This window comes from Bubalus kerabau, chromosome 2, assembly GCF_029407905.1.
Source record: "Bubalus kerabau isolate K-KA32 ecotype Philippines breed swamp buffalo chromosome 2, PCC_UOA_SB_1v2, whole genome shotgun sequence".
NCBI lineage: Eukaryota > Metazoa > Chordata > Mammalia > Artiodactyla > Bovidae > Bubalus > Bubalus kerabau.
Genome location: NC_073625.1, coordinates 38400261 through 38539948, shown reverse-complemented (window position 1 = coordinate 38539948; position 139688 = coordinate 38400261). Strand labels below are relative to the sequence as shown.

The 139688-nt window shown below is 45.9% G+C and overlaps 4 protein-coding genes, 2 long non-coding RNA genes and 2 pseudogenes across 8 annotated transcripts; 6 read left to right on the top strand and 2 right to left on the bottom strand.

Annotated features, from left to right (window-relative positions):
- The first annotated feature begins 15255 nt into the window (after positions 1-15255).
- Positions 15256-17075, top strand: LOC129644660 (enteric beta-defensin-like). The gene is made up of 2 exons (XM_055570175.1): positions 15256-15313; positions 16847-17075. The coding sequence occupies exons 1-2, from the start codon at positions 15256-15258 to the stop codon at positions 16981-16983; spliced, it is 195 nt and encodes a 64-aa protein (XP_055426150.1). The 3' UTR covers positions 16984-17075.
- An 8292-nt stretch (positions 17076-25367) lies between these two features.
- Positions 25368-29574, bottom strand: LOC129644659 (uncharacterized). The gene is made up of 3 exons (XR_008710913.1): positions 29511-29574; positions 27014-27045; positions 25368-26604 (listed from the first exon to the last, which is right to left on the bottom strand). It is a non-coding gene; the product is annotated as an uncharacterized LOC129644659 (long non-coding RNA).
- Positions 29575-31780: 2206 nt separating this feature from the next.
- On the top strand, positions 31781-41344 carry LOC129644658 (beta-defensin 33-like; annotated as a pseudogene).
- Positions 41345-47562: 6218 nt separating this feature from the next.
- On the bottom strand, positions 47563-57549 carry LOC129644657 (uncharacterized). The gene is made up of 7 exons (XR_008710912.1): positions 57432-57549; positions 56209-56319; positions 55401-55519; positions 55146-55306; positions 54844-54945; positions 49948-50022; positions 47563-49021 (listed from the first exon to the last, which is right to left on the bottom strand). It is a non-coding gene; the product is annotated as an uncharacterized LOC129644657 (long non-coding RNA).
- Positions 57550-70044: 12495 nt separating this feature from the next.
- On the top strand, positions 70045-71824 carry LOC129644655 (lingual antimicrobial peptide-like). Its single transcript, XM_055570174.1, has 2 exons — positions 70045-70189; positions 71694-71824. The coding sequence occupies exons 1-2, from the start codon at positions 70135-70137 to the stop codon at positions 71822-71824; spliced, it is 186 nt and encodes a 61-aa protein (XP_055426149.1). The 5' UTR covers positions 70045-70134.
- Positions 71825-73302: 1478 nt separating this feature from the next.
- On the top strand, positions 73303-137918 carry LOC129643228 (beta-defensin 33-like). Of its 3 annotated transcripts, XR_008710174.1 has the most exons (3): positions 73303-73605; positions 73805-73846; positions 76202-76362. XR_008710174.1 is itself a non-coding variant. In XM_055567483.1 (2 exons), exons 1-2 carry the CDS (start codon positions 130388-130390, stop codon positions 137876-137878), a joined length of 186 nt encoding a protein of 61 aa, XP_055423458.1. In that variant the 3' UTR covers positions 137879-137918. The 3 variants fall into 3 exon arrangements, 1 of the variants encoding a protein (XP_055423458.1); XR_008710175.1 differs by lacking the exons at positions 73805-73846; positions 76202-76362 and adding an exon at positions 137751-137880; XM_055567483.1 differs by lacking the exons at positions 73303-73605; positions 73805-73846; positions 76202-76362 and adding exons at positions 130388-130445; positions 137751-137918.
- LOC129643229 (beta-defensin 33-like) lies at positions 91347-94325 on the top strand (annotated as a pseudogene).
- On the top strand, positions 123042-124818 carry LOC129643227 (lingual antimicrobial peptide-like). Its single transcript, XM_055567482.1, has 2 exons — positions 123042-123189; positions 124691-124818. Exons 1-2 carry the CDS (start codon positions 123132-123134, stop codon positions 124816-124818), a joined length of 186 nt encoding a protein of 61 aa, XP_055423457.1. The 5' UTR covers positions 123042-123131.
- Positions 137919-139688: the final 1770 nt, after the last annotated feature.

Here is a 139688-nt window from a genome sequence, read left to right as displayed (position 1 = left end):
ATGATTTGCTACTGACTCACAGAACTCCAGAAAACGCCAGAGGAATGGCCAGGCCACGGCCTCCTCCCCAGGCTCCTTTGTTTTAGAAACCTTGATTGATTTCTTTACATCGCCATTTGGGTCACTTGTTGGTTTGTTTCTCTTCCTACACTTTAAATTCTCCCTCGTATGTTTTAAATTCACCAATAGTGCATCCTTGAATGGAGAAGACACTGGCAACCCACTCTAGTATTCTTGCCTGGAAAATCCCAGGGACGGGGGAGCCTGGTGGGCTACCTTCTGTGAGGTCACACAGAGTTGGACATGATTGATGCTACTTAGCAGCAGCAGCAGCAGCATCCTTGAAAACCCAGACTCCCAGCCCTATACCTGAACAAAAGCAAAAGCCTAGGTCCCCCATGCATTCTCTCCCTACGTGACACCATGGTAGGGTGAGTGTGCTGTGTAAGTTTTAGGTCTCCTAAAAAAAAAGCCTCTATTTTTCTCTGTTTTTGGACCTTCCTGAGTGCAACAGACCCACACCATGGTAGGAAGGTGTGCTGTGTAAGTTTTAGGTCTCCTAAGCAAAAAGCCTCTATTTTCCTTTTGACAGAGCTTCCTGAGAGCATCAGACCTACAGGGTGCAGTCTGACCACAACACTGGTGATTCACAGGCTGAGAATAGCAGAAAATAGTGCAGGACACCCTGGGCTCCCTTTGCCACCCTGGTGGTGCCTCCAGCTCCCTGCTGCAGAGGCCACATGCGTAATCTGAGCCCAGTAAACGACCAAGCCCTCCTGAGTTCTCAGTGTTGGCTCCACAGTCACTGAGGCAACAGACTTCATGCAGTACCTGTCAGGAGCTAAACACAGACAAGTTCGTGGTCCCTTCCCCCTCCCAGAGGTCACTGTTGTTGTTCTTGTTATTGTTCAGTTGCTTTCCCAGTCATGTCTAACTCTGTGACCCCACGGATTGCAGCACTCCAGGTTCCTCTGTCCTTCACTATCTCCCAGAGTTTGCTCAAATTCATGTCCATGAGACTGTGATGCCATCCAACCATCTCATCCTCTGCCACCTCATTCTTGTGCCCTCAATCATTCCAAGCATCACGGTCTTTTCCAATGAGTTGGCACTTTGCATCAGGTGGCCAAAGCATCGGAACTTCAGTATTAGGCTTCCAATGAATATTCTGGGTTGATTTCCCTTAGGATTGACTGGTTGGATCTCCTTGTAGTCCAAGGGACTAATGCCCACCATTCAGTGAAGATGAGGGTAAATATTATTTAAAGGTAAACTACAATGAAAAACAATGTGAGTTGAGAACTACTGGCATTAAACTATGGGAACTTATCAGAACTACTGGAATACAAAGCCGGAGGTCCTTGCACTGCTGAGAATGTGTCCTGACCCCACCACCCAGATTGCACAGAGTTCTGTAGGCGGGATGAGCAGGAGAGGGTGGGAGAGGAGGAGGGGAGGGGGTCAAGGTCACTTGGGGCTGAATGGGGCCATCCCATAGTTTGACAGGGATTCGGGTTCCAGCTGGACACTCAGGATCTGTGCTCCTCACTCTATGCAAGCTCTACTTCAATTGAAAATTGGCAAAGACAAAATGCAGGCTCCATAATAAAAAGAGCCCTTTAGGTCTCATTTTAAAATGGGTAAATGGTCCGGACAGGAGGGACAGAGGACCACTCCCAGGTGTCCTCTCACTTCTAAGGGACCACAAATGCTGTCCATCTCAAAGCTCCTATCGGCTGGAAAACCACACTGTGAGGGAAAGGGGAGACAAGACAGAGAAGAGCGAACCTGCGAACCTCCCTGTGGTGCCTCATCTCACGTACGGACGCAGCTGGGCCTTGCTGCCCGGATATTTGGCCAAACGTCATTCTGGATGTTCCTGTGAGGATGTTTGGAAATGAGACCTATATTTAAATCAGTGGACTTTGGTAAAGCAGGTTATTATTACCCCTGCATGACATGCGTGGGCCTCATCCAATCAGTTGAAGGCCTGAACAAAGACTGACTTCCCCGCAAAGGGAAGGAATTCTGCCAGCACCCAGCCTTCAGATTTGAACTCCAGCATCAGCTCCTCCCTGAGTCCTGCTGGTCTACCGCACTGGCACTGGATCTGTTTGTTAGTTTGGGGACTTGCCAAAACGTTTGTTTGTTTTGGGGCTTACTTTCATAATGGTGTGAGATGATTCTTTAAAAAAATGGGTTATTTCTCTGGAGAACCCTGACTGGCTCACAACCAAATGTGTACAAGTGAAGAGGAAAAAGATGGAAGACACCCCCAGAGCTCCACAGGGATGGGCTGTGGGTGTCTACACTCTGAAGTAACTTTTCCTGGGTTGCAGAACCTTTTGAGAACACACCGCCTCCGCTGCCCCTTCACCCCCCCCACACATAGACACTAGACAGTCTTGGAAAATTTCAAAGTTTCTTCACCAAAACTGGCCACAGACTGCAGCTGAAGTTGCCTTAGATGATGTGGACCCAGTATTTTTGCAACCCTGCAATAACTGACACAGAGGCACAGCTGGTGGTTGAAATGAACAGAAGCTAAGAAACAGAGAACAAGAAGGCCAGCCCCAAATGCCAGGGCTGGGAAGCCAGGAGTGGGCTTGGGGGTGGGCAGAGGACTGGGGAGTCCAGGAAGGCTCAGAGGGCAGCCACTCCCGGGGAGCACAGGGCTCAGGGAAGAGCTTCTGCGGAGACCCTGGGTGATGATAGCGGGTCTCTGGGAAGCCCCGCCGACTGGCGGCCATGTGGTTTCCATTGCTTCCTTCCTCCCATGGTTCATCAGAAGAGACCTCCACCCCGAGCCCCTCTGAGCAAAGTAGACAGAGCTCCCGTTTCTAAGGTCTTACCTCCTGCCTGAAGATGCTGTATAAAATAAATGAGGTGGTACAGGTAGCTCACTGGAACCACCGTCTACACAAGCTTGAGCTGGGTTACCTCTCCTTTAGCAGTTTCCTCTCCACAAGATGAGACAGGCTGAGGATATAGAAAGAGGGTGAGAAAGAGGAGGGGAGGGAAAGGGAGGGAAGCAAAAGGAGCCAGAGTGACGGAAACCTGCTCATAGAACCTGCATCACTGCCCCTGAAATGTGCAGGAAAATTACATGAAAGCTTGAAGGGACTGGGATCTTCAGCAGGAATTAAAGCAAGGGGCATCATTCAGGAACATGCAGCTGCAGGAGAGAACAGGAATCTTGCCGAGGTGAGGGGAGTTGTTTACCTGAGTATATTTAGGGTTACAATATTATCTCAGGAACAAAGGGCACACCTCAAAGACAAGAGCTTGGACCCCACAATTCAGCATTTAAAAAAAGGACTCTGATGGGACTGTGTACTGCCCTCCTACAGTACACACCTAAGGAACCAGGCAAAACCTGTGAAACTACTGATTCAGACTCTGGCACAAGCAGTCCAGGACTGTAATTGAGGAGAGAAGAAAACAAGTGAGGTGAGGGACTTCCCTGGCAGTCTGGTGGCTGGGATTCTGTGCCCCCAACGCAGGGGGCCTGGGTGCACCCCTGGTCAGGGAACTAGATCCCACATGCCACAGCTAAGATCCTGCCTGCCATGACTAAGGTCCAAGGAAGCCAAATTAATGAATTAGCTAATTAAATGTTATGTGCTTAACCATTTAAAAAAAAAAGAAAAGAAAACAAGTGAAGTGAGACTTCTGACATCTCCAGCCTCTACAGATTTCCAGGCCTAAAGCTCAGGCAACAAGAACCCAAAGAGACCAACAATTCTTGAGTTGAGTTGAAGAGAGTGGGGTCAAAGTTCAGAGAGTGCAGGCATCTTCACTTCTGGACAGAAAACCAGCAGTGGGCGTCGGGATCAGGGGTGTGTGCCTGTGTGCTAAGTCGCTGCAGTTGTGTCCGACTCTGCTACTCTGTGGACTGTGGAGGTGCTGACCCTTTGTGGACTGTAGCCTGCCTGTGTAGCCTGCCTAAAAACTCTGTGCTTTTCATTCAATTCTAAAACTGCTCTGAAAAGTGAAGTCTATGATACTAGATTGAATTTTGGTTCAGCTTGATGGGATAAAGTGTGATGCTAAGATTCTAGACCCTAATTTAAGGAGACAGATGGTCCTTTCAGTAAAAACAACAACATCAACAACATGAATCAGTTATAAACTAACTATAAAAAACCCACTTGAGACATCAAATAAAAAGGCAAGTGGATTTAAAATGAAAGGATAGAAACAGATCTGCTGTGGTCATTGTTTAGACCCTCAGTCATGTCCAGCACTCTTGAGACCCCCATGGAATCATCCAGTCAAGATGACTGCAGTGTGTTGCCATGCCCTCCTCTGGGGAATCTGCCCGACCCAGGGATCAAAACCATGTCTCTGCATCTGCTGCATCTCAGACAGATTCTTTACTGTTGAGCTGACAGATATGCTATGGAAACATTAATTTAAAGAAAACATAGTAGGCTGTACTGGTTAATTGACAGGCTTCCTGGTGGCTCAGATGGTAAAGAATCTGCCTCCAATGCGGGAGACCTGGTTTGATCCCTGGTTTGGGAAGATGGGCTGGAGGAGTGCATGGCAACCCACTGCAGTATTCTTGCCTGGAGAATCCCCATGGACAGAAGAGCCAGTCAGGCTATGCGGTCACAAAGGGTCAGACATGCCTGATTGACTAAGCACAGCACAATGAAGTAACTTTTAGGACAAGGACCAGATATAGAGAGGGATATTTATCCTAATGATAAAATGTTTAATTCGTCAAGAATACATATGAATACTGAACAGAATGTACTTAGCAAAGGAATTTTAAAATTCCTAAAGAAAACTTACAGGAATAATTGGAGAGACAGACAATTTAGCAGTTACAATTGGAATTTCCCTGACCATCCAGTGCTTAAGATTCCAAGTTTTCAATGCAGAGGGCACAGATTCCATCCCTGGTTGAGCAAGTAAGATCTCTTATACCATACACAAAATTCAACGTAAGTTGACTAAAGGTTTACAAAAACCACTAAACTCCTCAAACCACAAAACTCCTAAAAGAAAGCATAGGAGAAAAGTTCTTTGGCATGGGTCTCCTCCACAAGGATGGTTTTGAGCTTGAAACCAAAAGCACAAGCCACAAAAAGGAAGCTAAATGGTAGGATCCATCAAACTGAAAAGCTTCTGCACAGTAAAGGAAACAATGAACAAACCAAAAAGACGGTGCTCTTTTAATGCTCCAGTGATCTCTGAGGCTGGGGGAGATGGCAGCAGTGTTGTGGGAAAGAGAGTGGGGTGAGAGAGGAGGGTCGCATCCCAGGTCACGTCTGAGTCCCTGGGATGGCCGCTGAATGTGGGGACTTGACTTCGCACAGGCAGGGACTCAAGAGCGAGTCATGGTGAAGGAAGGTCAATCCAGGGAGGAAACATGCTACACGGAGAGTGTGGGCCATCTTGGAGGGCAAGCGCAGCACCAGGGTATGGGGCTGTTGGTGTTTATAGGGGTGGGTCATTTCATAGGCTAATGACTGGGAGGAGTATTCCAGCTATTTTGTGGAAAGGGTTGGAATTTCCAGGAACTGGGTCAGCACCTCCTTGTTGACCTTTATGGTCAGCCTTGGAATTGTCATGGCGCCTCTGGGTGTGTCACCTAGCTGCCGTGTTACAAAGGGATTTAAAAAAATATATTTACTTCAGGTCTTAGTTGCGGTATGCAGGATATTCATCTCAGCACACTGGCTTAGTTGCCTCACAGCGTGTGGAGAAGGAAATGGCAACCCAGTGCAGTATTCTTGCCTGGAAAATTCCATGGACAGAGGAGCATGGTGGCCCAAGGTCCATGAGGTCGCAAAGAGTCGGACACAACTGAGCGACTTCACTTTCTTTCTTTCATGTGGAATCCTAGTGCTCAGGCCAGAGACTGAATCCACATCCCCTGCGCTGCAAGGCAGATTCCTAACCACTGGAGCACCAGGGAAGTTCCCATCATTCTTTTAAAGGTTGTGCCCTGCCCAATTCTGATCTCATTAGCACCAGATAGCTGGCATTTGACAGCGCTATTCAAGCTTTCGAATTATAGGAGAATGTCCTGATAAAGCTCTCAGGACACTGCGGTGACGGCAGGAGGCAGGCAGGAACATTGGAAGAGAGGTCGATTTTGCTCCAAGTTACATCACTGCCACTTAGTAGACTGCGGCCTTGGACACATCTTTTTGTTGGATTTGCAGCCAATTTTAATCGACTTTTTAAGTCAGTTTTGCCTGTGGCCTCAGACATGGCTTTCTAGTCCTTGGGACCACCTTGTATAAACCTTAGGGCATACCTACCTGGCGGGTTTATTTAGGGGAATTCAAAGAGGTAATTTGAATAAAAGTGGCCAGCTACTGAGCAAGGCTCATTGCAAAATATAATTGTGGGACAAATTCAAAGAAGAATCTAGTAAAACTGTCAGTAGGGAAGCACAGCATTAGACCCAGCCCTGGTCCCCTTCTGAGGGCAGGTCCCCACATGACTGTCAGAAGCCATGGCACCCGCCCCGTCCATAGGACAAGGGAACTGGGGACAATGGCCTCTGCCCATTAACACCCAGGGCTCCGTGCTGAGAACACCTGTTTGTGGAGTCGTAGATGTAAAGGGCTTTGCTCTTAAAACTTTATCTCTAGGACTGGGACTCCCCTTCTTACCTGAGGAACTGAGGCGCTTTGCTGGAAAGAGGCTGCCTCAATTTTCTACTCACAGGTTAAGGGTGTGGGGACACAGCATTCATCTTCCCTTTAAAGAATGAATCCATGAGTTACCTCTCAGCCCAGGCATGAAGCAACCACGATCCACATGGCCTTGTTTGGCTTTGAACCTGGGAAAACTAACAATTCATGTAGTCTTGCCCTAAAATTAACCCTTCCCTCTATCCTATATGAACTCATCTCTGGTTTCTGGTCAGCCACCCCATGGTGTCTTGGGTGTGTGACCTCCTTGCTGAGGCAACAGGACCCTTCCCTAATGTACAGAGATGCCCCTGGGTGCTATCTCCAGGATTAACATAGCTGCAAAGGAGTCATCTTTAGACCTTGCCAAGGAAAAATAAGCCACTGCAATTGTGCAATTCCTGACAAGGGCCATTTTCCAACTTGTGAGGAACCATGGCAAGAAACTCCCTTGAAACTCACCATGGCCCCCTGCCCCCTTTTGGAAATGCCCTTCTATAAAAAGTCATGCCTGGTCTTGCACATAAAACTGCATCATCAGCTTCCTTAAAAGCAAAAAAAAAAAAAAGAAAGAAAAAGAAAAATCTGCTGTGCTGCAAGCCATAGATCTCTAAAACACACCAATTTTTTTTGTTGTTGTTTATTTATTTAGGTTGTACTAGGTTGTAGAAAATTCTGAAAGAGCTGGGAATACCAGAGCACATGACCTGCCTCTTGAGAAACCTACAGGCAGATCAGGAAGCAACAGTTAGAACTGGACATGGAACAACAGAATGGTTCCAAATAGGAAAAGGAGTACGTCAAGGCTGTCTATTGTCACCCTGCTCGTTTAACTTATATGCAGAGTACATCATAAGAAATGCTGGCTGGAAGAAGCACAAGCTGGAATCTAGATTGCCAGGAGAAATATCAATAACCTCAGATATGCAGATGACACCACCCTTATGGCAGAAAGTGAAGAGGAACTCAAAAGCCTCTTGATGAAGGTGAAAGAGGAGACTGAAAAAGTTGGCTTAAAGCTCAACATTCAGAAAACTGAGATCATGGCATCTGGTTCCATCACTTCATGGGAAATAAACAGGGAAACAGTGTCAGACTTTATTTTTGGGGGCTCCCAAATCACTGCAGATGGTGATTGCAGCCATGAAATTAAAAGACACTTACTCCTTGGAAGGAATGTTATGACCAACCTAGATAGCCTATTAAAAGGCAGAGACATTACTATGCCAACAAAGGTCCGTCTAGTCAAGGCTATGGATTTTCCAGGGTTCATGTATGGATGTGAGAGTTGGACTGTGAAGACAGCTGAGTGCCAAAGAATTGATGCTTTTGAACTGTGGAGTTGGAGAAGACCCTTGAGAGTCCCTTGGACTGCAAGGAGATCCAACCAGTCCATTCTGAAGGAGATCAGCCCTGGGATTTCTTTGGAAAGAATGATGCTACAGCTGAAACTCCAGTATTCTGGACACCTCATGCGAAGAGTTGACTCATTGGAAAAGACTCTGATGCTGGGAGGCATTGGGGGCAAGAGGAGAAGGGGACGACAGAGGATGAGATGGCTGGATGGCATCACTGACTCGACGGACATGAGTCTGAGTGAACTCCGGGAGTTGGTAATGGACAGGGAGGCCTGGCATGCTGCAATTCATGGGGTCACAAAGAGTTGGACACAACTGAGCGACTGATCTGATCTGATCTGATAAGCTCCTCCCTGAGTCCTGCTGGTCTACCGCACTGGCACTGGATCTTTTTGTTTTTTCTTTGGGGACTTGCCAAAATGTTTGTTTGTTTTGGGACTTACCTTCATAATGGTGTGAGACGATTCCTTAAAGTAATGGGTTGTTTCTGTGGAGAACCCTGACTGACTCACAACCAAATCTGGATAAGTGAAGAAGAAAAAGATGGGAGGCACTCCCAGAAAGCCCATCAGGGATGGGCTGTGGGTGTCTACACTCTAAAGTAACTTTTCCTGGGTTGCAGAACCTTTTGAAACTCCCTGCCGCAGCCCCCCCCCCCACCACCTCCCCGCCACACACACAGACGCAAGACAGTCTTGGAAAATTTCAAAGTTTCTTCACCAAAACTGGCCACAGACTGCAGCTGAAGTTGCCTTAGATGATGTGGACCCAGTATTTTTGCAACCATGCAATAACTGACACAGAGACACAGCTGGTGGTTGAAATGAACAGAAGCTAAGAAACACAGAACAAGAAGGGCAGCCCCAAATGCCAGGGCTGGGAAGCCGGGAGTGGGCTTGGGGGTGGGCAGAGGACCAGGGAGTCCGGGGAGGCTCAGAGGGCAGCCACTCCCGGGGAGCACAGGGCTCAGGGAAGAGCTTCCACGGAGACCCTGGGTGATGATAGCGGTCTCTGGGAAGCCCCGCCAACTGGCGGCCACGTGGTTTCCATTGCTTCCTTCCTCCCAGGGTTCATCAGAAGAGACCTCCACCCCGAGCCCCTCTGAGCAAAGTAGACAGAGCTCCCATTTCTAAGGTCTTGCCTCCTGCCTGAAGATGCTGGATAAAATAAATGAGGTGGTACAGGTAGGTCACTGGAACCACCATCTACACAAGCTTGAGCTGGGTTACCTCTCCTTTAGCAGTTTCCTCTCCACAAGATGAGACAGGCTGAGGATATAGAAAGAGGGTGAGAAAGAGGAGGGGAGGGAAAGGGAGGGAAGCAAAAGGAGCCAGAGTGACGGAAACCTGCTCATAGAACCTGCATCACTGCCCCTGAAACGTGCAGGAAAATTACAGGAAAGCTCGAAGGGACTGGGATCTTCAGCAGGAACTAAAGCAAGGGGCATCATTCAGGAACATGCAGCTGCAGGAGAGAACAGGAATCTTGCCGAGGTGAGGGGAGTTGTTTACCTGAGTATATTTAGGGTTACAATATTATCTCAGGAACAAAGGGCACACCTCAAAGACAAGAGCTTGGACCCCACAATTCAGCATTTAAAAAAAGGACTGTGATGGGACTGTATACTGCCCTCCTACAGTACACACCTAAGGAACCAGGCAAAACCTGTGAAACTACTGATTCAGACTCTGGCACAAGCAGTCCAGGACTGTAATTGAGGAGAGAAGAAAACAAGTGAGGTGAGGGACTTCCCTGGCAGTCTGGTGGCTGGGATTCTGTGCCCCCAACGCAGGGGGCCTGGGTGCACCCCTGGTCAGGGAACTAGATCCCACATGCCACAGCTAAGATCCTGCCTGCCATGACTAAGGTCCAAGGAAGCCAAATTAATGAATTAGCTAATTAAATGTTATGTGCTTAACCATTTATAAAAAAAGAAAAGAAAACAAGTGAAGTGAGACTTCTGACATCTCCAGCCTCTACAGATTTCCAGGCCTAAAGCTCAGGCAACAAGAACCCAAAGAGACCAACAATTCTTGAGTTGAGTTGAAGAGAGTGGGGTCAAAGTTCAGAGAGTGCAGGCATCTTCACTTCTGGACAGAAAACCAGCAGTGGGCGTCGGGATCAGGGGTGTGTGCCTGTGTGCTAAGTCGCTGCAGTTGTGTCCGACTCTGCTACTCTGTGGACTGTGGAGGTGCTGACCCTTTGTGGACTGTAGCCTGCCTGTGTAGCCTGCCTAAAAACTCTGTGCTTTTCGTTCAATTCTAAAACTGCTCTGAAAAGTGAAGTCTAGGATACTAGATGGAATTTTGGTTCAGCTTGATGGGATAAAGTGTGATGCTAAGATTCTAGACACTATCTTAAGGAGACAGATGGTCCTTTCAGTAAAACAACAACAACAACAACAACATGAATCAGATATAAACTAACTATAAAAAACCCACTTGAGACATCAAATAAAAAGGCAAGTGGATTTAAAATGAAAGGATGGAAACAGATCTGCTGTGGTCATTGTTTAGACCCTCAGTCATGTCCAGCACTCTTGAGACCCCCATGGAATCATCCAGTCAAGATGACTGCAGTGTGTTGCCATGCCCTCCTCCGGGGAATCTGCCCGACCCAGGGATCAAAACCATGTCTCTGCATCTGCTGCATCTCAGGCAGATTCTTTACTGTTGAGCTGACAGATATGCTATGGAAACATTAATTTAAAGAAAACATAGTAGGCTGTACTGGTTAATTGACAGGCTTCCTGGTGGCTCAGATGGTAAAGAATCTGCCTCCAATGCGGGAGACCTGGTTTGATCCCTGGTTTGGGAAGATGCGCTGGAGGAGGGCATGGCAACCCACTGCAGTATTCTTGCCTGGAGAATCCCCATGGACAGAGGAGCCTGGCAGGCTACAGTCTATGGGGTCACAAAGGGTCAGACATGCCTGAGTGACTAAGCACAGCACAATCAAGTAACTTTTAGGACAAGGACCAGATATAGAGAGGGGTATTTATCCTAATGATAAGATGTTTAATTCATCAAGAATACATATGAATACTGAATCAGAATGTACTTAGCAAAGGAATTTTAAAATTCTTAAAGAAAACTTACAGGAATAATCGGAGAGACAGACAAATTAGCAGTTACAATTGGAATTTCCCTGACAATCCAGTGGTTAAGATTCCAAGTTTTGAATGCAGGGGGCACAGATTCCATCCCTGGTGAGCAAGTAAGATCTCTTATACCATACACAAAATTCAACGCAAGATAGATTAAAGGTTTACAAAACCACAGAACTCCTGAAACCACAAAACTCCTAAAAGAAAGCATAGGAGAAAAGTTCTTTGGCATGGGCCTCCACAAGGATGATTTTGAGCTTGACACCAAAAGCACAAGCCACAAAAGCAAAGCTAAATGGTAGGATCTATCAAACTGAAAAGCTTCTGCACAGCAATGGAAACAATGAAAGCTCAATGTAAGCTCACTCTTACCACTCTTACCCACTCTTCAAGGAAGTCCCGTAAAACAGCATTTTTAAAAATTACTTTTTTAAAAAAACTTTGAATTGGAGTATAGCTGATTAATAATGGTGTGATAGTTTCAGGTGGACAGCAAAGAGACTCAGCCATGCATATACATGTATCCATTCTGCCCCAAACTTCCTTCCCATCCAAGCTGTCACATAACATTAAGCAGAATTCCCTGAAAAAAATCATTTTCAACAAACAGACAGAGTAGATAACGATTCAGTCTCACTTCTTTCTCCAGTGTAGTATTATAGCGTGTTTATAAACTGACCCTGTAGTGTAGATTTTGCCTGCAGGTCCATAAATAAACAGATATATATATATATATATCTTATGTGTGTGTGTGTGTATATATATATATATGTAGATGATATCTACATATATATATATGTAGATGATATCTACCTCATTCAAATATCATTTAGAGCTAAAGCAGAAGGAATCATGATTAAGACAACTTATTTTCCTTCAGAAAAATCCTATCCCTGGGTGCCAGCCAGGGACTCTGTCTGCTTGAGGCAGCCTTCATGGCTTTACAGAGCCTCAGATGCGAGACTCTGAGCCACAGCGGGGGACCTGAACAGGACTGAAGCTCCAGGGGCTCCTTCAGGATGGGGTCCTCCCGGGTCCCCACATTTCTAAAGGGCTTGGAGTTCTACTCAGAGCTGCATCGCAAGTTCCATCCTGAGATTTAGCATTTCTGAAAAGCCAGGTCAGTGCCTCTCCAACACTGAGATGGATGGATGTTACTAAGTGAGGGATGTTACTTAGTGATGGAGGTCCCCCTCAAGCCAGTGAAGGGGTCCCCACTGCTGGGCCTGCTTCGTGATACTAGGCTGGGGAGATGCATTCAGTGGCAGCATCATCCTCCCACTCTGTCTCTGATTGAAGGAAATGCAGCACCCATCTTCCCAACACATGTCCCACTGAGATTTCATGAGACTGGTGTGTGATTGTGTTGCAGAGAATTAATAAAAGTTCCCCCCCCCTTTCTTTCTTTTTTCCCTTTTGTGTCTTTCTCCACTTTAACTGTTTCTAACGTACAGTCTGTATTGATAACCAGGTTTCTTCTTTACAGAAGACTAACCTATTATGCGAACTACACCTGACACCTATGGCCCTCCATTTCTGCAGGAGTCACATTCTGCATCTATTATCCTTTAACTTATTCTAGCCACATCCTGATACTTAACTTTATTGCATCATAAACCTCCCCTTGTAGTTTGTTTTTCCCTTCCTTTGCTCTATGTTACCTCATGTTGATGCTTAACTTTATGGTGCACTCTCTTTGGAAGCCAACCCTAGTGGTTTGCTTTCCCCCTTTTGTATTACAGGAAGAAAGTCACCATGAAATCCCCAAAGGACAATGGACCCAACCACTGGGACCAACTGCCAGACCCAGATACCTAGCTACCTGACACTGGCTTATTGACTGTTTCCCAACAGTGCAAAAGAGACAATTCAGGGTCCCTACACCTTTTGTCAGAGAAGGCAATGGCACCCCACTCCAGTACTCTTGCCTGGAAAATCCCATGGACGGAGGACCCTGGTGGGCTGCAGTCCATGGGGTCGCTAAGAGTTGGACACGACTGAGCGACTTCACTTTGACTTTTCACTTTCATGCATTGGAGGAGGAAATGGCAACCCACTCCAGTGTTCTTGCCTGGAGAGTCCTAGGGACAGGGGAGCCTGGTGGGCTGCCGTCTATGGGGTCGCACAGAGTCAGACAGGAGTGAAGCGACTTAGCAGCAGCAGCAGCAGCAGCACACATTTTGTCCCGTATCTCCAAGCCCTGACTATGAGCCCTGACTGTATGATCCCCTGGATTCCCAATGGAGGGGAAACAAGCCCCTTGAGGCAGGAACCTATTGTGTTTTCCCTTCTGCCAGCTTAATGATTAAAGCCATCTTTCTGTTTCCTCCAAACTCTGTCTCCACAATTTTTATTCAGCTCTGGTGGGCAAAGAAAACCAGGATTTTGGCGGCAACTGTTGCTGCCATCCCATAACAGGCTAGCTGGAGTGGGGAGCAGGTTGGGACCACTGGGTCTCTTCCCTCAGTGCCACAGGGGCCAGAAAGAGCGTGGCTGTCTCTGTGGATGCTGGGAGTCAGCAAGTCTTGTCAAGGGAGTGAAACTGCCTCTGAACAAGTTAGTCCCTATTTGGGCCTGAAACAGCCTTTCATGGAAACAGTGTATGTGTTAGTTGCTTAGTCGTGTCCGACTCTCTGCAACCCCATAGACTGCAGCCCACCAGGCCCCTCAGTCCATGGGACTCACCAGGCAAGAACACTGGAGCAGGTTGCCATTTCCTTCTCCGAAAGGAACTATCAGTTCAGTTCAGTTCAGTCCCTCAGTGGTGTCCGACTCTTTGTGACCCCATGAATTGCAGCATGCCAGGCCTCCCTGTCCATCACCAACTCCCAGAGTTCACTCAAACTCAATCCATCGAATCAGTGATGCCATCCAGCCATCTCATCCTCTGTCGTTCCCTTCTCCTCCTACCCCCAATCCCTCCCAGCATCAGGGTCTTTACCAATGAGTCAACTCTTCGCATGACATGGCCAAAGGATTGGAGTTTCAGCCTCAGCATCAGTCCTTCCAAAGAACACCCAGGGGTGATCTCCTTTAGGATGGACTGGTTGGATGTCCTTGCAGTCCAAGGGACTCTCAAGAGTCTTCTCCAACACCACAGTTCAAAAGCATCAATTCTTCAGCACTCAGCTTTCTTCATAGTCCAACTCTCACATCCACACATGACCACTGGAAAAACCATAGCCTTGACTAGACGGACCTTTGTTGGCAAAATAATATCTCTGCTTTTCAAATGCTATCTAGGTTGGTCATAACTTTCCTTTCAAGGAATAAGTATCTTTTAATTTCACAGCTGCAATCACCATCTGCAGTGATTTTGGAGCCCCCCAAAATAGAGTCTGACACTGTTTCCACTGTTTCCCCATCTATCTTCCATGAAGTGATGGGACCAGATGCCATGATTTAGTTTTCTGAATGTAGAGCACTAAGCCAACTTTTTCACTCTCTTCTTTCACTTTCATCAAGAGGCTTTTTAGTTCCTCTTCACTTTCTGCTGTTACGGTGGTGTCATCTGCATATTTGAGGTTATTGGTATTTTTCCCTGCAATCTTGATTCCAGCTTCTGCTTCTCCAAGTCCAGAAGGAACTATAGAAATAAAGAAAGTGAAGTCTCCCAGTCATGTCTGACTCTCTGCAATCCCCATGAACTGTAGCCCACCAGGCTCCTCCATCCATGGAATTTTCCAGACAAGAGTACTGGAGTGGGGTACCATTTCCTTCTGCACAGGAAAAGAGTGGGCAGATTCAAAGCCCTACAAGGGCAAGGGTGGGGCTAGGGAGCAGGTAAGCAAAGGTGCAGCAAGAAGTCTGTGCCCCTGCCAGGGGAAACAGGCAAGTCTGTGCCCCTTGCCACACCCCTGCCCATCAGCTGAACTGACTGCCAGGGAGAAGCTTCTGGTCAAAAGGGCAGCAGGAAAGCTTTTCCTGGCCTTTCCACAGCCTCATTAGCATACGAGTGCCCCTGCTTTATGCTATAAAGGACACTCCCATGACACACAGGGAAGAGGCTCAGTTAATGAGTTCCTAATAACCAAATCCACAGCCAGAGTGGAATTCCTCCCTGAACCTGGGACCTTTATAAGGTGGCAAGCGCAGTGTCTTCTCCAGTGTCAGCCATAGAGCTCGGGGCACCAGCATGAGGCTCCATCACCTGCTCCTCGGGCTCCTCTTTCTGGTCCTGTCTGCTGGGTCAGGTGAGCTTGTGGGAGCCCCGGGGGGAGCCACGGGCTCTCTCTCGTGTTTCTACCTCCTTCTGTCCTGCTACCCCCATCCACACGTGGTCAGACTAAACCCACCATATTTGATGCTTCTGAGAAGCCAGCGCTGAGTCCTCAGTAGTGAGAGGGGGCTGAGGACCGCCCTGCAAAAATCCTGGTTGTTTCTAAGCCACTTTAGAGAGTCAAAGCTTCTGATCCCGTCTCCTCATTGGTTTCATGAGGAGGAAACAGAAGATTCCTCTGTTAAGTGACTCTCCTTTTTTTCTTTTTCATAAAAGCAAGAAATTTGATTTTGTCCCATGACAGAAGCTCAGAATGTTGCTTTATAAATCTTCCTATTTGAAGGGAGGTGGCTCTGGGCGACCAGAGAAGTCCAGAGGAGAGTCAGGCCGAGCCTGGGCTTCGGGAGCTGCCCTTGGGACACTCCGTGCTGAGTCTCCTCAGCAGAAAGGTCCTCCAGGACACGTCGCTGATGATGCGACCCTCGCTCCACAGCTGGGAGGCAGCACATCCAAAGCAGTGTGCAGGATCGGCTGTCTGATTTTCGTCTTACCCTTGATATTTCCGGAAATAGGATGAAAATATATAGGAAGGAAGGAGGGATGGAGGGAGGGATGGAGGGAGGGAGGGAGAGGTTGCGGAAGTTGAGACCTGAGACAACTGATTAGATGTCAAAATCAAATTGAAAAGGCCTTGTCTGATCAGTGTTGTTTATGCCTGTAACCCAACTCTTAGCACAGTGGCAGGGAGAGAGGACAGGAGTGTAAGGAAGACGGCCTCTCAGTGCCCGGGCCTCGGTTCAATCCCTGGACGGGAACTAGAGAGGGACCAGCAGTGCCTTGTGGTCAAGAGGAAAAAGGCCTGTGAGGAAGACGGGAAGGCCCCTGGTCAGGCGTGTGAGAGGACGGGAAGGCCTCTGGTCGGGAGGAAACCACAAAGGGAGTAGGAGAGGGGCTGACTGGCACCAGCGCTGAGAGTGTTCTGGGTCAGTAGAGACCAGGATACAAAACTTTTTTTTCTGAACCATTGTCACTGTCAGCTGTAAGTTACTTTGAGAGTAAGTTCTCGTTAAACGGTTCTTACACTTTCAGTTGCATTTTTTCCTCCTATCTCAGCTCTGCTACTTGACTGACTCCATGAGTTGGAAAACTAAACGATGAAAATAGAACGCAAGGGCCGCTTCTGACTCCTGGCGGGAAGGTGGATGTAGCACAGCTTCCCGGTCTTTGCCCTCGTGGTGGAGCTGACCCTGCACACAACCGGGGTCCTCACACCCCAGTCCCTCAGCCTCTGGTTCTGGAAACGTGAGGGTCCACCAGAGCCTGGGCACGGTCAGTGTCTGTCTGGAAGCTGGTCCACGGGGTCCTGGACTCACATCTTGTTGTCACGAGGCCGTGTCCGCATCTCAGCACAGAAAGCCCCAGGGCCTCGCTCAGAGGGGACACAGCTGGCCTTCTCGAGATGCCGCTTTCCTGCTGACACATTTTTCCCTCTTCGTTGTCTTTTTAGGATTTACTCAAGGAATAAGTAATCCTCTAAGCTGCCATAGGAATAGAGGTGTCTGTTTGCCTATCAGGTGCCCTGGAAGCATTAGACAGATTGGCACCTGTTTCAGGCCCCGAGTAAAATGCTGCAGGAGGTGGTAAAAGAAGGCGAAGATGCGGCCGGGACTGATGCGGAGATAGAAACTGCGCCCTTTGACAGAGCGTCTAAAATTTAAACCAGAATAAATTTTGTTCAAAGTTAAAGAATCTTGCCCACTGGTCACTGAGGTTGTTGTGTGGTGTGTGATCCCAGGCGAATTCCGAAGTCCCTGAGGATGCTCTCTGAGCTCCCCACGCGAACCTTTGGGGAATCGTGATGGGATGCTCTGTTCTCCCAGGGGTGTGACCCCTGTTCCTTGGGGGCCTGACCTTCCCCAGCCCCTCTGTCTGCTGTCCTTCCTGCTTCCCAGCCCAGGGCACCCTGTCCTGCCCTGAATCTCCCCTCAAACGTGCACCCCAGGGGTCCAGAATCACCAGCACACCAGTCCCATAGGAAACCCCCCAGCCCTGCTCCAGGAGGAAACCCCCCTCCTCTGTCCCCCTGCAGCCCTCACTTCCATTTGGTTTGTGCTTCTTACTCCTGCCTTGTGCGCACGTGGATACACTTCTGATTCCCTTTTGGGCTATAAGATCTCTATAGGCATGGACTTGTCCTATTCCTGTAAGTGCTGGGCATTGAGACGAGACATTGCTTCAGAAATTGTCATCAACTGAATGACAGAGTTGACATGGACAAAGCATGTCTCTCTGTGTGTACTTGGTATGATACAACTAGATGCTATGGAAAAACAAGTCCTGTGGAAAGCACAATTCAATGAAGACAACACAGCACAGAACACAGAGACCTCAGGGGGTAGGGCGAGCATGCTGAGCTCAGCCTGCTTGCAGTTTCTTCAGAGGGTTTGCTAGTTAAACCAAGAGCCTTGCTGGTACATGCTGTACGTGTGAGCAGCTCTCTGTTCTTGTACTAACTCTTCCCTCAGTGCAAGCTGAGGTCACCAAGGGGATGGTGTTAGGAGACAGGGCCTTTGGGAGGTGATTTGGTCATGAGGGTGGGACCCTCCTGGGTGGAATGAGGGCCTTTATGAAAGAGACCCCAGAGAGATGGCTCACCCCCTTGTGCCCTCTGAGGACACAGGGAGAAGACCGCCATCCACCAGCCACATGCTCTGTCTTGATCGTGGAGCTCCCAGCCTCCAAAACTGAGAAGTGAGGGTCTGTTGTCAGAGAAGGCAATGGCACCCCACTCCAGTACTCTTGCCTGGAAAATCCATGGACAGAGGAGCCTGGTAGGCTGCAGTCCATGGGGTCGCTAAGAGTCGGGAACGACTGAGCGACTTCACTTTCACTTTTCACTTTCATGCATTGGAGAAGGAAATGACAACCCACTCCAGGGTTCTTGCCTGGAGAATCCCAGGGACGGGGGAGCCTGGTGGGCTGCTGTCTTTGGGTCGCACAGAGTCGGACACGACTGAAGCGACTTAGCAGTAGCAGCAGCAAGGTTCTGTTGTTAGTAAGCCACCTATTACAATACCACATGTAAAATAGATAGCCAGCAGGAATTTGCTGTGTGACTCAGGGAACTCAAACAGGGGCTCTGAGACCAGCTAGAAGGGTGGGATGGGGAAGGAAATGGGACGAAGTTTCAGGAGGGAGGGGGCATGGGTAAACCCATGGATGATTCTTGTTGATGTATGACAGAAAACCACAAAATCCTGTAAAGCAATCATCCTTCAGTTAAAAAACAAAGTGCAAAAAAAGAGCCACCTGGCCTATGGTGTTTCTGTTTCAGTAGCCTGAAAGGGCAGACACAGGACAAGTGAGAATTACAGCACAGGTGAATTAAGGTACCTCATCATTCGGCCTTAAGATAGGGAAGTGACGTGGAGTATCTGGCTGTGCCCAATGCCTTCTCACTACAAGGAGCCTTAGACGTGGAGGAGGGACGCAGACCCGTGTCAGAGATGCACGCTGAGAGGCTAAACCAGCCCCGGCTCACATTGACGTGCAGAAGGGGCCATAAGCCAAGGAGGGCAGGCAGCTTCTAAGCGTGAGAAGGAAGGAAGCCTCCAGAAGGAACGGCATCCTGCTGACACCGTGATTTGAAGCCAATGAGACGCATTTGGGACTTTGGATCCTCAGAACCACAATAACAAGTATGTGTTCCTTTAAGCCACGTAGCTTGTGGCAATTTGCTACAGCGGCAATGGGAAATCAATACAGCAGTAGCTTAAAACCATGCCTTGAGCCTAAAATTAGCAGCTCAAAAGAGACAAACCTGTGTGTGTTTAATGGAGGAAAAAAATGATAACAGCTGTCAACATTTTACTCAACTTTATATTTCTTTTTTCACAGAAATGCTCATGGTGCATCTGCCAACTCTTCTTCATCTCAAAGGTTGTATTTGGGACTCAGTCTTACACCTCATATATCTTGTATCCCTTTTATCCCTTATTTTTAGTTTGTTTTATTATCATGGAATGCTTATCTGCCATTAAGTGTGGTTTGGTGGTACTGTTTATATGAAATTTTGATCATATTCTTTGTTGGGATTTCAGTTTTTAATTTCTACTTAATTTTAAGTTGCATTCTTGTATCTGTTGATGTTTTACTGCCATAACATTTCTGGGTGTCATGTTGGACTCCTGCATGGGAGGAAGGCTCATGTCATTTCAGCACCGAGAAGACGATGGCTTTCCCATGTGAGTCATGAACCAAATGGGCTCATGCACTGGTCCAAGGTCAGCCTTTCCACCTGGGTCCTGGGTGTCATTTCTCATGCTTACTCAGGGGTGAGACCCACACCGTCTCTACCTCTTGTCCCTGTCTACTGCAGCTACAAAAAACTAAAAGCAGGGACTTCCCTGGTGGTCCAGTGGTTAAAACTCCAGCTGCCAAAGCAAGGGGCATGAGTTCATCCCTGATCAGGGAACTAAGATCTCATATGCTACAGTCATATCGAACTCTTTGCGACCCCAAGGACTGCAGCATGCCAGGCCTCCCTGTCCATCAATAACTCTCAGAGGTTACTCAAACTCATGTCCATCAAGTCAGTGATGCCATCCAACCATCTCATCCTCTGTCATCCCCTTCTCCTCCCACCTTCAATCTTTCCCAGCATCAGGGTCTTTTCAAATGAGTTACTTCTTCCCAGAAGGTGGCCGAAGTATTGGAGTTTCAGCTTCAGCATCAGTCCTTCCAATGAATATTCAGGACTGATTTCCTTTAGGATGGACTGATTGGATCTCCTTGCAGTCTAAGGGACTCTCAAGAGACTTCTCCAACATCACAGTTCAATAGCATCAATCCTTCAGTGCTCAGCTTTCTTTATAGTCCAACTCTCACATCCATACATGACTACAGGAAAAACCATAGCTTTGACTAGATGGACCTTTGTTGGCAAAGTAATGTCTCTGCTTTTTAATAAGCTGTCTAGGTTGGTCATAGCTTTTCTTACAAGGAGCTAGCGTCTTTTAATTTCATGGCTGCAATCACCATCTGCTGTGATTTTGGAACCTAAAAAATAAAGTCATCTATTGCTTCCACTGTTTCCTCATCTATTTGCCATGAAATGATGGTACCAGATGCCATGATCTTAGTTTTTGGAATGTCAAGTTTAAGTCAGCTTTTTCCACTCTCTGCTTTCACCTTCATCAAGAGGCTCTTTAGTTCCTCTTCACTTTCTGCCATAAGGGTGGTATCATCTGCAATCTGAGCTTACTGATATTTCTCCCAGCAATCCTTATCCAGCTTGTGTTTCATCCAGTCTGGTGTTTCGCATGATGAACTCTGCACAGAAGTTAAATAAGCAGGGGGACAATATACAGCCTTGACTTACTACTTTCCCAGTTGCAACCAATCTGTATTTCCATGTCTGGTTCTAACTGTTGCTTCTTGAGCTGCATACAGGTTTTGCAGGAGGCAGGTCAGGTGGTCCATCTCCTTCAGAATTTTCCACAGTTTATTGTGATCCACACAGTCAAAGGCTTGAGCATAGCTGATGAAGCAGAAGTAGATGTTTTCTGGAAATGTCTTGCTTTTCCTATGGTCCAACAGATGCTAGCAATTTGATCTCTGGTTCCTCTGACTTTTCTAAATCTAGCTTGTACATATGGAAACTCTCAGTCATGTACTGTTGAAGCCTAGTGTGGAGGATTTTGAGTGCTACTTGGCTAGCAATCAGCAGTCTGCATTGATAACTAAGTTTCTTCTTTTCAGAAGACTAACCTATTAGGCAAACTACATTTGTACCTGTTGCCCTCTAACTCCGCAGGAGCCACACTCTGCATCTATGATTCCTTAACTTATTCTAGCCGCGTCCTGATACTTAACTTTATGGCATCATAAACCTCCCCTTGTAGTTTGGTACCTCTCTTTGCTCTATTTTAACCTCATGTTGATGCTTAACTTTATGGTGCACTCTCTTTGGAAGCCACCCCGTAGGGATTTGCTTTCCCCCTTTTGTATTACAGGAAGAAAGTCACCAGGAGATCCTCAAAGCACAATGGACCCAAGCACAGGGACCAACTGCCAGGCCCAAATACCTAGCTACCTGACACTGGCCTAGTGACTGTTTCCAAACAGTGCAAAAAGAGAGAATTCAGGACCCCTACACTTTTTATCCCATATCTCCAACCCCTGACTGTGAGCCCCAACTGTTTGATCCCCTGGATTCCCGATGGAGGGCAGACAGGCTCCTTGAGGCAGGAACCAATTGTGTTCTCCCTTCTGTAGGCTTAAGGGTTAAGGCCATCTTTCTGTTTGCCCCAAACTCTGTCTCTGCAAATTTTATTTGGCTCCAGTGGGCAGAGAAAACCAAGATTTCAGTGGCAGCAATGCCACTGAGTCTGGCTGGTTCCCCACCTCTCCGCCAGGATGACTCCTGCCAACGGGGATCAGGAGGCATCCTGTGTGACCTCACTCTCCCCTTCCTCCACCCTATGTTGACCTGGCCTCTAATCGTGGAGCCATGGACAGGGGCTCCCAGGTGTCTCTGCCACAGTCCACCTGAGAAGGGCAGAACTGCAGAACTGCAAGGTAGGTTTCCAGAACAGAGAGAAACATCTGTGGTTGAAGAAAGCATGGGAATAGATGTGTAACATTTAGGGAGTCAGTGTAAAGGATCACTTTCAGTATAAAAGTACAAGAGAGAAATGTGGCCAATTGCCTGTAGGCTATACTTTCTTTTCCATTATTATAAAAGTACTGTTGCTGGGACCAAGGAAGTAAAACCCTCAGAGCTATTCTGTAGAATTAAGTAAGACTTGTTTAAACAGCTTGCTACAAACACTCTATTTTTAGGTTGATGTCACTAAACTAAAATAGATCTCCACTTAGTGAAAGATTCAAATGCTGATCAAAAGATTAAAAGTGAAAATATTTTGTTGCTAAGTTGCCTCAGGACAGAGAGAAAAAGTCAGAACATATAGTTCACGTAAGATGGAAGAGAGGTGGGTGAGTGAAGGCTAGAGACCATGACGTATTATGAACTGCTTTGACCTGTTGGTTGGGAGTGGTTGAGTGGGTGCTTATGCTTGGGAACACTTTGGGATAAAGCAACTTAATGGGCTCTCTCCAGACCCTCAAAACCCTAAGGATTATGCCCAAGCCTTCCTTTCTTTTCTCCTTCCCTCCCTCATTCCCTCCATTCATATCCATTTATTCGTTTACCTATATGTTGACACTTCCATACTAGTACCTATTCATAGAACCAAATGTTTGACTATCTGCTCTATGCCAGGCACTGTTCTAGGTGCTGAGACTGTGAGATAATAAAACAGGACTTGTTACTTTGTAGACTTACATATAAAGAAAAAGAGAGGTATGAACATGTAAGGCAAAACCAAGTGGAGAGAAGGAAGACATAGAGAAAAATATCAATGATTTACCTGGTATGCATGTGTGCTAAGTCACTTCAGTTGCCTCCAAATCTTTGTGACCCCATGGACTGTAGCCCACCAGGCTCCTCTGTCCATGGGATTCTCCAGGCAAGGATACTGGACTGGGTTGTTATTCCCATCTCCAGGGGTTCTTCCCGACCCAGGGATCAAAACTGCATCTCCTGCATTGGCAGGTGGGCTCTTTGTCACTAGGGCTACCTGGGAAGCCCCTTATCTAGTATCCTTTGCTGCTTTACACTCAAGAATACATTGATGAATTACCTGTATTAAGAAATACTCTAGCCCATAAAGCCTCACCTGATTGTGGTCAATGCAAGAGCTTGCTTAGGTAGGATAAATTCTTTCTGTAAATGGTAGCAAAAAAAAAAAAAAAATGTTGAGAGTGAAAAAAGATCATTTTAATTTCCAAAATTCCTTCTCATTTTCGATTGTGAAAGGTGTTTGTGTGTTGTGTTGTTGTTGTTCAGTGAATCAGTGTCCAACTCTTTGCGACCCATGGGCTGAGGGTGTTTATTCTGAAAGGAGAAATGGACAGATGCAGAGACATGAAATAAAGGTGAAAAAAGAAATGAATAATTTTCTAACAGAATTCAATGTTTAATGATTTTTCCCCCAAAAATGCACCAAACCTCAGAGGCATAAGCAGAAGTGAGAATCATAGTGGAAATGCTGACTTCCTACACCTGCTTCCTTTACGACGGGCAAACACTTGGACCATGTGTCCATAGATGAAACATCCTCAAATTAGGCCCAGGCCAAGCTGAACATGTCTGGTAGCATAAAAGCACTTTCTTTCCAGCTGAAGTTTTCAAACTCTCTGCCAGATCGCCTGCCCCGATTCAGGTGTGCCACCAGACACTGGTTCTACTTGGAATTCCAAAAACTCCTTTCCCATCATGAAGCTACTGTAACTTCCCTTCCTCTTACTTGTGTGTTTTATCCAGACAACATTGGGTAAGTGGCAGATGCAACAGGTCGGGTGATGTGATGGATGACCTTGGAGCCTAGAGTAGGGAAGGTCAAGTTGATTCATCATCCAGGGATGTGATAAAGGGAATAATAACAAATCTGAGAGAAGCATAGCATATACGACATGGTTCATTTTACAAATAACAAAGAGAAGCTTAAAGACATGAAAAATAGCCTCCCACGATTGCCCTTAACTAGCTGGTGGTAAACCCATAAATTGTAATGGTGATAGAAAACATTTACAGGGGCCTTTATGGCTTGCAAACTATTTCCATGTGACTAACAGTAACACTAAGAACAGTAAATCATGTTGACCACTTCCAATCCCAAAGAAGGGTAATGCCAAAGAATGCTCAAACCAACACACCATTGCACTCATCTCACACGTCAGTAAAGCAGTGCTCAAAATTCTCCAAGCCAGGCTTCAGCAGTACATGAACCGTGAACTTCCAGATGTTCAAGCTGCTTTTAGCAAAGGCAGAGGAACCAGAGATCAGATTGCCAACATCCGCTGGATCATCGCAAAAGCAAGAGAGTTCCAGAAAAACATCTATGTCTGCTTTCTTGACTATGCCAAAGCCTTTGACTGTGTGGATCACAAGAAACTGTGGGAAATTCTGAAAGAGATGGGAATACCAGGCCACGTGACCGGCCTCTTGAGAAACCTGTATGCAGGTCAGGAAGCAACAGTTAGAACCGGACATGGAAAAACGGAATGGTTCCAAATAGGAAAAAGAGTACAGTACATCAAGGCTGTCTAATGTCACCCTGCTTGTTTAACTTATATGCAGAGTAGATGATGAGACATGCTGGGCTGGAAGAAGCATAAGCTGGAATCAAGATTGCCGGGAGAAATATCAATAACCTCAGATATGCAGATTACACCATCCTTAGGGCAGAAAGTGAAGAGGAACTAAAAAGCCTCTTGATGAAAGTGAAAGAGGAGCATGAATAAGTTGGCTTTAACCTCAACATTCTGAAAACTAAGATCATGGTATCTGGTCCCATCACTTCATGGCAAAGAGATGGGGAAGCAGTGGAAACAGTGCCAGACTTTGTATTTTGGGGCTCGAAAATCACTGCAGATGGTGGCTGCAACCATGAAATTAAAAGACGCTTACTCCGTGGAAGGAAAGGTATGACCAACGTAGATGGTATGTTGAAAAGCAGAGATATCACTTTGCCGACAAAGGTCCGTCTAGTCAAGGCTATGGTTTTTCCAGTGGTCATGTATGCATGTGAGAGTTGGACTGTGAAGAAAGCTGAGTGCCAAAGAATTGATGCTTTTGAACTGTGGTGTTGGAGAAGACTCCTGAGGGTCCCTTGGACTGCAAGGAGATCCAACCAGTCCATCCTAAAGGAGACAATTCCTGGGTGTTCATTGGAAGGACTGATGCTGAAGTTGAAGGTCCAATACTTTGGCCAGCACATGCGAAAAGCTGACTCATTGGAAAAGACTTTGATGCTGGGAGGGATGTGGGGCAATGGCGGTGCCAGCCAGCAAAGTTGATCAGGTCCCGAGAAGGTGCACGGCAGGGCTGAGAAAAGAAACTAAAGCAAGAGAAATCTGCAACAAAGATGGGGTCGAGAGGTTCAGACACGTCTCCACAAAGGGATGCAGTCTGACACCAACTTTATTCAGCATCTCATATTTATACAGAAGAGCGTGAGAAAGACAAGACAGTTAACATTTTCTTTGTTTGACCTACACATCTTACAAACAGTCACAAGAAATCTTGAGAGCATGGGAATGACACCCTGTTATTATTTCTTACACCAGATAACATTTCTCTGTGTGTGAGAAGTTTGCACAGAACTCCAGGTGCCTGCAGTAAATAAGCGCCTAATCTCTGGGGTGGCGGGACAGAGAGCTATGTTTGCAAGCAAACCCTGAATGACTGAGGCAGTTCCCAGAGCTGTGTCCTTCGGACAAAGGACCCCGTTCTCACAGGCAGCTCCCTGCATCTCCCCCTTTCTTTTTATATAGGCGCACGCTTATGTTCCTTTAACCGCAGAGCATTTCCATAGATGGAAGCCTTTATCACCCGTAGATCATCAATCAGTTTTTCAATTAAACAAGGTGCAAGAAATAAAACAGTTAAAAGTATTAAGAATAGTCCTCCTATGGCCACTCCCAAGTACCAAATACTATTGACAGTAGGTACATGTCGAAAAAGTCCTTTAACAAAAGACTCAGCTCTTTTTGCAACATGCAAATCAGGTCTAGGTGCATTTTCAATGTTCATTATTTCCTGATGTAGATGCAGCAAATCTAAGGAAATATTTTCATTATGCCAAATACCTTCTAAATGAGCTTTCACCTTATCCCAAGCAGTTATACTACCATTATATTTTTTGGGGGTAACACAGATCCATCGAAAATCGGCATGACATTGTACCTGTAATCTCAGCTTTATACTTTGAACCTCTTCACCTAAAAATTTTACAACATCATAAAGGGCATTCAATCGATCTTCTAGCTTTTTGTCAATATTTTCTTGAGTCCCCAGGGTAATGGATACATTTTGTGCCAGATTATTAACAAAAGTTGCAGTTTGCACTGAGTGTGCCAGGGTTTCAGGCCGAGTCTGGAGACCAGTCCCACAATGACTCATTTGTTCCAAATATATTATAAACCGTAGCAGTTCCATCTCGACACAGTCTCCATGGTGCAGCAGTGACTCTTCCCCTTGTTCCAAAGTCGCAGAAAGGGATATCTAAAGGACCAGTTCCATTACGACGTTGAGGAGTTCCAGATTCTTTCATTACTCCAGGAATATATAGGCTCCAACCATTGTCATAATCAGCATATCCTGACTCCCCAACAAAAAGACATCCTGTTGAATTAAAATATCTAGACAGACAAATAGGTAAACGATCAAACACTCCATGATAAGAGAAATTAACTTGATTAGGAATAATATGTTTATCTGAAAAACCACCCAAAGCTACAGTATCATTAGTGTATACGGGAATGGACCGACCCTCCCAGCCCACTGGTTGGAGAAGGGGAGGATCAGGAAAATAAGCCCAGTAAGCATTTGAATATTCTTCAGAATGTGCAGTATTAATCTGATTTAAGATAATTAATAAGGTTATCAGGAAGCTTAAAGGCGATATCAGATCACCCTGCACAGCAACACGATTCTGTGCCTCTCGCATCAATGCCTGAAGTTGTTGCCAAGATGGTAATTCATCATGCTCTTGAATCGTCCATCTCCTCATCTGGTTTACTAGAGATCGTCTCTGCCGTGCGTACCAACCTTTCCGGCAGCCAGCGCGGCGCTTCGGCATCCTGTGGGAAAACACAAACATGCCCTCGTCCCCAGATTAGTACAGCATCTGGTCCATACCATTTTCCCACAAGTGGGTCTTTCCAAAAGACTTTAGGTCTTATTGTTTGCGCATCAAAGTTCCAAAATCGCTGTGCCACTGAACGGTCACATACATCCAATTGTAAAAAATTTAGAACAAATAAAGCATGGTTTAGAGAGTTGGAGGGGGTATTGGGATACAATTCCCCCTTCTTTAGTTTTTGCAATTGATGTATGAGAGTTTGATGTGCCCGTTCAATAATTCCTTGAGGATTATAAGGGATACCCATTTTATGTGAGATAGACAATTGTGTACAAACGAGTTGAAAATTTTTTCCAGTGTATCCTGGACCATTGTCTGTTTTTATGGTTTTAGGGGTTCCCATAACAGCAAAACATTTAATGCAATGAGCTATACAATGTTTGCTAGCTTCTCCGGATTGTAGAGAGGCATGTAAAAAGCCCGAGAAGGTGTCAATAGTAACAGGAACAGATTTTTGTTTACCAAATTCAGGAATATGGGTAACATCCATTTGCCATATATCATTTAGCAACAATCCTCGGGGATTAACTCCATAATGGGGGATGCTAAAAAATTGAGGACATGTTTGACATTGCTTAACAATCTGTCTGGCAGCTTCTCAAGTAATGCCAAATTGAAGTCTTAAGCTACTGCTGTTTTGATGGTGTACGCTGTGAGAAGTTTTTGCCATTTGTTCCAATGAAGGAAATATCATACGTGTAGCTTCGTCAGCCAAAGCATTGCCTCGTGCTAAAGGTCCAGGAAGCCCAGAGTGAGCACGAATGTGACCAAAATAGCATTTGTTAACTCTGGAACAAATTAAATGTTGTATATCATGAAAAAGAGTTTGGATAGTAGAATTCAGGGTACCAATAAATGGAACAGTCTCAATAGTGTTTAAGGCTCTTATGATATATTGACTGTCAGAATATAAATTAAAAGGAGCAGAAATTTGTAATAAAGCCTGAAAAACGGCAAATAGTTCTACTTCTTGAGCAGACTTATAATTAGTACGCCAGGCGGCCGTATTGTCCTGTATAATCAAACTAGCTATTCCATTAGAAGAGCCATCAGTAAATACAGTTAGCGCGTCAGCAAGGGGCTGAGAAACAATGATTTTGGGGAAGAGAAATTGGTGATAGTGAGCAAATTGCAAAATTTTATCCCTTATCTCGCTTTTGTTGTTGATACAGTACTTCTTTGACTGTCTTTCCTTGTAATGTCGCGGCCAAAGTTATGTCTTGAACATATGAAGCTCTGATATCGGCACAAATCCGTACATAATTGGATAAGCCTCCCTTTTTCCTGTAAGGCCTCAAGGCAGCTTGACAAGCCCAATTGGCATTCTCATAAGCAAGCTGTTTAGCCAACACCATCCCCGCCTGCTCATCCCCTATCACTTTACCAATTGCCTCAAGCAGGCGGGCAACAAAATCCTGATATGGTTCATCTGGCTTAAGTTGCTTAAAGGGCAGTGGTTCATAGTACCTCTGCTGTTGAGCATTTTCAAATACTGGATAGATTCCTGAAAACCCGGGAATATGTTCTCCTTCTTCATTAGCTCGCTTAATCGCTTGTTGAAGAGGAGATAATAATATCTCACTTCTAATTTTTATGTTTTCACCGGGCAAAGAAGCAGGGATAGATATAAACTCTCGTGGTTCTACAAAAGGCGGAGGTGGATCGAGTCCAGCAAGAACCGAGGGAGGACATGCTGGAGGCACAGGCTGGCTGGAGTGGGAGTCTCCCTGTGCATCCTTCTTTACTGCTATAACAGTCTTCTGAATTAAATTCTCCAGCTGTCCATCAGAAAGCCCTGAATGCTTTAATTCCCCTTTTCCCGTGGGGGCCTGCATGCTAACCATCATCTCCTAAGGCACATTCTCTCTATGGTACTGAGCTGCTTGTTCATTTAACTCTTCCTGTTCATCAGAGCCTAACACATCATCACTCCCTCCAGCCTAACAAGCTGTTCCCTCAGGCACAGCATAAAGCGGCTCAGGCGGAGGGGTGGAAGGCTCTGCAACTTCGGGTCCTGTGGAATCCCTGAGAGCCGTTCAATTTTATGTCCCTCATGTTCAGGATCCAGACAGTCTCTTATGAGAGTCCATAAAGAAAAAGCATCCACAGGAACACGATTGGGACCATGTAAGGAGTAATATGTCTGCAATTGATTCCCTACCTTCTTCCAAGTTTCCAGACTAACTGTTCCTTCCTCTGGAAACCAGGGACAAACCTCCTCTATAAAAAGTAAAAACTTCTCTAGCTGTAACTTATTTACATGAATTCCCCTACCTTTTAACATAGTTTTCAACATATGTACAAATAACTGGCGGCTATTGCCTTGTCCCATGATTTATTACTCTCGACAGTAACACTCCCTGCCCTTTTACTTTAATTAATTAGGAATTCCTTGTCACTTACCTCAATCTTGGCGGGCAGCAGCCGTCGTTGCGCTCCGATTCCCGAGTCCCTGTTTCGGGCGCCACCTGCCGGTGCCAGCCGGCAAAGTCGATCAGGTCCCGAGAACATACACAGCAGGGCTGAGAAAAGAAACTAAAGCAAGAGAAATCTGCAACAAAGATGGGGTCGAGAGGTTCAGACACGTCTTCACGAAGGGACGCAGTCTGACACCAACTTTATTCAGCATCTCATATTTATACAGAAGAGCGTGAGAAAGACAAGACAGTTAACATTTTCTTTGTTTGACCTACACATCTTACAAACAGTCACAAGAAATCTTGAGAGCATGGGAATGGCACCCTGTTATTATTTCTTACACCAGATAACATTTCTCTGTGCGTGAGAAGTTTGCACAGAACTCCAGGTGTCTGCAGTAAATAAGCGCCTAATCTCTGGGGTGGCAGAACAGAGAGCTATGTTTGCAAGCAAAATCTCAAGGATGGAGGCAGTTCCCAGAGCTGTGTCCTTCAGACAAAGGACCCAGTTCTCATGGGCATCTCCCAGCAGGGCAGGACGAGAAGGGGACGACAGAGGATGAGAAGGCTGGATGGCATCACGGACTCGATGGGCATGAGTTTGAGTGAACTCTGGGAGTTGGTGATGGACAAGGAGGGCTGGCCTGCTGCGATTCATGGGGTCACAAAGAGTCAGACACGACTGAGAGCCTGAACTGAACTGAACTTCCTCTTTGAAACAATGAAACTTTTAATGTCGTATCCCAAATATATTCCTCAGAGCAATATTTAATCGGGTAGGCCATTTTACAAGATGGGATTAAGAAATCAAGTAATTTGTTCAAAGGAGTGCAGATTGAATGTAGGGAGCACTTGAACTCAAGCCCAAGTGGCTTTGACTCCAAAGACCTTCTTTTATTAAATATTCAACAATCCCAGAAAACTAATGTACTTACTGAATTACATGAAATCAACAAATCCTTTAGCTCAAGTGTGGTCTGTGCATCCGTCAGGACATACTTATCCTACAAGGTTATGTGTTGCTCACCTGCAATGCAAGCTAAACTGGGTGTCCTGCGTTTTCCCTGCAGCCCTCCTCAGGTGACAGCATGCTCCAGGCGGTGCTGTGGTGACAGCGCCTCCAGATTAGCATCTTCCAGGAGCCAAAGTTAATTCTTGTTCAAATGACGCCAGCCCGGGAAGGCCCGGGTGCTCTGATCAGACCGCCCACCCCCGAGGAGCAGCCAGCACCGTGGGTGCTGCTGGTCCTGTGTCCTAGCAAAGCGCTCTTAGGACTCTCGACCTTGGGATTAAGGCCCCAGCCCTGAAGGGAAAGGTCAGTTCCACTCAGAAGTCATTAGCCAAGCAGGTCCAGTTGTTTAGTCACTCGGTTGTGATCCACTCTTTGCGACCCCATGTACTGTCGCCCACCAGGCTCCTCTGTCCATGGGATTCTCCAGGCAAACATACCAGAGTGGGTTGCCATTCCCTTCTCCAGGGGCTCTTGCCGACCCAGGGATCAAAACCACATCTCCTGCATTGGCAGGTGGGCTCTTTGTCAGTAGGGCCACCTGGGAAGGCCTTTATCTGGTATGCTTTGGTGATTTTCATTCAAGAATACACTGATGAATTACCTGTATTAAGAAATACTCTAGCCCATAAAAGTTCACCTGATTGTGGTCTATGCAAGAGCTTGCTTAGGATGGTTCAATCCTCTCTGAAAATGGTAGCAAAAAGAAAGAAAGAAAGAAAAAGAAATGTTGAGAGTGAAACAAGATCATTTTAATTTCCAAAATTCCTTTGCAATGGTCAAAGGTGTATGTGTGTTGGGTTGTTGTTGTTCAGTCAATCAGTCGTGTCCAACTCTTTGCGACCCATAGATTGAGGGTGTTTATTCTGAAAGGAGAAATGGACAGATGCAGAGACATGAAATAAAGGTGAAAAAAAAGTGCATAATTTTCCAACAGAATTCAATATTCAATGATTTGTCTCCAACAAATGCACCAAGCCTCAGAGCCATAAGCAGAAGTGAGAATCAATGTGGAAATCCTGACATCCTGCAAACCACTTCCTTTATGACAGGCAAACACTTGGACCATGTGTCCATAGATGAAACATCCTCAAATTAGGCCCAGGCCAAGCTGAACATGTCTGGTAGGATAAAAGCACTTTCTTTCCAGCTGAAATTTTCAAACTCTCTGCCAGATCGCCTGCCCCGATTCAGGTGTGCCACCAGACACTGGTTCTACTTGGAATTCCGAAAACTCCTTTCCCATCATGAAGCTACTGTACCTTCCCTTCCTCTTACTTGTGTGTCTTATCCAGACAACATCAGGTTAAGTGGCAGAGGCAACTGGTCGGATGATATGGTGGATGAGCTTGGAGCCTAGAGTAGGGAAGGTCAAGTTGGTTCATCATCCAGGGATGTGCTGAAGGGAATAATATCAAATCTGAGAGAAGCATAGTATATGCGACATGCTCCATTCTACAACTAATGAAAGAGAAGCTTAAAGATGTGAAAAATAGCCTCCCACCATTGCCCTTAACTAGCTGGTGGTAAACCCATAAATTGTAACGGTGATAGAAAACATTTACAGGGGCCTTTACGGCTTGCAAAAAATTTCCATGTGACTAACAGCAACACTAAGAATAGTAAATCATGTTGACCACTTCCAATCCCAAAGAAGGGTAATGCCAAAGAATGCTCAAACCAACACACCATTGCACTCATCTCACACGTCAGTAAAGCAGTGCTCAAAATTCTCCAAGCCAGGCTTCAGCAGTACATGAACCGTGAACTTCCAGATGTTCAAGCTGCTTTTAGCAAAGGCAGAGGAACCAGAGTTCCAATTGCCAACATCCGCTGGATCATCGCAAAAGCAAGAGAGTTCCAGAAAAACATCTATGTCTGCTTTCTTGACTATGCCAAAGCCTTTGACTGTGTGGATCACAAGAAACTGTGGGAAATTCTGAAAGAGATGGGAGTACCAGGCCACGTGACCGGCCTCTTGAGAAACCTGTATGCAGGTCAGGAAGCAACAGTTAGAACCGGACATGGAAAAACGGAATGGTTCCAAATAGGAAAAAGAGTACAGTACATCAAGGCTGTCTAATGTCACCCTGCTTGTTTAACTTATATGCAGAGTAGATGATGAGACATGCTGGGCTGGAAGAAGCATAAGCTGGAATCAAGATTGCCGGGAGAAATATCAATAACCTCAGATATGCAGATTACACCATCCTTAGGGCAGAAAGTGAAAAGGAACTAAAAAGCCTCTTGATGAAAGTGAAAGAGGAGTGTGAATAAGTTGGCTTTAACCTCAACATTCCGAAAACTAAGATCATGGTATCTGGTCCCATCACTTCATGGCAAAGAGATGGGGAAGCAGTGGAAACAGTGCCAGACTTTGTATTTTGGAGCTCGAAAATCACTGCAGGTGGTGGCTGCAACCATGAAATTAAAAGACGCTTACTCCGTGGAAGGAAAGGTATGACCAACGTAGATGGTATGTTGAAAAGCAGAGATATCACTTTGCCGACAAAGGTCCGTCTAGTCAAGGCTATGGTTTTTCCAGTGGTCATGTATGCATGTGAGAGTTGGACTGTGAAGAAAGCTGAGTGCCAAAGAATTGATGCTTTTGAACTGTGGTGTTGGAGAAGACTCCTGAGGGTCCCTTGGACTGCAAGGAGATCCAACCAGTCCATCCTAAAGGAGACAAGTCCTGGGTGTTCATTGGAAGGACTGATGCTGAAGTTGAAGGTCCAATACTTTGGCCAGCACGTGCTAAGAGCTGACTCATTGGGAAAGACTTTGATGCTGGCAGGGATGGGGGAGGGGGCAGGATGAGAACGGGATGACAGAGGATGAGAGGGCTGGATGGCATCACAGACTCGATGGGCATGAGTTTAAGTGAACTCTGGGAGTTGGTGATGGACAAGGAGGGCTGGCCTGCTGCGATTCATGGGGTCATAAAGAGTCAGACACGACTGAGAGCCTGAACTGAACTGAACTTCTTCTTTGACTGAAACAATGAAACTTTTAATGTCGTATCCCAAATATATTCCTCAGAGCAATATTTATCGGGTAGGCCATTTTACAAGATGGGATTAAGAAATCAAGTAATTTGTTCAAAGGAGTGCAGATTGAATGTAGGGAGCACTTGAACTCAAGCCCAAGTGGCTTTGACTCCAAAGACCTTGTCTTATTAAATATTCAACAATCCCAGAAAATTAATGTACTTTCTGAATTACATGAAATCAACAAATACTTAGGCTCAAGTGTGATCTGTGCATCACTCCGGACATACTTATCCTACAAGGTTATGTGTTGCTCAGCTGCAACCCAGGCTAAACTCCGTTTCCTGCATTTTCCCTGCAGTCCTCCTCAGATCACAGCATGCTCCAGGCTGTGTTGTTGTGAGATCGCCTCCAGTTCTTAGCATCTTCAAAGAGCCAAAGTTAATTCTCGCTCAAATGATGCCAAACCAGGAAGGCCTGGTTGCTCTGATCAGACCCTCCACCTGCGAGGAGCAGCCACCACCGTGGGTGCTGCTGGTCCTTTGTCCAAGTAGAGTGCTCTCAGGACTCTTGTGCTGGAGATTAAGGCCCCCAGCCCTGAAGGGAAATGTCAGTTCCGCTCAGAATTCATTAACCAAGCAGGTCCAGTTGTTTAGTGACTCGGTTGTAGTCCACTCTTTGTGACCCCATGGACTGTCGCCCACCTGGCTCCTCTGTCCATGGGATTCTCCAGGCAAGGATACTGGAGTGGATTTCCATTCCCTCTCCAGGGGATCTTCCCGACCCAGGTATCAAAACTGCATCTGCTGCATTGGCATGTTGTCTCTTTGTCGTAGGGCCACCTGGGAAGCCTCTTATCTGGTATTCTTTGGTGCTTTTCACTCAAGAATACATTGAAGAATTACCTGTATTAAGAAATACTCTAGTTTATAAAGCCTCACTTGGTTGTGGTCTATGCAAGAGCTTGCTTAGGATGGATCAATTCTCTCTGTAAATGGAAAAAAAAAAAAATATATATATATATATATATATATATATATAGAGAGAGAGAGAGAGAGAGAGAGAGTGAAAAAAGACCATTTTAATTTTTCTGAAATTCCTTTTCATTTTTTGATTGTAAAAGGTATGTGTGTTGGATTGTTGTTGTTCAGTCAATCACTCGTGTCCAACTCTTTGCAACCCATGGATTGAGGGTGTTTATTCTGAAAGGAGAAATGCACAGATGGAGAGAAATGAAATAAAGGTGAAAAAAAGAAATGAATAATTTTCTAACAGAATTCAATATTTAATGATTTTTCTCCAAAAAATTTTCCAAACTTCAGAGCCATAAGCAGAACTGAGAATCAATGTGGAAACCCTGACTTCCTGCAAACCTCTTTCTTTACGACAGGCAAACACTTGGACCATGTGTCCATAGATGAAACATCCTCAAATTAGGCCCAGGCCCATCTGAACATCTCTGGTAGGATAAAAGCCCTTTATTTCCAGCTGAAGTTTTCAAACTCTCGCCCAGATCTCCTGCCCTGATTCAGCTGTGTCACCAGACACTGGTTCTACTTGGAATTCCAAAAACTCCTTTCCCGTCATGAAGCTACTGTACCTTCTCCTCCTCTTACTTGTGTGTCTTAACCAGACAACATCGGGTAAGTGGCAGAGGCAACTGGTCGGATGATATGGTGGATGACCTTGGAGCCTGGAATAGGGAAGGTCAACTTGATTCATCATCCAGTGATGTGGTAAAAGGAATAACATCAAATCTGAGAGAAGCATAGCATATGCGATATGCTCCATTTTACAAATAATGACAGAGAAGCTTAAAGAAGCTACAAATACCTCCCATGATTGCTTTTTACTAGATGATGGTAAACCCATCAACCGTATTGATGATAGAAAACATTTACAGGGGACTTTATGGCTTAAAAATCATTTCCATGTGATTAACAGTAACACTAATAATAATAGTAAATCGTGTTGACCACTTCAAATCCCAAAGAAAGTCAATGCCAAAGAATGCTCAAACGAACACACAACTGCACTCATATAACACCCAGTAAAGTAATGCTCAAAATTCTCCAAGTCAGGCTTCAGCAGTACATGAACCATTAACTTCAGATGTTCAAGCTCTTTTTAACAAAGGCAGAGGAACCAGAGATCAAATTGCCAACGTACACTGGATTATCACAAAAGCAAGAGTGTTCCAGAAACACATCTATTTCTGCTTTATTGACTATGCCAAAGCCTTTGACTGTGTGGATCACATAAACTGTGGAAAATTCTGAAAGTGATGAGAATACCAGACCAGGTGACCGGCTTCTTGAGAAACCTGTATGCAGGTCAGGAAGTAACAGTTAGAGGTGGACATGGAACAACAGCATTGTTCAAAATAGGAAAAACAGTACGTCAAGGCTGTCTATTGTCACCCTGCTTATTTAACTTATATGCAGAGTACATCATGAGAAATGCTGGGCTGGACAAGATTGCCGGGAGAAATATCAATAACCTCAGATATGCAGATGAAACCTTTCTTATGGCAGAAATTGAAGAGGAACTAAAAAGCCTCTTGATGAAAGTGAAAGAGGAGAGTGAAAGTGTTGGCTTAAACCACAACATTCAGAAATCTAGGATCATGGTATCTGGTCCCATCACGTCATGGCAAATAGATGGGGATACAGTGGAAACAGTGCCAGACTTTATTTTTTTGGGCTCCAAAATCACTGCAGATGGTGGCTGCAGCCTTGAAATTACAAGACGGTTACTCCTTGGAAGGAAAGGTATGACCAATCTAGACAGCATATTGAAAAGCAGAGATATTACTTTGCCAACAAAGGTCCATCTCGTCAAGGTTATGGGTTTTCCATTGGTCATGTATGGATGTGCGAGTTGGACTGTGAAGAAAGCTGAGTGCTGAAGAATTGATGTTTTGGAACTGTGGTGTTGGAGAAGACTCTTGAGACTCCCTTGGACTGCATGGAGATCCAACCAGTCCATCCTAAAGGACATCAGTCCTGGGTGTTCATTGGAAGGACTGATGCTGAAGCTGAAGCTCCAATGCTTTGGCCACGTCATGGGAAAAGCTGACTCATTGGAAAAGATATTGACGCTGGGAAGGATTGGGGGAAGGAGGAGAAGCTGACGACAGAGGATGAGATGGCTGGATGGCATCACCGCCTGGATGGACATGAGTTTGAGTGAACTCTGGGAGTTGGTAATGGACAAGGAGGGCTGGCGTGCTGCGATTCATGGGGTCACAAAGAGTCACACACAACTGAGCACCTGAACTGAACTGAACTGAACTTCCTCCTTAGCTAAAACAATGAAACTTTTAATGTCTTATCCCAAATATATTCCTCATAGCAAAATTTACGGGGTAGGCCATTTTACAAGTTGGGATTAAGAAATGAAGTAATTTGTTCAAAGGAGTGCAGATTGAATGTAGGGAGCACTTGAACTCAAGCCCAAGTGGCTTTGACCCCAAAGACCTTGTTTTATTAAATATTCAACAATCCCAGAAAACTAATGTACTTACTGAATTACATGAAATCAACAAATACTTTAGCTCAAGTGTGATCTGTGCGTCACTGGGGACATACTTACCCTACAAGGTTATGTGTTGCTCACCTGCAATCCAAGCTAAACTGGGTGTCCTGCATTTTCCCTGCAGCCCTCCTCAGGTGACAGCATGCTCCAGGCGGTGCTGTGGTGACAGCGCCTCCAGATTAGCATCTTCCAGGAGCCAAAGTGAATTCTTGTTCAAATGACGCCAACCCGGGAAGGCCCGGGTGCTGTGATCAGGCCCGCCACCCCCGAGGAGCAGCCAGCACCGTGGGTGCTGCTGGTCCTGTGTCCGAGCAAAGTGCTCTCAGGACGCTCATGCTGGTGATCAGTGGCCCCAGCCCTGAAGGGAAATGTCAGTTCCGCTCAGAATTCATTAACCAAGCAGGTTCAGTTGTTTAGTCACTCACTTGTGGTCCACTCTTTGCGACCCCATGGATTGTCGCCCACCAGGCTCCTCTGTCCATGGGATTTCCTGGCAAGGATACTGGAGTGGGTTGCCGTTCCCTTCTCCAGGGGCTCTTCGCGACCCAGGGATCAAAACTGCATCTCCTGCATTGGCAGGTGGGCTCTTTGTCACTAGGGCCATCTGGGAAGCCCCTTGTCTGGTATCCTTTGGTGCTTTGCACTCAAGAATACATTCATGAATTTCCTGTATTAAGAAATACTCTAGCCCATGAAGCCTCACCTAATTGTGGTCTGTGCAATAGCTTGCTTAGGTTGGATCAATTCTCTCGGGAAATGGTAGCAAAACAAACAAAAAAAAATTTGAGAGTGAAAAAAGACCATTTTAGTTTCCAAAATTCCTTCTCATTTTTCGATTGTAAAAGGTGTATGTGTGTTGGGTTGTTGTTGTTCAGTCAATTAGCCGTGTCCAACTCTTTGCAACCCATGGATTGAGGGTGTTTATTCTGAAAGGAGAAATGGACAGATGCAGAGACATAAAATAAAGGTGAAAAAACTCAATGAATAATTTTCTAACAGAATTCAATGTTCAATGATTTTTCTCCAAAAAATGCTCCAAACCTCAGAGCCATAAGCAGAAGTGAGAATCAATGTGGAAACCCTGACTTCTTGCAAACCTCTTCCTTTGCAACACGCAAACACATGGACTATGTGTCCATACATGAAACATCCTGAAATTAGGCCCAGGCCCAGCTGACCATCTCTGCTAGGATAAAAGTCCTTTCTTTCCAGCTGAAGTTTTCAAACTCTCGCCCAGATCGCCTGCCCCGATTCAGGTGTGCCACCAGACACTGGTTCTGCTTGGAATTCCGAAAACTCCTTTCCCATCATGAAGCTACTGTACCTTCTCTTCCTCTTACTTGTGTGTCTTATCCAGACAACATCAGACAAGTGGCAGATGCACCTGGTCGGGTGATATGGTGGATGACCTTGGAGCCTAGAGTAGGGAAGGTCAAGTTGATTCATCATCCAGTGAGGTGCTGAAGGGAATAATATCAAATCTGAGAGAAGCATAGCATATGCGACATGCTCCATTTTACACATAATGAAAGACAGGCTTGAAGAAGTGAAAAGTAGCCTCCCATGATTGCCCTTAACGAGTTGGTGGGAAACCCATAAATTGTAATGGTGATAGAAAACATTTACAGGGGACTTTACGGCTTACAAATCATTTCCATGTGCCTAACAGTAACACTAATGATAATAGTAAATCATGTTGACCACTTCCAATCCCAAAGAAAGGCAGTGCCAAAGAACACTCAAACGAACACACAATTGCACTCATCTCACACGCCAGTAAAGCAGTGCTCAAAATTCTCCAAGCCAGGCTTCAGCAGTACCTGAACCGTGGGCTTCCCGATGTTCAAGCTGGTTTTGGAAAAGGCAGAGGAACCAGAGATCAAATTGCCAACATCCGGTGGATCATTGAAAAAGCAAGAGAGTTCCAAAAAAACATCTATGTCTGCTTTTTTGAGTATGCCAAAACCTTTGATGTGTGGATCACAATAAACTGTGGAAAAGTCTAAATGAGATGGGAATACCAGACCAGGTGACCGGCTTCTTGAGAAACCTGTATGCAGGTGAGGAAGCAACAGTTAGAACTGGACATGGAACAACAGAAGGGTTCCAAATAGGAAAAAGAGTACGTCAAGGCTGTCTATTGTCACCCTGCTTATTTAACTTATATGCAGAGTACATCATGGGAAATGCTGGGCTGGACAAGATTGCCAGGAGAAATATCAGTAACTTCAGATATGCAGATGAAACCATCCTGTGGCAGACAGTGAAGAGGAACTAAAAAGCCTCTTGATGAAAGTGAAAGAGGAGAGTGAAAAAGTCGGCTTAAACCTCAACATTGAGAAGACTAAGACCATGGTATGTGGTCCCATCACTTCATGGCAAATAGATGGGGACATAGTGGAAACAATTCCAGACTTTATTTTTTTCGGCTCCAAAATCACTACAGATGTTGGCTGCAGCCTTGAAATTAAATGAAGCTTACTCCTTGGATGGAAAGGTATGACCCACCTAGATAGTATATTGAAAAGCAGAGATATTACTTTGTCACAAAGATCCGTCTAGGTAAGGCTATGTTTTTTCCAGTGATTATGTATGCATGTGAGATTTGGACTGTGAAGAAAGCTGAGTTCCGAGGAATGGATGCTTTGGAACTGTGGTGTTGGATAAGACTCTTGAGAGTCCATTGGAATGCAAGGAGATCCAACCAATCCCTCTTAAAGGAGATCAGTCCTGGGTGTTCATTGGAAGGACTGATGTTGAAGCTGAAGCTCCAATACTTTGGCCACCTCATGCAAAGAGCTGACTCATTGGAAAAGCTCTTGATGCTGTGAGGTATTGGGGGCAGGGGGAGATGGGGACAGAGGATGAGATGGCTGAATGGCATCACCGCCTGGATGGACATGAGTTTGAGTGAACTCTGGGAGTTAGTGATGGACAAGGAGGGCTGGCATGCTGCGATTCATGGGGTCACAAAGAGTCACAGACGACTGAGCACCTGAACTGAACTGAACTGAACTGAACTTCCTCCTTAACTAAAACAATGAAACTTTTAATGTCTTTTCCCAAATATATTCCTCATAGCAACATTTATGGGGTAGGTCATTTTACAAGATTGGATTTAGAAATGAAGTAATTTGTTCAAAGGAGTGCAGATTGAATGTAGGGAGCACTTTAACCTAAGCACAAGTGGGTTTGACTCCAAAGACCTTGTTTTATTAAATACTCAACAATCCTAGAAACCTGATTCACTTACTGAATTACATAAAATCAACAAATACTTTAACTCAAGTGTGATCTGTGCATCACTCAGGACATACTCATCCTACAAGGTTATGTGTTACTCACCTGCAATCCAAGCTAAACTGGGTGTCCTGATTTTTCCCCACAGCCCTCTTCAGGTTATAGCATGCTCCAGGCTGTTCTGTGTTGAAAGAGCCTACAGATCTTAGCATCTTAAAGGATCCAAAGTTAATTCTTGCTCAAATAATGCCAATCCGGGAGGGCCTGGGTGCTCTGATCAGACCCCCCACTCCCGAGGAGCAACCACCACTGTGGGTACTGCTGGTCCTGTGTCCGTGCAGATTGCTCTAAGGACTCTCGTGCTGGCGATTAAGGGCCCCAGCCCTGAAGGGAAATGGCATTTCTGCTCAGAGTTCTTTAACCAAGCAGCTCCAGTTGTTTAGTCACTCGGTTGTCATTCACTCTTTGTGACCCCATGGACTGTCGCCCACCAGGCTCCTCTGTCCATGGGATTCTCCAGGCAAGGATACTGGAGTGGGTTGCCATTTGCTTCTCCATGGGATCTTTCTGACCCAGGGATAGAACCTTCATCTCCTATGTCTCCTGCAGTGGTAGGCGGATTCTTTACCAGCTTAGCCATCAGGGAAGCCTGAGGGAAGCCCCATAGACCCTGTTTAAATGAATGAGCGTGATCACCTTCCTATAGAACAATTTAAGGCCCCTTCTCAGTTTTTACTATTATTTTAAAAAAATGTGGAAAAACATTCTAAGCTTTTAGGCCACACCAAACCAATGAGAGTTCCAGTTGTGTCCCTGTGGACTGTAATTTGGAGTCCCTTGCTATAGAAGATGGATTCTGATAGCTTTAGTTACACATGCCTTATTTATTTGTTTCTTTTTCACCTCCCCTTCCTTGATAGGGAAAGCAAAAAAGAAAAACCTTGAATGTTGGAAAATGGGTGGTGCCTGCAAGTATCAGAACACCCCCGGTGTGTTATCCTGCCTGGAGAATGCAAGAGACGGAAGAAACACTGCTGCAGCGTCTAGTTTCACCATGGGAGCATCCACAGCAGCAGCAGACACTCCCCACAGCTGAGTCCTGTTAAAAAAGAGCCACTGTTCACTCGGGTCCTGTGGGGTCTTTCTGAGTGCATGAGGTCATGAACTGGATGGGAAGATTTCAGCTGGAAGTCTGGTCACACCACTCGTTAGCTGATTAACTCTGGACAGGCCTTGCCTTTCCTAGGTCTCAGTCTCTGCTCCTGTGACTGTTGAAATGGATGTTCTCCACAACCTAATTTGTTGGTGGTGGGGTTTATTTGCTAAATCATGTCTGATTCTTCTGTGACCCCATGGACTGAGTCTGTGCGATTTTCCAGGCAAGGATACTGGAGTGGGTTGTCCTTTCCTTTTTCAGGAGATCTTTCTGACCCAGGGATCAAGCCCACATCTCCTGTGTCTCCTGCATTGGCAGCCAGAGTCTTTAGCACTGAGCCCCAGGAGAGCCAACCTGTTAATCTATGTCTACAAATGTATGGACTGAGGGAAAGAGCTTTGAGTGTGTGTGCGTGTTAAAGTATGAAAAGTCACCGAGGTTTTGTGTCCCTTTGTGGAAGGATATCTGTGTTTCCATTGGCATATGGGTTTCCACATGGTCAACATGTGTTTAACTTCACAAGAGACAGCAAACTGCTTTGGGAAGCAGCTGTGGTCGCTGCTGATAATCTCAGTGGCCTCTGAGTTCCCAGTCTCTCCATGTTCCCATCCCTCATCACACCTCCATGTAAAATTTTCAGTGTTCCTCTGTTAAAAGGATGAAGGACAAATTCTCTAGTTTCTCAGGTCCTTCACCAGTTGGCCATACTTTCTCGAGTTTAATCTTATCTCAGCCTGGTTTGCAAACTAACCCCTGACAAAGTCTCAGTCATCTTTCTGGCATATTGTGTTCTCCTCATACTGAAACACACTTAAGCTATTTGTCCTCTGACTTTCCCTGCCTGATTTGTACTTGCTTTTTATAGTCTCAGCTCACACATGGCCTTCACTGGGAAGACATCCTTCATTCACCCAACTTGAGTAAGAGAAGAGACTTTGGTTCCATGGCCTCAGCTACCAGTGCAGTTTCTAGCACACAGTAGCTGTTCAAAAGATGTTGACAGAATAGTCGAATAAAGAAAATGATAGAATGAGGCTTCAGATTTCCAATGTAAATCAGGGATGATCCATTAAATGTGAATTCCTCAGTTTACTTAATTCAGGAAGTTCCATCAAACATGAGTCCATCATTCAGCGGAAGTGTTTACCATGTGATGAAGACCATTTATTTTCTTCCCAGGCACACACTTGTGTGAGAGTCACACAAATTAAGCATTCTACAACCTAAAGAAAGAACAAAAATGTCTGTTTTTGGAAGAAAGTCTTGAGATCACGATCTGGGGGAAGAAATAATTCAGTTCAACCGGGAATCCCCAAAATACACTGCCAGGAAAGTATTCTGTCTTCTACACCTCTTTTCCCTCACTTTGTCCCTCCTATTATACTTGCTTGTTCCATAGGAGAAAGGCTGAATTTCAAATTTGTTGTGAATAGAAATTTTATGCTGTAATTTGGAAACTAGGATCAGAGAGTGTAAACAGCTCTCTTGGGATGACATTTACAGCCTGTTATTGTGCCCTCTGAAATGCGCCATTGTGGGGTTATCAGATGTCTTTTGGAAACAGCACATTAAAATTTTGTAAGTTTGTGTTTTCATCTTCCTGGCAAGGGATCCCGCTGAAGACAAGATGGTAGCACAGCCCTCAGATATTTACTAAAATCTGAGAACATACTCACACATATGCCCCACGCAGTTGAAGAGTGTCAGCAATACTCTGAAGGTCACTCACCATTCCCAGGCTAAGAACATACACCTGCTTTCAGGGTTTCTCAGATAAGTCTTACAATTAAGATTAAAGACCTAAACATTAAGACCCTGAAGCCAAGGACCTAGAATGGTCAGGGCACCAGCTGAGGGGAGAGAGGTTTCTAAAAGAGAAAAGGAATAGCCCGCCTGGCTCCAAACCAGGACTAAGGTTGGTTTGGGACTTCTCTGGTGGTCCAGTGGCTGGGAGTCCACCTGCCAGTGCAGGGGACACAGATTTGATCCCTGGTCCTAGAAGATCCCACATGCCTCGGGGCACCTAACCACATGTGCCAAATGGCTGAGCCTGTGATCTAGAGTCCAGGATCCGCAACAAGGGAAGCCATTGCAATGAGAAGCCTGAGGACCACAACTAGAGAGGAGCCTCCAGTCACCACAACTAGAGAAAGCTTGGGCTCAGCAGCAAAGACCCAGCACAGACAAAAATATAAAAACAAAAGGTTGACTTTCCTGCATCTTAGCATGTGGGGGAGATAAGCAAGGGCCCCCCAAGGACCCTCTAAGTCCAGCCTGTCCACTTTGGTTCATTAGAAAAGGTCACCAGCTTTGGATCCCAGGTTGAGTGGTCAGAGGGCTGGCTCTCATTGGCTTTGGCCTGGGGGGTCAACGACCTGTGGATTCAATGCCAGGGCTGGTGGCAGGCTCACACTCTCCTTCTGCCCACTCAGGGACGTCAGCCTTGTTTCCACTTTCTTGAACTGCTCATTCTACCCACAGGCTGGAGAGAAGATGCTAGCACTTGGCTTCCAGCAGAGAGCTTGCTCATCATGGTTCCTCGCACCTGAAGCTCTGTGCCACATTGTGGAGGCTGTCCTGAAGCCTACCCATGCCACGCTGGGCTTCATCACGGCAGCTGTGACCTAGGAGCTCTGACCTCTGGACCACCCATTGCTGGACCCATGGATGTCCTAGCGCTGTGCTGAGATTCTCACATAAGGAGTTCTGCGGCTCTATCTTCATTCTTACCCAGGACATCCCCTCAGAGCCCAGAGGAGGAAGGGAATCTACACCCTCTTCTCTCTGATTGAAAGTTAGCCCAGTGAGGAAACTGACTTGGGGTCACTCATCTGAGTGAGGACAGAATGGATGACTGTGCCCAGGGGGCCCACAGCAGAGAGCGGCTTGTTGACCAGAAGCAGACAAAGGACAGGGTCTGGGGGTGGGCATCGGGGGAGCTACTGCATCCATCCAGCCCCTGCTCGCTTAGCTCATTATCTGTCAGGTTTTGTGAGCTAACACCCTGGGAAGCACGAGGAGCCCTGAGCAGTGAGACCTAGGAAAGGAATGATTGGTCAGATGAGTGTATTTACATTAGGTGGCTCAGATGGTCCACAATCTGCCTGCAATGTGGGAGATCTGGGATAGATCCCTGCGTCAGGAAGACCCCATGGAGGAGGGCATGGCTACCCACTCTATTATTCTTGCCTGGAGAACCCCGTGGACAGAGGAGCCTGGCCAGACCATGGGGTCACAAAGAGTCAGACACGACTGAGCAACAACATGGTGTGATGTGATGATGGGAGGAAGTGAGTGATGGGAGACAGAGGACGAAGAGTGCTGGGCACCAAGCACTACATGGCGGCAAAAGACAAGACTCCCTGCAGAAGGCGAGGCGCGGCTCTCAGGGACACTCCAGCCCCTCTCGGCCACACCAGCCACTCTCCTCCCGCACATCCAAGTGATTTTACTGCCCTCTGAGCTGTCCCGTGACAGTCAGCACTTCTGTGATGCGAGGAGCAATCACACAGGGGCTCAGACCCCCGCCTCCCCTTCTTTTCTCATCCCTGCCACTGCTTGCTCAAGATATGGGGCAGAACATACATCTGTGTTTTTTCCCAAAATGTCGTGGTTCTACCTATATGAATTATCTCCTAAAGAATACCTCTAAGCTTCCTCTTTTTTCGTGCTCTGCAGCCAGGAACAAAATGCGTCTGGAATGAGGCAAATGGTAAACTTTAGGTATTGCTATCAGCTCAGACACACGTCAGTAGGTGGAAGGTTTAAAAAAGGAGACCATGTATGTTATGACTATGTCATCATATTAGACTTTAAAGAAAGCAGATGATGGCTTGTTTCCATTCTTTCACATTGATTTCAGGGTTTCTTCTCTATGCCTCCAGGCCAGATGACCTTTGGCAAACCCGGCTGGGAAACTTCCCTTTTCTTCTCTTCCCAGAGTAGCATCCCTGAGGTGCTTTGGGGACACCAAGGTATCTCTCTGAAAGTGGAGCAGGCTGGAGAAACAAAATTGAACGCAGATATGAGAGGGAAATGCCAGAGACCATTTAACTGGTATCACTTGAGAAAAGAAGACAACAAAGATGAGGAGGTAAGACAGCTTCAAGGCTGGTTCAGAAGAGACTCCTCGCAAGTTCCTGGAAAGGAGAAAACAAACAGCACTTCAGTGGGTTGAATAAAAAGCGACCCAAAGCTTCTTTTATAGGTCCAAACAGGGCGATTGCATATGGAAGACAGTGTTCAATTCTGATCTGAGTACTAACTAAAATATTTCCCAGACTTCGAAAGCCCATGATATGAACAGGTGCAACGATTAACAATGTTCCAGGCAAAGCTGGAAGGGTTTCTTTTGTTAGCTCTTAATGGGTGCAGGACGAGAAGAGAACAACAATGATGATGATGGTAAAAAAAAAAAAAAAAAAGAATGAATAGATGGGATGTCCCTGGCAGTCCAGTGGTTAAGACTTGGCCTTCCAGTGCAGATGATGTGGGTTTCAACCTTGACTGGGGAGCCAAGATCCCACATGCCTTGTGGTCAGAAAGACAAAACATAAAGCAGAAGCAATAGGGTAACAAATTCAATGAAGTTTTCAAAACAGTCCACATCAAAAAAATAAAAATCTAAAAGAATGATTAAAATTGATGGAGCACTTACTCTATAGGAACCTGTGAATAGTTTAGATGACATTTTTCCATTTACTTTCATGAAGTTAGTACCATCCACTACTTCTTCAACTCAGGCACAAATACAGTCAAGATACAATCTTTTATTCTTCCGATAGTCACTCTTGCACTAAACCGAATGGGACTTCGAGAAGGAAAACTATCACAGGGTTTAGGACTCACTTCTCTTCAGAGGCTGAGAGGTGTCTGAGATCTATTGTAGCATGTCACTTGGCTCAGTTTGTACAGAAGACGGTCCCCCTGCGTCCGACAATGGGCTTTATCTTTGCTCTTGGAATGACCCTGCTGATTCAGGGCCCTGTCCAGGACATGGTGATGTCTAATGACCCATAAAGCCTCATGTACTTGACTCTAGTGCTATAAAACACAGCATAGTTTCAGGGTAAGTGAAAGTCAAAGGGCTTTGCTCCTTAGCCAAAGCCTGAATCAAAACAAGTTTGGGACAGGGGCTTAGTGTCCCTGATGAAGGACAGAAGGAATGAAAACAGCTCACCAAACGGAGATGGCATCTTGAGACCAAAAAATGAGGAGGCTGCTGGGTATAATCAATAAGTTCATTTTTTTACCAAGGTCGGGGGAGCACCTTACTTCCTCACAGAGCAGGACTCCAAAGCTCCCTCTGAGGAGCCACTGGGGCTATTTTGTTGCTAACCTGGTGTACACAGATGGGGGCTTGGAAATAGAAATCTATTTTCCTAAGATTTGTGAAAGGGTAACTAGTCACACGGGAATACATCAGGGAAGGTTATCCTCATTGTTTGGGGACTAACAGAGCATGGAGGCTGCCTGGTCCTAATGGGTATTAAACAATATCTATTAACTACAAGACCCTGATGACAGAGATGTGATTCACCACACAGGCCAGTACTGGGCTGGGTCAGCAGAAGGATGGCGGGAGCTGCATGAGCCCAAGATGGCATCAGTGATGCTAACAGACATCCAGGCACCCTCCTCCTGGTTTTCCTTAACCTACTGTTTCTCTCCTCTGTCTCCGGGCTTTGGTTGAGCCATCCCTAACTTAAGTCTCAGCAGCTGGGGGTGAGATTTCAGTTTTTTCTCACCCAGAAAATCTTGGGCTTCTCATAAGAAATGATCCCCCTTATTCTGAATGAAGCATTTTTCTGTAACAAATGTCTTCAGAGTGACTAACTCAAGAATTCTTGTATTTTCCCTCTCATCTCAAGATGATGGCTAATTACTCATCCTACATTTATGCAATTAATCAGAACCCACCAAGTGAAGCGTATTGAAGGTGATTATGATGGCCTTCCTACAACCCGAATAAACTAGTCTTACCTTATACCAATAGTAATATCATCCCTAATGGTATCCATGGGGAAAAAATAAGACTAGAGATATTCAGTGTGGTGTTCGAGTTTGTATGTGGTGAAATTAAAGTTGGAATCAGGAATCTGACTCTAGATACTAAATTTTTATTACTGCACGATGTTCTACTGGTCTCCTTCCTCAAGGATTAAGTATTAGAATCAAGTGAAAATTATTATACATTTTAAAAGAATGATAAATTGGCTCACGACTTTCCATACAGTGGTAATAATCTAGAAATTAGGATTAAAAATATTTTTATGTTGACCAAGTTGATTTTAAAATACCCTGTAAAGGGAAAACTTGCAAGAATAAGCAGGATAATTTTTATAAAGAAGAACACAGTGACTTTCATTACCAGTTATTATAATTTATGATGGTGTTGAGGCTTGAAATATGTGACTTTGGCTGAGGAATTAAAAAAAAATGAAACCTGAGGCAAAACAAAGAAGCCAGAAACAGTACACTGGTTGTTCATCTGCTAACCTGTTCTGAATTTTCTTTAATTATTCATGGTTGAAAGTCAAGTGAAAGTGTTAGTTGCTCAGTGGTGTCTGACTCTTCCCGACCCCATGAACTGTAGGCCACCAGGCTCCTCTGTCCATGGGATTTCCTAGGCAAGAATACTAGAATGGATTGCTGTCTCCTCCTCCAGGGGTTCTGTCCAACCCAGAAATCTGCATAGCAGGCCGATCCTGTACCATCTGAGCCACCAGGGAGCCCACTCATCACTGATTGGGACCCAGTTATAGAACTGGTCCTCGTCACATCACCACAATGCCAGTCACACTCTTTCTTTCCTGTGAGATTGTTCAGGTTTTGGAAGAATGCTCGTGTCTCTTGTCCTTCCTCTTTGTCCCCCGCTTCCTGGGCATCTTGCCTCCTGTCTCCGTCCTCCTGCCCTAAACCTGCTCTGTAAACAGCAGAGAACTGTGGTCCTGTCAAGGCCTGCTCCCTCCCCAGAGGGAGGAGAGTGACACCTGTATGGAGAGGCGGCCTACTCAGCAAACTACAGACGGGGCCACACCTTGGACAAGACACGTGGACAAGGAAGACACCGAATGACCGCACCTCTCTCAGGACTCCAGCCTCGGGCCAAAGTGGCTTAAGGGTCACATTTGCTCTGTGAATGAAAACACTGTTGCAACATTTGTGTTCAGTCGCTCAGTCCTGCCAAACTCTTTGCAACCCCATGGACTGTAGCCTGTCTGGTTCCTCTGTCCATGGAATTTTCCAGGCAAGAATTTAAAGCATAATAACTGTCTCCCTCCCACTGCCTACCCTGCCATGGAAAACAACATCAGTCCTAATGATAAAACATTCGATTGTGTAGATGTGAGAACTGTCTTCTTTTATTTGCACAAGAGGAGACTTGCTCAGGGTCTCTCGGCGTGCTCCTCAGCTGGGCTGCCTCCATCAGCTCAGCTTTATTTTGCAGCAAATGGTGAATGCCCGGCAGGGTCCTCTGAAGGCCTCACAGCTTGGTGTCCCTTGCTTCAGGCAGATTCCACCCCGAAGATGGCAGGGTCTTTCAAAATTGAGCGCCCTAGTGCTGTCTGGAAAAGGAAAAGACGTTTATATGAAGCCTCATGGAAGTCCCATGAGGAAATCTGGGGGTCTCACCATCTGACTGGGATCCCCTTCTTTCCCAGCTAAACACCAATAGCAAATGTCCCCCTCGTATCCCTCACTCTCTGTTCTGATGTAAGATGTCAGTGTTGCTGATGAACCTGGTTCAAGAAGATCCCACGTGTGGGAGCAACTAAGCCCCTGAGACACCACTGTGAGCCTGTGCCCCGGAGCCCGGGCTCCACAGTGAGAAGCCCCTGCAACGAAAAACGTGTGCCCTGCACCTGGAGAGTAGCCTGCGCTCTCCAAAACTAGAGAAAAGCCTGCACAGCAACGAAGACCCGGCACAGCCAAAAGAAAGAAAGAAAAAAAAAAAATATATATATATATATACACAAATATACACCCTTCCTGCCACAGGAACACCTGGGTGTTAACCGCAGTGTCAGTAACCACTGCCCCGTGTGCCTCACCAGTCACCCCACCTCCCCATCATGCAAAACCCACCCAGCTCTCACAGGCTCGTCGGATGGAAGCCTTGTCCAGCAGAACTCAAGCTCACACCGTGACATGTGGCAAGAGGTCTCAGGTCTGGGCCTGAATAAAGGAAGTTTTTCTCATACTGGGTTATACCAGACAAGTGATTCAACTGATTTAGTTCACAAATCATCCAGCTCATTCCAGGGAAAGAAGAGGAGGGAGAAAGTTACCACCAATAAGACATTTAAGGTCATGAAGACTCAACAACATGCTTTGGAAAGAATTCTCTAATCACTCAATGCCTAATTTGGGTGTGGAAGTGACCTACTAGTAGCTCTGTCATACTTTACTTTCTGATGATGGTTAACTCAGGGAAGAAAAAACCAAGTAATGATAAGAAAGGGCATCATGGCTGGTATTTACCGGGCAGTACCTGGAAGGGGATCAAGACAGCGGTGAGGAAGACACGGAGGAGCCTCATTGTCCCAGAATGGAGGTCCCAGAAGACCTGGTGAGAAGGATCAAGGACACAGTGAGAAGTTCGAGGAGCTCAGGGCCTCCAGGACCAGAGCAGACACGAACACCTGCCCTGGGGCCCTGCGCCTGCTTCGGCAGGAGGAGTGTGACTGCTCCGTCCTTTCTGGCTCCCTGAGCCCCAGCTGTTGCTCACCTCGGGTTTGCTCAGACCTGGGGTTTCAGATCTGGGGGTGAGGCCCTCCTGTGCCCACATCTATGGAGGCCGCGTCCCCGTGAAGCAGAGGCTGGAGCATCCAAAGCCAGTGGTAGGGCGGGAGTCTGGCTGTTACAAAAGGAGGGTAAGGCCAGCCCCTTGTGGGTGAGGAGGTTCATTAGAAAAGATTTACAGCCCTGTTGTTTGGATCTTCAGGGCTACTTGAAAGGAAGGTCCAGAATGGTGGTGGGTTATAATCTTCCTAGAGAATCCATGTTAAAGGAAGAAAGAGTTTGTATTGGTTAAAATTTAGTGGAGAAATATACCCAATTATTTCTAGGATTTTAAGTTTAATGTTTACTTTCATTTAAATCTATCACAGTTTTTCTGATTATAAAAAATATTACACATCAGAAAGTTTCAACTAAAAACACCCAAAATTTCAGGTCATAAGTAAATGCAAAAATGAAAGGTTTTTTAAAAACCCATAGGCCCACCCTTCAGTTATAACTACTACCTACAATTCAGAATATTTCAGCTCTTTTGCTTTGCAAATGAAATTGTGTAAATATTTATTTTTAATTTAAAACATAGAATCTTACTTCACACTCAATGCCAATGTGTTTTTACCACTTAAATATTATCTTGGAAACATTTTATGTCTGTTCAAATGAATTTGCATCATAAATTTGTATGACCATATATATATATATATCTTGAGAAATTTATATAACACTTACTTTTGTATAAATTCCAGAAGTGGAATCTCCATATATATATATATATATATATATATATATATATATATATATGCATTTTTCAAGTTTTAATGGGTTTTTCCCATTTGCCCATGCTAGAAACTGTTGTACCACTTTATCCTCTTGCTGACAATGTTAAAAAGTATATTTTACAGTCAATATTCTCATTACTAGAGAAGGCAATGGCACCCCACTCCAGTACTCTTGCCTGGAAAATCCCATGGACGGAGGAGCCTGGTGGGCTGCAGTCCATGGGGTTGCTAAGAGTCGGACACGACTGAGCGACTTCCCTTTCACTTTTCACTTTCACGCATTGGAGAAGGAAATGGCAACCCACTCCACTGTTCTTGCCTGGAGAATCCCAGGGACGGGGGAGCCTGGTGGGTTTCCATCTATGGGGTCGCACAGAGTCGGACACGACTGAAGTGACTTAGCAGCTTAGCAGCAGTGGTTTTAAGAATTTTTTCAATTTTTCCAAATTGAATGAGGGAATAATATTTCTTTTTTGTTTTAATATATTAAAAAAATTGTTTCTGAGGTTGAACATTTTGAAAAATGTTTTTTGGTGATTTTTATCTCTTACACATTACCCATTTTTCTATTCATCTTTCCCTGCTGACTTCTCAGAATCCCATGTATATTTAAGGTCACTAATCCTATATTCTATGTGTTGCAAAAATTGTTTCTGGCTTGCTTTTGGCTGTGTGCTTGCTCATCTAATAGATGAAATTTATAGCTACCCTTAGAGATTACATTTGGTTTTCTTCAAAGATATTTATTAGTATGTTTAACTACTTCTGTCTGTATTCCTGGTTAGTCTCATCCTTAATTCTTTCAGTCCTGGAATGGAGGCTCTTCTGAAAACCTATGACAGACAAGTCCCCAGCAGTGACCTGAGAACTGTTGCTTGCACCATCCAGCACTATGAATTTCCTGAGCCCACAGACATGCCCTCACTCCCACATGTCTCATATGGAAGGCTGATGTCTGAGTTCACATCTCTGTCCTCTTAGGAAACCTAGTCTTGCATGGAAGAGAAACAAGCTCATACATGACTGGAAGGAATTGAAAATGATCAGGGCCACCCGGGTGAGCCAAGTACAGCAGGCCATTTGGGAGAGGACGGGGGAACACATTTTGTACACCCATCAGAGCGCCTAAACCACACAGCGTGCCTGGCACCTAGCTAGTCCTGGTCAGAGACAGTTCTGTTCCTTCTGCTCTTCTGTTTGTCTCTGCAGGATGCAGCACTAAGTGATCTGAGCTATTAATAACACAGCTCCTCCAGTTAAAGATAATCAAATCTCCCTCTTCAGTCTCTTTCAGAGGGCATGGCTACACTCAGTGATTCTCTATTACCAAATAACATTTAAATTATTCCATCAAGTTAAACACAATGTTATTGCTTCATTGAAATTACAGGTTTTACTAAAGAAAAAAAATGATATGTGATTGAGTCTAAGAACTAGATTTCCCTTTAGATGTTTTTGCCTCCTCTTAGTACAACCTTTTGTACTAAGAAACTTACCTTCATTAAGTTTCTTTCTGGGTCCTTCAGAGTGATTTTGTAACTTGACTCCTAGATATTTCATGGTTTTTCTTTTTGAGCCACATTCTTCTTTCATTACATTTTATAACTGCTACTGTCTGCATAAGAAAAGCTGTAGATCTGGGATAATAATGCATCACTAGCCCACAAGTTGAACTCTTATTCATTTAGATTTTTTGTGGTTATTTCTCAGTGGTTTTGCAGTTCTAAAATTATAGGTCTCTAAGAATTATCATTAACCTCCTTGATTCTGAAGTATAGGATTCTTCCTTTCTGCTCTCAATGAAAGACATTGACTCACAATGCCTGGAACTGTCAGAGATCCTCAAAGCCAACTTCCTTACTTCACAGAAGAGGAAATTGTGGCCAAACAAGGTCAAAATCATGTCTAGGGGTTATCCTCTGGTAAATGTCTTTTATGCTGTAAACTCTTTCTCAGTTATGACAATGCAAACATTAACTTGTTTCTATCCATTTCCCCTGTTTTCCTGTTTCTTTATCCCTTCTTTTTCCTGTCAAAGATCAACTTCCTCAATCTCAAAAAATGAAACAAGGTTTTTCAAAAGCAGTTTTTAAAGACAGTTGCTGTTTTTTACATAGATGCTTCCACCATTTTTTTCTTTATGTGTAATTTCTTCTGTAAAAACCTTTGATTTTTCTTCCTGGGCTTGATGAAGAATTTCAACTCATGCATGAAGCAAAGTTGTAGTTTCAGCCAAGATGTCCTTGGGTGGTCAGAAATGACTGTGTCCAGTGAAGAAATGGAGGGAATCTTAATGACAACACCAACACCCAGTGCTTCTGCGACCCTGGGATTAAGTCTACCACTCTTGCAGGGTCAAAATGGAGATGTCTGAGTTCACGTCAAAATTTCTGTTTGAAAAGTTAGAGCGAGATAAACATCCACATTGGGTCTAGTAATGTGAGCTATTTCTGATTATGGGCCCTGAGTGAAATCTCTGGAGGATATATGGGCTGTGAGAGAAATTGTCCAAGGCAGGGATGGTTGCTACTTCAAAGGAGAGAAAATAAAAATGGAGGGAAGAAGGGAGGGAGAGAGAGCAGTCACAAGAATCTCATAAAATTCTTCTTCAGTTTTGGGGCCATAAAAGGCCCCAGTCTGCTCCCCACGTGCTCCTCCAGCAGAGCAGGGCTGGGAGCATGTGGCCCAGGGTCAGCACGTCTCTTCTCTGTCGGGTCCTGGCAGCTCTGTTCCCACCCGGCTCTGCTCTGAGGAGCTTACTGACTCCACTCTGACAGGACAGGCCTCACTCTGAGCCCTCCTTCTCTCCCTAGAGAAACAGAAGGACGTCCTTGAGTCATGAATGAGTTGGGAGTCCTGTTACCTGTCGACCTTGTTTCACCTACAAGACTCTGAGGTCTTGAAAACCCAAGACTGAGTCTCCACAGCGTTGAGCTGAGGTGTGAACCAGACGGAGAGTAACTCGAGCCTGGAAACAGGAAGCACTTTTGACAGAACCATAGGAACGTGGGATTCTTCTCCTTCGTCTGTGCCCAGACTTCTCCCATCTGAGCCCGGGCTCCCACGCCTTCCACGCTGGACCCTGAGGGGGCTCACTCATCGTTCCTGAATCAGGGGCTCAGGAACCCGGCCCCCGTCCTGCCCGCCTCTGCACGCACTCCAGTCTTGGGGTCGTGCTTCCATTGAGAACAAGAAGGGGCCCTTCAACCCCGCTACGCTCTGCCTCGGGTCGGTCTGGGCGAGGCACTATCCCACGTGCGCATGGGCGGCTTGGGTCTTGGGCCGCGGTGGGCTGCCATGAGCATTGGTTGAGCCCAGAAGTGTGTCGGTATCCGGCAGCACCGGCCGGCTTCGCGCAGAGCGCCCCAGGACCTACCCTGCGGCCTCAGATGGCCTCTGGGGGGCGACCTAGAGCGGCCGTTCCCTCCACCGGGAGCAGGACCACACCGAGGTCAGGAGGACTGAGCCCCGGGTGGACAGAGCCGGGCCCCGCCACGGCCCATGTCCCGTCCCGCAGCCCCCTCGCTCCCTCAGAATCAGCCTCAGATACCTCTGGGATGTCGTGTGGAAAGATGACGCTGGACCGAGGCTTCGGACCCTGGCTCCGGTCCCGGCTCCGCCTCCGACTACAGGTCACGTCCCTTGCAGGCGCCTCCACACCCTCTTTGGTGAGATGCCAGACCTGGGTGAGCTGACCCCAGGTACCCTGGTTCTGAGGCGCGTGGCTCCACGCGCTTCCGAGAGGCACTTGGGCCTGACGCAGAGCGGGGACTGCGGGAGGACGGCCGCTCGCCTGGTCCTCGGGCTCCCGCCTGGGGTCCCCTGAGCCGAGACCTCGTTCCCCCCGGCCCTCAGCTTCACTCACTCACCTCCTCTCCCTCCTGTGGGCAACGGGGCCTGAGGAGCCTCTCCTTCGTCCTCCAGGGCCTGTTACTGGAGGCGCCCTGATGGCCTGTTCCCATCACTGGGCGCTAGTGAACCAGAGAAATCACTGAGTGGGCACTTTTGGACGTGCAGCGCCTCCTGGCAGGGACCCAAGGGCCAGCGCCTGGCACCCGGGGCCTCTGTACCTGGGCCTGGCACATTGGCAGAAACTGGAGGGGATGCGAGGCTGCAAAATACGGGGGGCTCGTCACTGTCCCTCCCTCAGCAAGCTCAGGGAGCCAGTCACCTCGACCCGTGAGAGCTGAGCTGCTGGGCAAGTGGAGGGTGTCGGAGGGTCCGAGCGCTGCTGCAGGGCCAGGAACACTGAGGACGGGAGGGCACAGAAGGAGGAGAACAGCTCTCTGTGACACCGTGGCACGGCCTTAGGGCTCAGATGGTCAGATCCCCCTGCAGAAGGGAGGAAATCAAGAGGAAATAGGGCGGCATGCCAGCAAGATAAAGAGAGAAAACCTGTCTGGGGAGACAACGCAGTAAATCATACCTTGACGTGCGCTTTAACCATCGCATCAGCGGGCAAGTAGAGGGCAGGGGCGGGAAAGGAACGAACTCAGCTGAGAAGAGGTGAAGAGTCTTGGGGTCTTCAGTACCTTGTGGAGGGTGCTTCATCAGGTGCATTTGAAATAGACAAAAAAATGATTTAGGTTGAAAATGACAAAAATACTTTGGCGATAATATTAATAAGTGTCCATAAAAGGAAATAGCACAACATTGCTTAATTTCACGTTTTGATCTTCTTTTATTTTCTGATTTCTCTTCTGATTATTATTCAGAACTCTAGACATTTCCTCCATAAAAGAGTGTCATTAATAAGTCTTAGGATTAACTGAGAAAGCACCAATTTTAGAGTCAGGAAACCAGGGCTGTGACTCCAGAGATACCACTTGCCCCTGGACCCCTGGGAAGTACCCTCTCTTTTCTGGACCTTAGTTTTCTCATCTGGAAAATGCAATGATCACTTAGGTCCCTCCAACTAGGAGATGCTACAGCATCGGAGCCCAGGGCTCCCACCTGCTGACACTAGGCTCTGATGAATGGTTTCTTAGAATTAAAAAAAAAAAAAGATACTTCCTGCACTAAGTAAAAGCCAAATTATCTGCCTCTGGGGAAAATATGTTTGTCCCTCCTGCTTAATAAAAGGAAGTAAGTTACTCAGAATGTAGGCATATCTTCCAGCTTCATGTTACACGAGTATAGTAATCTAACATCCTTGAAGTTTCTGGGCAAAGCACTCAAGTGAGAGGAATTACACAAAGATAGGAAACAGTCAGATGGGTCCCTTCAGGCATCACCTGGTTCTTCGTTTCTAGCACTCTCCCGGCCCCCTTTCCAGGCACAGGGCAGCTTGGCTCAGCACCATTCTTCCTGAGACCCATTTCCTCTGCTCCCACGATTTCCAGTTCCTAGGCAGAATCAGGTACAAAATGAACAAAATGTGCTCCCAGAATGCCAGGGGCTTTCAGCTGGATCAAACAGATCCACACTGTAACAGTTTATCACTATTCACTGCAGTGAGGAGGAGGGGTCTTAAAGGAAGGAAGGGCTGTTCCTGTTCCTATGGTGTGGGGGTGGGAACAGGGGGAGAGGTTGAGAAAACTTTGCTGTGAGGTCAATTTTTGATTTATGGTCTAAGGGATGAGTCAGTATTTATGAGGCAGACACACACACAGTGGTGAAGCCAGTCCTGGAAAAAGGAAGATCATAGGCAAAGATAGAAAGGTGTAGATCGCAATGTGAATTTGGGAAGTCATGTGTCCTTTGGCTAAAGAAAAAGGAAACGCTGTAGGATATGTTGACTCAGGTTTGGATATTTGAATTTGTCTTGTAAGCAAAGAGAAGAAACTGAAGGACTTTAAATGAGAAAATAACACTGTCAAGTTTGTAATCTGGAAAAAACTCGGTAGCTATATATAGACTGGATTCAGGAAGTGAAGATAAAGGACTGTTATAAACGCACCATATATAAAACAGCTAGCTAGTGGGAAACTGCTGTATAACACAGGAAGCTCAGCTTCAGGAAGGAGAAGAGATGTGCTGATTTGACCATCACATGAGGGAACCACACTGGTAGGAAGCAGTCTGCTTAGGAGGCAGCAGTTGTGAATCTGGTTATGAGAATGGGGATGGTCCATTTGTGTTATTCTCATTGGTTACCCATTGAAAGAAGGTATTCATAGTAACAATCATGCATCATAGGGAGAAATCCCTGTAGCCTGGTACCCAATTCTGTCTACCCCCCTATAAAACCTCTTTAAAGTAGATTGTACAGGGACAGCCCTGGGGGTCAAGTGCTTAAGACTCTGAGCTCCCAATGCTGGGGCAGAGGTTCGATCCCTGGTCAGGGAACTAGATTCCACATGCCACAACTAAGAGTTCACCTGTAACAACTAAAGATTCTGCATGCAACAGCAAAGAGCAGGCACAAATTAAAAAAGCAAACAAACAAAAAAAGAATCAGTATAAAGCAAGCAGTTAAATACAATAAATTAAGAAAAATAGCACAGGAATATTTCACCTGGACAAAGATGAGGCGTCATCAAACAGGAACCATTCAGAATCTCTCCAAAGATGCTGAAAGAAAAAGGAGGTGGTGGGGACTGGGGAAGGGGAACAGGGAGAAGAGACAGGAAGGTGTGCAGGGAGCTTGGAGAGAATCACACGCCACACGTGGGCACAGACGTAGACACACCTGGGGGCTGCAACTGGGGAAATTCACTTCTGGTTGCTTTGATTTTCTTTGAAAACTAGGCATGATGTCTCTCAGCTGAGAGTGGGTGTGGAGACCTGACAGGAGCTTTGGAAGAGAAGGTGCCGCGTGAAGCAGTCGTGGGGAGTGAAGGCAAGCGGAGGGGAAAGGGGCGTTCAAGCAGGGCCAGTGGGGAGACAGGACCTGCTGTGCATGAGGCGTCCTGAAGACAGGAGGAATCCGGGGGCGTGCGAAGGGGCTTAGCAGCATCAGGTCAAGGATTCTAGGTTCTTCATCTACAAAGGGTTGAGCCATTAAGACAGGAGGTGGAAGTTGAGAGCATTTGCTTAAAACTGAGATTACAGAGGGTTCACAGGTCCTGGCTGAGAGGGTTTTGTTTGTGTGTTTTCCCTTCTTGACACCAACTGTGTGTCCAGGGCTTCAGCTCAGTTCAGACACTAACCACCCCAGAAGGAGGGGCAGACTCACAGGTATGATCCCAGTTCTACAAGACTGTCCCCACCTCAGATGCCAACTCTTGGGTCCCCAGCTCCCCCACACTTCTGCCTGACTTGGCTACAAACTCAGGAATCCCAGTACCTCCCCTTTCAGGTTGTGTGATTTGCTAGACTGACTCACAGAACTCCAGAAAACACCAGAGGAAGGGCCAGGCCACGGCCCCCTCCCCAGGCTCCTTTATTTTAGAAACCTTGGTTGATTTCTGTAACTGGCCATTTGGGTCACTTGTTTGTTGGTTTCTCTTCCTACACTTTAAATTCTCCCTCGTATGTTTTAAATTCACCAATAGTGCATCCTTGAATGGAGAAGGCATTGGCAACCCCACTCTAGTATTCTTGCCTGGAGAATCCCAGGGATGGAGGAGCCTGGTGGGCTGCCTTCTATGGGGTCGCACAGATTCGGACATGGTTGATGCGACTTAGCAGCAGCAGCATCCTTGAAAAGCCAGACCCCCCAACCCTATACCTGAACAAAAGCAAAAGCCTAAGCCCCCCATGCATTCTCTCCCTACCTGACACCATGGTAGTGAGAGTGTGCTGTGTAAGTTTTAGGTCTCCTAAACAAAAAGCCTGTATTTTTGTCTGTTTTCAGAGCTTTCTGAGTGTGTCAGACCCACATCATGGTAGGAAGGTGTGCTGTGTAAGTTTTAGGTCTCCTAAGCAAAAAGCCTCTATTTTTTTTTTTTTTCTTTTTCTTTTTTCAGAGCTTCCGGAGTGGGTCAGACCAACAGGGGGCAGCCTGTCCACAACACTGGTGATTCACAGGATGAGAATAGCAGAAAATAGTGCAGGACACCCTGGGCTCCCTTTGCCACCCTGGTGGTGCCTCCAGCTCCCTGCTGCAGAGGCCATAAGCGTAATCTGAGCCCAGTAAACAACCAAGCCCTCCTTGGTTCTCAGTGTTGGCTCCACAGTCACTGAGGCAACAGACTTCATGCAGTACCTGTCAGGAGCCAAACACAGACAAGTTCGTGGTCCCTTCCCCATCCCAGAGGTCACTGTTGTTGTTCATGTTATTGTTCAGTTGCTTTCCCAGTCATGTCTAACTCTGTGACCCCATGGATTGCAGCACTCCAGGCTCCTCTGTCCTTCACTATCTCCCAGAGTTGGCTCAAATTCATGTCCATGAGACTGTGATGCCATCCAACCATCTCATCCTCTGCTACCTCCTTCTCGGTCCCTCAATCTTTCCAAGCATCATGGTCTTTTCCAATGAGTTGGCTCTTTGCTTCAGGTGGCCAAAGCATTGGAGCTTTAGTATTAGGCTTCCGATGAATATTCTGGGTTGATTTCCCTTAGGATTGACTGGTTGGATCTCCTTGTAGTCTAAGGGACTAATGCCCACCATTCAGTGAAGATGAGGGTAAATGTTATTTAAAGGTAAACTACAATGAAAAACCATGTGAGTTGAGAACTAGTGGCATTAAACTATGGGAACTTATCAGAACTACTGGAATACGAAGCTGGAGGTCCTTGCACTGCTGAGAATGTGTCCTGACCCAACCACCCAGATTCCACAGAGTTCGGCAGGTGGGATGAGCAAGAGTGGGTCGGAGAGGAGGAGGGGAGGGGGTCAAGGTCACTTGGGGCTGGATGGGGCCATCCCACAGTTTGACAGGGATGCAGGTTCCAGCTGGACACTCAGGATCTGTGCTCCTCACTCTATGCAAGCTCTGCTTCAATTGAAAATTGGCAAAGACAAAATACAGGCTCCATAATAAAAAGAGCCCTTTAGGTCTCATTTTAAAATGGATAAATGGGGCTGACAGGAGGGACGGAGGACCACTCCCATATGTCCTCTCACCTCTAAAGGACCACAAATGCTGTCCGTCTCAAAGCTTCTAATGGCTGGAAACCCACACTGTGAGGGAAAGGGGAGACAAGAGAGAGAAGAGCAAACCTGAGAAACTCCCTGTGGTGCTTCATCTCACGTATGGATGCGGCTGGGCCTTGCTGCCCAGATATTTGGCCAAACGTCATTCTGGATGTTCCTGTGAGGATGTTTGGAAATGAGACCTACATTTAAATCAGTGGACTTTGGTAAACAGGCTATTATTACCCTTGTGTGACATGGGTGGGCCTCATCCAATCAGTTGAAGGCCTGAGCAAAGACTGACTTTTCCGCAAAGGGAAGGAATTCTGCTAGCAGCCAGCCTTCAGATTTGAACTCCAGCATCAGCTCCTCCCTGAGTCCTGCTGGTCTACCGCACTGGCACTGGATCTGTTTGTTTGTTTTTTTGGGGACTTGCCAAAATGTTTGTTTGTTTCGGGACTTACTTTCATAATGGTGTGAGATGATTCCTTAAAGAAATGGGTTATTTTTGTGGAGAACCCTGACTGACTCACAACCAAATGTGGACAAGTGAAGAGGAAAAAGATGGGAGGCACTCCCCAGAAAGCCCCTCAGGGATGGTCTGTGGTGTCGACACTCTGAAGTAACTTTTCCTGGGTTGCAGAACCTTTTGAGAACACGCTGCCCCCTCCCCCCATACACAACCCCCCCCAACACAGACACAAGACAGTCTTGGAAAATTTCAAAGTTTCTTCACCAAAACTTGGCCACAGACTGCAGCTGAGGTTGTGTTAGCATGATGTGGACCACGTGTTTTTGCAACCCTGCAATAACTGACACACAGAGACACAGCTGGTGGGTGAAATGAACAGAAGCTAAGAAACACAGAGCAAGAAGGGTGGCCACAAATGCCAGGGCCGGGAAGCCGGGAGTGGGGGTTGGGGGTGGGCAGAAGACCAGGGAGTCTGGGGAGGCTCAGGAGGCAGCCACTGCCGGGGAGCGCAGGGCTCAGGGAAGAGCCTCTGCAGAGACCCTGGGTGATGATGGCGGGTCTCTGGGAAGCCCTGCCGACCGGCAGCCACGTGGTTTCCATTGCTTCCTTCCTCCCATGGTCCATCAGAAGAGACCTCCACCACTGAGCCCCTCTGAGCAGAGTGGACAGAGCTCCCGTTCCTAAGGTCTTACCTCCCACCTGAAGCTGCTGGGTAGAATAAATGAGGTGGTACAGGTAGCTCACTGGAACCACCGTCTACACAAGCTTGGAGCTGGGTCACCTCTCCTTTAGCAGTTTCCCCTCCACAAGATGAGACAGGCTGAGGATATAGAAAGAGGGTGAGAAAGAGGAGGGGAGGGAAAGGGAGGGAAGCAAAAGGAGCCAGAGTGACGGAAACCTGCTCATAGAACCTGCATCACTGCCCCTGAAACATGCAGGAAAATTACAGGAAAGCTCGAAGGGACTGGGATCTTCAGCAGGAACTAAAGCAAGGGGCATCATTCAGGAACATGCAGCTCCAGGAGAGTACAGGAATGTTGCAGAGGTGAGGGGAATTGTTTACCTGAGTATATTCAGGGTTACAATATTATCTCAAGAAGAAAGGGCACACCCTCAAAGACAAGAGCTTGGACCGCACAATTCAGCATTTAAAAAAATAAATGGACTGTGAAGGGACTGTATTCTGTCCTCCTACAGTACACAACTAAGGAACCAGGCAAAACATGTGAAACTACTGATTCAGACTCTGGCACATGCACTACAGGACTGTAAATGAAGAGAGAAGAAAACAAGTGAGGTAGGGACTTCCCTGGCAGTCTGGTGGCTGGGAATCTGTGCTCCCAACGCAGGGGGCCTGGGTCCACCCCTGGTAAGGGAACTAGATCTCACATGCCACAACTAAGATCCTGCCTGCCATGATTAAGGTCCAAAGCGGCCAAATTAATGAATTTGCTGATTAAATGTTATGTGCTTAACCATTTATAAAAAAAGAAAAGAAAACAAGTGAAGTGAGACTTATGACATCTCCAGTCTCTACAGATTTCCAGGCCTAAAGCTCAGGCAACAAGACATCCAAACAGACCAACAATTCTTCTGAGTCGCAGAGAGAGGGGTCAAAGTTCAGAGAGTGCAGGCATCTTCACTTCTGGACAGAAAACCAGCAATGGGCATTGGAATCAGGGCTGTGTGCCTGTGTACTAAGTCACTGCAGTTGTGTCCGACTCTGCTACTCTGTGGACTGTGGAGGTGCTGACTGTTTGTGAACCCATTGACTGTACCCTGCCTGTGTAGCCTGCCTAAAAACTCTGTGCTTCTCGTTCAATTCTAAAACTGCTCTGAAAAACTGAAAAACGAAGTCTATGATACTAGATGGCATTTTGGCTCAGCTTGATGGGATAAAGTCTGATGCTAAGATTCTAGACCCTATCTTAAGATGAAAGATGGTCATTTCAGTAAAAAAAAAAAAAAAAAAACAAGAATCAGATATAAACTAACTATAAAAAACCCACTTGAGACATCAAATATAAAGGCAAGTGGATTTAAAATGAAAGGATGGAAACAGATCTGCTGTGGTCATTGTTTAGACCCTCAGTCATGTCCAACACTCTTGAGACCCCCATGGAATCATCCAGTCAAGATGACTGCAGTGTGTTGCCATGCCCTCCTCTGGGGAATCTCCCCGACCCAGGGATGAAAACCATGTCTCTGCATCTCCTGCATCTCAAGCAGATTCTTAACTGTTGAGCTGACAGATATGCTATGGAAACATTAATTTAAAGAAAACATGGTAGGCTGTATTGGTTAATTGACAGGCTTCCTGGTGGCTCAGATGGTAAAGAATCTACCTCCATTGTGGGAGACCTGGTTTGATCCCTGGTTTGGGAAAATGCCCTGGAGGAGGGCATGGCAACCCACTGCAGTATTCTTGCCTGGAGAATCCCCATGGACAGAGGAGCCTGGCAGGCTACAGTCTATGGGGTCACAAAGGGTCAGACATGCCTGAGTGACTAAGCACAGCACAATCAAGTAACTTTTAGGACAAGGACCAAATATAGAGAGCTGGTATTTATCCTAATGATAAAATGTTTAATTCATCAAGAATACATATGAATACTGAATCAGAATGTACTTAGCAAAGGAATTTTAAAATTCTTAAGGAAAACTTACAGGAATAATCAGGGAGACAGACAAATTAGCAGTTACAATTGGAATTTCCCTGACAATCCAGTGGTTAAGATTCCAAGTTTTCAATGCAGGGGGCACAGGTTCCGTCCCTGGTTGAGCAAGTAAGATCTCTTACACCATACACAAAATTCAATGCAAGATAGATTAAAGGTTTACAAAAATCACAAAACTCCTGAAACCACAAAACTCCTGAAACCACAAAACTCCTAAAAGAAAGCATAGGAGAAAAGTTCTTTGGCATGGGTCTTCACAAGGATGATTTTGAGCTTGACACCAAAAGCATAAGCCACAAAAACAAAGCTAAATTGTAGGATCCATCAAACTGAAAAGCTTCTGCACAGCAAAGGAAACAATGAACAAACTGAAAAGATGATGCTCTTTTAACGCTCCAGTGATCTCTGAGGCTGGAGGAGATGGCAGCAGTGTTGTGGGAAAGAGAGTGGGGTGAGAGAGGAGGGTCGCATCCCAGGTCACGTCCGAGTCCCTGGGATGGCCGCCGAATGTGGGGACTTGGCTTCGCATAGGCAGGGACTCAAGAGCAAGTCATGGTGAAGGAAGGTCAATCCAGGGAGGAAACACGCTACACGGAGAGTGTGGGCCATCTTGGAAAGCAAGCCCAGCACCAGGGTATGGGGCTGTAGGTGTTTATAGGGGTAGGTCATTTCATAGGCTAATGAGTGGGAGGAGTATTCCAGCTATTTTGTGGAAAGGGTTGGGATTTCCAGGAACTGGGTCAGCACCTACTTTTTGACCTTTATGGTCAGCCTTGGAATTGTCACGGCGCCTCTGGGTGTGTCACCTAGCTGCCATGTTACAAAGGGATTTAAAAACATATATTTACTTCAGGTCTTAGTTGTGGTATGCAGGATATTCATCTCAGCACACTGGCTTGTCTCCTCATGGCATGTGGAGAAGGAAATGGCAACCCACTGTAGTATTCTTCCCTGGATAATTCCATGGACAGAGGAGCCTGGTGGCCAAAGGTCCATGGGGTTGCAAAGAGTCGGACACAACTGAGCGACTTCACTTTCTTTCTTTCATGTGGAATCCTAGTGCCTAGGCCAGAGACTGAATCCACATCCCCTGTGCTGCAAGGCAGATTCTTAACCAGTGGACCACCAGGGAAGTCCCCATCATTCTTTTAAAGGTTGTGCCCTGCCCAATTCCGATCTCATTAGCACCAGATAGCTGGCATTTGACAGCACTATTCAGGCTTTCCAGTTATAGGAGAATGTCCTGGTAAAGCTCTCAGGACACTGTGGTGACTGCAGGAGGCAGGCAGGAACATTGGAATAGAGGTCGATTTTGCTCCAAGTTACATCACTGCCACTTAGTAGACTGTGGCCTTGGATACATCTTTTTGTTGGATTTGCAGCCAATTTTAATCGACTTTTTAAGTCAGTTTTGCCTGTGGCCTCAGACATGGCTTTCTCGTCCTCGGGACCATCTTGTATAAACCTTGGGTCATACCTACCTGGCGGGTTTGTTTAGGGGTATTCAAAGGGATAATTTGAATAAAAGTGCCCAGCTACTGAGCAAGGCTCATTGCAAAATATAATTGTGGGACAAGTTCAAAGAAGAAACTAGTAAAAGTGTCAGTGGGAGAGCACAGCATTAGACCCAGCCCTGGTCCCCTTTGCAGAGTAGGTCCCCACATGACTGTCAGAAGCCATGACGCCTGCCCCGTCCATAGGACAAGGGAACTGGGCACAATGGCCTCTGCTCATTAACACCCAGGGCTCCGTGTTGAGAACACCTGTTTGTGGAGTCATAGATGTAAAGGGATTTATTTGGTCTTCAAAATCTTATCTGTAGAACTGGGACTGCCCTTCTTACCTGAGGAACTGAAGTGCTTTGCTGGAAAGAGCCTGCCTCAATTTCCAACTCACAGGTTAAGGGTTTGGGGACACAGCATTTATCTTCCCTTTAAAGAATGAAACCATGAGTTACCTCTCAGCCCAGGCATGAAGCAACCAGGATCCACATCGCCTTGTTTGGCTTTGAACCTGGGAAAACTAACAGTTCATGTAGCCTTGACCTAAAAATAACCCTTCCCTCTATCCTATATGAATTCATCTCTGGTTTCCGGTGAGCCACCCCATGCTTTCTTGGGTGTGTGACCTCTTTGCTGAGGCAACAGGACCCTTCCCTGATGTACAGAGATGCCCCTGGGTGCTATCTCCAGGATTAACATAGCTGCAAAGGACTCATCTTTAGACCTTGCCAAGGAAAAACAAGCCACTGCAATTGTGCAATTCCTGACAAGGGCCTTTTTCCAACTGGTGAGGAACCATGGCAAGAAACTCCCTTGAAACTCACCATGGCACCCTGTCCCCTTTTGGAAATGCCCTTCCATGAAAAGTCATGCCTGGTCTTGCACATAAAACTGCATCATCAGCTTCCTTAAAAGAAAAAAAAAATCTGCTGTGCTGCAAAGCATAGATCACTAAAACACACCAATTTTTGTTCTGTTTATTTATTTAGGCTGTACTAGGTTGTAGAAAATTCTGAAAGAAATGCGAATACCAGACCACATGACATGCTTCTTGAGAAACCTATATGTAGATCAGGAAGCAACAGTCAGAACTGAACATGGAACAACAGACTGGTTCCAAATAGGAAAAGGAGTACGTCAAGGCGGTATATTGTCACCCTGCTCATTTAACTTATATGCAGAGTACATCATGAGAAACGCTGGGCTGAAAGAAGCACAAGCTGGAATCAAGATTGCCAGGAGAAATATCAATAACCTCAGATATGCAGATGACACCACCCTTATGGCAGAAAGTGAAGAGGAACTAAAAAGCCTCTTGATGAAGGTCAAAGAGGAGAGTGAAAAAGTTGGCTTAAAGCTCAACATTCAGAAAACTAAGATCATGGATCTAGTTCCATCACTTCGTGGGAAATAGAAATGGAAACAGTGGAAACAGTGTTGGACTTTATTTTTTGGGGCTCCCAAACCACTGCAGATGGTGATTGCAGCCATGAAATTAAAAGACGCTTACACCTTGGAAGGAAAGTTGTGACCAACCTAGATAGCATATAATAAGCAGAGACATTACTTTGCCAACAAAGGTCCGTCTAGTCAAGGCTATGGTTTTCCTGTGGTCATGTATGGATGTGAGAGTTGGACTATGAAGAAAGCTGAGTGCCAAAGAATTGATGCTTTTGAACTGTGGTGTTGGACAAGCCTCCTGGGGGTCCCTTGGATTGCAAGGAGATCCAACCAGTCCATTCTAAAGGAGATCAGTCCTGGGTGTTCTTTGGAAGGAATGATGCTAAAGCTGAAAGTCCAGTACTTTGGCCACCTCATGTGAAGTGTTGACTCATTGGAAAAGACCCTGATGCTGGGAAGGTTTGGGGGCAGGAGGAGAAGGGGACAACAGAGGATGAGATGGCTGGATGGATTCATGGACTCGTTGGATGTGAGTTTGAGTGAACTCCAAGAGTTGGTGATGGAGAGGGACGCCTGGCATGCTGCAGTTCATGGGGTCACACAGAGTCAGACACCACTGAATGACTGAACTGAACTGAACTGAGGTCATAGTTGTGGCATGTGGGATCTACTTACCTGATGTGCTATGCTTGGGAGTACAGAGTCTTACCCACTCTTACCACTCTTACCCACTCTTCAAGGAAGTCTCATAAAACAGCATTTTTAAAAATTACTTTTTAAAAAACTTTGGAGTATAGCTGATTAATAATGTTGTGATAGTTTCAGGTGGACAGCAAAGAGACTCAGCCATGCAAATACATGTATCCATCCTGCCCGAAACTTCCTTCCCATCCAAGCTGTCACATAACATTAAGCAGAATTCCCTGAAAAACATCATTTTCAATGAAGAGACACAGTAGACAACAATTCAGTCTCACTTCTTTCTCCAGTATAGTACTATAGCATGTTTATAAATTGACCCTGTAGTATAGATTTTGCCTGCAAGGTCCATAAAAAAACAGATATATATATATCTTATGTATAGATAATTTTATATATATATATATATATATATATATGTAGATGATATCTACCTCTCTCAAATATCATTTAGAGCTAAACCAGAAGAAATTATGATCAAGACAACTTATTTTCCATCAGAAAAATGCTATCCCTGGGTGCCAGCCAGGGACTGTCTGCTCCAGGCAGCCTCCATGGCTTTGCCGAGCCTCAGATGCAAGACTCTGAGCCACAGCAGGGGACCTGAACAGGATTGACGCTCCGGGGGCTCCTTCAGGATGTGGTCCTCCTGGGTTCCCACATTTCTAAAGGGCTTGGAGTTCTACTCAGAGCTGTATGGCAAATTCCATCCTGAGATTTAGCATTTCTGAAAAGCCAGGTCAGTGTCTCTCCAACACTGAGATGGACGGATGTTACTAAGTGAGGGATGTTACTTAGTGATGGAGGTCCCCCTCAACCTAGTGAAGGGGTCCCCACTGCTGGGCCTGCTTTGTGATACTAGGCTGGGGAGATGCGTTCAGTGGCAGCGTCATCCTCCCACTCTGTCTCTGATGAAGGGAAACAGAGCACCCATCTACCCATCACGTGTCCCACTGAGATTTCATGAGACTGCTGTGTGATTGTGTTGCAGAGAATTAAGAAAAGTTTTTTTTCCCCCTCTTTCTTTCTTTTTTCCCTTTTGTGTCTTTCTCCACTTGAACTGTTCCTAACCTACAGTCTGTATTGATAACCAGGTTTTTTCTTTGCAGAGGACTAACCTATTATGCGAACTACACCTGACACCTATGGCCCTCCATTTCTGCAGGAGCCACATTCTGCATCTATTATCCTTTAACTTATTCTAGCCACGTCCTGATACTTAACTTTATGGCATCATAAACCTCCCCTTGTAGTTTGGTACCTCTCTTTGCTCTATTTTAACCTCATGTTGATGCTTAACTTTATGGTGCACTCTCTTTGGAAGCCACCCCTAGTGGATTGCTTTCCCCCTTTTGTATTACAGGAAGAAAGTCACCATGAAATCCCCAAAGGACAATGGACCCAAGCACCAGGACCAACGCCAGACTCAAATACCTAGCTACCTGACACTGGCCTATTGACTGTTTCCCAACAGTGCAAAAGAGAGAATTCAGGACCCCTACACCTTTTGTCCCATATCTCCAAGCCCTGACTATGAGCCCCGACTGTATGATCCCCTGGATTGCCGATGGAGGGGAGACAGGCTCCTTGAGGCAAGAACCTATCGAGTTCTCCCTTCTGCCAGCTTAATCATTAAAGCCATCTTTATGTTTCCTCCAGACTCTGTCTCCACAATTTTTATTCAGCTCTTGGGCAAAGAAAACCAAGATTTCGGCAGCGATTGTTGCTGCCATCCCTTAACAGGCTAGCTGGTGTGGGGAGCAGGTCGGGACCACTGGGTCTCTTCCCTCAGTGCCACAGGGGCCAGAAAGAACATGGCTGTCTCTGTGGATGCTGGGAGTCAGCAAGTCTTGCCCAGGGAGTGAAACTGCCTCTGAACGAGTTAGTCCCTATTTGGGCCTGAAACAGCCTTACATGGAAACTGTGTATGTGTTAGTTGCTTAGTCGTGTCCGACTCTCTGCAACCCCGTAGACTGCAGCCCACCAGGCTCCTCAGTCCATGGGACTCACCAGGCAAGAACACTGGAGTGGGTTGCCATTTCTTTCTCCAAAAGGAACTATCAGTTCAGTTCAGTTGAGTCGCTCAGTAGTGTCCAACTCTTTGCGAACCCATGAATTGCAGCATGCCAGGCCTCCCTGTCCATCACCAGCTCCCAGAGTTCACTGAAACTCATGTCCATCGAGTTGGTGATGCCATCCAGCCATCTCATCCTCTGTCGTCCCCTTCTCTTCCTGCCCCCAATCCCTCCCAACATCAGGGTCTTTTCCAATGAGTCAACTCTTCGCATGACATGGCCAAAGGATTGGAGTTTCAGCCTCAGTATCAGTCCTTCCAAAGAACACCCAGGGGTGATCTCCTTTAGGATGGACTGGTTGGATGTCCTTGCAGTCCAAGGGACTCTCAAGAGTCTTCTCCAACACCACAGTTCAAAAGCATCAATTCTTCGGCACTCAGCTTTCTTCACAGTCCAACTCTCACATCCATACATGACGGGAAAACCATAGCCTTGACATTTTTTTGCAAAGTAATATCTCTGCTTTTTAAATGCTATCTAGGTTGGTTATAACTTTCCTTTCAAGGAATAGGCATCTTTTAATTTCACAGGTGCAATCACCATCTGCTGTGATTTTGGAGTCCCAAAAAATAAAGTCTGACAGTTTCCACTGTTTCCCCATCTATCTTCCATGAAGTGATGGGACTGGATGCCATGATCTTCGTTTTCTGAATGTTGAGCTTTAAGCCAACTTTTTCACTCTCCTCGTTCACTTTCATCAAGAGGCTTTTTAGTTCCTCTTAACTTTCTGCCCTAAGGGTGGTGTCATCTGCATATTTGAGGTTATTGATATTTTCCCCTGCAATCTTGATTCCAGCTTGTGCTTCTTCAAGGCCAAAAGGAAGTATAGAAATAAAGAAAGCGAAGTCTACCTTTCATGTCTGAATCTCTGCAGCCCCATGAAGTGTAGCCCACCAGGATCCTCCATCCATGGAATTTTCCAGGCAAGAGTACTGGAGTGGGGTGCCATTTCCTTCTGCACAGGAAAACAGTGGGCAGTTTCAAAGCCCTGGAACTGTGAGGGTGGGGCTGGGGAGTGGGTAAGTGAAGGTTCAGCAAGAAGTTTGTGCCCCTGCCTGGGGAAACAGGCAAGTCTGTGCCCCTTGCCACACCCCTGCCCATCAGCTGAACTGACTGCCAAGGAGAAGTTTGTGGTTAAAGGGCAGCAGGAAAGCTTTTCCTGGGGTTTCCACAGCTTCATTAGCATACAAGTGACTGCCCCTGCTTTGTGCTATAAAGGCCACTCCCATGACACACAGCGAAGAGGTTCAGTTAACCAGTTCCTAATAACCAAATCCACAGCCAGTGCAGAATTCCTCCCAGAACCTGAGACTTTTTTAAAGCGGCAAGAGCAGCCTCTTCTCTAGCATCAGCCACAGAGCTCAGGACGCCAGCATGAGGCTCCATCACCTGCTCCTCGTGCTCCTCTTCGTGGTCCTGTCTGTGTCAGGTGAGCTCGTGGGAGCCCCGGGGGGAGCCGTGGGCTCTCTCTCCAGTTTCTACCTCCTTCTGTCCTGCTACCCCCATCTACACGTGGTCAGACTAAACCCACCATATTTGGTGCTTCTGAGAAGCCAGCGCTGAGTCCTCAGTAGCGAGAGGGGGCTGAGAACCGCCCTGCAAAATTCCAGGTTGTTTCTAAGCCACTCTAGCGAGTCAAGCTTCTGAGCCTGTCTCCTCATTGGTTTCATGAGGAGGAAACAGAAGTTGCCTCTGTTAAGTGACTCTCCTTTTTTTTCTTTTTCATAAAAGCAAGAAATTTGATTTTGTCCCATGACAGAAGCACAGAATGTCGCTTTATAAATCTTTCTATTTGTAGGGTGGTGGCTCTGGGTCACCAGACAAGTCCAGAGGAGAGTCAGGCCATGCCTGGGCTTTGGGAGCTCCCGTTGGGATGCTCCGTGCTGAGTCTCCTCAGCAGGAAGGTCCTCCAGGACATGTCGCTGATGATGCGACCCTCGCTCCACAGCTGGGAGGCAGCACATCCAAAGCAGTGTGCAGGATAGGCTGTCTGATTTTCATCTTACCCTTGATATTTCCGGAAATGGGATGAAAATATGTAGGAAGGAGGAAGGGAGGGAGGTAGGGAGGGAGAGGATGTGGAGACTGAGACCTGAGACAACTGATTAGATGTCAAAATCAAGTTGAAAAGGCCTTGTCTGATCAGTGTTGTTTATGACTGTAACCCAACTCTTAGCACAGTGGCAGGGAGAGAGGACAGGGGTGTAAGGAATGTGGCCCGGGTTCTATCCCTGGACGGGGAACTAGAGAGGGACCAAAGGTGCCTTGTGGTCAAGAGGAAAAAGGCCTGTGAGGAAGACGGGAAGGCCCCTGGTCAGGCATGTGAAAGGACGGGAAGGCCGCTGGTCAGGAGGAAACCACAAAGGAAGGAGGAGAGGTGCTGACTCGCACCAGTGCTGAGAGTGTTCTGAGTCAGTAGAGACCAGGATACAAAACTTTTTTCTGAACCATTGTCACTGTCAGCTGTAAGTTGCTTTGAGAGTAAGTTCTCTTTCAACAGTTCTTACACTTTCAGCTGCATCTTTTCCTCCTATCTCAGCTGCACTACTTGACTGACTCCATGAGTTGGAAAACTAAGCAGTGAAAATAGAACCCATGGGCTGCTTCTGACTCCTGGTGGGAAGGTGGATGTAGCAGAGCTTCCCGGTCTTTGCCCTCATGGTGGAGCTGACCCCGCACACAACCAGGGTCCTCACACCCCAGTCCCTCAGCCTCTGGTTCTGGAAATGTGAGGGTCCACCAGAGCCTGGGCAGGGCCAGTGTCTGTCTGGAAGCTGGTCCACGGGGTCCTGGACTCACATCTTGTTGTCACGAGGCCATGTCCGCCTCTCAGCACAGAAAGCCCCAGTGCCTCGCTCAGAGGGGACACAGCTGGCCTTCTTGAGATGCCGCTTTCCTGCTGACACATTTTTCCCTCTTCCTTGTCTTTTTAGGATTTACTCAAGGAATAAGTAATCCTTCAAGCTGCCGTAGGAATAGAGGCTTCTGTTTGGCGTTCTGGTGCCCTGGAAGCATGAGACAGATTGGCACCTGCTTCGGGTTCCCAGTAAAATGCTGCAGGTAAAAGAAGGCGAAGATGCAGCTGGGACCGATGCGGAGACAGAAACAGCACTCTTCAACAGAGCGTCTAAAATTTAAACCAGAATAAATTTTGTTCAAAGTTAAAGAATCTTGCCCACTGGTCATTGAGGTTGTTGTGTGGTGTCTGATCCCAGGTGAATTCTGAAATCCCTGAGGATGCTCTCTGAGCTCCCCACGTGAACCATCGGGGAATCGTGGTGGGGTGCTCTGTGCTCCCAGGGGTGTGACCCCCTGTTCCTTGGGGGCCTGACCTTCCCCAGCCCCTCTGTCTGCTGTCCTTCCTGCTTCCCAGCCCAAGGCACCCTGTCCTGCCCCACATCTCCCCTCAAACATGCACCCCAGGGGTCCAGAATCACCAGCACACCAGTCCCATAGGAAAGCCCCCGCCCTCGCTCCAGGAGGAAACGCCACTCCTCTGTCCCCCTGCAGCCCTCACTTCCATTTGGTTTGTGCTTCTTACTCCTGCCTTATGTGCAAGTGGATACACTTCTGATTCCCTTTTGGGCTATAAGATCTCTATAGGCATAGACTTGTCCTATTCCTGTAAGTGCTGGGCATTGAGACAAGACATTGCTTCAGAAATTGTCATCAACTGAATGACAGAGTTGACATGGATGAAGCATGTCTCTCTGTGTGTACATGATATGATGCAACTAGATGCTATGGAAAAACAAGTCCTGTGGAAAGCACAATTCAATGAAGGCAACACAGCACAGAACACAGAGACCTCAAGGGCGGGGCGAGCATGCTGACCTCAGCCTGCTTGCAGTTTCTTCAGAGGGTTTGCTAGTTAAACCAAGAGCCTTGCTGGTGCACACTGTATGTGTGAGCAGCTCTCTGGTCTTTGCACTAACTCTTCCCTCAGTGCAAGCTGAGGTCACCAAGGGGATGGTGTTAGGAGACAGGGCCTTTGGGAGGTGATTTGGTCATGAGGGTGGGATGCTCCTGGGTGGAATGAGGGCCTTTATGAAAGAGACCCCAGAGAGGTGGCTCATCCCTTGTACCCTCTGAGGACACAGGGAGACTGCCGTCTACCAGCCACCTGCTCTATCTTGATCGTGCAGCTCCCAGCCTCCAAAACTGAGAGAGAAGTAAGGGTCTGTTGTTAGTAAGCCACCTATTACAATACCACATGTAAAGTAGATATCCAGCATGGATTTGCTGTGTGACTCAGGGAACACCAACAGGGGCTCTGAGACCAGCTAGAAGGGTAGGATGGGGAAGGAGATGGTATGAAGTTCGAGAGGGAGAGGACATGGGTGAACCCATGGATGATTCCTGTTTTTCTATGACAGAAAACCACGAAATTCTGTAAAGCAATCATCCTTCAGTTAAAAAACAAAGTGCGAAAAAAGAGCCACCTGGCCTATGGTGTTTCTGTTTCAGTAGCCTGAAAGGGCAGACACAGGACAAGTGAGAATTACAGCACAGGTGAATTAAGGTACCTAATCATTTGGCCTTAAGATAGGGAAGTGACGTGGAGTATCTGGTGTGCCCAATGCCATCTCATTACAAGGAGCCTTAGACGTGGAGGAGGACGCAGACCAGTGTCAGAGATGCGCGCTGAGAGGCTAAACCAGCCTCTCATCAGCTCCCACTGATGTGGACAGGCCATAAACCAAGGAGGGCAGGCAGCTTCTAAGCGAGAGAAGGAAGGAAGCCTCTGGAAGGAAGCCTCCAGAAGGAACGACATCCTGCTGACACTGTGATTTGAAGCCAGTGAGACCCATTTGGGACTTTGGATCCTCAGAACCACAATAACAAGTATGTGTTCCTTTAAGCCACGTAGCTTGTGGCAATTTGCTACAGCGGCAACGGGAAATCAATACAGCAGTAGCTTAAAATCATGCCTTGAGCCTAAAATTAGCAGCTCAAAAGAGACAAACCTGTGTGTGTTTAATGGAGGATAAAAATGATAACAGCTGTCAACATTTTACTCAACTTTATATTTCATTTTTCACAGAAATGCCCATGGTGCATCTGCCAACTCTTCTGCATCTCAAAGGTTGTATTTGGGACACAGTCTTACACCTCAAATATCTTGTATCCCTTTTATCCTTTATTTTTAGTTTGTTTTATTATCATGGAACGTTTATCTGCCATTAAGTGTGGTTTGGTGGTACTGTTTATATGAAATTTTGATCATATTCTTTGTTGGGATTTCAGTTTTTAATTTCTACTTAATTTTAAGTTGCATTCTTGTATCTGTTGATGTTTTACTGCCATAACATTTCTGGGTGTCATGTTGGACTCCTGCATGGCAGGAATGCTCGTGTCATTTCAGCACCAGGAAGATGATGGCTTTCCCATGTGACTCATGAACCAAATGGGCTCATGCTCTGGTCCAAGGCCGGCCTTTCCACCTGGGTCCTGGGTCTCATTTCTCATGCTTACTCAGGGGTGAGACCCAAACCGTTTCTACCTCTTGCCCCCGTCTAGTGCAGCTACCAAAACTAAAAGCAGGGACTTCCCTGGTGGTCCAGTGGTTAAAACTCCAGCTGCCAATGCAAGGGGCATGGGTTCATCCCTGGTCAGGGACTAAGATCTCATATGCTACAGTTCAGTTCAGTTGCCCCGTCATATCTGAGTCTTTGCGAACCCAGGGACTGCAGCATGCCAGGCCTCCCTGTCCATCAACAACTCCTGTGGTCACTCAAACTCACGTCCGTCAAGTCAGTGATGCCATCCAACCATCTCATCCTCTGTCATCCCCTTCTCCAACCTTCAATCTTTCCCAGCATCAGGGTCTTTTCAAATGAGTCACTTCTTTCCATCAGGTGTCTGAAGTTTCAGCTTCAGCATCTGTCCTTCAAATGAATATTCAGGACTGATTTCCTTTAGGATGGACTGATTGGATCTCCTTGCAGACCAAGGGACTCTCAAGAGACTTCTCCAACACCACAGTTCAATAGCATCAATCCTTCAGTGCTCAGCTTTCTTTATAGTCCAACTCTCACAACCATACATGACTACAGGGAAAAACCATAGCTTTGACTAGATGGACATTTGTTGGCAAACTAATGTCTCTGCTTTTTAATAAGCTGTCTAGTTTGGTCATAGCTTTTCTTACAAGGAGCAAGCGTCTTTTAATTTCATGGCTGCAATCACCATCTGCAGTGATTTTGGAGCCTAAAAAATAAAGTCATCTATTGCTTCCACTGTTTCCCCATCTATTTGACAAGAAATGATGGTATCAGTTGCCATGATCTCAAATTTGGAATGTCAAGTTTTAAGTCAGCTTTTTCCACTCTCCGCTTTCAGCTTCATCAAGAGGCTTTTTAGTTCCTCTTCACTTTCTGCCATAAGGGTGGTATCATCTGCAATCTGAGCTTATTGATATTTCTCCTAGCAATCCTGATCCAGTTTGTGTTTCATCCAGTCTGGCATTTCGCATGATGAACTCTGCACAGAAGTTAAATAAGCAGGGTGACAATATACAGTCTTGACTTACTACTTTCCCAGTTGGAACCAATCTGTTTTTCCATGACTGGTTCTAAGTGTTGCTTTTAGAGCTGCATACAGGTTTTGCAGGAGGCAGGTCAGGTGGTCCATCTCCTTCAGAATTTTCCACAGTTTATTGTGATCCAGGGAGTCAAAGACTTGAGCATAGTTGATGAAGCAGAAGTAGATGTTTTCTGGAAATGTCTTGCTTTTTCTATGGTCCAATAGATGTTAGCAATTTGATCTCTGGTTCCTCTGCCTTTTCTAAATCTAGCTTGTACATATGGAAGCTCTCAGTTCATGTACTGTTGAAGCCTAGCTTGGAGGATTTTGAGCCCTACTTGGCTAGAAATCAACAGTCTGCATTGATAACTAAGCTTCTTCTTTTCAGAAGACTAACCTATTATGCTGGAGAAGGCAAGGGCACCCCACTCCAGTACTCTTGCCTGGAATATCCCAAGGAGCCTGGTGGGCTGCAGTCCATGGGGTCGCTAGAGTCGCACACGACTGAGTAACTTCACTTTCACTTTTCACTTTCCTGCGTTGGAGAAGGAAATGGCAACTCACTCCAGTGTTCTTGTCTGGAGAATCCCAGGGACGGGGGAGCCTGGTGGGCTGCCGTCTATGGGGTCACACAGAGTCGGACAAGAGTGAAGTGACTTAGCAGCAGCAACCTATTATGCAAACTACATCTGTACCAGTTGCCCTCTAATTCTGCAGGAGCCTCACTCTGCATCAATGATTCTTTAACTTATTCTAGCCACATCCTGATACTTAACTTTATGGCATCATAAACCTCCCCTTGTAGTTTGGTACCTCTCTTTGCTCTATTTTAACCTCATGTTGATGCTTAACTTTCTGGTGCACTCTCTTTGGAAGCCACCCCATAGTGGTTTGCCTTCCCCCTTGTGTATTACAGGAAGAAAGTCACCAGGAGATCCTCAAAGCACAATGGACCCAAGCACAGGGACCAACTGCCAGACCCAAATACCTAGCTACCTGACCCTGGCCTAGTGACTGTTTCCATACAGTGCAAAAAGAGAGAATTCAGGACCCCTACACCTTTTATCCCCTATCTCCAAACCCTGAGTGTGAGCCCCGACTGTTTGATCCCCTGGATTCCCAATGGAGGGGAGACAGTCTCCGTGAGTCAGGAACCTATTGTGTTCTCCCTTCTGCTGGTTTAAGGGTTAAATCCATCTTTCTGTTTGCCCCAAACTCTGTCTCTGCAAATTTTATTTGGCTCCAGTGGGCAGAGAAAACCAAGATTTCCGTGGCAACAATGTCATCGAGTCTGGCTGGTTCCCCACCTCTCCGCCAGGATGACTCCTGCCAACAGGGATCAGGAGGCATCCTGTGTGACCTCACTCACCCCTTCCTCTGCCCTTTGTTGACCTGGCCTCTAATCGTGTAGCCATGCACAGGGGCTCCCAGGTGTCTCTGCCACAGTCCACCTGAGAAGGGCAGAGGAGCCATCTGCAAGGTAGGTTTCCAGGAAAGAGAGAGACATATGTGGTTGAAGAAAGCATGGGAATAGATGTGTAACATTTAGGGAGTCAGTGTAAAGGATCACTTTCAGTATAAAAGTACAAGAGAGAAATGTGGCCAATTGCCTATAGGCTATACTTTCTTTTCCATTACTATAAAAGTACTGTTGCTGGGGCTAAGGAAGTAAAGCCCTCACAGCTATTCTGTAGAATTAAGTAAGACTTATTTAAACAGCTTGCTACAAACACTTACCCTATTTTTAGGTTGATGTCACTAAACTAAAATAGATTTTCACTTAGTGAAAGATTCAAATGCAGATCAAAAGATTAAAAGTGAAAACATTTTATTGCTAAGTTGCCTCAGGACAGAGAGAAAAACGTCCGAACATATAGGTCACATAAGATGGAAGAGAGGTGGGTGAGTGAAGGCTAGAGACCATGATGTATTATGACCTGCTTTGACCTGTTAGGTTGGGAGTGGGTGAGTGGGTGCTTGTGTTCGGGAACACTTTGGGATAAAGCAAGTTAATGGGCTCTCTCCAGACCCTCAAAACCCTAAGGATTATGCCCAAGCCTTCCTTTCTTTTCTCCTTCCCTCCCTCATCCCCTCCATTCATATCCATTTATTCATTAACCTATATGTTGACTCTTCCATACTACTACCTATTCATAGAATCAAATGTTTGACTACCTGCTCAATGCCAGGCACTGTTCTAGGTGCTGAGAATGTGAGATAATAAAACAGGACTTCTTACTTTGGAGATTTACATATAAAGAAAAAGAGAGGTATGAACACTGTAAAGTACAACCAAGTGGAGAGAAGGAAGACATGGAGAAAAATATCAATGATTTACCTGGAAGGCATGTGTGCTAATTCACTTGTCTATGCAAGAGCTTGCTTAGGATGGATCAATTCTCGCTGTAAATGGTAGCAAAAAAAAAAAAATGTTGAGAGTGAAAAAAGATCATTTTAATTTCCAAAAGTCCTTTTTGATTGTACAAGGTGTATGTGTGTTGCGTTGTTGTTGTTCAGTCAATCAGTCATGTCCAATTCTTTGCGACCCATGGATTGAGGGTGTATATTCTGAAAGGAGAAATGGACAGATGCAGAGACATGAAAAAAAGGTAAAAAAAGAAATGAATAATTTTCTAACAGAATTCAATGTTTAATGATTTTTCTCCAAAAATTGCACCAAACCTCAGGGCCATAAGCAGAAGTAAGAATCCATGTGGAAACCCTGACTTTCTGCAAACCTTTTCCTTTACAAAAGGCAAACACTTAAACCATGTGTCCATAGATGAAACATCCTCAAATTAGGCCCAGGCCCAGCTGAACATCTCTGGTGGGATAAAACCACTTTCTTTCCAGCTGAAGTTTTCAAACTCTCTCCCAGATCACCTGCCCTGATTCAGGTGTTCCACCAGACACTGGTTCAACATGGAATTCCGATAATTCCTTTCTCATCATGAAGCTACTGTACCTTTTCTTCCTCTTACTTGTGCATCTTATCCACACAACATCGGGTAAGTGGCAAATGTAACAAGTCGGGTGATATGGTGGATGACCTTGGAGCCTGGAGTACGGAAGGTCATGTTCATTCATCATCCAGTGAAGTGCTAAACGGAATATTATCCTCTCTGAGAGAAGCATAGCATATGCGATATGCTAATTTTACAAATAATGAAAGAGAAGCCTAAAGAAGTGAAAAAAAAAAAAAAGCCTCCCATGATTGCCCTTAATTAGTTGGTGGTAAACCCATAACCTGTAAAGGTGATAGAAAAGATTTACAGGGGACTTTATGGCTTACAAATCATTTCCATGTGACGAACAGTAACACTAATAATAATAGTAAATCATGTTGACCACTTCCCATCCCAAAGAAAGGCAATGCCAAAGAATGCTCAAACGAACACACAATTGCACTCATCTCACAAGCCAGTAAAGTAATGCTCAAAATTCTCCAAGCCAGGCTTCAGCAGTACATGAACCATGAACTTCCAGATGTTCAAGCTGGTTTTAGCAAAGGCAGAGGAACCAGAGATCAAACTGCCAACATCCGCTGGATCATCACAAAAGCAAGGGAGTTTCAGAAAAACATCTATTTCTGCTTTATTGACTATGCCACAGCCTTTGAATGCATGGATCACAATAAAGTGTGGAAAATTCTGAAAGAGATGGGAATACCAGACCACGTGACTGGCCTCTTGAGAAACCTGTATGCAGGTCAGGAAGCAACAGTTAGAACTGGAGATGGAAAAACAGAAGGGTTCCAAATAGGAAAAAGAGTATGTCAAGGCTGTCTATAGTCACTCTGCTTGTGTAAATTATATGGAGAGTATATCATGAGAAATGCCATGCTGGAAGAAGCACAGCTGGAATGAAGATTGCCAGGAGAAATATCAATAACCTCAGATATGCAGATGACACTTTCCTTATGGCAGAAAGTGAAGAGGAACTAAAAAGCCTCCTGATGAAAATGAAAGAGGAGAGTGAAAACATTGGTTTAAACCTCAACATTCAGAAAATTAAGATCATGGTATCCGGTCCCATCACTTCATGGGAAATAGATGGGGAAAGAGTGGAAACAGTGCCAGACTTTATTTTTGGGGGCTCCAAAATCACTGCAGATGGTGGCTGCAGCCATGAAACTAAAAGACGCTTACTCCTTGGAAGGAAACTTATGACCAACCTAGATAGTATATTGAAAAGCAGAGATATTACTTTGCCAACAAAGGTCCTTCTACTAAAGGCTATGGTTTTTCCAGTGGTCATGTAAGGAGGTAAGAGTTGGACTGTGAAGAAAGCTGAGTGCCAAAAAATTGATGCTTTTGAACTGTGGTGTTGGAGAAGACTATTGAGCATCCCTTGGACTGCAAGGAGATCCACCCAGTCCATCCTAAAGGAGATCAGTCCTGGGTGTACATTGGAAGGACTGATGCTGAAGCTGAAGCTCCAATACTTTGGCCACCTCATGTGAAGAGCTGACTCATTGGAATAGAGCTTGATGCTGGGAGGAATTGGGGGCAGGAGGAGAAGGGGACGACAGAGGATGAGATGGTGAATGGCATCACCGAATCGATGGACATGAGTTTGAGTGAACTCTGGGAGTTTGGTTAATGACAAGGAGGTTTGACGTGCTGCAATTCATGGGGTCACAAAGAGTCAGACACGACTGAGCACCTGTACTGAACTGAACTGAATTTCCTCTTTAACTAAAACAATGAAACTTTTAATGTCTTATCCAAATATATTCCTCATAGCAATAATTATGCAATAGGCCCTTTTGCAAGATGGGATTAAGAAATGAAGTAATTTGTTCAAAGGAGTGCAGATTGAATATAGGGAGAACTTTAACTTAAGCCCAAGAGGGTTTGACTCTAAAGACCTTGTTTTACTAAATATTCAACAATCCCAGAAAACTAAAGTACTTACTGAATTACATAAAATTAACAAATCCTTTAGCTCAAGTGTGATCTGTGCATCACTCAGCACATACTTATCCTACAAGGTTATGTGTTGCTCACCTGCAATCCAAGCTAAACTGGGTGTCCTGCGTTTTCCCTGCAGCCCGCCTCAGGTGACAGCATGCTCCAGGCGGTGCTGTGGTGACAGCGCCTCCAGACCTTAGCATCTTCCAGGAGCCAAAGTGAATTCTTGTTCAAATGACGCCAACCCGGGAGGGCCCGGGTGCTCTGATCAGACCCCCCACCCCGAGGGACAGCCACCACTGAGGGTGCTGCTGGTCCTGTGTCCGAGTAAAGCACTCTCAGGACTCTCGTACTGGCGATTAAGGGCCGCAACTCTGAAGGGAAACATCAGTTCCGCTCAGAATTCATTAGCCAAGCAGGTCCAGTTGTTCAGTCATTCGGTTGTGGTCCACTCTTTGCGACCCCATGGACTGTCGCCCACCAGGCTCCTCTGTCCATAGGATTCTCCAGGCATGGATATCGGAATGGGTTGCCGTTACCTTCTCCTGGGGATCTTCCCGACCCAGGGATCAAAACTGCATCATCTGCATTGGCAGCTGGGCTCTTTGTCACTAGGGCTACCTGGGAAGCCCCTTATCTGGTATCCTTTGGTGCTTTTCACTCAAGAATACATTGATGAATTACCTGTATTAAGACATACTCTAGCCCAAAAGCCTCACCTCATTGTGGTCTATGCAAGAGCTTGCTTAGGATGGATCAATTCTCTCTGTAAATGGTAGCAAAAAAAAAAAATCTTGAAAGTGAAAAAAGATCATTTTAATTTCCAAAATTCCTTCTCATTTTTTTATTGTAAAAGCTGTATGTTGTTGGATTGTTGTTGTTCAGTCAATCAGTCGTGTCCAACTCTTTGCGACCCATGGATTGAGGGTGTTTCTTCTGAAAGGAGAAATGGACAGATGAAGAGACATGAAATAAAGGTGATAAAAAGAAATGAATAATTTTCTAACAGAATTCAATGTTTACTGATTTTTCTCCAAAAAATGCACCAAACCTCAAAAGCCATAAGCAGAAGTGAGAATCAATGTGGAAACCCTGACTTCCTGCACACTTCTTCCTTTTCGACAGGCAAACACTTGGACCATGTGTCCATAGGTGGAACATCCTCAAATAGGCCCAGGCCCAGCTGAACATCTCTGATAGGATAAAAGCACTTTCTTTCCAGCTGAAGTTTTCAAACTCTCGCCCAGATTGCCTGCCCCGATTCAGGTGTGCCACCAGACACTGGTTCTACTTGGAATTCTGAAAACTCCTTTCCCATCATAAAGCTACTCTAACTTCTCTTCCTCTTACTTGTGTGTCTTATCCAGACAACATCAGACAAGTGGCAGATGCACCTGGTCGGGTGATATGGTGGATGACCTTGGAGCCTAGAGTAGGGAAGATCAAGTTGATTCATCATCCAGGGATGTGCTAAATGGAATAATATCAACTCTGAGAGAAGCATAGCATATGCGACATGTTCCATTTTACACATAATGAAAGAGAAGCTTAAAGAAGTGAAAAATAGCCTCCCATGATTGCCCTTAACGAGTTGGTGGTAAACCCATAAATTGTAATGGTGATAGAAAATATTTACAGGGGACTTTACGGCTTACAAATCATATCCATGTGACTAACAGTAACACTAATAATAATAGTAAATCATGTTGACCACTTCCAATCCCAAATGCCAAAACATGCTCAAATGAACACACAATTGCACTCATCTCACATGCCAGTAAAGCAGTATTCAAAATTCTCCAAGCCAGGCTTCAGCAGTACATGAACCGTGAGCCTCCAGATGTTCAAGTTGGCTTTACAAAAGGCAGAGGAACCTGAGATCAAATTGCAAACATCCATTAGATCATGGCAATAGCAAAAGAGTTCCAGAAAAACATCTATTTCTGCTTTATTGAGTATGCCAAAGCCTTTGACTGTGTGGATCACAATAAAGTGTGGAAAATTTTTAAAGAGATGGGAATACCGGACCACATGACCGGCCTCCTGAGAAACCTGTATGCAGGTCAGGAAGCAACAGTTAGAACTGGACATGGAACAACAGAATGGTACCAAATAGGAAAAAGAGTACGTCAAGGCTGTCTAGTGTCACCCTGCTTATTTACCTTATATGCAGAGTACTTTATGAGAAATGCTGGGCTGGACAAGATTGCCGGGAGAAATATCAATAACCTCAGATATGCAGAAGACACCATCCTTATGGCAGAAAGTGTAGAGGAACTAAAAAGCCTATTGATGAAAGTGAAAGAGGAGAGTGAAAAAGTTGGCTTAAACCTCAACATTCAGAAAAGTAAGATCGTGGTATCGGGTCCCATCACTTCATGGCAAATACATGGGGAAAGAGTGGAAACTGTGCCAGACTGTATTTTTGGGGGCTCCAAAATCACTGCAGATGGTGGCTGCAGCCATGAAATTAAAAGACACTTACTCCTTGGAAGGAAAGTTATGACCAACCTAGAGAGTATATTGAAAAGCAGAGATATTACCCTGCCAACAAAGGTCCGTCTAGTCAAGGCTATGGTTTTTCCAGTGGTAATGTATGGATGTAAGAGTTGGACTGTGAAGAAACCTGAGTGCTGAAGAATTTCTGCTTTTGAACTGTGGTGTTGGAGAAGACTATTGAGCATCCCTTGGAATGCAAGGAGATCCAACCAGTCCATCCCAAAGGAGATCAGTCCTGGGTATTCATTGGAAGGACTGATGCTGAAGCTGCAGTTCTAATACTTTGGCCACCTCATGTGAAGAGCTGACTCATTGGAAAAGCCCTTGGTGCTGGGAGGGATTGGGGGCAGGAGGATAAGCGGACGGCAGAGGATGAGATGGTGAATGGCATCACCGACTCGATGGACATGAGTTTGAGTGAACTCTGGGGGTTGGTGATGGACAAGAAGGGCTGGCATGCTGCGAATTTGGGCTAACAAAAAGTCAGACACAACTGAGCGCCTGAACTGAACTGAAGGGAATTTCTTGAACTAAAACAATGAAACTTTTAATGTCTTATCCCATATATATTCCTCATAGCAATAATTATGAGATAGGCCATTTTACAAGATGGGATTCAGAAATGAAGTAATTTGTTCAAAGGAGTGCAGATTGAATGTAGGGAGCACTTTAACTCAAGCCCAAGTGGGTTTGACTCCATAGACCTTGTTTTATTAAATATTTAATAATCCCAGAAAACTAATGTACTTCCTGAATTACATAAAATCAACAAATACTTTAGCTCAAGTGTGATCTGTGCATCTGTCGGGACATACTTATCCTACAAGATTATGTGTTGCTCACCTGCAGTCCAAGCTAAACTGGGTGTCCTGCACTTTCCCTGCAGCCCGCCCCAGGTGACAGCATGCTCCAGGCGGTGCTGCGGTGACAGCGCCTCCAGATTAGCATCTTCAAAGAGCCAAAGTGAATTCTTGTTCAAATGACGCCAACCTGGGAAGGCCCGGGTGCTCTGATCAGACCGCCCACCCCCGAGGAGCAGCCACCACCGTGGGTGCTGCTGGTCCTGTGTCCTAGCAAAGCGCTCTTAGGACTCTCGAGCTTGGGATTAAGGCCCCAGCCCTGAAGGGAAAGGTCAGTTCCGCTCAGAAGTCATTAACAAGCAGGTCCAGTTGTTTAGTCACTCGGTTGTGATCCACTCTTTGCGACCCCATGTACTGTCGCCCACCAGGCTCCTCTGTCCATGGGATTCTCCAGGCAAACATACCAGAGTGGGTGGCCATTCCCTTCTCCAGGGGCTCTTGCCGACCCAGGGATCAAAACCACATCTCCTGCATTGGCAGGTGGGCTCTTTGTCAGTAGGGCCACCTGGGAAGGCCTTTATCTGGTATGCTTTGGTGATTTTCATTCAAGAATACACTGATGAATTACCTGTATTAAGAAATACTCTAGCCCATAAAAGTTCACCTGATTGTGGTCTATGCAAGAGCTTGCTTAGGATGGTTCAATCCTCTCTGAAAATGGTAGCAAAAAGAAAGAAAGAAAGAAAAAGAAATGTTGAGAGTGAAACAAGATCATTTTAATTTCCAAAATTCCTTTGCAATGGTCAAAGGTGTATGTGTGTTGGGTTGTTGTTGTTCAGTCAATCAGTCGTGTCCAACTCTTTGCGACCCATGGATTGAGGGTGTTTATTCTGAAAGGAGAAATGGACAGATGCAGAGACATGAAATAAAGGTGAAAAAAAGTGCATAATTTTCCAACAGAATTCAATATTCAATGATTTGTCTCCAACAAATGCACCAAGCCTCAGAGCCATAAGCAGAAGTGAGAATCAATGTGGAAATCCTGACATCCTGCAAACCACTTCCTTTATGACAGGCAAACACTTGGACCATGTGTCCATAAATGAAACATCCTCAAATTAGGCCCAGGCCAAGCTGAACATGTCTGGTAGGATAAAAGCACTTTCTTTCCAGCTGAAATTTTCAAACTCTCTGCCAGATCGCCTGCCCCGATTCAGGTGTGCCACCAGACACTGGTTCTACTTGGAATTCCGAAAACTCCTTTCCCATCATGAAGCTACTGTACCTTCCCTTCCTCTTACTTGTGTGTCTTATCCAGACAACATCAGGTTAAGTGGCAAAGGCAACTGGTCGGATGATATGGTGGATGACCTTGGAGCCTAGAGTAGGGAAGGTCAAGTTGGTTCATTATCCAGGGATGTGCTGAAGGGAATAATATCAAATCTGAGAGAAGCATAGTATATGCGACATGCTCCATTCTACAACTAATGAAAGAGAAGCTTAAAGATGTGAAAAATAGCCTCCCACGATTGCCCTTAACTAGCTGGTGGTAAACCCATAAATTGTAACGGTGATAGAAAACATTTACAGGGGCCTTTACGGCTTGCAAATGATTTCCATGTGACTAACAGCAACACTAAGAATAGTAAATCATGTTGACCACTTCCAATCCCAAAGAAGGGTAATGCCAAAGAATGCTCAAACCAACACACCATTGCACTCATCTCACACGTCAGTAAAGCAGTGCTCAAAATTCTCCAAGCCAGGCTTCAGCAGTACATGAACCGTGAACTTCCAGATGTTCAAGCTGCTTTTAGCAAAGGCAGAGGAACCAGAGTTCCAATTGCCAACATCCGCTGGATCATCGCAAAAGCAAGAGAGTTCCAGAAAAACATCTATGTCTGCTTTCTTGACTATGCCAAAGCCTTTGACTGTGTGGATCACAAGAAACTGTGGGAAATTCTGAAAGAGATGGGAGTACCAGGCCACGTGACCGGCCTCTTGAGAAACCTGTATGCAGGTCAGGAAGCAACAGTTAGAACCGGACATGGAAAAATGGAATGGTTCCAAATAGGAAAAAGAGTACAGTACCTCAAGGCTGTCTAATGTCACCCTGCTTGTTTAACTTATATGCAGAGTAGATGATGAGACATGCTGGGCTGGAAGAAGCATAAGCTGGAATCAAGATTGCTGGGAGAAATATCAATAACCTCAGATATGCAGATTACACCATCCTTAGGGCAGAAAGTGAAAAGGAACTAAAAAGCCTCTTGATGAAAGTGAAAGAGGAGTGTGAATAAGTTGGCTTTAACCTCAACATTCCGAAAACTAAGATCATGGTATCTGGTCCCATCACTTCATGGCAAAGAGATGGGGAAGCAGTGGAAACAGTGCCAGACTTTGTATTTTGGAGCTCGAAAATCACTGCAGATGGTGGCTGCAACCATGAAATTAAAAGACGCTTACTCCGTGGAAGGAAAGGTATGACCAACGTAGATGGTATGTTGAAAAGCAGAGATATCACTTTGCCGACAAAGGTCCGTCTAGTCAAGGCTATGGTTTTTCCAGTGGTCATGTATGCATGTGAGAGTTGGACTGTGAAGAAAGCTGAGTGCCAAAGAATTGATGCTTTTGAACTGTGGTGTTGGAGAAGACTCCTGAGGGTCCCTTGGACTGCAAGGAGATCCAACCAGTCCATCCTAAAGGAGACAAGTCCTGGGTGTTCATTGGAAGGACTGATGCTGAAGTTGAAGGTCCAATACTTTGGCCAGCACGTGCTAAGAGCTGACTCATTGGGAAAGACTTTGATGCTGGGAGGGATGGGGGAGGGGGCAGGATGAGAACGGGATGACAGAGGATGAGAGGGCTGGATGGCATCACCGCCTGGATGGACATGAGTTTAAGTGAACTCTGGGAGTTGGTGATGGACAAGGAGGGCTGGCCTGCTGCGATTCATGGGGTCATAAAGAGTCAGACACGACTGAGAGCCTGAACTGAACTGAACTACTTCTTTGACTGAAACAATGAAACTTTTAATGTCGTATCCCAAATATATTCCTCAGAGCAATATTTATCAGGTAGGCCATTTTACAAGATGGGATTAAGAAATCAAGTAATTTGTTCAAAGGAGTGCAGATTGAATGTAGGGAGCACTTGAACTCAAGCCCAAGTGGCTTTGACTCCAAAGACCTTATCTTATTAAATATTCAACAATCCCAGAAAATTAATGTACTTTCTGAATTACATGAAATCAACAAATACTTAGGCTCAAGTGTGATCTGTGCATCACTCCGGACATACTTATCCTACAAGGTTATGTGTTGCTCAGCTGCAACCCAGGCTAAACTCCGTTTCCTGCATTTTCCCTGCAGTCCTCCTCAGATCACAGCATGCTCCAGGCTGTGTTGTTGTGAGATCGCCTCCAGTTCTTAGCATCTTCAAAGAGCCAAAGTTAATTCTCGCTCAAATGATGCCAAACCAGGAAGGCCTGGTTGCTCTGATCAGACCCTCCACCTGCGAGGAGCAGCCACCACCGTGGGTGCTGCTGGTCCTTTGTCCAAGTAGAGTGCTCTCAGGACTCTTGTGCTGGAGATTAAGTCCCCCAGCCCTGAAGGGAAATGTCAGTTCCGCTCAGAATTCATTAACCAAGCAGGTCCAGTTGTTTAGTGACTCGGTTGTAGTCCACTCTTTGTGACCCCATGGACTGTCGCCCACCTGGCTCCTCTGTCCATGGGATTCTCCAGGCAAGGATACTGGAGTGGATTTCCATTCCCTCTCCAGGGGATCTTCCCGACCCAGGTATCAAAACTGCATCTGCTGCATTGGCATGTTGTCTCTTTGTCGTAGGGCCACCTGGGAAGCCTCTTATCTGGTATTCTTTGGTGCTTTTCACTCAAGAATACATTGAAGAATTACCTGTATTAAGAAATACTCTAGTTTATAAAGCCTCACTTGGTTGTGGTCTATGCAAGAGCTTGCTTAGGATGGATCAATTCTCTCTGTAAATGGAAAAAAAATATATATATATATATATATATATATATATAGAGAGAGAGAGAGAGAGTGAAAAAAGACCATTTTAATTTTTCTGAAATTCCTTTTCATTTTTTGATTGTAAAAGGTATGTGTGTTGGATTGTTGTTGTTCAGTCAATCACTCGTGTCCAATCTTTGCAACCCATGGATTGAGGGTGTTTATTCTGAAAGGAGAAATGCACAGATGGAGAGAAATGAAATAAAGGTGAAAAAAAGAAATGAATAATTTTCTAACAGAATTCAATATTTAATGATTTTTCTCCAAAAAATTTTCCAAACTTCAGAGCCATAAGCAGAACTGAGAATCAATGTGGAAACCCTGACTTCCTGCAAACCTCTTTCTTTACGACAGGCAAACACTTGGACCATGTGTCCATAGATGAAACATCCTCAAATTAGGCCCAGGCCCAGCTGAACATCTCTGGTAGGATAAAAGCCCTTTATTTCCAGCGGAAGTTTTCAAACTCTCGCCCAGATCTCCTGCCCTGATTCAGCTGTGTCACCAGACACTGGTTCTACTTGGAATTCCAAAAACTCCTTTCCCGTCATGAAGCTACTGTACCTTCTCCTCCTCTTACTTGTGTGTCTTAACCAGACAACATCGGGTAAGTGGCAGAGGCAACTGGTCGGATGATATGGTGGATGACCTTGGAGCCTGGAATAGGGAAGGTCAACTTGATTCATCATCCAGTGATGTGGTAAAAGGAATAACATCAAATCTGAGAGAAGCATAGCATATGCGATATGCTCCATTTTACAAATAATGACAGAGAAGCTTAAAGAAGCTACAAATACCTCCCATGATTGCTTTTTACTAGATGATGGTAAACCCATCAACCATATTGATGATAGAAAACATTTACAGGGGACTTTATGGCTTAAAAATCATTTCCATGTGATTAACAGTAACACTAATAATAATAGTAAATCGTGTTGACCACTTCAAATCCCAAAGAAAGTCAATGCCAAAGAATGCTCAAACGAACACACAACTGCACTCATATAACACCCAGTAAAGTAATGCTCAAAATTCTCCAAGTCAGGCTTCAGCAGTACATGAACCATGAACTTCAGATGTTCAAGCTCTTTTTAACAAAGGCAGAGGAACCAGAGATCAAATTGCCAGCGTACACTGGATTATCACAAAAGCAAGAGTGTTCCAGAAACACATCTATTTCTGCTTTATTGACTATGCCAAAGCCTTTGACTGTGTGGATCACATAAACTGTGGAAAATTCTGAAAGTGATGAGAATACCAGACCAGGTGACCGGCTTCTTGAGAAACCTGTATGCAGGTCAGGAAGTAACAGTTAGAGCTGGACATGGAACAACAGCATTGTTCAAAATAGGAAAAACAGTACGTCAAGGCTGTCTATTGTCACCCTGCTTATTTAACTTATATGCAGAGTACATCATGAGAAATGCTGGGCTGGACAAGATTGCCAGGAGAAATATCAATAACCTCAGATATGCAGATGAAACCTTTCTTATGGCAGAAATTGAGGAGGAACTAAAAAGCCTCTTGATGAAAGTAAAAGAGGAGAATGAAAGTGTTGGCTTAAACCACAACATTCAGAAAACTAGGATCATGGTATCTGGTCTCATCACGTCATGGCAAATAGATGGGGATACAGTGGAAACAGTGCCAGACTTTATTTTTTTGGGCTCCAAAATCACTGCAGATGGTGGCTGCAGCCTTGAAATTACAAGACGGTTACTCCTTGGCAGGAAAGATATGACCATTCTAGACAGCATATTGAAAAGCAGAGATATTACTTTGCCAACAAAGGTCCATCTCTTCAAGGTTATGGGTTTTCCATTGGTCATGTATGGATGTGCGAGTTGGACTGTGAAGAAAGCTGAGTGCTGAAGAATTGATGTTTTTGAACTGTGGTGTTGGAGAAGACTCTTGAGACTCCTTTGGACTGCATGGAGATCCAACCAGTCCATCCTAAAGGACATCAGTCCTGGGTGTTCATTGGAAGGACTGATGCTGAAGCTGAAGCTCCAATGCTTTGGCCACGTCATGGGAAAAGCTGACTCATTGGAAAAGACATTGACGCTGCGAAGGATTGGGGGAAGGAGGAGAAGCTGACGACAGAGGATGAGATGGCTGGATGGCATCACCGCCTGGATGGACATGAGTTTGAGTGAACTCTGGGAGTTGGTGATGGACAAGGAGGGCTGGCATGCTGCGATTCATGGGGTCACAAAGAGTCACACACAACTGAGCACCTGAACTGAACTGAACTGAACTGAACTTCCTCCTTAGCTAAAACAATGAAACTTTTAATGTCTTATCCCAAATATATTCCTCATAGCAAAATTTACGGGGTAGGCCATTTTACAAGTTGGGATTCAGAAATGAAGTAATTTGTTCAAAGGAGTGCACGTTGAATGTAGGGAGCACTTGAACTCAAGCCCAAGTGGGTTTGACCCCAAAGACCTTGTTTTATTGAATATTCAACAATCCCAGAAAACTAATGTACTTACTGAATTACATGAAATCAACAAATACTTTAGCTCAAGTGTGATCTGTGCATCACTGGGGACATACTTATCCTACAAGGCTATGTGTTGCTCACCTGCAATCCAAGCTAAACTGGGTGTCCTGCATTTTCCCTGCAGCCCGCCTCAGGTGACAGCATGCTCCAGGCGGTGCTGTGGTGACAGTGCCTCCAGACCTTAGCATCTTCCAGGAGCCAAAGTGAATTCTTGTTCAAATGACGCCAGCCCAGGAAGGCCCGGGTGCTCTGATCAGGCCCCCCACCCCCGAGGAGCAGCCAGCACCGTGGGTGCTGCTGGTCCTGTGTCCGAGCAAAGTGCTCTCAGGACGCTCATGCTGGTGATCAGTGGCCCCAGCCCTGAAGGGAAATGTCAGTTCCGCTCAGAATTCATTAACCAAGCAGGTCCAGTTGTTTAGTCACTCACTTGTGGTCCACTCTTTGCGACCCCATGGATTGTCGCCCACCAGGCTCCTCTGTCCATGGGATTTCCTGGCAAGGATACTGGAGTGGGTTGCCATTCCCTTCTCCAGGGGCTCTTCGCCACCCAGGGATCAAAACTGCATCTCCTGCATTGGCAGGTGGGCTCTTTGTCACTAGAACCATCTGGGAAGCCCCTTGTCTGGTATCCTTTGGTGCTTTGCACTCAAGAATACATTCATGAATTACCTGTATTAAGAAATACTCTAGCCCATGAAGCCTCACCTGATTGTGGTCTGTGCAATAGCTTGCTTAGGTTGAATCAATTCTCTCGGGAAATGGTAGCAAAACAAACAAAAAAAAATTTGAGAGTGAAAAAAGACCATTTTAGTTTCCAAAATTCCTTCTCATTTTTCGATTGTAAAAGGTGTATGTGTGTTGGGTTGTTGTTGTTCAGTCAATTAGCCGTGTCCAACTCTTTGCAACCCATGGATTGAGGGTGTTTATTCTGAAAGGAGAAATGGACAGATGCAGAGACATAAAATAAAGGTGAAAAAACTCAATGAATAATTTTCTAACAGAATTCAATGTTCAATGATTTTTCTCCAAAAAATGCTCCAAACCTCAGAGCCATAAGCAGAAGTGAGAATCAATGTGGAAACCCTGACTTCTTACAAACCTCTTCCTTTGCAACACGCAAACACATGGACTATGTGTCCATACATGAAACATCCTGAAATTAGGCCCAGGCCCAGCTGACCATCTCTGCTAGGATAAAAGTCCTTTCTTTCCAGCTGAAGTTTTCAAACTCTCGCCCAGATCGCCTGCCCCGATTCAGGTGTGCCACCAGACACTGGTTCTGCTTGGAATTCCGAAAACTCCTTTCCCATCATGAAGCTACTGTACCTTCTCTTCCTCTTACTTGTGTGTCTTATCCAGACAACATCGGGTTAAGTGGCAGATGCAACTGGTCGGCTGATATGGTGGATGACCATGGAGCCTAGAGTAGGGAAGGTCAAGTTGATTCATCATCCAGTGAGGTGCTAAAGGGAATAATATCAAATCTGAGAGAAGCATAGCATATGCGACATGCTCCATTTTACACATAATGAAAGACAGGCTTGAAGAGGTGAAAAGTAGCCTCCCATGATTGCCCTTAACGAGTTGGTGGGAAACCCATAAATTGTAATGGTGATAGAAAACATTTACAGGGGACTTTACGGCTTACAAATCATTTCCATGTGCCTAACAGTAACACTAATGATAATAGTAAATCATGTTGACCACTTCCAATCCCAAAGAAAGGCAGTGCCAAAGAACACTCAAACGAACACACAATTGCACTCATCTCACACGCCAGTAAAGCAGTGCTCAAAATTCTCCAAGCCAGGCTTCAGCAGTACCTGAACCGTGGGCTTCCAGATGTTCAAGCTGGTTTTGGAAAAGGCAGAGGAACCAGAGATCAAATTGCCAACATCCGGTGGATCATTGAAAAAGCAAGAGAGTTCCAGAAAAACATCTATGTCTGCTTTTTTGAGTATGCCAAAACCTTTGATGTGTGGATCACAATAAACTGTGGAAAAGTCTAAATGAGATGGGAATACCAGACCAGGTGACCGGCTTCTTGAGAAACCTGTATGCAGGTCCAGAAGTAACAGTTAGAACTGGACATGGAACAACAGACGGGTTCCAAATAGGAAAAAGAGTACATCAAGGCTGTCTATTGTCACCCTGCTTATTTAACTTATATGCAGAGTACATCATGGGAAATGCTGGGCTGGACAAGATTGCCAGGAGAAATATCAGTAACTTCAGATATGCAGATGAAACCATCCTGTGGCAGACAGTGAAGAGGAACTAAAAAGCCTCTTGATGAAAGTGAAAGAGGAGAGTGAAAAAGTTGGCTTAAACCTCAACATTGAGAAGACTAAGACCATGGTATGTGGTCCCATCACTTCATGGCAAATAGATGGGGACATAGTGGAAACAATTCCAGACTTTATTTTTTTCGGCTCCAAAATCACTACAGATGTTGGCTGCAGCCTTGAAATTAAACGAAGCTTACTCCTTGGATGGAAAGGTATGACCCACCTAGATAGTATATTGAAAAGCAGAGATATTACTTTGTCACAAAGATCCGTCTAGGTAGGGCTATGTTTTTTCCAGTGATTATGTATGCATGTGAGATTTGGACTGTGAAGAAAGCTGAGTTCCGAGGAATGGATGCTTTGGAACTGTGGTGTTGGATAAGACTCTTGAGAGTCCATTGGAATGCAAGGAGATCCAACCAATCCCTCTTAAAGGAGATCAGTCCTGGGTGTTCATTGGAAGGACTGATGTTGAAGCTGAAGCTCCAATACTTTGGCCACCTCATGCAAAGAGCTGACTCATTGGAAAAGCTCTTGATGCTGTGAGGTATTGGGGGCAGGGGGAGATGGGGACAGAGGATGAGATGGCTGAATGGCATCACCGCCTGGATGGACATGAGTTTGAGTGAACTCTGGGAGTTAGTGATGGACAAGGAGGGCTGGCATGCTGCGATTCATGGGGTCACAAAGAGTCACAGACGACTGAGCACCTGAACTGAACTGAACTGAACTGAACTTCCTCCTTAACTAAAACAATGAAACTTTTAATGTCTTTTCCCAAATATATTCCTCATAGCAACATTTATGGGGTAGGTCATTTTACAAGATTGGATTTAGAAATGAAGTAATTTGTTCAAAGGAGTGCAGATTGAATGTAGGGAGCACTTTAACCTAAGCACAAGTGGGTTTGACTCCAAAGACCTTGTTTTATTAAATACTCAACAATCCTAGAAACCTGATTCACTTACTGAATTACATAAAATCAACAAATACTTTAACTCAAGTGTGATCTGTGCATCACTCAGGACATACTCATCCTACAAGGTTATGTGTTACTCACCTGCAATCCAAGCTAAACTGGGTGTCCTGATTTTTCCCCACAGCCCTCTTCAGGTTATAGCATGCTCCAGGCTGTTCTGTGTTGAAAGAGCCTACAGATCTTAGCATCTTAAAGGATCCAAAGTTAATTCTTGCTCAAATAATGCCAATCCGGGAGGGCCTGGGTGCTCTGATCAGACCCCCCACTCCCGAGGAGCAACCACCACTGTGGGTACTGCTGGTCCTGTGTCCGTGCAGATTGCTCTAAGGACTCTCGTGCTGGCGATTAAGGGCCCCAGCCCTGAAGGGAAATGGCATTTCTGCTCAGAGTTCTTTAACCAAGCAGCTCCAGTTGTTTAGTCACTCGGTTGTCATTCACTCTTTGTGACCCCATGGACTGTCGCCCACCAGGCTCCTCTGTCCATGGGATTCTCCAGGCAAGGATACTGGAGTGGGTTGCCATTTGCTTCTCCATGGGATCTTTCTGACCCAGGGATAGAACCTTCATCTCCTATGTCTCCTGCAGTGGTAGGCGGATTCTTTACCAGCTTAGCCATCAGGGAAGCCTGAGGGAAGCCCCATAGACCCTGTTTAAATGAATGAGCGTGATCACCTTCCTATAGAACAATTTAAGGCCCCTTCTCAGTTTTTACTATTATTTTAAAAAAATGTGGAAAAACATTCTAAGCTTATAGGCCACACCAAACCAACGAGAGTTCCAGTTGTGTCCCTGTGGACTGTAATTTGGAGTCCCTTGCTATATAAGATGAATTCTGATAGCTTTAGTTACACATGCCTTATTTATTTGTTTCTTTTTCACCTCCCCTTCCTTGATAGGGAAAGCAAAAAAGAAAAACCTTGAATGTTGGAAAATGGGTGGTGCCTGCAAGTATCAGAACACCCCCGGTGTGTTATCCTGCCTGGAGAATGCAGGAGTCGGAAGAAACACTGTTGCAGAGTCTAGTTTCACCATGGGAGCATCCACAGCAGCAGCAGACACTCCCCACCACTGAGTCCTGTTAAAAAAGAGCCACTGTTCACTCGGGTCCTGTGGGGTCTTTCTGAGTGCATGAGGTCATGAACTGGATGGGAAGATTTCAGCTGGAAGTCTGGTCACACCACTCGTTAGCTGATTAACTCTGGACAGGCCTTGCCTTTCCTAGGTCTCAGTCTCTGCTCCTGTGACTGTTGAAATGGATGTTCTCCACAACCTAATTTGTTGGTGGTGGGGTTTATTTGCTAAATCATGTCTGATTCTTCTGTGACCCCATGGACTGAGTCCGTGCGATGTTCCAGGCAAGGATACTGGAGTGGGTTGTCCTTTCCTTTTTCAGGAGATCATTCTGACCCAGGGATCAAGCCCACATCTCCTGTGTCTCCTGCATTGGCAGCCAGAGTCTTTAGCACTGAGCCCCAGGAGAGCCAACCTGTTAATCTATGTCTACAAATGTATGGACTGAGGGAAAGAGCTTTGAGTGTGTGTGTGTGTGCGTGTTAAAGTATGAAAAGTCACCGAGGTTTTGTGTCCCTTTGTGGAAGGATATCTGTGTTTCCATTGGCATATGGGTTTCCACATGGTCAACATGTGTTTAACTTCACAAGAGACAGCAAACTGCTTTGGGAAGCAGCTGTGGTCGCTGCTGATAATCTCAGTGGCCTCTGAGTTCCCAGTCTCTCCATGTTCCCATCCCTCATCACACCTCCATGTAAAATTTTCAGTGTTCCTCTGTTAAAAGGATGAAGGACAAATTCTCTAGTTTCTCAGGTCCTTCACCAGTTGGCCATACTTTCTCGAGTTTAATCTTATCTCAGCCTGGTTTGCAAACTAACCCCTGACAAAGTCTCAGTCATCTTTCTGGCATATTGTGTTCTCCTCATACTGAAACACACTTAAGCTATTTGTCCTCTGACTTTCCCTGCCTGATTTGTACTTGCTTTTTATAGTCTCAGCTCACACATGGCCTTCACTGGGAAGACATCCTTCATTCATCCAACTTGAGTAAGAGAAGAGACTTTGGTTCCATGGCCTCAGCTACCAGTACAGTTTCTAGCACACAGTAGGTGTTCAAAAGATGTTGACAGAATAGTCGAATAAAGAAAATGATAGAATGAGGCTTCAGATTTCCAATGTAATTCAGGGATGATCCATTAAATGTGAATTCCTCAGTTTACTTAATTCAGGAAGTTCCATCAAACATGAGTCCATGATTCAGCGGAAGTGTTTACCATGTGATGAAGACCATTTATTTTCTTCCCAGGCACACACTTGTGTGAGAGTCACACAAATTAAGCATTCTACAACCTAAAGAAAGAACAAAAATGTCTGTTTTTGGAAGAAAGTCTTGAGATCACGATCTGGGGGAAAAAATAATTCAGTTCAACCGGGAATCCCCAAAATACACTGCCAGGAAAGTATTCTGTCTTATGCACCTCTTTTCCCTCACTTTGTCCCTCCTATTATACTTGCTTGTTCCATAGGAGAAAGGCTGAATTTCAAATTTGTTGTGAATAGAAATTTTATGCTGTAATTTGGAAACTAGGATCAGAGAGTGTAAACAGCTCTCTTGGGATGACATTTACAGCCTGTTATTGTGCCCTCTGAAATGCGCCATTGTGGGGTTATCAGATGTCTTTTGGAAACAGCACATTAAAATTTTGTAAGTTTGTGTTTTCATCTTCCTGGCAAGGGATCCCGCTGAAGACAAGATGGTAGCACAGCCCTCAGATATTTACTAAAATCTGCGAACATACTCACACATATGTCCTACACAGTTGAAGAGTGTCAGCAATACTCTGAAGGTCACTCACCATTCCCAGGCTAAGAACATACGCCTGCTTTCAGGGTTTCTCAGATAAGTCTTACAATTAAGATTAAAGACCTAAACATTAAGACCCTGAAGCCAAGGACCTAGAATGGTCAGGGCACCAGCTGAGGGGAGAGAGGTTTCTAAAAGAGAAAAGGAATAGCCCGCCTGGCTCCAAACCAGGACTAAGGTTGGTTTGGGACTTCTCTGGTGGTCCAGTGGCTGGGAGTCCACCTGCCAGTGCAGGGGACACAGATTTGATCCCTGGTCCTAGAAGATCCCACATGCCTCGGGGCACCTAACCACATGTGCCAAATGGCTGAGCCTGTGATCTAGAGTCCAGGATCCGCAACAAGGGAAGCCACCGCAATGAGAAGCCTGAGGACCACAACTAGAGAGGAGCCTCCAGTCACCACAACTAGAGAAAGCTTGGGCTCAGCAGCAAAGACCCAGCACAGACAAAAATATAAAAACAAAAGGTTGGTTTTCCTGCATCTTAGCAGGTGGGGGAGATAAGCAAGGGCCCCCCAAGGACCCTCTAAGTCCAGCCTGTCCACTTTGGTTCATTAGAAAAGGTCACCAGCTTTGGATCCCAGGTTGAGTGGTCAGAGGGCTGGCTCTCATTGGCTTTGGCCTGGGGGGGTCAACGATCTGTGGAGTCAATGCCAGGGCTGGTGGCAGGCTCACACTCTCCTTCTGCCCACTCAGGGACGTCAGCCTTGTTTCCACTTTCTTGAACTGCTCATTCTACCCACAGGCTGGAGGGAAGATGCTAGCACTTGGCTTCCAGCAGAGAGCTTGCTCATCATGGTTCCTCACACCTGAAGCTCTGTGCCACATTGTGGAGGCTGTCCTGATGCCTACCCATGCCACGCTGGGCTTCATCATGGCAGCTGTGACCTAGGAGCTCTGACCTCTGGACCACCCATTGCTGGACCCATGGATGTCCTAGCGCTGTGCCGAGATTCTCACATAAGGAGTTCTGCGGCTCTATATTCATTCTTACCCAGAACATCCCCTCAGAGCCCAGAGGAGGAAGGGAATCTACACCCCCTTCTCTCTAATTGAAAGTTAGCCCAGTGAGGAAACTGACTTGGGGTCACTCATCTGAGTGAGGACAGAATGGATGACTGTGCCCAGTGGGCCCACAGCAGAGAGCGGCTTGTTGACCAGAAGCAGACAAAGGACAGGGTCTGGGGGTGGGCATCGGGGGAGCGACTGCATCCATCCAGCCCCTGCTCGCTTAGCTCATTATCTGCCAGGTTTTGTGAGCTAACACCCTGGGAAGCACGAGGAGCCCTGAGCAGTGAGACCTAGGAAAGGAATGATTGGTCAGATGAGTGTATTTACATTAGGTGGCTCAGATGGTCCACAATCTGCCTGCAATGTGGGAGATCTGGGATAGATCCCTGCGTCAGGAAGACCCCATGGAGGAGGGCATGGCTACCCACTCTGTTATTCTTGCCTGGAGAACCCCGTGGACAGAGGAGCCTGGCCAGACCATGGGGTCACAAAGAGTCAGACACGACTGAGCGACCACATGGTGTGATGTGATGATGGGAGGAAGTGAGTGAGGGGAGACAGAGGATGAAGAGTGCTGGGCACCAAGCACAACATGGCGGCAAAAGACAAGACTCCCTGCAGGAGGCGAGGCGCCGGCTCTCAGGGACACTCCAGCCCCTCTCAGCCACACCAGCCACTCTCCTCCCGCACATCCAAGTGATTTTACTGCCCTCTGAGCTGTCCCGTGACAGTCAGCACTTCTGTGATGTGAGGAGCAATCACACAGGGGCTCAGACTCCCGCCTCCCCTTCTTTTCTCATCCCTGCCACTGCTTGCTCAAGATATGGGGCAGAATATACATCTGTGTTTTTTCCCAAAATGTCGTGGTTCTACCTATATGAATTATCTCCTAAAGAATACCTCTAAGCTTCCTCTTTTTTCTTGCTCTGCAGCCAGGAACAAAATGCCTCTGGAATGAGGCAAATGGTAAACTTTAGGTATTGCTATCAGCTCAGACACACGTCAGTAGGTGGAAGGTTTAAAAAAGGAGACCATGTATGTTATGACTATGTCATCATATTAGACTTTAAAGAAAGCAGATGATGGTTTGTTTCCATTCTTTCCCATTGATTTCAGGGTTTCTTCTCTATGCCTCCAGGCCAGATGACCTTTGGCAAACCCGGCTGGGAAACTTCCCTTTTCTTCTCTTCCCAGAGTAGCATCCCTGAGGTGCTTTGGGGACACCAGGGTATCTCTCTGAAAGTGGAGCAGGCTGGAGAAACAAAATTGAACTCAGATATGACAGGGAAATGCCAGAGACCATTTAACTGGTATCACTTGAGAAAAGAAGACAACAAAGATGAGGAGGTAAGACAGCTTCAAGGCTGGTTCAGAAGAGACTCCTCGCAAGTTCCTGGAAAGGAGAAAACAAACAGCACTTCAGTGGGTTGAATAAAAAGCGACCCAAATCTTCTTTAATAGGTCCAAACAGGGCGATTGCATATGGAAGACAGTGTTCAATTCTGATCTGAGTACTAACTAAAATATTTCCCGGACTTCGAAAGCCCTTGATATGAACAGGTGCAACGATTAACAATGTTCCAGGCAAAGCTGGAAGGGTTTCTTTTGTTAGCTCTTAATGGGTGCAGGACGGGAAGAGAACAACAATGATGATGACGGTAAAAAAAAAAAAAAAAAGAATGAATAGATGGGATGTCCCTGGCAGTCCAGTGGTTAAGACTTGGCCTTCCAGTGCAGATGATGTGGGTTCCAACCTTGACTGGGGAGCCAAGATCCCACATGCCTTGTGGTCAGAAAGACAAAACATAAAGCAGAAGCAATAGGGTAACAAATTCAATGAAGTTTTCAAAACAGTCCACATCAAAAAAATAAAAATCTAAAAGAATGATTAAAATTGATGCAGCACTTACTCTATGGGAACCTGTGAATAGTTTAGATGACATTTTTCCATTTGCTTTCATGAAGTTAGTACCATCCACTACTTCTTCAACTCAGGCACAAATACAGTCAAGATACAATCTTTTATTCTTCGGATAGTCACTCTTGCACTAAACCGAATGGGACTTCGAGAAGGAAAACTATCACAGGGTTTAGGACTCACTTCTCTTCAGATGCTGAGAGGTGTCTGAGATCTATTGTAGCATGTCACTTGGCTCAGTTTGTACAGAAGACGGTCCCCCTGCGTCTGACAATGGGCTTTATCTGTGCTCTAGGAATGACCCTGCTGATTCAGGGCCCTGTCCAGGACATGGTGATGTCTAATGACCCATAAAGCCTCATGTACTTGACTCTTGTGCTATAAAACACAGCATAGTTTCAGGGTAAGTGAAAGTCGAAGGGCTTTGCTCCTTAGCCAAAGCCTGAATCAAAACAAGTTTGGGACAGGGGCTTAGCGTCCCTGATGAAGGACAGAAGGAATGAAAACAGCTCACCAAAAGGAGATGGCATCTTGAGACCAAAAACTGAGGAGGCTGCTGGGTATAATCAATAAGTCCATTTTTTTACCAAGGTCGGGGGAGCACCTTACTTCCTCACAGAGCAGGACTCCAAAGCTCCCTCTGAGGAGCCACTGGGGCTATTTTGTTGCTAACCTGGTGTACACAGATGGGGGCTTGGAAATAGAAATCTATTTTCCTAAGATTTGTGAAAGGGTAACTAGTCACATGGGAATACATCAGGGAAGGTTATCCTCATTGTTTGGGGACTAACAGAGCATGGAGGCTGCCTGGTCCTAATGGGTATTAAACAATATCTATTAACTACAAGACCCTGATGACAGAGATGTGATTCACCACACAGGCCAGTACTGGGCTGGGTCAGCAGAAGGATGGCGGGAGCTGCATGAGCCCAAGAGGGTGTCAGTGATGCTAACAGACATCCAGGCACCCTCCTCCTGGTTTTCCTTAACCTGCTGTTTCTCTCCTCTGTCTCCGGGCTTTGGTTGAGCCATCCCTAACTTAAGTCTCAGCAGCTGGGGGTGAGATTTCAGTTTTTTCTCACCCAGAAAATCTTGGGCTTCTCATAAGAAATGATCCCCCTTATTCTGAATGAAGCATTTTTCTGTAACAAATGTCTTCAGAGTGACTAACTCAAGAATTCTTGTATTTTCCCTCTCATCTCAAGATGATGGCTGATTACTCATCCTACATTTATGCAATTAATCAGAACCCACCAAGTGAAGCGTATTGAAGGTGATTATGATGGCCTTCCTACAACCCGAATAAACTAGTCTTACCTTATACCAATAGTAATATCATCCCTAATGGTATCCATGGGGAAAAAATAAGACTAGAGATATTCAGTGTGGTGTTCGAGTTTGTATGTGGTGAAATTAAAGTTGGAATCAGGAATCTGACTCTAGATACTGAATTCTTTATTACTGCACGATGTTCTACTGGTCTCCTTCCTCAAGGATTAAGTATTAGAATCAAGTGAAAATTATTATACATTTTAAAAGAATGATAAATTGGCTCACGACTTTCCATACAGTGGTAATAATCTAGAAATTAGGATTAAAAATATTTTTATGTTGACCAAGTTGATTTTAAAATACCCTGTAAAGGGAAAACTTGCAAGAATAAGCAGGATAATTTTTATAAAGAAGAACACAGTGACTTTCATTACCAGTTATTATAATTTATGATGGTGTTGAGGCTTGAAATATGTGACTTTGGCTGAGGAATTAAAAAAAAATGAAACCTGAGGCAAAACAAAGAAGCCAGAAACAGTACACTGGTTGTTCATCTGCTAACCTGTTCTGAATTTTCTTTAATTATTCATGATTGAAAGTCAAGTGAAAGTATTAGTTGCTCCGTGGTGTCTGACTCTTCCCGACCCCATGAACTGTAGGCCACCAGGCTCCTCTGTCCATGGGATTTCCTAGGCAAGAATACTAGAATAGATTGCTGTCTCCTCCTCCAGGGGTTCTGTCCAACCCAGAAATCTGCATAGCAGGCCGATCCTGTACCATCTGAGCCACCAGGGAGCCCACTCATCACTGATTGGGACCCAGTTATAGAACTGGTCCTCGTCACATCACCGTAATGCCAGTCACACTCTTTCTTTCCTGTGAGATTGTTCAGGTTTTGGAAGAATGCTCGTGTCTCTTGTCCTTCCTCTTTGTCCCCCGCTTCCTGGGCATCTTGCCTCCTGTCTCCGTCCTCCTGCCCTAAACCTGCTCTGTAAACAGCAGAGAACTGTGGTCCTGTCAAGGCCTGCTCCCTCCCCAGAGGGAGGAGAGTGACACCGGCATGGAGAGGCAGCCTACTCAGCAAGCGACAGACGGGGCCACACCTTGGACAAGACACGTGGACAAGGAAGACACCGCATGACCGCACATCTCTCAGGACTCCAGCCTCGGGCCAAAGTGGCTTAAGGGTCACATTTGCTCTGTGAATGAAAACACTGTTGCAACATTTGTGTTCAGTCGCTCAGTCCTGCCAAACTCTTTGCAACCCCATGGACTGTAGCCTGTCTGGTTCCTCTGTCCATGGAATTTTCCAGGCAAGAATTTAAAGCATAATAACTGTCTCCCTCCCACTGCCTACCCTGCCATGGAAAACAACATCAGTCCTAATGATAAAACATTCGATTGTGTAGATGTGAGAACTGTCTTCTTTTATTTGCACAAGACGAGACTTGCTCAGGGTCTCTCAGCGGGCTCCTCAGCTGGGCTGCCTCCATCAGCTCGGCTTTATTTTGCAGTAAACAGTGAATGCCCGGCAGGGTCCTCTGAAGGGCTCACAGCTTGGTGTCCCTTGCTTCAGGCAGATTCCACCCCGAAGATGGCAGGGTCTTTCAAAATTGAGTGCCCTAGTGCTGTCTGGAAAAGGAAAAGACGTTTATATGAAGCCTCATGGAAGTCCCATGAGGAAATCTGGGGGTCTCACCATCTGACTGGGATCCCCTTCTTTCCCAGCTAAACACCAATAGCAAATGTCCCCCTCGTATCCCTCACTCTCTGTTCTGATGTAAGATGTCAGTGTTGCTGATGAACCTGGTTTAAGAAGATCCCACGTGTGGGAGCAACTAAGCCCCTGAGACACCACTGTGAACCTGTGCCCCGGAGCCCGGGCTCCACAGTGAGAAGCCCCTGCAACGAAAAACGTGTGCCCTGCACCTGGAGAGTAGCCTGCGCTCTCCAAAACTAGAGAAAAGCCTGCACAGCAACGAAGACCCAGCACAGCCAAAAGAAAGAAAGAAAAAAAAAATATATATATATATATACACAAATATACACCCTTCGTGCCACAGGAACACCTGGGTGGTAACCGCAGGGTCAGTAACCACTGCCCCGTGTGCCTCACCAGTCACCCCACCTCCCCGTCATGCAAAACCCACCCAGCTCTCACAGGCTCGTCGGATGGAAGCCTTGTCCAGCAGAACTCAAGCTCACACCGTGACATGTGGCAAGAGGTCTCCGGTCTGGGCCTGAATAAAGGAAGTTTTTCTCATACTGGGTTATACCAGACAAGTGATTCAACTGATTTAGTTCACAAATCATCCAGCTCATTCCAGGGAAAGAAGAGGAGGGAGAAAGTTACCACCAATAAGACATTTAAGGTCATGAAGACTCAACAACATGCTTTGGAAAGAATTCTCTAATCACTCAATGCCTAATTTGGGTGTGGAAGTGACCTACTAGTAGCTCTGTCATACTTTACTTTCTGATGATGGTTAACTCAGGGAAGAAAAAACCAAGTAATGATAAGAAAGGGCATCATGGCTGGTATTTACCGGGCAGTACCTGGAAGGGGATCAAGAGAGCGGTGAGGAAGACACGGAGGAGCCTCATTGTCCCAGAACGGAGGTCCCAGAAGACCTGGTGAGAAGGATCAAGGACACAGTGAGAAGTTCGAGGAGCTCAGGGCCTCCAGGACCAGAGCAGACACGACCTCCTGCCCTGGGGCCCTGCGCCTGCTTCGGCAGGAGGAGTGTGACTCTCCGTCCTTTCTGGCTCCCTGAGCCCCAGCTGTTGCTCACCTCGGGTTTGCTCAGACCTGGGGTTTCAGATCTGGGGTTGAGGCCCTCCTGTGCCCACATCTATGGAGGCGGCGTCCCCGTGAAGCAGAGGCTGGAGCATCCAAAGCCAGTGGTAGGGCGGGAGTCTGGCTGTTACAAAAGGAGGGTAAGGCCAGCCCCTTGTGGGTGAGGAGGTTCATTAGAAAAGATTTACAGCCCCGTTGTTTGGATCTTCAGGGCTACTTGAAAGGAAGGTCCAGAATGGTGGTGGGTTATAATCTTCCTAGAGAATCCATGTTAAAGGAAGAAAGAGTTTGTATTGGTTAAAATTTAGTGGAGAAATATACCCAATTATTTCTAGGATTTTAAGTTTAATGTTTACTTTCATTTAAATCTATCACAGTTTTTCTGATTATAAAAAATATTACACATCAGAAAGTTTCAACTAAAAACACCCAAAATTTCAGGTCATAAGTAAATGCAAAAATGAAAGGTTTTTTAAAAACCCATAGGCCCACCCTTCAGTTATAACTACTACCTACAATTCAGAATATTTCAGCTCTTTTGCTTTGCAAATGAAATTGTGTAAATATTTATTTTTAATTTAAAACATAGAATCTTACTTCACACTCAATGCCAATGTGTTTTTACCACTTAAACATTATCTTGGAAACATTTTACGTCTGTTCAAATGAATTTGCATCATAAATTTGTATGACCATATATATATATATATCTTGAGAAATTTATATAACACTTACTTTTGTATAAATTCCAGAAGTGGAATCTCCATATACATACATATATATATATATATATATATATATATATATATATATGCATTTTTCAAGTTTTAATGGGTTTTTCCCATTTGCCCATGCTAGAAACTGTTGTACCACTTTATCCTCTTGCTGACAATGTTAAAAAGTATATTTGACAGTCAATATTCTCATTACTAGAGAAGGCAATGGCACCCCACTCCAGTACTCTTGCCTGGAAAATCTCATGGGCGGAGGAGCCTGGTAGGCTGCAGTCCATGGGGTCGCTAAGAGTCGGACACGACTGAGCGACTTCCCTTTCACTTTTCACTTTCACGCATTGGAGAAGGAAATGGCAACCCACTCCAGTGTTCTTGCCTGGAGACTCCCAGGGACGGGGGAGCCTGGTGGGTTTCCATCTATGGGGTCGCACAGAGTCAGACACGACTGAAGTGACTTAGCAGCTTAGCAGCAGTGGTTTTAAGAATTTTTTCAATTTTTCCAAATAGAATGAGGGAATAATATTTTCTTTTTTGTTTTAATATATTAAAAAAATTGTTTCTGAGGTTGAACATTTTGAAAAATGTTTTTTGGTTATTTTTATCTCTTACACATTTCCCATTTTTCTATTCATCTTTCCTTGCTGACTTCTCAGAATCCTATGTATATTTAAGGTCACTAATCCTATATTCTATGTGTTGCAAAAATTGTTTCTGGCTTGCTTTTGGCTGTGTGCTTGCTCATCTAATAGATGAAATTTATAGCTACCCTTAGAGATTACATTTGGTTTTCTTCAAAGATATTTATTAGTATGTTTATCTACTTCTGTCTGTATTCCTGGTTAGTTTCATCCTTAATTCTTTCAGAACTGGAATGGAGGCTCTTCTGAAAACCTATGACAGACAAGTCCCCAGCAGTGACCTGAGAACAGTTGCTTGCACCATCCAGCACTATGAATTTCCTGAGCCCACAGACATGCCCTCACTCCCACATGTCTCATATGGAAGGCTGATGTCTGAGTTCACATCTCTGTCCTCTTAGGAAACCTAGTCTTGCATGGAAGAGAAACAAGCTCATACATGACTGGAAGGAATTGAAAATGATCAGGGCCACCTGGGTGATCCAAGTACAGCAGGCCATCCGGGGGAGGACGGGGGAACACATTTTGTACACCCATCAGAGCACCTAAACCACACAGCGTGCCTGGCACCTACCTAGTCCTGGTCAGAGACAGTTCTGTTCCTTCTGCTCTTCTGTTTGTCTCTGCAGGATGCAGCACTAAGTGATCTGAGCTATTAATAACACAGCTCCTCCAGTTAAAGATAATCAAATCTCCCTCTTCAGTCTCTTTCAGAGGGCATGGCTACACTCAGTGATTCTCTATTACCAAATAACATTTAAATTATTCCATCAAGTTAAACACAATGTTATTGCTTCATTGAAATTACAGGTTTTACTAAAGAAAAAAAATGATATGTGATTGAGTCTAAGAACTAGATTTCCCTTTAGATGTTTTTGCCTCCTCTTAGTACAACCTTTTGTACTAAGAAACTTACCTTCATTAAGTTTCTTTCTGGGTCCTTCAGAGTGATTTTGTAACTTGACTCCTAGATATTTCATGGTTTTTCTTTTTGAGCCACATTCTTCTTTCATTACATTTTATAACTGCTACTGTCTGCATAAGAAAAGCTGTAGATCTGGGATAATAATGCATCACTAGCCCACAAGTTGAACTCTTATTCATTTAGATTTTTTGTGGTTATTTCTCAGTGGTTTTGCAGTTCTAAAATTATAGGTCTCTAAGAATTATCATTAACCTCCTTGATTCTGAAGTATAGGATTCTTCCTTTCTGCTCTCAATGAAAGACATTGACTCACAATGCCTGGAACTGTCAGAGATCCTCAAAGCCAACTTCCTTACTTCACAGAAGAGGAAATTGTGGCCAAACAAGGTCAAAATCATGTCTAGGGGTTATCCTCTGGTAAATGTCTTTTATGCTGTAAACTCTTTCTCAGTTATGACAATGCAAACATTAACTTGTTTCTATCCATTTCCCCTGTTTTCCTGTTTCTTTATCCCTTCTTTCTCCTGTCAAAGATCAACTTCCTCAATCTCAAAAATGAAACAAGGTTTTTCAAAAGCAGTTTTTAAAGACAGTTGCTGTTTTTTAAATAGATGCTTCCACCATTTTTTTCTTTATGTGTAATTTCTTCTGTAAAAACCTTTGATTTTTCTTCCAGGGCTTGATGAAGAATTTCAACTCATGCATGAAGCAAAGTTGTAGTTTCAGCCAAGATGTCCTTGGGTGGTCAGAAATGACTGTGTCCAGTGAAGAAATGGAGGGAATCTTAATGACAACACCAACACCCATTGCTTCTGCGACCCTGGGATTAAGTCTACCACTCTTGCAGGGTCAAAATGGAGATGTCTGAGTTCACGTCAAAATTTCTGTTTGAAAAGTTAGAGCGAGATAAACATCCACATTGGGTCTAGTAATGTGTGCTAATTCTGATTATGGGCCCTGAGTGAAATCTCTGGAGGATGTATGAGCTGTGAGAGAAACTGTCCAAGACAAGGATGGTTGCTACTTCAAAGGAGAGAAAATGGAAATGGAGGGAAGAAGGGAGGGAGAGAGAGCAGTCACAAGAATCTCATAAAATTCTTCTTCAGTTTTGGGGCCATAAAAGGCCCCAGTCTGCTCCCCACGTGCTCCTCCAGCAGAGCAGGCCAGGGAGCATGTGGCCCTGGGTTAGCAAGTCTCTTCTCTGTCGGGTGCTGGCACCTCTGTTCCCACCTGGCTCTGCTCTGAGGAGCTTACTGACTCCACTCTGACAGGACAGGCCTCACTCTGAGCCCTCCTTCTCTCCCTAGAGAAACAGAAGGACGTCCTTAAGTCATGAATGAGTTGGGAGTCCTGTTACCCGTCGACCTTGTTTCACCTACAAGACTCTGAGGTCTTGAAAACCCAAGACTGAGTCTCCTCAGCGTTGAGCCCTTAGGTGTGAACCAGACGGAGAATAACTCGAGCCTGGAAACAGGAAGCACCTTTGACAGAACCATAGGAACGTGGGATTCTTCTCCTTCGTCTGTGCCCAGACTTCTCCCATCCGAGCCCGGGCTCCCATGCCTTCCACGCTGGACCCTGAGGGGGCTCACTCATCGTTCCTGAATCAGGGGCTCAGGAACCCGGCCCCCGTCCTGCCCGCCTCTGCACGCACTCCAGTCTTGGGGTCGTGCTTCCATTGAGAACAAGAAGGGGCCCTTCATCTCCGCTACGCTCTGCCTCGGGTCGGTCTGGGCGAGGCACTATCCCACGTGTGCACGGGCGGCTTGGGTCTTGGGCCGCGGTGGGCTGCCATGAGCGTTGGTTGAGCCCAGAAGTGTGTCGGTATCCTGCGGCACCCGGCGGGCTTCGCGCAGAGCGCTCCAGGACCTACCCTGCGGCCTCAGATGGCCTCTGGGGGGCGACCTAGAGCGGCCGTTCCCTCCACCGGGAGCAGGACCACACCGAGGTCAGGAGGACTGAGCCCCGGGTGGACAGAGCCGGGCCCCGCCACGGCCCATGTCCCGTCCCGCAGCCCCCTCGCTCCCTCAGAATCAGCCTCAGATACCTCTGGGATGGCGTGTGGAAAGATGACGCTGGACCGAGGCTTCGGACCCTGGCTCCGGTCCCGGCTCCACCTCCGACTACAGGTCACGTCCCTTGCAGGCGCCTCCACACCCTCTTTGGCGAGATGCCAGACCTGGGTGAGCTGACCCCAGGTACCCTGGTTCTGAGGCGCGTGGCTCCACGCGCTTCCGAGAGGCACTTGGGCCTGACGCAGAGCGGGGACTGCGGGAGGACGGCCGCTCGCCTGGTCCTCGGGCTCCCGCCTGGGGTCCCCTGAGCCGAGACCTCGTTCCCCCCGGCCCTCAGCTTCACTCACTCACCTCCTCTCCCTCCTGTGGGCAACGGGGCCTGAGGAGCCTCTCCTTCGTCCTCCAGGGCCTGTTACTGGAGGCGCCCTGATGGCCTGTTCCCATCACTGGGCGCTAGTGAACCAGAGAAATCACTGAGTGGGCACTTTTGGACGTGCAGCGCCTCCTGGCAGGGACCCAAGGGCCAGCGCCTGGCGCCCAGGGCCTCTATACCTGGGCCTGGCACATTGGCAGAAACTGGAGGGGATGCGAGGCTGCAAAATACGGGGGGCTCGTCACTGTCCCTCCCTCAGCAAGCTCAGGGAGCCAGTCACCTCGACCCGCGAGACCTGAGCTGCTGGGCAAGTGGAGGGTGTCGAAGGGTCCGAGCGCTGCTGCAGGGCCAGGAACACTGAGGACGGGAGGGCACAGAAGGAGGAGAACAGCTCTCTGTGACACCGTGGCACGGCCTTAGGGCTCAGATGGTCAGATCCCCTTGCAGAAGGGAGGAAATCAAGAGGAAATAGGGCGGCATGCCAGCAAGATAAAGAGAGAAAACCTGTCTGGGGAGACAACGCAGTAAATCATACCTTGACGTGCGCTTTAACCATCGCATCAGCGGGCAAGTAGAGGGCAGGGGCGGGGAAGGAACGAACTCAGCTGAGAAGAGGTGAAGAGTCTTGGGGTCTTCAGTACCTTGTGGAGGGTGCTTCATCAGGTGCATTTGAAATAGACAAAAAAATGATTTAGGTTGAAAATGACAAAAATACTTTGGCGATAATATTAATAAGTGTCCATAAAAGGAAATAGCACAACATTGCTTAATTTCACGTTTTGATCTTCTTTTATTTTCTGATTTCTCTTCTGATTATTATTCAGAACTCTAGACATTTCCTCCATGAAAGAGTGTCATTAATAAGTCTTAGGATTAACTGAGAAAGCACCAATTTTAGAGTCAGGAAACCAGGGCTGTGACTCCAGAGATACCACTTGCCCCTGGACCCCTGGGAAGTACCCTCTCTTTTCTGGACCTTAGTTTTCTCATCTGGAAAATGCAATGATCACTTAGGTCCCTCCAACTAGGAGATGCTACAGCATCGGAGCCCAGGGCTCACACCTGCTGACACTAGGCTCCGATGAATGGTTTCTTAGAATTTAAAAAAAAAAAAAATACTTCCTGCACTAAGTAAAAGCCAAATTATCTGCCTCTGGGGAAAATATGTTTGTCCCTCCTGCTTAATAAAAGGAAGTAAGTTACTCAGAATGTAGGCTTATCTTCCAGCTTCATGTTACACGAGTATAGTACTCTAACATCCTTGAGGTTTCTGGGCAAAGCACTCAAGTGAGAGAAATTACACAAAGATAGGAAACAGTCAGATGGGTCCCTTCAGGCATCACCTGGTTCTTCGTTTCTAGCACTCTCCTGGCCCCCCTTCCAGGCACAGGGCAGCTTGGCTCAGCACCATTCTTCCTGAGACCCATTTCCTCTGCTCCCACGATTTCCAGTTCCTAGGCAGAATCAGGTACAAAATGAACAAAATGTGCTCCCAGAATGCCAGGGGCTTTCAGCTGGATCAAACAGATCCACACTGTAACAGTTCATCACTATTCACTGCAGTGAGGAGGAGGGGTCTTAACGGAAGGAATGGCTGTTCCTGTTCCTATGGTGTGGGGGTGGGAACAGGGGGAGAGGTTGAGAAAACTTTGCTGTGAGGTTAATTTTTGATTTATGGTCTAAGGGATGAGTCAGTATTTATGAAGCAGACACACACACAGTGGTGAAGCCAGTCCTGGGAAAAGGAAGATCATAGGCAAAGATAGAAAGGTGTAGATCGCAATGTGAATTTGGGAAGTCATGTGTCCTTTGGCTAAAGAAAAAGGAAACGCTGTAGGATATGTAGACTCAGGGTTGGATATTTGAATTTGTCTTGTAAGCAAAGAGAAGAAACTGAAGGACTTTAAATGAGAAAATAACACTGTCAAGTTTGTAATCTGGAAATAACTCGGTAGCTATATATAGACTGGATTCAGGAAGTGAAGGTAAAGGACTGTTATAAACCCACCATATATAAAACAGCTAGCTAGTGGGAAACTGCTGTATAACACAGGAAGCTCAGCTTCAGGAAGGAGAAGAGATGTGCTGATTTGACCATCACATGAGGGAACCACACTGGTAGGAAGCAGTCTGCTTAGGAGGCAGCAGTTGTGAATCTGGTTATGAGAATGGGGATGGTCCATTTGTGTTATTCTCATTGGTTACCCATTGAAAGAAGGTATTCATAGTAACAATCATGCATCATAGGGAGAAATCCCTGTAGCCTGGTACCCAATTCTGTCTACCCCCCTATAAAACCTCTTTAAAGTAGATTGTACAGGGACAGCCCTGGGGGTCAAGTGCTTAAGACTCTGAGCTCCCACTGCTGGGGCACAGGTTCGATCCCTGGTCAGGGAACTAGATCCCACGTGCCACAACTAAGAGTTCACCTGTAACAACTAAAGATTCTGCATGCAACAGCAAAGAGCGGGCACAAATTAAAAAAGCAAACAAACAAAAAAAGAATCAGTATAAAGCAAGCAGTTAAGTACAATAAATTAAGAAAAATAGCACAGGAATATTTCACCTGGACAAAGATGAGGCGTCATCAAACAGGAACCATTCAGAATCTCTCCAAAGATGCTGAAAGAAAAAGGAGGTAGTGGGGACTGGGGAAGGGGGGCAGGGAGAAGAGACAGGAAGGTGTGCAGGGAGCCTGGAGAGAATCACACGCCACACGTGGGCACAGACGTAGACACACCTGGGGGCCGCAACTGGGGAAATTCACTTCTGGTTGCTTTGATTTTCTTTGAAAACTAGGCATGATGTCTCTCAGCTGAGAGTGGGTGTGGGGACCTGACAGGAGCTTTGGAAGAGAAGGTGCCGCGTGAAGCAGTCGTGGGGAGTGAAGGCAAGTGGAGGGGAAAGGGGCGTCCAAGCAGGGCCAGTGGGGAGACAGGACCTGCTGTGCATGAGGCGTCCTGAAGACAGGATGAATCCGGGGGCGTGCGAAGGGGCTTAGCAGCATCAGGTCAAGGATTCTAGGTTCTTCATCTACAAAGGGTTGAGCCATTAAGACAGGAGGTGGAAGTTGAGAGCATTTGCTTAAAACTGAGAGTACAGAGGGTTCACAGGTCCTGGCTGAGAGGGTTTTGTTTGTGTGTTTTCCCTTCTTGACACCAACTGTGTGTCCAGGGCTTCAGCTCAGTTCAGACACTAACCACCCCAGAAGGAGGGGCAGACTCACAGGTATGATCCCAGTTCTACAAGACTGTCCCCACCTCAGATGCCAACTCTTGGGTCCCCAGCTCCCCCACACTTCTGCCTGACTTGGCTACAAACTCAGGAATCCCAGTACCTCCCCCTTCAGGTTGTATGATTTGCTAGACTGACTCACAGAACTCCAGAAAATGCCAGAGGAAGGGCCAGGCCACGGCCCCCTCCCCAGGCTCCTTTGTTTTAGAAACCTTGGTTGATTTCTGTAACTGGCCATTTGGGTCACTTGTTTGTTGGTTTCTCTTCCTACACTTTAAATTCTCCCTCGTATGTTTTAAATTCACCAATAGTGCATCCTTGAATGGAGAAGGCATTGGCAACCCCACTCTAGTATTCTTGCCTGGAGAATCCCAGGGATGGAGGAGCCTGGTGGGCTGCCTTCTATGGGGTCGCACAGATTCGGACATGGTTGATGCGACTTAGCAGCAGCAGCATCCTTGAAAAGCCAGACCCCCAACCCTATACCTGAACAAAAGCAAAAGCCTAAGCCCCCCATGCATTCTCTCCCTACCTGACACCATGGTAGTGAGAGTGTGCTGTGTAAGTTTTAGGTCTCCTAAACAAAAAGCCTGTATTTTGTCTGTTTTCAGAGCTTTCTGAGTGTGTCAGACCCACATCATGGTAGGAAGGTGTGCTGTGTAAGTTTTAGGTCTCATAAGCAAAAAGCCTCTATTTTTTTTTTTTTTTTTCTTTTTTCAGAGCTTCCGGAGTGGGTCAGAACAACAGGGGGCAGCCTGTCCACAACACTAGTGATTCACAGGCTGAGAATAGCAGAAAATAGTGCAGGACACCCTGGGCTCCCTTTGCCACCCTGGTGGTGCCTCCAGCTCCCTGCTGCAGAGGCCATAAGCGTAATCTGAGCCCAGTAAACAACCAAGCCCTCCTTGGTTCTCAGTGTTGGCTCCACAGTCACTGAGGCAACAGACTTCATGCAGTACCTGTCAGGAGCCAAACACAGACAAGTTCGTGGTCCCTTCCCCATCCCAGAGGTCACTGTTGTTGTTCATGTTATTGTTCAGTTGCTTTCCCAGTCATGTCTAACTCTGTGACCCCACGGATTGCAGCACTCCAGGCTCCTCTGTCCTTCACTATCTCCCAGAGTTTGCTCAAATTCATGTCCATGAGACTGTGATGCCATCCAACCATCTCATCCTCTGCTACCTCCTTCTCGGTCCCTCAATCTTTCCAAGCATCACGGTCTTTTCCAATGAGTTGGCTCTTTGCATCAGGTGGCCAAAGCATCGGAGCTTCAGTATTAGGCTTCCAATGAATATTCTGGGTTGATTTCCCTTAGGATTGACTGGTTGGATCTCCTTGTAGTCTAAGGGACTAATGCCCACCATTCAGTGAAGATGAGGGTAAATGTTATTTAAAGGTAAACTACAATGAAAAACCATGTGAGTTGAGAACTACTGGCATTAAACTATGGGAACTTATCAGAACTACTGGAATACGAAGCTGGAGGTCCTTGCACTGCTGAGAATGTGTCCTGACCCAACCACCCAGATTCCACAGAGTTCGGCAGGTGGGATGAGCAAGAGAGGGTCGGAGAGGAGGAGGGGAGGGGGTCAAGGTCACTTGGGGCTGGATGGGGCCATCCCACAGTTTGACAGGGATGCAGGTTCCAGCTGGACACTCAGGATCTGTGCTCCTCACTCTATGCAAGCTCTGCTTCAATTGAAAATTGGCAAAGACAAAATACAGGCTCCATAATAAAAAGAGCCCTTTAGGTCTCATTTTAAAATGGATAAATGGGGCGGACAGGAGGGACGGAGGACCACTCCCATGTGTCCTCTCACCTCTAAAGGACCACAAATGCTGTCCGTCTCAAAGCTTCTAATGGCTGGAAACCCACACTGTGAGGGAAAGGGGAGACAAGAGAGAGAAGAGCAAACCTGAGAAACTCCCTGTGGTGCTTCATCTCACGTATGGATGCGGCTGGGCCTTGCTGCCCAGATATTTGGCCAAACGTCATTCTGGATGTTCCTGTGAGGATGTTTGGAAATGAGACCTACATTTAAATCAGTGGACTTTGGTAAACAGGCTATTATTACCCTTGTGTGACATGGGTGGGCCTCATCCAATCAGTTGAAGGCCTGAGCAAAGACTGACTTTTCCGCAAAGGGAAGGAATTCTGCCAGCAGCCAGGTTCAGATTTGAACTCCAGCATCAGCTCCTCCCTGAGTCCTGCTGGTCTACCGCACTGGCACTGGATCTGTTTGTTTGTTTTTTTGGGGACTTGCCAAAATGTTTGTTTGTTTAGGGACTTACTTTCATAATGGTGTGAGATGATTCCCTAAAGAAATGGGTTATTTTTGTGGAGAACCCTGACTGACTCACAACCAAATGTGGACAAGTGAAGAGGAAAAAGATGGGAGGCACTCCCCAGAAAGCCCCTCAGTGATGGTCTGTGGTGTTGACACTCTGAAGTAACTTTTCCTGGGTTGCAGAACCTTTTGAGAACACCCTGCCCCCTCCCCCCATACACAACCCCCCCCCAACACAGACACAAGACAGTCTTGGAAAATTTCAAAGTTTCTTCACCAAAACTTGGCCACAGACTGCAGCTGAGGTTGTGTTAGCATGATGTGGACCACGTGTTTTTGCAACCCTGCAATAACTGACACACAGAGACACAGCTGGTGGGAGAAATGAACAGAAGCTAAGAAACACAGAGCAAGAAGGGTGGCCCCAAATGCCAGGGCCGGGAAGCCGGGAGTGGGGGTTGGGGGTGGGCAGAGGACCAGGGAGTCCGGGGAGGCTCAGGAGGCAGCCACTGCCGGGGAGCGCAGGGCTCAGGGAAGAGCCTCTGCAGAGACCCTGGGTGATGATGGCGGGTCTCTGGGAAGCCCCGCCGACCGGCAGCCACGTGGTTTCCATTGCTTCCTTCCTCCCATGGTCCATCAGAAGAGACCTCCACCACTGAGCCCCTCTGAGCAGAGTGGACAGAGCTCCCGTTCCTAAGGTCTTACCTCCCACCTGAAGCTGCTGGGTAAAATAAATGAGGTGGTACAGGTAGCTCACTGGAACCACCGTCTACACAAGCTTGGAGCTGGGTCATCTCTCCTTTAGCAGTTTCCCCTCCACAAGATGAGACAGGCTGAGGATATAGAAAGAGGGTGAGAAAGAGGAGGGGAGGGAAAGGGAGGGAAGCAAAAGGAGCCAGAGTGACGGAAACCTGCTCATAGAACCTGCATCACTGCCCCTGAAACATGCAGGAAAATTACAGGAAAGCTCGAAGGGACTGGGATCTTCAGCAGGAACTAAAGCAAGGGGCATCATTCAGGAACATGCAGCTCCAGGAGAGTACAGGAATGTTGCAGAGGTGAGGGGAATTGTTTACCTGAGTATATTCAGGGTTACAATATTATCTCAGGAAGAAAGGGCACACCCTCAAAGACAAGAGCTTGGACCGCACAATTCAGCATTTAAAAAAATAAATGGACTGTGAAGGGACTGTATTCTGTCCTCCTACAGTACACAACTAAGGAACCAGGCAAAACATGTGAAACTACTGATTCAGACTCTGGCACATGCACTACAGGACTGTAAATGAAGAGAGAAGAAAACAAGTGAGGTAGGGACTTCCCTGGCAGTCTGGTGGCTGGGAATCTGTGCTCCCAACGCAGGGGGCCTGGGTCCACCCCTGGTAAGGGAACTAGAATTCACATGCCACAACTAAGATCCTGCCTGCCATGATTAAGGTCCAAAGCGGCCAAATTAATGAATTTACTGATTAAATGTTATGTGCTTAACCATTTATAAAAAAAGAAAAGAAAACAAGTGAAGTGAGACTTATGACATCTCCAGTCTCTACAGATTTCCAGGCCTAAAGCTCAGGCAACAAGAAATCCAAACAGACCAACAATTCTTCTGAGTCGCAGAGAGAGGGGTCAAGGTTCAGAGAGTGCAGGCATCTTCACTTCTGGACAGAAAACCAGCAATGGGCGTTGGAATCAGGGGTGTGTGCCTGTGTGCTAAGTCACTGCAGTTGTGTCCGACTCTGCTACTCTGTGGACTGTGGAGGTGCTGACTGTTTGTGAATCCATTGACTGTACCCTGCCTGTGTAGCCTGCCTAAAAACTCTGTGCTTCTCGTTCAATTCTAAAACTGCTCTGAAAAACTGAAAAACGAAGTCTATGATACTAGATGGCATTTTGGCTCAGCTTGATGGGATAAAGTCTGATGCTAAGATTCTAGACCCTATCTTAAGGAGAGAGATGGTCATTTCAGTAAAAAACAAAAAAACAAAAAAACAAAAAAAAACCACAAGAATCAGATATAAACTAACTATAAAAAACCCACTTGAGACATCAAATATAAAGGCAAGTGGATTTAAAATGAAAGGATGGAAACAGATCTGCTGTGCTCATTGTTTAGACCCTCAGTTGTGTCCAACACTCTTGAGACCCCCATGGAATCATCCAGTCAAGATGACTGCAGTGTGTTGCCATGCCCTCCTCTGGGGAATCTCCCCAACCCAGGGATCAAAACCATGTCTCTGCATCTCCTGCATCTCAAGCAGATTCTTAACTGTTGAGCTGACAGATATGCTATGGAAACATTAATTTAAAGAAAATATGGTAGGCTGTATTGGTTAATTGACAGGCTTCCTGGTGGCTCAGATGGTAAAGAATCTACCTCCATTGTGGGAGACCTGGTTTGATCCCTGGTTTGGGAAAATGCCCTGGAGGAGGGCATGGCAACCCACTGCAGTATTCTTGCCTGGAGAATCCCCATGGACAGAGGAGCCTGGCAGGCTACAGTCTATGGGGTCACAAAGGGTCAGACATGCCTGAGTGACTAAGCACAGCACAATCAAGTAACTTTTAGGACAAGGACCAGATATAGAGAGCTGGTATTTATCCTAATGATAAAATGTTTAATTCATCAAGAATACATATGAACACTGAATCAGAATGTACTTAGCAAAGGAATTTTAAAATTCTTAAGGAAAACTTACAGGAATAATCAGGGAGACAGACAAATTAGCAGTTACAATTGGAATTTCCCTGACAATCCAGTGGTTAAGATTCCAAGTTTTCAATGCAGGGGGCACAGGTTCCATCCCTGGTTGAGCAAGTAAGATCTCTTATACCATACACAAAATTCAATGCAAGATAGATTAAAGGTTTACAAAAATCACAAAACTCCTGAAACCACAAAACTCCTGAAACCACAAAACTCCTAAAAGAAAGCATAGGAGAAAAGTTCTTTGGCATGGGTCTTCACAAGGATGATTTTGAGCTTGACACCAAAAGCATAAGCCACAAAAACAAAGCTAAATTGTAGGATCCATCAAACTGAAAAGCTTCTGCACAGCAAAGGAAACAATGAACAAACTGAAAAGATGATGCTCTTTTAATGCTCCAGTGATCTCTGAGGCTGGAGGAGATGGCAGCAGTGTTGTGGGAAAGAGAGTGGGGTGAGAGAGGATGGTTGCATCCCAGGTCACGTCCGAGTCCCTGGGTTGGCTGCCGAATGTGGGGACTTGGCTTCACATAGGCAGGGACTCAAGAGCAAGTCATGGTGAAGGAAGGTCAATCCAGGGAGGAAACACGCTACACGGAGAGTGTGGGCCATCTTGGAAAGCAAGCCCAGCACCAGGGTATGGGGCTGTAGGTGTTTATAGGGGTGGGTCATTTCATAGGCTAATGAGTGGGAGGAGTATTCCAGCTATTTTGTGGAAAGGGTTGGGATTTCCAGGAGCTGGGTCAGCACCTCCTTGTTGACCTTTATGGTCAGCCTTGGAATTGTCACGGCGCCTCTGGGTGTGTCACCTAGCTGCCATGTTACAAAGGGATTTAAAAACATATATTTACTTCAGGTCTTAGTTGTGGTATGCAGGATATTCATCTCAGCACACTGGCTTGTCTCCTCATGGCATGTGGAGAAGGAAATGGCAACCCACTGCAGTATTCTTCCCTGGATAATTCCATGGACAGAGGAGCCTGGTGGCCAAAGGTCCATGGGGTCGCAAAGAGTCGGACACAACTGAGCGACTTCACTTTCTTTCTTTCATGTGGAATCCTAGTGCCCAGGCCAGAGACTGAATCCACATCCCCTGTGCTGCAAGGCAGATTCTTAACCAGTGGACCACCAGGGAAGTCCCCATCATTCTTTTAAAGGTTGTGCCCCGCCCAATTCCGATCTCATTAGCACCAGATAGCTGGCATTTGACAGCACTATTCAGGCTTTCCAGTTATAGGAGAATGTCCTGGTAAAGCTCTCAGGACACTGTGGAGACGGCAGGAGGCAGGCAGGAACATTGGAAGAGAGGTCGATTTTGCTCCAAGTTACATCACTGCCACTTAGTAGACTGTGGCCTTGGACACATCTTTTTGTTGGATTTGCAGCCAATTTTAATTGACTTTTTAACTCAGTTTTGCCTGTGGCCTCAGACATGGCTTTCTCGTCCTCGGGACCATCTTGTATAAACCTTGGGTCATACCTACCTGGCGGGTTTGTTTAGGGGTATTCAAAGGGATAATTTGAATAAAAGTGCCCAGCTACTGAGCAAGGCTCATTGCAAAATATAATTGTGGGACAAGTTCAAAGAAGAAACTAGTAAAAGTGTCAGTGGGGGAGCACAGCATTAGACCCAGCCCTGGTCCCCTTCTGAGGGCAGGTCCCCACGTGACTGTCAGAAGCCATGACGCCCGCCCCGTCCATAGGACAAGGGAACTGGGGACAACGGCCTCTGCCCATTAACACCCAGGGCTCCGTGTTGAGAACACCTGTTTGTGGAGTCGTAGATGTAAAGGGCTTTGCTCTTCAAAATCTTATTTGTAGAACTGGGACTGCCCTTCTTACCTGAGGAACTGAAGTGCTTTGCTGGAAAGAGCCTGCCTCAATTTCCAACTCACAGGTTAAGGGTTTGTGGACACAGCATTTATCTTTCCTTTAAAGAATGAAACCATGAGTTACCTCTCAGCCCAGGCAGGAAGCAACCAGGATCCACATGGCCTTGTTTGGCTTTGAACCTGGGAAAACTAACAGTTCATGTAGCCTTGACCTAAAAATAACCCTTCCCTCTATCCTATATGAATTCATCTCTGGTTTCTGGTGAGCCACCCCATGCTTTCTTGGGTGTGTGACCTCTTTGCTGAGGCAACAGGACCCTTCCCTGATGGACAGAGATGCCCCTGGGTGCTATCTCCAGGATTAACATTGCTGCAAAGGACTCATCTTTAGACCTTGCCAAGGAAAAATAAGCCACTGCAATTGTGCAATTCCTGACAAGGGCCTTTTTCCAACTGGTGAGTAACCATGGCAAGAAACTCCCTTGAAACTCACCATGGCACCCTGTCCCCTTTTGGAAATGCCCTTCCTTGAAAAGTCATGCCTGGTCTTGCACATAAAACTGCATCATCAGCTTCCTTAAAAGAAAAAAAAAATCTGCTGTGCTGCAAACCATAGATCACTAAAACACACCGATTTTTGTTCTGTTTATTTATTTAGGCTGTACTAGGTTGTAGAAAATTCTGAAAGAAATGCGAATACCAGACCACATGACATGCTTCTTGAGAAACCTATATGTAGATCAGGAAGCAACAGTCAGAACTGAACATGGAACAACAGACTGGTTCCAAATAGGAAAAGGAGTACGTCAAGGCGGTATATTGTCACCCTGCTCATTTAACTTATATGCAGAGTACATCATGAGAAACGCTGGGCTGAAAGAAGCACAAGCTGGAATCAAGATTGCCAGGAGAAATATCAATAACCTCAGATATGCAGATGACACCACCCTTATGGCAGAAAGTGAAGAGGAACTAAAAAGCCTCTTGATGAAGGTCAAAGAGGAGAGTGAAAAAGTTGGCTTAAAGCTCAACATTCAGAAAACTAAGATCATGGATCTAGTTCCATCACTTCGTGGGAAATAGAAATGGAAACAGTGGAAACAGTGTTGGACTTTATTTTTTTGGGCTCCCAAACCACTGCAGATGGTGATTGCAGCCATGAAATTAAAAGATGCTTACACCTTGGAAGGAAAGTTGTGACCAACCTAGATAGCATATAATAAGCAGAGACCTTACTTTGCCAACAAAGGTCCGTCTAGTCAAGGCTATGGTTTTTCCTGTGGTCATGTATGGATGTGAGAGTTGTACTATGAAGAAAGCTGAGTGCCGAAGAATTGATGCTTTGAACTGTGGTGTTGGACAAGCCTCCTGGGGGTCCCTTGGATTGCAAGGAGATCCAACCAGTCCATTCTAAAGGAGATCAGTCCTGGGTGTTCTTTGGAAGGAATGATGCTAAAGCTGAAAGTACTTTGGCCACCTCATGTGAAGTGTTGACTCATTGGAAAAGACCCTGATGCTGGGAAGGTTTGGGGGCAAGAGGAGAAGGGGATGACAGAGGATGAGATGGCTGGATGGATTCATGGACTCGTTGGATGTGAGTTTGAGTGAACTCCAAGAGTTGGTGATGGACAGGGAGGCCTGGCATGCTGCAGTTCATGGGGTCACACAGAGTCAGACACCACTGAACGACTGAACTGAACTGAACTGAGGTCGTAGCTGTGGCATGTGGGATCTACTTACCTGATGTGCTATGCTTGGGAGTACAGAGTCTTACCCACTCTTACCACTCTTACCCACTCTTCAAGGAAGTCTCGTAAAACAGCATTTTTAAAAATTACTTTTTAAAAAACTTTGGAGTATAGCTGATTAATAATGTTGTGATAGTTTCAGGTGGACAGCAAAGAGACTCAGCCATGCAAATACATGTATCCATTCTGCCCGAAACTTCCTTCCCATCCAAGCTGTCACATAACATTAAGCAGAATTCCCTGAAAAACATCATTTTCAATGAAGAGACACAGTAGACAACAATTCAGTCTCACTTCTTTCTCCAGTATAGTACTATAGCATGTTTATAAATTGACCCTGTAGTATAGATTTTGCCTGCAAGGTCCATAAAAAAACAGATATATATATATCTTATGTATAGATAATTTTATATATATATATATATATATATGTAGATGATATCTACCTCTCTCAAATATCATTTAGAGCTAAACCAGAAGGAATTGTGATCAAGACAACTTATTTTCCATCAGAAAAATGCTATCCCTGGGTGCCAGCCAGGGACTGTCTGCTCGAGGCAGCCTCCATGGCTTTGCCGAGCCTCAGATGCAAGACTCTGAGCCACAGCAGGGGACCTGAACAGGATTGACGGTCCGGGGGCTCCTTCAGGATGTGGTCCTCCTGGGTTCCCACATTTCTAAAGGGCTTGGAGTTCTACTCAGAGCTGCATGGCAAGTTCCATCCTGAGATTTAGCGTTTCTGAAAAGCCAGGTCAGTGTCTCTCCAACACTGAGATGGACGGATGTTACTAAGTGAGAGATGTTACTTAGTGATGGAGGTCCCCCTCAACCCAGTGAAGGGGTCCCCACTGCTGGGCCTGCTTTGTGATACTAGGCTGGGGAGATGCGTTCAGTGGCAGCGTCATCCTCCCACTCTGTCTCTGATGAAGGGAAACAGAGCACCCATCTACCCATCACGTGTCCCACTGAGATTTCATGAGACTGCTGTGTGATTGTGTTGCAGAGAATTAAGAAAAGTTTTTTTTCCCCCTCTTTCTTTCTTTTTTCCCTTTTGTGTCTTTCTCCACTTGAACTGTTCCTAACCTACAGTCTGTATTGATAACCAGGTTTTTTCTTTGCAGAGGACTAACCTATTATGCGAACTACACCTGACACCTATGGCCCTCCATTTCTGCAGGAGCCACATTCTGCATCTATTATCCTTTAACTTATTCTAGCCACGTCCTGATACTTAACTTTATGGCATCATAAACCTCCCCTTGTAGTTTGGTACCTCTCTTTGCTCTATTTTAACCTCATGTTGATGCTTAACTTTATGGTGCACTCTCTTTGGAAGCCACCCCTAGTGGATTGCTTTCCCCCTTTTGTATTACAGGAAGAAAGTCACCATGAAATCCCCAAAGGACAATGGACCCAAGCACCAGGACCAACGCCAGACTCAAATACCTAGCTACCTGACACTGGCCTATTGACTGTTTCCCAACAGTGCAAAAGAGAGAATTCAGGACCCCTACACCTTTTGTCCCATATCTCCAAGCCCTAACTGTGAGCCCCGACTGTATGATCCCCTGGATTGCCGATGGAGGGGAGACAGGCTCCTTGAGGCAAGAACCTATCGAGTTCTCCCTTCTGCCGGCTTAATCATTAAAGCCATCTTTATGTTTCCTCCAAACTCTGTCTCCACAATTTTTATTCAGCTCTGGTGGGCAAAGAAAACCAAGATTTCGGCGGCGACTGTTGCTGCCATCCCTTAACAGGCTAGCTGGCGTGGGGAGCAGGTCGGGACCACTGAGTCTCTTCCCTCAGTGCCACAGGGGCCAGAAAGAGCGTGGCTGTCTCTGCAGATGCTGGGAGTCATCAAGTCTTGCCCAGGGAGTGAAACTGCCTCTGAACAAGTTAGTCCCTATTTGGGCCTGAAACAGCCTTACATGGAAACTGTGTATGTGTTAGTTGCTTAGTCGTGTCCGACTCTCTGCAACCCCGTAGACTGCAGCCCACCAGGCTCCTCAGTCCATGGGACTCACCAGGCAAGAACACTGGAGTGGGTTGCCATTTCTTTCTCCAAAAGGAACTATCAGTTCAGTTCAGTTGAGTCGCTCAGTAGTGTCCAACTCTTTGCGAACCCATGAATTGCAGCATGCCAGGCCTCCCTGTCCATCACCAGCTCCCAGAGTTCACTGAAACTCATGTCCATCGAGTTGGTGATGCCATCCAGCCATCTCATCCTCTGTCGTCCCCTTCTCTTCCTGCCCCCAATCCCTCCCAACATCAGGGTCTTTTCCAATGAGTCAACTCTTCGCATGACATGGCCAAAGGATTGGAGTTTCAGCCTCAGCATCAGTCTTTCCAAAGAACACCCAGGGGTGATCTCCTTTAGGATGGACTGGTTGGATGTCCTTGCAGTCCAAGGGACTCTCAAGAGTCTTCTCCAACACCACAGTTCAAAAGCATCAATTCTTCGGCACTCAGCTTTCTTCACAGTCCAACTCTCACATCCATACATGACGGGAAAACCATAGCCTTGACATTTTTTTGCAAAGTAATATCTCTGCTTTTTAAATGCTATCTAGGTTGGTTATAACTTTCCTTTCAAGGAATAGGCATCTTTTAATTTCACAGGTGCAATCACCATCTGCTGTGATTTTGGAGTCCCAAAAAATAAAGTCTGACAGTGTTTCCACTGTTTCCCCATCTATCTTCCATGAAGTGATGGGACTGGATGCCATGATCTTCGTTTTCTGAATGTTGAGCTTTAAGCCAACTTTTTCACTCTCCTCGTTCACTTTCATCAAGAGGCTTTTTAGTTCCTCTTAACTTTCTGCCCTAAGGGTAGTGTCATCTGCATATTTGAGGTTATTGATATTTTTCCCTGCAATCTTGATTCCAGCTTGTGCTTCTTCAAGGCCAAAAGGAAGTATAGAAATAAAGAAAGCGAAGTCTACCTTTCATGTCTGACTCTCTGCAACCCCATGAAGTGTAGCCCACCAGGATCCTCCATCCATGGAATTTTCCAGGCAAGAGTACTGGAGTGGGGTGCCATTTCCTTCTGCACAGGAAAACAGTGGGCAGTTTCAAAGCCCTGGAACTGTGAGGGTGGGGCTGGGGAGTGGGTAAGCGAAGGTTCAGCAAGAAGTTTGTGCCCCTGCCTGGGGAAACAGGCAAGTCTGTGCCCCTTGCCACATCCCTGCCCATCAGCTGAACTGACTGCCAAGGAGAAGTTTGTGGTTAAAGGGCAGCAGGAAAGCTTTTCCTGGGGTTTCCACAGCCTCATTAGCATACAAGTGACTGCCCCTGCTTTGTGCTATAAAGGCCACTCCCATGACACACAGGGAAGAGGTTCAGTCAACCAGTTCCTAATAACCAAATCCACAGCCAGCACAGAATTCCTCCCAGAACCTGAGACTTTTTTAAAGCGGCAAGAGCAGCTTCTTCTCTAGCATCAGCCACAGAGCTCGGGACGCCAGCATGAGGCTCCATCACCTGCTCCTCGTGCTCCTCTTCGTGGTCCTGTCTTCTGTGTCAGGTGAGCTCGTGGGAGCCCCGGGGGAGCCGTGGGCTCTCTCTCCTATTTCTACCTCCTTCTGTCCTGCTACCCCCATCTACACGTGGTCAGACTAAACCCACCATATTTGGTGCTTCTGAGAAGCCAGTGCTGAGTCCTCAGTAGCGAGAGGGGGCTGAGAACCGCCCTGCAAAATTCCAGGTTGTTTCTAAGCCACTCTAGCGAGTCAAGCTTCTGAGCCTGTCTCCTCATTGGTTTCATGAGGAGGAAACAGAAGTTGCCTCTGTTAAGTGACTCTCCTTTTTTTCTTTTTCATAAAAGGAAGAAATTTGATTTTGTTCCATGACAGAAGCACAGAATGTCGCTTTATAAATCTTTCTATTTGTAGGGTGGTGGCTCTGGGTGACCAGACAAGTCCAGAGGAGAGTCAGGCCATGCCTGGGCTTTGGGAGCTCCCGTTGGGATGCTCCGTGCTGAGTCTCCTCAGCAGGAAGGTCCTCCAGGACACATCACTGACGATGCGACCCTCGCTCCACAGCTGGGAGGCAGCACATCCAAAGCAGTGTGCAGGATAGGCTGTCTGATTTTCATCTTACCCTTGATATTTCCGGAAATGGAATGAAAATATGTAGGAAGGAGGGAGGGAGGGAGGGAGGGAGGGAGAGGTTGCGGAAGTTGAGACCTGAGACAACTGATTAGATGTCAAAATCAAGTTGAAAAGGCCTTGTCTGATCCGTGTTGTTTATGCCTGTAACCCAACTCTTAGCACAGTGGCAGGGAGAGAGGACAGGGGTGTAAGGAATGTGGCCCTGGTTCAATCCCTGGACGGGGAACTAGAGAGGGACCAAAGGTGCCTTGTGGTCAAGAGGAAAAAGGCGTGTGAGGAAGACGGGAAGGCCCCTGGTCAGGCGTGTGAGAGGACGGGAAGGCCTCTGGTCGGGAGGAAACCAAAAGGGAGGAGGAGAGGGGCTGACTGGCAGCAGCGCTGAGAGTGTTCTGGGTCAGCAGAGACCAGGATCCAAAACTTTTTTCTGAACCATTGTCACTGTCAGCTGCAAGTTACTTTGAGAGTAAGTTCTCGTTAAACAGTTCTTACACTTTCAGCTGCATCTTTTCCTCCTATCTCAGCTGCACTACTTGACTGACTCCATGAGCTGGAAAACTAAGCAGTGAAAATAGAACCCATGGGCTGCTTCTGACTCCTGGTGGGAAGGTGGATGTAGCAGAGCTTCCCGGTCTTTGCCCTCATGGTGGAGCTGACCCCGCACACAACCAGGGTCCTCACACCCCAGTCCCTCAGCCTCTGTTTCTGGAAATGTGAGGGTCCACCAGAGCCTGGGCAGGGTCAGTGTCTGTCTGGAAGCTGGTCCACGGGGTCCTGGACTCACATCTTGTTGTCACGAGGCCGTGTCCGCCTCTCAGCACAGAAAGCCCCAGGGCCTCGCTCAGAGGGGACACAGCTGGCCTTCTCGAGATGCCGCTTTCCTGCTGACACATTTTTCCCTCTTCATTGTCTTTTTAGGATTTACTCAAGGAATAAGTGATTTTCTAAGCTGCCAGAGGAATGGAGGCATCTGTGTGCCGATATGCCCTAGACGCATGAGACAGATTGGCAACTGTTTAGGGTCCCGAGTAAAATGCTGCAGGTAAAAGAAGGCGAAGATGCGGCCGGGACCGATGCAGAGACAAAAACAGCACCCTTCGACAGAACGTCTAAAATTTAAACCAGAATAAATTTTGTTCAAAGTTAAAGAATCTTGCCCACTGGTCATTGAAGTTGTTGTGTGGTGTCTGATCCCAGGTGAATTCTGAAATCCCTGAGGATGCTCTCTGAGCTCCCCACATGAACCATCGGGGAATCGTGGTGGGGTGCTCTGTGCTCCCAGGGGTGTGACCCCCTGTTCCTTGGGGGCCTGACCTTCCCCAGCCCCTCTGTCTGCTGTCCTTCCTGCTTTCCAGCCCAAGGCACCCTGTCCTGCCCCACGTCTCCCCTCAAACATGCACCCCAGGGGTCCAGAATCACCAGCACACCAGTCCCATAGGAAAGCCCCTGCCCCCGCTCCAGGAGGAAACGCCCCTCCTCTGTCCCCCTGCAGCCCTCACTTCCATTTGGTTTGTGCTTCTTACTCCTGCCTTGTGTGCAAGTGGATACACTTCTGATTCCCTTTTGGGCTATAAGATCTCTATAGGCATAGACTTGTCCTATTCCTGTAAGTGCTGGGCATTGAGATAAGACATTGCTTCACAAATTGTCATCAACTGAATGACAGAGTAGACATGGATGAAGCATGTCTCTCTGTGTGTACATGGTATGATGCAACTAGATGCTATGGAAAAACAAGTCCTGTGGAAAGCACAATTCAATGAAGGCAACACAGCACAGAACACAGAGACCTCAAGGGCGGGGCGAGCATGCTGACCTCAGCCTGCTTGCAGTTTCTTCAGAGGGTTTGCTAGTTAAACCAAGAGCCTTGCTGGTGCACGCTGCATGTGTGAGCAGCTCTCTGGTCTTTGCACTAACTCTTCCCTCAGTGCAAGCTGAGGTCACCAAGGGGATGGATGGTGTTAGGAGACAGGGCCTTTGGGAGGTGATTTGGTCATGAGGGTGGGATGCTCCTGGGTGGAATGAGGGCCTTTATGAAAGAGACCCCAGAGAGGTGGCTCACCCCTTGTACCCTCTGAGGACACAGGGAGACTGCCGTCTACCAGCCACCTGCTCTATCTTGATCGTGGAGCTCCCAGCCTCCAAAATTGAGAGAGAAGTAAGGGTCTGTTGTTAGTAAGCCACCTATTACAATACCACATGTAAAGTAGATATCCAGCATGGATTTGCTGTGTGACTCAGGGAAATCAAACAGGGGCTCTGAGACCAGCTAGAAGGGTGGGATGGGGAAGGAGATGGTATGAAGTTCGAGAGGGAGGGGACGTGGGTGAACCCATGGATGATTCCTGTTTTTCTATGACAGAAAACGACGAAATTCTGTAAAGCAATCATCCTTCAGTTAAAAAACAAAGTGCGAAAAAAGAGCCACCTGGCCTATGGTGTTTCTGTTTCAGTAACCTGAAAGGGCAGACACATGACAAGTGAGAATTACAGCACAGGTGAATTAAGGTACCTCATCATTTGGCCTTAAGATAGGGAAGTGACGTGGAGTATCTGGTGTGCCCAATGCCATCTCATTACAAGGAGCCTTAGATGTGGAGGAGGGATGCAGATCAGTGTCAGAGATGCACGCTGAGAGGCTAAACCAGCCTCTCATCAGCTCACATTGATGTGGAGAGGCCATAAGCCAAGGAGAGCAGGCAGCTTCTAAGTGAGAGAAGGAAGGAAGCCTCCGGAAGGAAGCCTCCAGAAGGAATGGCATCAAGATCTCATATGCTACAGTTCAGTTCAGTTGCCCCGTCATATCTGAGTCTTTGCGAACCCAGGGACTGCAGCATGCCAGGCCTCCCTGTCCATCAACAACTCCTGTGGTTACTCAAACTCATGTCCATCAAGTCAGTGATGCCATCCAACCATCTCATCCTCTGTCATCCCCTTCTCCAACCTTCAATCTTTCCCAGCATCAGGATCTTTTCAAATGAGTTACTTCTTTCCATCAGGTGTCTGAAGTTTCAGATTCAGCATCTGTCCTTCAAATGAATATTCAGGACTGATTTCCTTTAGGATGGACTGGTTGGATCTCCTTGCAGACCAAGGGACTCTCAAGAGACTTCTCCAACACCACAGTTCAATAGCATCAATTCTTCAGTGCTCAGCTTTCTTTATAGTCCAACTCTCACAACCATACATGACTACAGGAAAAACCATAGCTTTGACTAGATGGACATTTGTTGGCAAACTAATGTCTCTGCTTTTTAATAAGCTGTCTAGGTTGGTCATAGCTTTTCTTACAAGGAGCAAGCGTCTTTTAATTTCATGGCTGCAATCACCATCTGCAGTGATTTTGGAGCCTAAAAACTAAAGTCATCTATTGCTTCCACTGTTTCCCCATCTATTTGCCATGAAATGATGGTATCAGTTGCCATGATCTCAAATTTGGAATGTCAAGTTTTAAGTCAGCTCTTTCCACTCTCCACTTTCAGCTTCATCAAGAAGCTTTTTAGTTCCTCTTCACTTTCTGCCATAAGGGTGGTATCATCTGCAATCTTAGCTTATTGATATTTCTCCTAGCAATCCTGATCCAGTTTGTGTTTCATCCAGTCTGGCATTTCGCATGATGAACTCTGCACAGAAGTTAAATAAGTAGGGTGACAATATATAGCCTTGACTTACTACTTTCCCAGTTGGAACCAATCTGTTTTTCCATGAGTGGTTCTAAGTGTTGCTTCTTGAGCTGCATACAGGTTTTGCAGGAGGCAGGTCAGGTGGTCCGTCTCCTTCAGAATTTTCCACAGTTTATTGTGATCCAGAGAGTCAAAGACTTGAGCATAGTCGATGAAGCAGAAGTAGATGTTTTCTGGAAATGTCTTGCTTTTTCTATGGTCCAATAGATGTTAGCAATTTGATCTCTGGTTCCTCTGCCTTTTCTAAATCTAGCTTTTACATATGGAAGCTCTCAGTTCATGTACTGTTGAAGCCTAGCTTGGAGGATTTTGAGCCCTACTTGGCTAGAAATCAACAGTCTGCATTGATAACTAAGTTTCTTCTTTTCAGAAGACTAACCTATTATGCTGGAGAAGGCAAGGGCACCCCACTCCAGTACTCTTGCCTGGAATATCCCAAGGAGCCTGGTGGGCTGCAGTCCATGGGGTCGCTAGAGTCGCACACGACTGAGTAACTTCACTTTCACTTTTCACTTTCCTGCATTGGAGAAGGAAATGGCAACTCACTCCAGTGTTCTTGTCTGGAGAATCCCAGGGACGGGGGAGCCTGGTGAGCTGCCGTCTATGCGGTCGCACAGAGTCGGACAAGAGTGAAGTGACTTAGCAGCAGCAACCTATTATGCAAACTACATCTGTACCAGTTGCCCTCTAATTCTGCAGGAGCCACACTCTGCATCAATGATTCTTTAACTTATTCTAGCCACATCCTGATACTTAACTTTATGGCAGCATAAACCTCCCCTTGTAGTTTGGTACCTCTCTTTGCTCTATTTTAACCTCATGTTGATGCTTAACTTTCTGGTGCACTCTCTTTGGAAGCCACCCCATAGTGGTTTGCTTTCCCCCTTTTGTATTACAGGAAGAAAGTCACCAGGAGATCCTCAAAGCACAATGGACCCAAGCACAGGGACCAACTGCCAGACCCAAATACCTAGCTACCTGACCCTGGCCTAGTGACTGTTTCCAAACAGTGCAAAAAGAGAGAATTCAGAACCCCTACACCTTTTATCCCGTATCTCCAAACCCTGAGTGTGAGCCCCGACTGTTTGATCCCCTGGATTCCCAATGGAGGGGAGACAGTCTCCGTGAGTCAGGAACCTATTGTGTTCTCCCTTCTGCCAGCTTAAGGGTTAAATCCATCTTTCTGTTTGCCCCAAACTCTGTCTCTGCAAATTTTATTTGGCTCCAGTGGGCAGAGAAAACCAAGATTTCCGTGGCAACAATGTCATCGAGTCTGGCTGGTTCCCCACCTCTCCGCCAGGATGACTCCTGCCAACGGGGATCAGGAGGCATCCTGTGTGACCTCACTCACCCCTTCCTCTGCCCTTTGTTGACCTGGTCTCTAATCGTGTAGCCATGCACAGGGGCTCCCAGGTGTCTCTGCCACAGTCCACCTGAGAAGGGCAGAGGAGCCATCTGCAAGGTAGGTTTCCAGGAAAGAGAGAGACATTTGTGGTTGAAGAAAGCGTGGGAATAGATGTGTAACATTTAGGGAGTCAGTGTAAAGGATCACTTTCAGTATAAAAGTACAAGAGAGAAATGTGGCCAATTGCCTATAGGCTATACTTTCTTTTCCATTACTATAAAAGTACTGTTGCTGGGGCCAAGGAAGTAAAACCCTCACAGCTATTCTGTAGAATTAAGTAAGACTTATTTAAACAGCTTGCTACAAACACTTACTCTATTTTTAGGTTGATGTCACTAAACTAAAATAGATTTTCACTTAGTGAAAGATTCAAATGCAGATCAAAAGATTAAAAGTGAAAACATTTTATTGCTAAGTTGCCTCAGGACAGAGAGAAAAACGTCCGAACATATAGGTCACATAAGATGGAAGAGAGGTGGGTGAGTGAAGGCTAGAGACCATGACGTATTATGACCTGCTTTGACCTGTTAGGTTGGGAGTGGGTGAGTGGGTGCTTGTGTTCGGGAACACTTTGGGATAAAGCAAGTTAATGGGCTCTCTCCAGACCCTCAAAACCCTAAGGATTATGCCCAAGCCTTCCTTTCTTTTCTCCTTCCCTCCCTCATTCCCTCCATTCATATCCATTTATTCATTAACCTGTATGTTGACTCTTCCATACTACTACCTATTCATAGAAACAAATGTTTGACTACCTGCTCAATGCCAGGCACTGTTCTAGGTGCTGAGAATGTGAGATAATAAAACAGGACTTCTTACTTTGGAGATTTACATATAAAGAAAAAGAGAGGTATGAACACTGTAAAGTACAACCAAGTGGAGAGAAGGAAGACATGGAGAAAAATATCAATGATTTACCTGGAAGGCATGTGTGCTAATTCACTTGTCTATGCAAGAGCTTGCTTAGGATGGATCAATTCTCGCTGTAAATGGTAGCAAAAAAAAAAAAATGTTGAGAGTGAAAAAAGATCATTTTAATTTCCAAAATTCCTTTTCGATTGTGAAAGGAGTATGTGTGTTGCGTTGTTGTTGTTCAGTCAATCAGTCGTGTCCAATTCTTTGCAACCCATGGATTGAGGGTGTATATTCTGAAAGGAGAAATGGACAGATGCAGAGACATGAAAAAAAGGTAAAAAAAGAAATGAATAATTTTCTAGCAGAATTCAATGTTTAATGATTTTTCTCCAAAAATTGCACCAAACCTCAGGGCCATAAGCAGAAGTGAGAATCCATGTGGAAACCCTGACTTTCTGCAAACCTCTTCCTTTATGAAAGGCAAACACTTGAACCATGTGTCCATAGATGAAACATCCTCAAATTAGGCCCAGGCCCAGCTGAACATCTCTGGTGGGATAAAAGCACTTTCTTTCCAGCTGAAGTTTTCAAACTCTCTCCCAGATCACCTGCCCTGATTCAGGTGTTCCACCAGACACTGGTTCAACATGGAATTCCGATAACTCCTTTCTCATCATGAAGCTACTGTACCTTTTCTTCCTCTTACTTGTGCATCTTATCCACACAACATCGGGTAAGTGGCAAATGTAACAAGTCGGGTGATATGGTGGATGACCTTGGAGCCTGGAGTACGGAAGGTCATGTTGATTCATCATCCAGTGATGTGCTAAACGGAATATTATCCTCTCTGAGAGAAGCATAGCATATGCGATATGCTAATTTTACAAATAATGAAAGAGAAGCCTAAAGAAGTGAAAAAAAAAAGCCTCCCATGATTGCCCTTAATTAGTTGGTGGTAAACCCATAACCTGTAAAGGTGATAGAAAAGATTTACAGGGGACTTTATGGCTTACAAATCATTTCCATGTGACGAACAGTAACACTAATAATAATAGTAAATCATGTTGACCACTTTCCATCCCAAAGAAAGGCAGTGCCAAAGAATGCTCAAATGAACACACAATTGCACTCATCTCACAAGCCAGTAAAGTAATGCTCAAAATTCTCGAAGCCAGGCTTCAGCAGTACATGAACCATGAACTTCCAGATGTTCAAGCTGGTTTTTGCAAAGGCAGAGGAACCAGAGATCAAATTGCCAACATCCGCTGGATCATCACAAAAGCAAGAGAGTTTCAGAAAAACATCTATTTCTGCTTTATTGACTATACCACAGCCTATGAATGCATGGATCACAATAAAGTGTGGAAAATTCTGAAAGAGATGGGAATACCAGACCACGTGACCGGCCTCTTGAGAAACCTGTATGCAGGTCAGGAAGCAACAGTTAGAACTGGACATGGAACAACAGAGGGGTTCCAAATAGGAAAAAGAGTATGTCAAGGCTGTCTATTGTCACCCTGCTTATGTAAATTATATGGAGAGTATATCATGAGAAATGCCATGCTGGAAGAAGCACAGCTGGAATGAAGATTGCCAGGAGAAATATCAATAACCTCAGATATGCAGATGACACCTTCCTTATGGCAGAAAGTGAAGAGGAACTAAAAAGCCTGTTGATGAAAATGAAAGAGGAGAGTGAAAACATTGGTTTAAACCTCAACATTCAGAAAATTAAGATCATGGTATCCGGTCCCATCACTTCATGGGAAATAGATGGGGAAAGAGTGGAAACAGTGCCAGACTTTATTTTTGGGGGGCTCCAAAATCACTGCAGATGGCGGCTGCAGCTATGAAACTAAAAGACGCTTACTCCTTGGAAGGAAACTTATGACCAACCTAGATAGTATATTGAAAAGCAGAGATATTACATTGCCAACAAAGGTGCTTCTAAAAGGCTATGGTTTTTCCAGTGGTCATGTAAGGAGGTAAGAGTTGGACTGTGAAGAAAGCTGAGTGCCGAAAAATTGATGCTTTTGAACTGTGGTATTGGAGAAGACTATTGAGCATTCCTTGGACTGCAAGGAGATCCACCCAGTCCATCCTAAAGGAGATCAGTCCTGGGTGTACATTGGAAGGACTGATGCTGAAGCTGAAGCTCCAATACTTTGGCCACCTCATGTGAAGAGCTGACTCATTGGAATAGAGCTTGATGCTGGGAGGGATTGGGGGCAAGAGGATAAGGGGACGGCAGAGGATGAGATGGTGAATGGCATCACCGAATCGATGGACATGAGTTTGAGTGAACTCTGGGAGTTTGGTTAATGACAAGGAGGTTTGGCGTGATGCGATTCATGGGGTCACAAAGAGTCAGACACGACTGAGCACCTGTACTGAACTGAACTGAATTTCCTCTTTAACTAAAACAATGAAACTTTTAATGTCTTATCCAAATATATTCCTCATAGCAATAATTATGCAATAGGCCATTTTGCAAGATGGGATTAAGAAATGAAGTAATTTGTTCAAAGGAGTGCAGATTGAATGTAGGGAGAACTTTAACTTAAGCCCAAGAGGGTTTGACTCCAAAGACCTTGTTTTACTAAATATTCAGCAATCACAGAAAACTAAAGTACTTACTGAATTACATAAAATTAACAAATCCTTTAGCTCAAGTGTGATCTGTGCATCACTCAGCACATACTTATCCTACAAGGTTATGTGTTGCTCACCTGAAATCCAAGCTAAACTGGGTGTCCTGCGTTTTCCCTGCAGCCCGCCTCAGGTGACAGCATGCTCCAGGCGGTGCTGTGGTGACAGCGCCTCCAGACCTTAGCATCTTCCAGGAGCCAGAGTTAATTCTTGTTCAAATGACGCCAACCCGGGAGGGCCCGGGTGCTCTGATCAGACCCCCCACCCCCGAGGGACAGCCACCACTGAGGGTGCTGCTGGTCCTGTGTCCGAGCAAAGCACTCTCAGGACTCTCGTACTGGCGATTAAGGGCCGCAACTCTGAAGGGAAACGTCAGTTCCGCTCAGAATTCATTAGCCAAGCAGGTCCAGTTGTTCAGTCACTCGGTTGTGGTCCACTCTTTGCGACCCCATGGACTGTCGCCCACCAGGCTCCTCTGGCCCTAGGATCCTCCAGGCATGGATATCGGAATGGGTTGCCGTTACCTTCTCCTGGGGATCTTCCCGACCCAGGGATCAAAACTGCATCATCTGCATTGGCAGCTGGGCTCTTTGTCACTAGGGCTACCTGGGAAGCCCCTTATCTGGTATCCTTTGGTGCTTTTCACTCAAGAATACATTGATGAATTACCTGTATTAAGACATACTCTAGCCCAAAAGCCTCACCTCATTGTGGTCTATGCAAGAGCTTGCTTAGGATGGATCAATTCTCTCTGTAAATGGTAGCAAAAAAAAAAAATCTTGAAAGTGAAAAAAGATCATTTTAATTTCCAAAATTCCTTCTCATTTTTTTATTGTAAAAGCTGTATGTTGTTGGGTTGTTGTTGTTCAGTCAATCAGTCGTGTCCAACTCTTTGCGACCCATGGATTGAGGGTGTTTCTTCTGAAAGGAGAAATGGACAGATGAAGAGACATGAAATAAAGGTGATAAAAAGAAATGAATAATTTTCTAACAGAATTCAATGTTTACTGATTTTTCTCCAAAAAATGCACCAAACCTCAAAAGCCATAAGCAGAAGTGAGAATCAATGTGGAAACCCTGACTTCCTGCACACTTCTTCCTTTTCGACAGGCAAACACTTGGACCATGTGTCCATAGGTGGAACATCCTCAAATAGGCCCAGGCCCAGCTGAACATCTCTGATAGGATAAAAGCACTTTCTTTCCAGCTGAAGTTTTCAAACTCTCGCCCAGATTGCCTGCCCCGATTCAGGTGTGCCACCAGACACTGGTTCTACTTGGAATTCTGAAAACTCCTTTCCCATCATAAAGCTACTCTAACTTCTCTTCCTCTTACTTGTGTGTCTTATCCAGACAACATCAGACAAGTGGCAGATGCACCTGGTCGGGTGATATGGTGGATGACCTTGGAGCCTAGAGTAGGGAAGATCAAGTTGATTCATCATCCAGGGATGTGCTAAATGGAATAATATCAACTCTGAGAGAAGTATAGCATATGCGACATGTTCCATTTTACAAATAATGAAAGAGAAGCTTAAAGAAGTGAAAAATAGCCTCCCATGATTGCCCTTAACGAGTTGGTGGTAAACCCATAAATTGTAATGGTGATAGAAAACATTTACAGGGGACTTTACGGCTTACAAATCATATCCATGTAACTAACAGTAACACTAATAATAATAGTAAATCATGTTGACCACTTCCAATCCCAAATGCCAAAACATGCTCAAATGAACACACAATTGCACTCATCTCACATGCCAGTAAAGCAGTATTCAAAATTCTCCAAGCCAGGCTTCAGCAGTACATGAACCGTGAGCTTCCAGATGTTCAAGCTGGCTTTACAAAAGGCAGAGGAACCTGAGATCAAATTGCAAACATCCATTAGATCATGGCAATAGCAAAAGAGTTCCAGAAAAACATCTATTTCTGCTTTATTGAGTATGCCAAAGCCTTTGACTGTGTGGATCACAATAAAGTGTGGAAAATTTTTAAAGAGATGGGAATACCGGACCACATGACCGGCCTCCTGAGAAACCTGTATGCAGGTCAGGAAGCAACAGTTAGAACTGGACATGGAACAACAGAATGGTACCAAATAGGAAAAAGAGGACATCAAGGCTGTCTAGTGACACCCTGCTTATTTACCTTATATGCAGAGTACTTTATGAGAAATGCTGGGCTGGACAAGATTGCCGGGAGAAATATCAATAACCTCAGATATGCAGAAGACACCATCCTTATGGCAGAAAGTGTAGAGGAACTAAAAAGCCTATTGATGAAAGTGAAAGAGGAGAGTGAAAAAGTTGGCTTAAACCTCAACATTCAGAAAAGTAAGATCGTGGTATCGGGTCCCATCACTTCATGGCAAATACATGGGGAAAGAGTGGAAACTGTGCCAGACTGTATTTTTGGGGCTCCAAAATCACTGCGGATGGTGGCTGCAGCCATGAAATTAAAAGACACTTACTCCTTGGAAGGAAAGTTATGACCAACCTAGATAGTATATTGAAAAGCAGAGATATTACCCTGCCAACAAAGGTCCGTCTAGTCAAGGCTATGGTTTTTCCAGTGGTAATGTATGGATATAAGAGCTGGACTGTGAAGAAACCTGAGTGCTGAAGAATTGCTGCTTTTGAACTGTGGTGTTGGAGAAGACTATTGAGCATCCCTTGGAATGCAAGGAGATCCAACCAGTCCATCCCAAAGGAGATCAGTCCTGGGTATTCATTGGAAGGACTGATGCTGAAGCTGCAGCTCCAATACTTTGGCCACCTCATGTGAAGAGCTGACTCATTGGAAAAGCCCTTGATGCTGGGAGGGATTGGGGGCAAGAGGATAAGGGGACGGCAGAGGATGAGATGGTGAATGGCATCACCGACTCGATGGACATGAGTTTGAGTGAACTCTGGGGGTTGGTGATGGACAAGAAGGGCTGGCATGCTGCGAATTTGGGCTAACAAAAAGTCAGACACAACTGAGCGCCTGAACTGAACTGAAGGGAATTTCTTGAACTAAAACAATGAAACTTTTAATGTCTTATCCAAATATATTCCTCATAGCAATATTTATGAGGTAAGCCATTTTACAAGATAGGATTAAGAAATGAAGTAATTTGTTCAAAGGAGTGCAGATTGAATGTAGGGAGCACTTTAACTCAAGCCCAAGTGGGTTTGACTCCATAGACCTTGTTTTATTAAATATTTAATCATCCCAGAAAACTAATGTACTTCCTGAATTACATAAAATCAACAAATACTTTAGCTCAAGTGTGATCTGTGCATCTGTCGGGACATACTTATCCTACAAGGTTATGTGTTGCTCACTGCAGTCCAAGCTAAACCGGGTGTCCTGCATTTTCCGTGCAGCCCTCCTCAGGTAACAGCATGCTCCAGGCTGTACTGTGGGGACAGCACCTACAAATCTTAGCATCTTCAAAGAGCCAAAGGTAATTCTTGCTCACATGACGCCAACCCGGGAAGGCCCGGGTGCTCTGATCAGACCCCCCACCCCCGAGAAGCAGCCACCACCATGGGTGCGGCTGGTCCTGTGTCAGAGCAAAGTGCTCTCAGGACTCTCGTGCTGGCGATTAAGGTCCCCAGCCCTGAAGGGAAATGTCAGTTCCACTCAGAATTCATTAACAAAGCAGGTCCAGTTGTTTAGTCACTGGGTTATGGTCGACTCCTGTGATCCCGTGGACTGTCTCCCACCAGGCTCCTCTGTCCATGGGATTCTCCAGGCAAGGATACCGGAGTGTGTTGCCATTCCCTTCTCCAAGGAATCTTTCTGACCCAGGGATCAAACCTGCATCTCCTTGTCTCCTCAATTGGTAGGCAGATTTTTTACCAGCTTAGCCATCAGGGAAGCCTGAGGGAAGCCCCATGCTGCTGCTGCTGCTAAGTCGCTTCAGTCGTGTCCGACTCTGTGTGACCCCATAGACGGAAGCCCACCAGGCTCCCCCGTCCCTGGGATTCTCCAGGCAAGAACACTGGAGTGGGTTGCCATTTCCTTCTCCAATGCATGAAAGTGAAAAGTGAAAGTAAAATCACTCAGTCATGTCCGACTCTTAGCGACCCCATGGACTACAGCCTACCAGGCTCCTACATCCATGGGATTTTCCAGGCAAGAGTACTGGAGTGGGGTGCCACTGCCTTCTCCGGAGAGAAGCCCCATAGACGCTGTTTAAATCAATGAGCATGATAGCCTTCCTAGAGAACAATCCACAGGTCAGGAAGCAACAGGTAGAACTGGACATGGAACAACAGACTGGTTCCAAATAGGAAAAGGAGTTCAAGGCTGTATATTGTCACCCCATTTATTTAACTTATATGCAGAGTACATCATGAGAAATGCTGGACTGGAAGAAATACAAGCTGGAATCAAGATTGCCGGGAGAAATATCAATAACCTCACATATGCAGATGACACCACCCTTATGGCAGAAAGTGAAGAGGAACTAAAAAGCTTCTTGATGAAAGTGAAAGTGGAGAGTGAAAAAGTTGGCTTAAAGCTCAACATTCAGAAAACGAAGATCATGGCATCCGGTCCCACCACTTCATGGGAAATAGATGGGGAAACAGTGGAAACAGTGTCAGACTTTATTTTTCTGGGCTCCAAAATCACTACAGATGGTGACTGCAGCCATGAAATTAAAAGACTCTTACTCCTTGGAAGGAAAGTTATGACCAACCTACATAGCATATTCAAAAGCAGAGATATTACTTTGCCAACAAATGTCCGGCTAGTCAAGGCTATGGTTTTTCCTGTGGTCATGTATGGATGTGAGAGTTGGACTGTGAAAAAGGCTGAGCACCGAAGAATGATGCTTTTGAACTGTGGTGTTGGAGAAGACTCTTGAGAGTCCCTTGGACTGCAAGGAGATCCAACCAGTCCATTCTGAAGGAGTTCAGCCCTGGGATTTCTTTGGAAGGAATGATGTTAAAGCTGAAACTCCAGTACTTTGGCCACCTCATGCGAAGAGTTGATTCATTGGAAAGAACTCTGATGCTGGGAGGGATTGGGGGCAGGGGGAGAAGGGGACGACAGAGGATGAGATGGCTGGATGGCATCACTGACTCGATGGGTGTGAGTCTGGGTGAACTCCGGAAGTTGGTGTTGGATAGGGAGGCCTGGCGTGCTGCGATTGATGGGGTCACAAAGAGTTGGACAAGACTGAGCGACTGATCTGATCGATCTCAGTTCTTACTATAATTTTAAAATAATGTGGAAAAACATTCTAAGCTTATAGGCCACACCAAACCAAGGAGAGTTCCAGTTGTGTCCCTGTGGACTGTAATGTGGAGTTCCTTGCTGTATAAGATGAATTCTGGTAGCTTTAGTTACACATGTCTAATTTATTTGTTTATTTTTAACCTCCCCTTTCTTTATAGGGAAAAGAAAAATGAAAAACCTTGAATGTGAGAAAATGGGTGGTGCCTGCAAGTATCAGAACACCCATGGGTCTGTCATCCTGCCTGGAGAATGCAAGAGTCGGAAGAAACACTGCTGCAGCGTCTAGTTTCAGCATTGGAGCATCCTCAGCAGCACAAGACACTCCCCACAGCTGAATCCTGTTAAAAAACAGCCACTGTTCACTCGGGTCCTTGGGGTCTTTCTGAGTGCATGAGGTCATGAACTGGATGGGAAGATTTCAGTTGGAAGTCTGGCCACACCACTCGTTAGCTGATTAACTCTGGACAGGCCTTGCCTTTCCTAGGTCTCAGTCTCTGCTCCTGTGACTGTTGAAATGGATGTTCTCCACAACCTAATTCTGTTGGTGGTGGGGTTTAATTGCTAAATCATGTCTGATTCTTCTGTGACCCCATGGACTGAGTCCGTGCGATTTTTCAGGCAAGGATACTGGACTGGGTTGTCCTTTCCTTTTTCAGGAGACCTTTCTGACCCAGGGATCAAGCCCACATCTCCTATGTCTCCTGCATTGGCAGCCAGAGTCTTTAGCACTGAGCCCCAGGAAAGCCAACCTGTTCATATATGTCTACAAATGTATGGACTGGGGGAAAGAGCTTTGAGTGTGTGTGTGTGTGTGTGTGTGTGTGTGTGTGTTATAGTATGAAAAGTCACCAAGGTTTTGTGTCCCTTTGTGGAAGGATATCTGTGTTTCCATTGGCATATGGGTTTCCACATGGTCAACATGTGCTTAACTTCACAAGAGACAGCAAACTGCTTTCTGAAGCAGCTGTGATCGCTGCTGATAATCTCAGTGGCCTCTGAGTTTCCAGTCTCTCCATGTTCCCATCCCTCGTCACACCTCCATGTAAAATTCTCAGTGTTTCTCTGTTAAAAGGATGAAGGACAAATTCTCTAGTGTCTCAGGTCCTTCACCCGTTGGCCATACTTTCTCAAGTTTCATCAGCCTGGTTCTCAAACTAGCCCCTGACACAGTGTCAGTCGTCTTTCTGGCATATTGTGTTCTCACACTGAAACACACTTAAGCTACCTGTCCTCAGAGTTTCCCTGCCTGATTTGTACTTGCTTTTTATAGTCTCAGCTCACACATGGCCTTCACTGGGAAGACATCCTTCATTCACCCAACTTGAGTAAGAGAAGAGACTTTGGTTCCATGGCCTCAGCTACCAGTACAGTTTCTAGCACACAGTAGGTGTACAATAGATGTTGACAGAATGGTCAATGAATAAAGAAAACGATAGAATGAGGCTTCAGCTTTCCAATGTAATTCAGGGATTATCCATTAATGTGAATTCCTCAGTTCACTTTATTCAGGAAGTTCCATCAAACATGAGTCCATCATACAGCAGAAGTGTTTACCATGTGATGAAGGCAATTTCTTTTCTTCCATGGCACACACTTTGTGAGAATCACACAAATTAAGCATTCTACAACCTAAAGAAAGTACAAAAATGTCTGTTTTTGGAAGAAAGTCTTGAGATCACGATCCAGGGCAAGAAATAATTCAGTTCAACCAGGAATCCCCAAAATACACTGCCAGGAAAGTATTTTGTCTTATGCACCTCTTTTCCCTCACTTTGTTCCTTCTATTATACTTGTTTGTTCAGTAGGAGAAAGGCTGAATTTCAAATTTGGTGTGAATAGAAATTTTATGCTGTAATTTGGAAACTAGGATCAGAGAGTGTAAATAGCTCTCTTGGGATGACATTTACAGCCTGTTATTGTGCCCTCTGAAATGCGCCATTGTGGGGTTATCAGATGTCTTTTGGAAACAGCACATTACAATTTTGTTAGTTTGTGTTTTCATCTTCTTGGCAAGGGATCCCTCCCACTGAAGATAAGATGGTAGCACAGCCCTCAGATTCTTACTAAAATCTGCGGACATACTCACACATATGCCC

Bases quoted from the DNA above. Each gene is read 5' to 3' on its own strand.
- LOC129644660 (XM_055570175.1), top strand. From the start codon at position 15,256: ATGAGGCTCCATCACCTGCTCCTCGGGCTCCTCTTTCTGGTCCTGTCT. The intron at 15,314-16,846 runs GTGAGCTTGTGG...TTGTCTTTTTAG, and splicing joins GGTCCTGTCTGCTGGGTCAG to GATTTACTCAAGGAATAAGT.
- LOC129644655 (XM_055570174.1), top strand. From the start codon at position 70,135: ATGAGGCTCCATCACCTGCTCCTCGTGCTCCTCTTCGTGGTCCTGTCT. The intron at 70,190-71,693 runs GTGAGCTCGTGG...TTGTCTTTTTAG, and splicing joins CGTGGTCCTGTCTGTGTCAG to GATTTACTCAAGGAATAAGT.
- LOC129643227 (XM_055567482.1), top strand. From the start codon at position 123,132: ATGAGGCTCCATCACCTGCTCCTCGTGCTCCTCTTCGTGGTCCTGTCT. The intron at 123,190-124,690 runs GTGAGCTCGTGG...TTGTCTTTTTAG, and splicing joins GGTCCTGTCTTCTGTGTCAG to GATTTACTCAAGGAATAAGT.
- LOC129643228 (XM_055567483.1), top strand. From the start codon at position 130,388: ATGAAGCTACTGTACCTTTTCTTCCTCTTACTTGTGCATCTTATCCAC. The intron at 130,446-137,750 runs GTAAGTGGCAAA...CTTTCTTTATAG, and splicing joins TCTTATCCACACAACATCGG to GGAAAAGAAAAATGAAAAAC.